Raw genomic sequence first — 144,179 nt, forward strand, 5'->3', positions numbered from 1 at the left:
ATGAGTGAAAACAGTTAAAACATCTTTAAATTCTCAATAATTTCTGGTTGTACTGTATAGTTTAGTTGTTAGAGGCGCCACCATTTTAAAGGAAGAGTTATGTGCCATTATCAGTGTGTTACAATGTTGGTAGGTTCCAATCTCAAGTTCGCCGTGGTTAATATGTGTATGTCAAACCCGTGATTATTGCTTTAACAAAGATGGTGAAAATATATGACCTGCATCACCTCCGCTATCCTGGAACGGTGGGGTAGCCTAGAAATTAAAACGTTAGGTCGTCACGCCGAAAACCCTGGTTCGATTCCCCACATGGTGTGTCCCCCGCTGTGATATTGCTCAAAGTGGGATAAAACTAAACTTACTCACTCCCTCATGTATTCTTCCCACATTAAACCGACACCACGTGGTATATATGAAGTAGTATAAATCAAACAGTACAACCTCATACCAGAACGTCAACAGGTCAATAATTATAAAAGTCCATACAAAAAACTTATATATCTCCAAGGCAAAAAGAGTATTTATTCAATGGACAAATGGTGCGATATGTGTGGCTAGAAGTAGAGGGCAGACGGTTGTCATACATGTACAGTCATAAAGTCTACTAAAATGTAGGGAATCCGAAAGTATTAATCATGATATCGGCTCTCAGAAGAAAGATCAAACTAACTACCTGACCATACACGCACCAACACACCAGAAATATGGAACTCCTCAGGACATGTGCGGAGGTCAGACTTTAGAAGAGATTTCTGGGATTGATTAATCAGAAATCGACAATTAGCGGCTCCTATGTGCTTGCCTTACAGCTGTTTTCGCACGAAGAGTCTGCAAAAAGATTAGACCTATGCCTCCGTACACAATTTAACGCAAGCGATGTGGTTCAGTCTTTTTCGGCATATAACTAACTATATCCCGAAGTAAAGAGAAATGAGTTATTTTAATAGTAAACGAGACTTTATAAGAAGAAAAAAATCTACTGTGATTCAATACTGAAGGTACCAGGGAATAATTTGGTGGACTCTCAGTGGCGCATGACGAAACTATATTAATCACATTCTCACCGAATGTAGGCATATGTTTCCCGCACACCTTTTTCTCCTGCAGGAAGGCGACAATAATTAGGTTTTGGTTATGTTACATTCATCAAATAAATCTGATTGCATTCTGTAAAGATTTTAGCAATAACAGGTTTGCCTATTTGGAGATCAATACTTGTATAAGGCATTTAGTTAATGCCCAGGTGCCACCTATACCCGGTAGAAGCAACATAGTAGTAGTATCGACGAGTTCCCATCATTTGTGGGGCAGGTACGTCTGTTGCCCCTATTTACATACATGACTTCATCCGAATGCATGGATTTATCATCTGGAACTGAAATAATATATCCAGATTTCCTCAGTGTTCTCCAGTGCAAAAATACTAATTATCGAGGGAATATATCAGGATGGGTTACGTATCCCTGAGCACTGGAAACGGGATTCACATAATTCATCGATGTCAGAAATCGTACAACTTTCTTTTTCAAACCGTTTTCACATATAACATTAGAAACATGGAAATGTAATTATTTACATTATTTATTTTAATCAACATTCTGCAAGATGTAACTAAATAAATGATGTACAAGATCAAGAGGACTTTTTAAAAATACTTCATCGCATTAAGAATTGACCATTCCTAAACAGAGTACTGTCATACCTGTAACTACAAGTGCCGAACCCTTTCCATGTTAATGAAGCATGCATTAACAAGCAACTTTTCGTTGTAGATTCCAACACTGTCATCAAGCTAACTTTGGCAACAAAGAAGTTTATATAAAATACACTATATATGGTTAAGGCCAGGTGGAAGTTGAGGTCAGTCGGATTCCAGCCACATTTTCTGTTCTTGGCTTGGCTTAAAATTAGCTTGGTTTGCTTTTTTTAATCGCCTGTCTAAGTGGGTGGGTGAATGCCCCCAACCCACCTGGAGTATTGCTAAAAACGGCGCAAAACCGTATTCTCTGAGTGTCTGAATATGGTTGAATGCCGCTTTAAACATTATTCTATATGGCTCGATGCATGTAAAGTTTGACGTGGGAGGAAATCCCAAAGTGAAACGGATCTTACTTGATGAATCCCACGGGAACAATAGTGCGGGAAAACTTAAGACATCATCACATCATCACACTGAACCGAGACGCCAACCTACAAATATAGTTTCTTCCGTGCCAAAAGGGACGCAGTTGTGCACGGCAACTGGGCCACTCGTGTAATCGGGAAGCTGATAACGACCTATCAACGCCAAAGCTTACAAACCTGTAAGGGATTTGACGTTTTCCAAATGTCCATGTGCATATAATTTCTTTATCCCAGGATTGTACACAGTGTAACCATGGAAAGTGGATCTTCCTTAGGCTGTACCAGGTATCTAATCGATATCGAAATGATCTCTGGAGGCATGTGTAAAAACAAGAATCAAGTGGAACAGAAACATTTCAAATTGACGTGTTTCAAATTATAATGGAAGTATAGCCAAATGAAGAATAACCATAGCTATTAAACCCAGTCCTTAAGCGCTGTACAAACTCTGTTGATTGTAGTGACATCAAATTTGTAATTTTATCAGACACTATCGCAGAAGATGATCTCAATGTTGTTAAACTTGATAAAAACTGCCTGTTGTAGGTGAAAGCATGCGTCTGAAACGATAATGGAAAACAAAAAATCGGACATTTAAGCGCTGTTTGCAGCCTCGAAAAACATCACAGCTGACATGTAGCATTTTTTCTACTTTCAGTGAGGGACACCTCTTTCCACTGTCTAAAATGGAAATTGCCAAGGCAGGCTTACATGTTGAACTGTCCAAAAGCAAACTTTATGACAACAATGTAGAGATCCTTTACTGTGCTTCATTTAATGAATTTGGTCCGTTAATGATATGATTCGAATCTTATTTCTTATTAAGATATGGACTTTGTGATTAGTATTTGTATTTGTGATGGGTATTACATATACAAGGGAATTTGGAAATGATCGATTAACGGACACAATGTATTTAGACTGACAGGTGAAAACACTTGCTATTGGTTTATTCAATACCTTTCTTGGAACAAACTGCATTGTACATAATGGTGATACTGTGATGATTACCTAGTACACTCATACCCAAACAATACATCTACATATGCATCACTGGTGAATTTCTACTGTCAGCTCTTTAAACATTAGACCCGTGAAGGTCCAGGTTAGAATATTGATCTTCAGTAACCCATGCTTGTTGTAATAGGCGACTAACGGGATCGGGTGGTCAGGCTCGCTGACTTGGTTGGCACTGCTGAGTGTGGCGTAAAACTAAACTAAAACACTCTTTAAACATTCTTTGTGAAACAGACAGTGGCGGGTATTAGGCACAGAAGTCGATGTCACATGGAACAACATTTATCTTATCCATCAATACTTAAAATCACACACAGTCACACTCCATTTACAAATCACGCAAGTGCGCTCTTCATTTGACGATACGATCAGATTTCGTTACTCGTCTGATTGTAAAATGAACATGGTTTACTTACTGCAGTTTGGTTTCAGATATCATTGGACACACTGTGTAATTGTCATACCAATAGATATTTGGGCTCATGATTATATATTCTTTATAGCAAAGAAATGTAAAAATAGAAATTTGATTTCATCCTCTGTTAAAAATATAACGAACGAATCTACGTTACTAGCTTGTTTCCTGAAATACACCTTAATTCAAATAGACATGGGCGATTGGGTAGACTTGTGGTTAAAGAAGAAAGTCTAGGTTCGATTCTCCATACTGTTCGTTAGGACGTCTGACACTAGACAGTCGGCCATTCATCCAGCTCTAAGTAGTACTAACGTAATGCTGGAATGTGTCCATGTTTGTACAACACGTGATAGGGTACTGAGCATGTGGATTAGCCGCTTGCAGACAGATCCAGTCAGTAACTTCAGCCCTGTGGCAGTGAATAGTGATTTGATTTGCTGTTTGAGCCTGATTTCTTAAACCCGGTAGCTGTTTCAGATTAATCCATCCCGGAAATCTGTGACCACTGCTGACATGTACGAAGGAATTCCATGTTCCGCGTTCATTGATACTTCATTAATGTCAGTTTTTGCTTCATGTACAAGCAAAGCTTGAAGTGATGGGGATCATAGATGTGTACCACCCCTGTGAAACCCACGCGTACGAGTATGGTATAAGCATATTAAGCAGAGGACTGCGTGTCTTAAATCTCAGTCTCGCAGTTTTTCTGACACACTTTAATGACAAAATTCTTAAAAGGAAATTGCCGAGCACGGAAGCACCCGTGCTGAGGTATAACGTTGAGCTGCAAACTATATTTTAACAGGCTACGATATTATTTTCCTTCACGATCAGTTAATGAATAATCCACCTCTGAAGGTTTCAGAGTTGGAAACAGTTTTGTTTATACAATTGATGCGGATGCCGATTTTACTTTTTAAACCCAGTAGTCTCGCATTCATCATATAACTGAATACATGGTGCAGTTTAGAATGTCAGATGAAAACCGAACGTGTTAATGTCATACCATAAGGGCATCGACAGTGTTGAGTGTCTCCATATTAAATACCAGCTTTATGTTCATTTCAAAAGGAAATATGTTCTGTTGAAGAGGTGTTGGAGAATTCTAATACTACATTGTTTAGGGTGGTTTATTATGACTAAATACAACTGAGGTCAATCTGAAGACGGCACAAGGGAGTATGACAAGCGATCACAGGGCTCTACGATCCCATATGGGTCATTTTTAGATTGAAATTGTTACTTCTTGAATGTTAATGGTGTAGTAGCAGCATACGTAACCTTTACATATTCTGCGAAGTCATAAAGTCAGAAATAAATTGATATATTTTTTATGGAAGTTAACAGTTATGCCAATCTTGACCCTCTTTGCTAATGTTATAGTAGCATTGTTGTAATGCAATAAAAACATCAAGTGTTGAATAATCGCAATGAGCAATTGCGTTTACTCATGGTTAAAACAACACAAAAACCGGCAGTAGCAATTTCGTCTTTGCTTCAGATCTGGAACCAGTCGGATGAGGAAAACTGACTGCCCATGGCCCAAGTAGTCCAATCTAAATTGATGATCATTATGTTCTTGAAGTAGGTGCCGATATTCTTTCCAATTGATATTTTCGTTTCACAACCCCTCTTAGACTAAGACGGATAACACAAAGCATTAGGATAACACAACTACGATATGAGACGTTCTTGGAGGTGGGGGAGATGTTGCAGCGATGGATCAGTACTGCCTGCAATCAGTCCCAAATGCTGTTGATATATGACTTTGCTCAACTTAATACAAATATCAACCGGACGTTTACCAATTTCTATTTGTGTCAGTAACCTCTATTTAATTGTACATGCTATCGCAGATCTATGAAGTGAAGTGTACTGGGTGTGTGAAATGCTAGAATTGTTATGTAAGTAAATCTGTGAAATGTTGGATATGACAAATATTCTGGAAGTAGGCATCCCAAAGGACACCTATCTTGATCTCAACCTTGCTGATCTGCCCATTAAAGCCTTTTGTTTGTAATTACTGGCTGGGTGGACAAAATCAAATCTAGGTTATTTGGCCAATAACTCAACATACCAGGAAAACATTTCATGAACATATATAGAATAATTCTTTAATGCCTTTTCAGGAATTTGTGTTACATCAGCAGAACTACAGACACATTTGAGAGATACCAAACATATTTGCATAAATTCTTTGATTTAGGTATCTTCACATCTGTTTAAGAGAGATATGGTACTTGGAATAAAGGATGTACGGGCTCTCTTAGTTTTCACAATTGGAACTTTGTAGCGGCGGCCTGAAGGGAGGAGGTTGTATTCCGAATTTAAGTAATGAGTACGGTCAGATATGATTTTGACAGCTCACGATTTGCCGCTCATATATTGATGATAAACATTCAAATCTGACTCCAGTGATTTTACTTGCGGTGTTAACAATTTTGTCTATTTTAGATTTGAGATGAACTGAGAGAGACCCGTACCAACAATGGAAGGAAAATGTTAAAATACTCTGAATAAATGCTACATAAAATGATGACATCACAGATAGGTTAACATTAAAAGATCTCAGTTTACGCATGCGATGAAGACGTTGTTGACACTTTTTGTATAGGGCTTCAGTGTTAGAGTTCCAGTTCAGCTTAGAGTCAATGAAGGTTCCCAGATACTTATACTCCGACACTGTCTCAACACATTCACCGTTGATTATCACTGGAAGCATTTCTGTGGGTTTACTCCGAAAGTCAATTATCAGTTCCTTTGTTTTTGTGACATTTAAGAGTAAGTGGTTTTCTGCACACCAAGTCGTAAAATGATTAATGTCCCCTTTATACAGTTCTTCAGAATCAGTGTCGTTCAGTTTGCCGACAATTGCTGCAACATCTGCGAACTTTACAGTTGAACAGGTTGAATTCGAGCTAGCACAATCATTAGTGTAGAGGGTGAAAAGAACAGGAGATATTACACAGCCTTGTGGTGCACCAGTGTTTGTGGTCCGTTTACTCGATACAGCCCCGTTAACTTTCACGTACTGCTGTCTGTTCACAAGAAAGTTTTCGATCCACTTGATGAGGTATGAGTTAACGCCCATTTCTAACAGTTTCGGTATCATGATATGTGGCTGGATAGTGTTGAACGCAGATGAAAAGTCAACGAAGAGGATCCTGATGTATGACTTAGGTGTCTCTAGATGTTTATAGACATTATTAAGGAGTGACAGTGTGGCATCAACAACTCCTCTCCTTGACCTGTAGGCGGGTCCAGTATGTCGGCAACTTCCTGACGGAGATGTCTCAACAAGATGCGTTCCAGCGACAGGTTGTGTCTTTTTAGAAACTGGTACAATTTCTGATGTTTTCCAGGCCGAAGGAATAACGTGTGTATTCACTGAGAATTGAAACAATCTAGTGAAAACTGTACACAGTTGAAGTCTGCACTCCTTCAACACAATGCCGTCAAGGTTGTCAGGTCCTTTTGCTTTTCTGATGTTAATTCTGGAGAAGCTTTGAATGACGTCAGCTTCTGATATATGGAGACGGCTTTCACTATCCTCTACGGCTTCACTGACTTGAGCTCTCTCATTGGTAAAGTCGTGACAATCAAAGCGGCTGTAGAAAGTGTTGATATAAGAACGTTTCCTAATATCTCCAACTTGTGTAAACTAATTGTTCCTGCACCATATGAAAATACTGAGTGAAAACTGTTATTGTTAATATTGGTGTGGTTTTTTTCGTATGTATTTGTTGGTTTTAACATCGATGACGCTTACGACGCGCATGATTCCTTTTCTTGGGAAACTGATAGGTCAGTGATAGTTAATGCTATTCGACATAAATGACTATCAAATAGGGTTCTACCACTGTGCTACACCCTCGTGTATTAATGCCATCTCTTGATCAGAACCTCCTCTTAGTGGAAAAGGATGATAAATGTGTTTCTATGTATATTTGGAAACAGCGGCACCGAAAGTGTGGATAGATTTTAACTGTATTCTCAGAGGGGTATTTTTACAGATTGTTTTATGTGCTTACATGACAGATAGCCAGCCAATCAACAACAACAATTCCCAACTGAAGAATCATGTTTACCTATCAGTACTTCACCTAACAAAGTTCGTCCATGGCCGATTCATTGTATCGGGAGACATTATGCAGCGTCTTAAACTGTTCGGGATCAGGCCATTTTGCAACAGGAAATTTTCTCCAAGAGTCTGATGTCCACGTCAACGAACAAATGTATGTTAATGTCGTATTTAGGGTTTAACATGATGCTGTTATACCATGCCTCGTATTATTTCATTCGTCAGGGAAATCCGTTCATAAAGTCTCTGAGCGAGAAGTTTTATCCTATCAAAATTGATGTGGGTGTCGAAATGACAACGTCACAACATATTAAAGTCTTCAATGAACAAACTCAGGGCAAGTGCTTGTTCTCATGTTTTGTAAACTGACGACAGAGCAGCGTGGCAAGAGATATCAGTGTCGAATCTTTCGTGTCATTCGTGGAATTAAACAGGAACCGACACTTTTGTCATATGTGTGTATATATACGTCTTAGAATGTCCTAAGCTGAGATCTGATATGATTTGATGGGTAACGTGTTTGGTTCCGGTAATGTAATTTGAGTGAATAATTTAGGGTTGGTTTAATGTTGCTTTTCTCAGTATTCCAGTTAACAGTTGAATAGAATGGTAACATTCTTGTGATAATTTCCATATATATAGAAAGATATGGCTTGAACAAATGGAAGTAGACTGTCCGACCGATTGCATTGCTTTCCTCTTGGGTCTTTCGTAGCCGGGTGTCGTTAGCCAAGCGTTTAAAGGCAGCATGTGCACTTCTTGTGGATGCGTTTCGATTCGATATTTTATATTGAAAAGCGTGAACCATCGCAATGTCATTTTGTTTCCTGTCAGGCGACAACCATATGCTCACTTACGTTTGATCGGGCAAACCGGAATATTTCTATCGCCCTGTCGATGATCGATTTTAGGTTGGTGTTGGGAGCATTATGATTCCAGACTTGATATTTCAGCATGTTTCAGCACGACCTGTCTATTGGAATGAAGAGAGAGTCTCGCTGTTCAAGGAAGGAAGCGATGAACCAACATCACATTATCTATCCACAATGACATGGGCAACGAGTGACGCTAATGATACTGACATTTTCCTGTCTATTCCACACCCACGTAACGGCATACTTTGGCGACATGAAGACACTTACATTACTCTATTTCTAAACTGCTGTAGATAACAGACATTTTGTACGTTTTATTCCACGAAATATGTGGATGAAAGTCGGTATATTCATGAGGTACTTCGGCTAAATTTACTCTTTCTGTTATCCCTTTTATTTTAGGATAAAAGCTGACATTATACATGTTCTTGATGAAACAAAGAATTGGTACCATATATAGCGAAATCAGCGGTTTATGCCTTAGATTTATTAACCAGATTTTATACCATTATCATTTAAATTCGATACTGAAAACATCAAAGACGGACTAAAGGAGACGTTCTGTAGAGATCTTGAAACCTGAAAAAATATCAATGAAGTTCGTCAATGGAAACATAGAAAGGCTAAAATGAAAAAAAGATACATGTGTGTGATATCTGATAACAGACAATGTATCATTGCATGAATGACGCTTGCCAGTAACTGATAAAGTTTATCTTAGCTGTTGGACTTTATATAAATATAGACATGAGTCGGTGTGAACACAATACCTAAATATCTATAAAAATACTCCACAGTTTCAACATTAACAAAATTAAATTTCCAATTTTCATAATGTTTTAGGAGTCCACCATTTCTGAACACCATAACTTTCTTTTGTAATTTAATATGTATGTTCTCACAATCCCAACGTGATATCCGAACAGTGTCGTTCCCCATGTGAAACGTTCAATCATCATAAAAATTATGTTTACCGTGATGCAGTCAACGTTAGTGTGTACAAACGGCTTGATATGACCTTTGCATGTGTTTGTAATAGATGTCACTGGTGGGACTGCATACCCTCCTCACCTTTCCCCGAACTCTTGGGGTCTCCTCTCTTTGGTAAACACATGTTTATGATATGGTTGGAAACATGCATGAGTGTATTTGTTCAGGAGACATTTCTTGTTATGAAATAACATATTTTGTCTCCTTTGTTAACTCTCCGTGTAACCGTGGTTAACTTAAATATCGTGGTTTGACATACAATCCTTTTATTCAGTTTTTGTGACAAAACTCCGAAATATATTAATGACATTGTAACGGTGAACACACATATCAACACACATAAAGCCGCTGTTCAAATATGTAAACCACAATACTGGCATTACCCGTGTCATTTGTTTTTCTTGGTGACTAAAGTTGTGTTTAAGAATACACAATACCATTTAGAAAGTGGTCAAATGTAACATATGTTAATGTTTGCGATTACACTTTCTCAATAAAGTACAGATGCTAATACTTTTGTTGGGTTGAGTCCCACCCTCAGAGTCAGGTGCTTGACCACTTTCTAAATGGTTTAAATAAAATAAACAAATCTATGTCTTATTACTTTAATGATTGTGGATAGTGAAGGAAAATATGGAAATGCAATCATGCCAGCAACACTAAAGTTAGCAGTATGGTGTGCCTGGCTTAAGGTTTAAAATACGACCACTGGGCTGGTGTTCAATGTCTTTATTCTGCCATTTGGGGTACAAACACTCTTAGCGTGCCATAAACTTGTAACTAGGGAAACTACACTGTGAGGGCTGCCACAGTCAGTATGGTGTGTCGTTAATATTAATATGACAAGTACAACTATTGTTACATTTACATAATTATTAAATGGAAATAGTTATGAAATTTAATGGTTACTAAACCACTATTACATCTAGTTACTAGAATACAGCATTACACCTGACATATAAATGAGAAATTCTTTTAATATGAACAATTCATTCAAACAAACTTGCCTAACTGTAAATAGTGAAACTACACTGAGGGCTGCCACTGCCACCATGGTGTGTGCCAGGCACATGGCACGTGGCACGTGGCACATGACACATGCATCTATATCACCTGCCTGCACAGACTGCAGGAGCAGCCAGAGCCCAGGATGTACCAGATGGCAGCCAGCTCATCTGTATGGCAAGCTGTTAGGGACAAAATTGTGAAATGTGCCAGGGGTGCTGTGCACTGTATGAGCAATTCGACCTATGATAGTTGTATCAAGATAAATTATCTATGTTAAGGCATTCTGATGACGCCCCTCTATTACCTTATGCAATCACTAAAGCAGAACACAATAATCCAACCCTGAAAATATAGCATTCGTTTACACGACATGTCACAATCTAAATCTTTCAGATGATCCCAGAATAATAAAGTGTGTCAAGTGTTCATTCCAAATATCTTACTGAACTACATTCACATTTATGATATTCAAGATCAAGTCTATAAGTATGCAAATTCTCCGACCTTCCTGTGGCCACGCAAACATATCAAACAGGTTATCACGTTTGTCATACATTAACTCCCACAAGATCAAAATTCTCTAATTCGACTCATCTGTATTTAACCAGTCCATGTTACATACACTCTACAATTACACCCAACTTGAGAGTATTTAAGCTGCCAAATCACTTCCCGAGAGTCATCCGTCATAGGGTTAGCCATGCGTCTTTTCACTTTTATCGAACGAAGCTGCTAGTCTCATGTCATGACAGCTCCTCTTTCAAGACTATCACTGTCTAGGGGATGAAATCCTGTTAAAGGTGCTATAAGTCAACCTTAAAGTCCGCAACGATTCCCGGATAGAATTTGAATATTACTGATAGTAGTAATAGTCAACAATAATCACAAGTTGGGATTTCATATTAGAATTAGTTCCAAGCAGGATACATCCGTAATACGGCTGGAAAATGATTGTTGTAATACAAATGAACAATAGGTCTACAATGCCACTTTCGGAGGAGGTACAATGCAGCTACTTAGTGGACTAGCATCAAGCTATCCCTTCTCATTCTGCAAAAGAAATTTATCGAAAATTTGTTCTGGCATATTACTTTTCCGAACTTTCATGGGTTTTTTCGGAACAATTTTCAACTGAACAATGGTTAAATTGAAGCGGAAAGTTCACATGTATAGTTAATTAGATCTGATGTGTATGTTTGTCTGGGAACAAGTCAAGAAATTCATTTTTAGAACCAAGATTCGATCACTAACCAGAACTTTGCCCATAGCCACCAGGGGTAGTCACAAGAGAAGGTACAAAAATGGAAGTTAAGATTTAAATTTCCGTTGAACAGTTTTTTATTTCACTACACATCCGTGAGACGCGAACGTTAACCCTTTGCGAAGTCCCTGAAGATACTGGGACATAAAAGCAACAAAGCCTATTAAATGCTGCAATTCCGACTTTATCAAATCCGAACATGAATTTAAGATTACTACAATATACCGTTGAATGTTGCTGTCATATCGTGCTGTTCTCAGCTCTTCATTAATTTCCAATTCATGTATTTAAATATAAACAAAACATTATTTAAAAACAATTAAGGTACACCTGTGTTCACTATTACATTTGCATCAACCTGTTCAATTAGAATTGAAGCGTCTGGACGTGTAGTCTCCGTTTCAGTTCAATTGAGCGTTCCACAAACGGAACTTAATTAGTTAGTTGTCACGTTGCAGAACTACACCAGAATTCTTTCTGGAAACCTATGGTTTCAAACTTCAGTACGATGAAGTTTGGTGGATGACATTTGAACGTTTGGGGAAAAGGACATCGCCATTTCGTATGTATTTGCTTGTCCATTTTCACGTCTCTTTGCCACGTCTCTAAAATTCATATGATACGGTTTAAAACAGCAGTGATATTCCCTTTGTCACTAAAATCAAGACAATGCACATTGCTAAAGTTCAGTTTCCGCAGTCTTGCAATTTCAGAGACATAATCTGCAGAGCCACATTTGCATTACGTTTGTCCAGGATTGCAGCTCATATCAATGTCAAAATTTGAAATATGGAGGTAAAAGGGACATGTGTTTGGAACCACTTCTAACAAAACCCACACATAATTTCAGCCATGGTCTCAAACGACTTTTCAATCAGGTTCCCGTTGCGACCATGTTTTCGAAGATTGACACGTGAGTCTCTGTATTTTCAATATGGATATTCGCAGCTATTTAGCATTTTCAAGGAGCTTTGCACAACTTGGGAACTATGTTAGACTGTTTATTTATTTAACGCCGCACTCGGCGGCCATCTGTAAATAATCGAGACTGGACCAGTGATCAATATCATGAGCATCAATCCACGCTATTGGGATACGATGACATGTCAGCGACCCTGACCACCCTGACAGTGTGACAATCAGACAGCGATATTTTAGTTTTTGTCCAGTTTTATGTTAGCTTTTCGTAAAGGAGGGTGACTGTCTATATGTAGTTGCATGTTCATCAAGTTACAATGATGGATGGACCTTCAACTTTGGCTGTTGTAGTGGTTTTTGGAAAATATATTTGTTCTCCTTTTTTAGCAACTGTCTTTTCTGTACTTACTTACTTTACAAATGCTTTTTACCATACCAGTGAGCAGCAAGACTTAGAATCAAAACCTTGTGTTAAAGCTGAATCGTTTCAAACTTATCAAATTAAATTAAAAGTTGTAATTAACAGTTTCCTTTCGATAAAGAACAAGGCACGATTGTTGAACAACAAGAGTTGACGTTTTCTCTAAATTTCAATTGACAATTCAATTCTGTACAGTCTTTGTAAACAACACGTGCTATAGGAAAATACAAGTGAAGTGATAGAGAAATGGACATACTACATAATCAATTAAGTGTTGCGTCACATTAAATCAAATATAGACAGTTTATAATTAACGTTTGTGTAAATGCTTAAAAAAACCAAGTCACTCACTCATCCTAGTTGACTTTCACAGCTATACCTATTTAGTGCTTTGGTTTGATAATAACATTTGATTGATAATAAATACATTCAGAACATATAAAATATGTCCACAAACGATGGTGAAACATGGGACTTACGGGTTTGCCATCATGTACTTCGTGAGCTTGTTAATGCTGCAGAATGTCTCTCCCAAGGATATCCTCATCAAACAGAGAAACATACCATGACAACATAGGCATTAAGCTTGCCATTATTAGTGTCACAGAGACCCTGGATATTGGACAACCTGCAACCGGAGCACTTGTAGCGTGAGGAAAACCATTGATGTATCAGACAGCCTAGCGTTTCATTCTATCATTTGTAGCTGTTGTGTCACTCACTGAGCCACAATTGCGATAGACTCCTCACTTCAATACACTCGTACGGAAACCGATTCTGAAGACGCAACTCTCTCTTTCAACCAAGCTGTGTCATCGATATGCATTTGAATAGTCCCCATTTATTGAACATATCAACAGTAGCACGTTCATGTAAACCATACTCTAGCATTGATGAGCATATAAACCGATGGCATTCATTAAACATCTGAACTAGACCGTTTTGACATGAATGAAGAATTGGTTTCTAAAGGGAACACCGGGCATTGGTGAATCGGCATTTAGTCAGTAATCTGTTTCTTTCCTGATCGGATTTGTTCGCTTTTCATGTATATTCGTGTTCACCTAGGTTCCATGGGAGGTAATATGAAATATAACCAAAAAACTGACAAAGAACGGGAAAATAGGGAATTGCTCCGGCTATTTTTGCTATCACATGGACATTGAATGTATTGATGTATAACTCATTTGTATCTCATGGGGCCTACAGAGACTTTCAGAACCAGATGAAATATTATGTATTTCCGTATGTGTGTGTTCCGATGGATGACTCTAATGATAGTACTCTAATAATCACTATCGCCTCATTTTTTTGTGGAGGGTTGTGTTCCTAAGGCATGCCAGAAACGTGGTTTCTGAAAAGGGTTCAAATCTCAAATAAGGCAAGATTATCTTTCTACCATTGTCAGGTTTATCATGGTGGTCAACAACTGTCTAAAACACCATGTCAAACCTAAATTATTATTCAAAGTGGCGGAGTACAGATATTATGTAATGAATATCAGATTACATCATGAATGCAAAATTAATGTATTTAGTTACAGAAAGACTTCTATAATTCGTCTGTGATGTTTTAAAACACGCCTTTTTATGGTTGAGGTCTCAAATACAAAAATTCTTAACTGGAAACCTAAAACGATATTTTAACTTGCATGAATATTGATTCAGTGTCCCATTAAGAACTATTTATAATATAACGCCCGCCTTTATCTTACATAGAAGGGATAAGAGAACCAGGTCAGTTAGCCAAAGTGCCCAAGTTTTCTGATCTCATCCTGATTACGTCCTTGTTCCTGGAGGACAGAAATGTCTAAAATGTCTGTCGTTTACAACAGTTTTAGGACAGGGGAATGTGAATATCTTCATGTCGACAATGTATGTCGTTAAGTCGGTAGCAAACAGACAGGAGGATTTGGCCCGTTTCAATATCGTTAGCGTCACTCGTTGCCCATTCCGGAACAGATGGAAGCAATAAAGGGACACTTTTCATTGTCAAGCGAAGGGGTCTTTCAGCGCTTCTGATCCAAGTCTTCAGACCTTGAGATTTTCCTTGCGCACAAAGACAAGATTACGAAAGATGCGATCTTCTTTCCAACAGACACTAAAATATCAAGTCGCGAATCTTTGTGTTCCCTACTCACACCTAAAATCGATCATCGGTTGGGAAAATGAAATATTCTGTTGAACCTGATCAAACGGAAGTGAGCATATGGTTGTCGTTCTATATCATACTAAATAACACAAAATGAAACATTCACAAATGGTCACTATTTTTGTTGTTCTGCCCAAACTGTGTTTCGATTGAAATATAATTCATGTTTACTGAGAAATAGGTTTTTAAGTTTATCTGGTACCTTCACATAGAGATTTAAGAATCTAATATTGTTTTGAGGCTTGCATGTGTTAGTGATTACTGAAATTGTATTGACACAGCGTGTCTGAACCAATATCAAATCACAGATAATTTTCCCAACATGCTCGTTTATCATCTCTGAGGTAAACAAAAATTACACCGGGCGGAAAATTATGAATGTACACGTTCCAAAAGGTATCATAGTGTTCAATTATTTCAAATCTCGGCATTTTTCCCTTTCAAATGGTAAACCTTAACACTTAAGATATATTATATGATCGTTGGTACTTTGCAGAACATTCGTGAGATGTATAGTATATTAAAAACACGCTACCTTGTCTTGTGTGTGGGTTAAACTAGATGTAGTGGCTTAAAGATAATCTCTTTGTAGTTAATAGAGAAATTTAAGTTTCTCCTTTCCCAATATACAAGACTTTATCATCAATTTATCATGTCTCCATTAAATATTGTACTTTTGCCGTTATTGAATTCAATCAAATTTTAATATTGTTGTAAATGGAAGTATCAGTGTTATGCGTGACAAGCATCTATTAGTAAAAGTAAAGATCAAAGCCGAGATGGAGTTCTGTTTTGGCCTTTACTCAAAGGGCGATTGAAGTTGAGCAGTTTTTTATCTCTAATTATTTTGTCTTCCTGCGAAAGACGGAAGTTCTATCAATACAACGGCCAATGTGTTTGGAGGAAATTAGAGACGCAGCATTTCCGAATGATTGGGGGATATTAAGCGTCTTTTCTTTCTTCCGTTATGCAGGGATGTACAGTTGATGGATTCTGAAGATAGACATCCTGGTACTGGTGTTATTTTGTAGTTGTTCTCCTTGTTTTAATCCATGCTACATGGACATGCTAACATGATCTTAACTAGACCACCGAACAGGACTGCCCGAATGATGAAATAAACACGTAGAGAAACCATCGGTCGCCCCAGGTGAGTATGGGGCTTGTAAATGTTTGGTGCTGGGTTAACATCGGGAATTCATCTTTCTTTACACAACAACTGAAACGGCAGAAATTTATTGTGTATCTTAGTTTTGAGAGGGATGACACACGTGTGATCGATTAGTGTTAACGATGCATATTGTTACATGAACTCGTTGGGCTTGTTGCCCTTCCCAATGTCCTTGTTTCAAGTTTGCAACAAATTACAGAAATATACCACGCAGTCGAACAAGACATGTGTTGAAGTGGGCATCAATGTCTTAAAGTGCATTTTCCTTTTGTAAAATGACTAGATCTCGAACAGCCTTTAACACGTTATCTCAAGATACAATGAATCAGCCATGGGTGAACATTGTAAGATGACCTTCTGATAAGGATATATGTTTCCTCAGTAGGGAATTCCGTTTGTGGATAGACTTGCTATTTTTCATGCGAACACATAAACCAATCTCTAATAAGTACGTATTCCTCTGAGATTACAGTTACAATCTATCCACACATTTCGTGTTACATTGGACATTTGTAATACTTAGACCTACATTCGTCTTTCTTAGACACTACTGTGGTGTTCTGCAGGGGGGTGGGCATGACTAAAGAGGGTGGAACACACTGGTGGAACACCACAGTGCCAACGAATACGATGACATTAGGTTGTAACTCTTTTGTGCTTATGAGTTTCCATTACTGCTTTGACAAACGACAACTAAACACAGACAAAGTCGCCATAACCAGCACAAAGAATATTAACACAACCCCACCCACCCCCCACCCACCCCACCCCCAGAAACCATGACAAGTTTCATGACTTCCATGCCGAAAGGAAACCAAGCACGTTCATCTCAAACGTCATCGATATATATTAACCATGTAAAACATGCGGCAAAATAATCACCATAAGAATATATCAGGATGATAAAAATAGTGGGACCAATAATATTGTATCAGTCCGAACATACAAGGTAAACATGCGTTCTGTATCACTTTTCACATACATACTTGAAGAACTGTGCTAAAAAGCAATCTGCAAGGCATTTGATGAACAGTTTTATGTTTGTAAAGAAGGTTAGTTCCTTATATGTTAAGTTCATGGACAAATTATCGTGATTTGATTTCATCAGTTCCAAAAACGGAAAATGTAATCTATAAGGAATCAGATCAGCAACGAGACACAAATAGGTGCCCGCAGAGAAAGCCTACTTCCTGCCTTCGTGTCATATCCCACATTGCACACAGATGCTGATTATAAGAAGGTTCATATGCTGTGTTACATATTTGTATCAGTAAACATCGGATGCTATTTGCTTTCAATTTTGAGAAATCGTCCTGCACCTTTCAGATCACCGCGTTAGTGTCCCATAGATCACGAAAACCGATTTATGACACCAATTAAACAGAATATGTAGACACTTTCTCCATGTGGCATGGGTCATGTACGCTACCCATTCTCGACATTTGGACACATTGTAACCATCTGTGCGGTGCTATGAGAGTATTACTTTCGGGAATTTGAATTTAACCAAAGTCTTGTTTAAAATCATTGAAAGGAAATAGCACAGCCCGGACGAGAAATGTTTAGATTCGTTCCTAAATACCGCATGCAGTTATGCTGATAGCAATGTCGACCTTGGTTTAAAATCTTTTTGACACACATGGAATAACTGAAATAGAAAAAGACGATTGATGTCTGTGTATAGTTAGGCGAAGTGTCCTCCAACTGCACTGGGATTATATTGCATGCTTATATCCCATACCGTAAAGAACTCTGGTGTGATTGTGAATACCAACTATTAATCTGAGGAAATATTGCCACCCTGATTACTATTGTCGGCGCCTACTTGAAACTATGTGCATCGTAATTTGAAATATTGATCACATTAATATCTCGTAATGATCACCAATTGAGGTTTAACTGCTTTCAACAGAGGGTCCTTTACATGCAGGTCTCTCGTCTGCCTGGTTTCACATCTCAAACCAAGATGTAATTTGCCATTGCTGTTTTTGTGTTGTTTTAACTCCATAAACACCACAGCTAGTCACTCTAACAGTTGCACAGAGGGCCAAGACTTGCATAACTGTTATCAACTTTCATAAAAATATTTCAAATTTGTTTCTGACTTTATGACTTCGCTGAGCAAGTAAAGGTCACACATTCTTCGAATACGACATTTTCATTCAACAAGTGAAATCTGAAACTAAAAAGGGCGGATACGGGATCGTGGAACCACTTGATTAATTCTGATGCTTCTTTATGTCGTCTTCAGATTTAGCTAACTCGTATTTAATCATACTAAACCATCCCAGTTGCGGTATTAGAATTGTCAAAAAACACCTCTATTTAACATGTGTATTTTTGTATGGAACGGAAAGCAGAGCTGGAATTAAGTATTGCAGCATTCAGACGTCAGTCCGGCCGATGATCTGGAACGATATGGAGTGAAAACGTTTTGTCGGTTTCTATCTGGTATCAACAGCTGCACAGTGCATTCCATTATTTAATCAATGTAAGACGTCAGCTCTTCGTCAACTTCAAACATTTTGTCACGGAACCAGGGTTGTAATCAAAGCTGTTTCCATCTATCAAACCTCATAAAACACAGGTGGATTATTGTTTAAGGACAATTAATATCATAAGTTGGTACAATGTGGTATGAAGAGTAACCATATACGGCGGCACAGATGGTTTATTTGTTAGAGGCGCCACCATTATCAATGAAGAGCTGTGTATTGTTGTCAGTGTGTTAGAAAACTGAAGTAGTACGTTGCTTGATATGTTTCTCATAGCTTTGCTCATTGATTGAACCAAGATGGTATAAACATATTTGACATGCGTCACTTCAAGCTTTCTGGGGTGTTGGGGAAGCCTAGTGGTTAAACCGTTTGCTCGTCACGCCTAAGATCCGGGCTCGATTTCCCTACATTGGTTCAATGTGTGAAGCCCATTTGTGGTGTTCCCGTCGATATATTGCTGGAATATTGCTAAAAGATGCGTAAAACGAAACTTACACACTCACTCACTCACTCAAGCTTTCTTCATGAAGCCGACACCACGTGGTATAGCGGAAGTCGTGTGTACAGCGGAGACAAATCAAACAGTACAACCTCATATCTGAACATCTACACTGCCATCTCTTATACAATGTGAGATCTGTATTAGGTAGGAGGAGCATATACAATTCATATCCTTTGAAGGTGTTTATCGTCAAGGTGATTTAATGAAATGTATGCCCCAGGCAAAAAAAGATATTTAATAAAATGACGGGATAGGTGCGGCAAGAGGTACAAAGCAGGACCTTGTCCTACATGTACATAAACTCTACCCTGAAAAGTAGGGAATCGAAAATATGAATCATGAAGTATTTAGATCTGAATGAATGACCGACTGTCTGGTGATGCGCGTTGGCGAGTCTGAAGACTACCAAACGAACAAAAAAGAGAAGCGAACCTGATCCTTCAGCGTGACGAGAGAACACTTTAACCATTAGCCTACCCCATCGACAATGTTCATCAGGTGTATTTCAACGGATAAGTCAATAATGAAGATTCGTTCGTTTCATATATTAAAACAAGTCATGAAGACAAGTTTCTTTTTCACAATACATACCTGAGGAATGCATCATTATATTCTTAAATACCAATGTGTGTGACAGTTACACCGTGAGTCTGATTTCTCTGCGATATTGAATGAGCGTCTTACAAAAGGCTTTCATATCGGCAATATGTATGTGAGACATGTTGTTCTAAGGCACGGAAAAAAGTAATCAAATTAGCTACAAATCTTTTTCATTTCACAATTAGATTAACCTACCGTAGTGTCATACGAAATAAAACTGAGAGAATGTGTGATCTATTGCTGCTTCCCGTTTTATTGTATGTTATATCGACTTGTGTTCAGTTTTATAAATCCACTTCCGTCTTTTTCCGAATTTACGTTAAAGGAGATAACAAAGATATAAAGCACATATCGATAATACTTTTCATTGGTACAAATGCACAAGATTATCCTTATCATCATTACTTTACAATACAGTGAGTCTTGTTGTAACAGAGTTTTTGTAACCAGCACAATTCGTTTCTTTAAATGTCATTCCAAACTCACTCTGTTTATCTGCTAACATAATGTCTGTCAATCCAGCAATTTCCTTATACCACATTTGTTTTAAACATCCATACAAAATTTGAGCGCCACACTGTCGAACGGCGTCTATCTTTAACGGACCTAGTTTTTTAAATGAATAAAACATTGGTGAGGATCTCGACACTGTCATAAACGTTTGGTACAGGACATCTTCAGTATATAAGTCTGCCAACTTTCTGCTCTGAGGTAGAAAAATGTATCCCTCACTCCAAGTAGAAAAAACTATCGCATGTCATTTGCGATATTTCAGTGGCAAGCCGCGAGGGCCGTAGCAATGCTAAGAAGGCCTTTCGAAGCTTCTTAAACGCTAGGTTTTTGTTATCCATTATGTCCCTTGACGAATGACATTTACATAAAACAGGAAGTGTTTATCAAGTTTTACAAAAACGAGGCAACCTTGTTCTAATAGTATCTGTCATAAAAGTACTCAGCTACATTTTGAAACGCGTCAGTTTGAATCTGACATGAACGTAGAAAGAAACGGTCTATGTTCTATGGAATGGTTCTGTTTAAACTTGACCCTTTTTTGTACTGGCCTCAGCATGGGATTGTGGTATTGTACCCTTTCAGCATGTACTAAACTAGAGCTGGTAAAGCGGATTACGCTGTGTATAATCTTGGAATCCAGTATGGGACCCGTTCCACAAAGATATCTCAGCGCGATCGTAACACCGACAGCGTAACATTTACTTACGATCGCCCTAGCGCTTAATACCCATGAAGATCCGGGTTAGAATTGGTCTTCAGCAACCCATGCTTGTTGTAAATGGCTACTAACGGGATCGGGTGGTCAGGCGACTTGGACATTTGTCGGCTTACCTCGGCTTACCCTGATGATGCTTGTGAGTTAACGACATAAACCTTACATCGCGTAGGGATTTCCTCCAAGGTGAAGCTGCCATGCCATGATATAACTGGAATGATGTTTAAAGCGGCATTGAACCCAGTTTCCTCACTTACTGTTATGGTGTCCTGTTCACCTTTAACGGGTGTCGCATGGCGTCTTATAATTTGTCCGACTCCAACTATTGACACTGATGAATTGTTATTGGCTACCTATCGGGTTTCGGTGGGCGAAGGTTGACCGATATAAGTTGGGGTTTTTTTTTGGGGGTGGGTTTTTTTATAAGTTAGTCAATGAGGTTTTACGTCGCTTTTAGCAATATTCTTACACACGTACCCATAATGAAGAATCGAAACCGGCTTTCAGTGAAACTTAGCGCACTAGGTTACCCTCCCCAATATGATGGCATGCCGACTGCAGTTTTTTTGTTCTCAGAAGAACTGTCTCTCAGCTTATGTCTTAATAATTGTCAATGGTCTCATCCACCGACAGTGAACTAAAAACACAGCGCTGAGACACATGCCAACCCGTGAACCGGCACCCCGAAGAATCTCAGGCGATGGACCCTTCACCCGCGTAGTTAGGCAAGGAGCCAATGACATTACATACCAGATACATATAAGCCTTGGCACGTAATACAGATAGCAAGGCCACAACGGTTTAGTTGTGATCCGACTGAGTGACAGTCAATTAGAATGGCATATGCAGAGGCGAACAAATCTTAAGATATTTTCAGTTTGACGCCACGGCTCAAGCTTATAATACGGTTGGAATGGTACAATCGCTTGTGCTTTCAGCAGAGATTTCTTATGAATATTAAAAGGGTTTTTGTCGCATGTGTCTTAAGGAGGAACGTAACGCGGTGTTGTAACTGAAATAAGGCATCTTGGTCGTGGGCGTCATTTCATAACCTATTGCTTCCGGAATATTTCTTCGGTACCATATGGTCACTGATGTAAATCATTACATTACCGGTTTCTAATTAATATGGGAGAGAGGGTTAGAAAAGGAAACTTGATGACAAAGATATTTCCGCAACCCAAGCATTAGAACGAAGGGATGGATTGGTAGACAGAAGGTTAGAGCTGACACTCGTTACGCGATTATCGTTCGATTGCTTATGTCGATGGAATCTGTAGCCGAGGATAAGTAACTTAACTTTACACATTCACGCTCTTGTCTAATGTAAATGTTAGTATTCTCCATTGTGTAATATTGAAGAAAACTGGATATCATTAATGTCAAAATTCAGTTTATGACCGAACCATGTATTCGGACGACGTTATATGCATGTAGGGAACAAGAGTGAGTGAGTTTAGTTTTACGCCGCACTCAGCAATTTTCCAGCTATATGGCGACGGTCTGTAAATAATCGAGTCTGGACCAGACAATCCAGTGATCAACAGCATGAGCATCGGTAAACGCAATTAGGATACGATGACATGTGTCAGCCAAGTCAGCGAGCCTTACTACCTGATCCCGTTAGTCGCATCTTACGACAAGCATCGGTTACTGAAAACCAATTCTAACCCGGGTCCTAACTTTCTCCGTAACCAGAAACGACAACACATATATGTAGTACAATTATGAACGTTTTCCACGACTCGATCAATAATGGGCCAAGTCCCTGTGGCTGGTCAAGCATTCATTTGTACGGCGTGGCTCTGAGGGAGCCTTTCCACACCTATTCCAAACGATAATTTACGAGACAAGCATAACAAAAATGGAAATTAAATCTGTACCTTTCGCACGTAATGTTCTACTTGTCCAAGAACACAGGCACATTATCACAGACCTTGGACCAGGAGGTAGCGAATGGGAAGAAAGATGCTTTAGGCCCAAAGCCTGGTTTATATACTGTTTAATGTCATTTAATTCAGTTCCTTTGGTGAAAGCACTAATATTAACACAAGGTCAACAAATAAGTCTGAGTCATGAAGTTTAGCGACAAACCTTACAACGAGGACGTTCTATGATGCACGATCATACACACAAGATAATGGGTAAACCATTATATATTATAAAGTAGGGGAACCTGAATTTTCAATTTGGATAAGAAGTATGAGCGTTGACATGGATTTTTTTAAAGACAGACATCTTATATTCTACCATGAATCAAGAAAATACTAGATTCTGATTGGTTGTTCAGAAAAATCAGACGGCATCAATTGTGGATTGACGCTCATCTGATTGTAAGGCCGCTTCACCGCGCATTGACAAATCTTATTGTGAGAACTACTTCCGTTTGACCACAATGATGGCGGATCATAACAACAACTCCATGGATTTTGACGCTGACTTTCGAATATTCCACATAGGCAATTGGAAATTTTTGGATTAAAAATGCGTTTGATTTCATTGCGCTTCACTGCGCACGTATAGAACACTGCCGCACTACTTCAGCTTGACCACCAACATGACTAATATCAACACAACAGACGTGATGGAAATGCTGATAAAACATTTATTTAAACTCGAAAAATACAATTATATGATTCCCCCACACACACACACACACACAATTATGAGGGAACCTCACTATCATATTACCTTCTATTATAAAAATATTCAAACTCAATTACAATACACAGCCCCAAACATAAACAAAACAATATCTAACATATAAATCAGAAAGCCTTGTAAAAATACATCCCTATCTATACAAAATATGCAGCAAAACATTAGTAAACATTTACCTACCTGGTAAATGGTATATTTAATTCCGTTTAGAATGGGAAATTTGCAAGATAGATCTAACGGTCTGGCGAAACACCACATTTATGCCACTCATAGTCATACTCCATCATATCCCGTTGCATCGTTCACAAAATAATTCTGCTCTCTGCCAGCTTCCCCGCAAGGTTGTCACTGTTATGTTCATCTACTTTGAAAAACGCTTGGACACAGTCCAGTCCCAAACGATGAAAACAAAGTTCCAAGGAATCACAAGTTAGTCGCATGTACACTAAGCAGCAGCACTGTCACCCTTTTGTCGCATGCCGGGGTGGAGGCAGTACGTGAAATCATGATCGGCCGGTCATAAAAATCAACAGTCTTTGATGAGTTACAGGTCGTAGGTTGATCAGGAAAGTATCTATCCTTCGATTCTGCAGGGTTCAGATTCGACAGTCAGTCAAGTATTGCCCACTGTCACTTCAAATTTCAACCTTTCGCAAAATGTAAACACTGGCTCGTCCGCCATTTCAAACTGTTGCGTAACTGTCTACTTCGAAGAAAATAAGTAGGTCAGACGATTCCATTATAGTGTGGCCAGGGGGGTACAGTTTCACGGCACACAAAACAATAGGCTGGTTTTAGTCGTGTGGAGTTGGGATGAAAAACCCCAAGATCTCGGGTATTACATAATTGCATTGAATAAACAGTAGTTTGATTTCTTTGGACAGAATATTGTTATGTTGTAATGTTAAAAAAATACGAACGGCACCTACCGCTCCCTTCACAGACGAGTTCAATTCGCCTCTCGTCCCATGCCGGATTACGCAGTGTCTTCCGCAGAGCGAGGAAGTTCGATTTTAAATGGTTCATGGTAGAATGGAGATAACCCTAGTGTGTTTGAAAATCAGAGACATGCTTTACTGAATTGATGGCGACTAAATATTTCAATTGAAACCTCACGCTACGCGTTCGGTTCCAATTGAAATTTAGTCGCCATCAATTCAGTAAAGCATGTCTCTGATTTTCAAACACACTAGGTTTATCTCCTAATTATTACTGGTGTTTGGGGACGAACATTTAAGAACTTCTTACATACACTTAAATGTACATTTTCAATCTTAATAAAATTTATTAAAGGGACAGCCAGGTGTTAGAGAAGCACGTGCACAAGTGCCAACAAAGTTATTGATTCATTAACCTGTGCTGTGCCGTCTCCATCCTTTCTCGCACACCTGGCTGTCCCTTTCTCTGCACTCCTCCCTCGTAACAAATAGTGAACTGTGTCAATATTTTAATGATAGTTTGTTAAACAACTTTTTTACTTTTAGGACATAAATTCTGCACAAACCTCACAGAGTTAGTCTGACGTTTTCATTATGATCAGTGTTTCATTGAGTATTTGTATGTTTATTAGCTTTCGAGTTAGATTGCAATTCATCGGTCCGCTTTTGAGCTAAACGGAATATAGTATATCTTGGACATATAGTAGATTGGTTATTTGTTTTGTTGTTTAACGCTGCACTCAGCAATAGTCCAGCTATATGGATGCAATATTGCCTAGTAGAAGAAGTCCTTGATAGTTGCTAACTGCTGTATAAAATTGAACTCTCTGTGTCTACATACTACAATGAGTGAGTGTGTTTTTACGCCGCTTTTAGCAATATTCCAGCAACATCATCATCAAAGGACACCAGAAATGGGCTTCACACATTGTACCCATGTGCGGAATCGAACACGTGTCTTCAGCGTGACGAGCGAACGCTTTATCCACAAGGCTACCCCATCTCCCCTCTTCATATTACAAACATATGCATTGTTGGCGGGGCTCCATTTCATTGTGTGACTCAGTCGATACAATCTCTTGTGTCGACTTGTGTTTTAGCAATGGATGGGTCATCAAAACTATGATTTAACTGTGAAGGAGTCATTAAAACATAAAAGAATTGCGCCTGTATTCAAATTGTCCTTTTAGAATATGCTGAACAACACATTATTAATAGAAATGTGAAGCCGATTTAATAATTTTAAAACATATACTTCAAATTCCACCAACTCAGTGTCATGATGCAGTCAGATTGGTATATCTTCAATGAAATTGTATAATAACTCAGTTGTGTTGTGTTGCAGATCTACATGTATGCTTTTGTAACTGGCCCTACCTTGCCTGATATTCTTCCTCAGTCGCCGTGTGCTGTTCAAGTACCATATCGATATATCTTCCAAATAAACGTAGTTGTTATGCATACTTAAAATGATTAGCATGCGTGCGCCATAATCAGTAATTGCTACTATGACAGTATACAGTAATGATTTTCGTGGTATCCCCGTCATAGAAATACACGCACGGACAGGCTTAATAACATGTATGTGACAACGTGGGAGACGGAATCATTATTAATGTGAACGATCTCAATTATTTCTCCCAAACTGGACAAACCTGATCAGCATGAAACACATGATTGCTGTTTAGTCACACTGGGTAGGAATGCATGGTATATGATATTTGTCCTTAGTAACAGTTACTTGAAGGTCACGCATAAAAACAGAGTTCACTATCTTAAGATTTTCGACCTGCATTATGAAATTAGTGCATTTGCTATTATCAGTATGAAAATAGAAATTGTGAAATGTTGACATCGATTTTGACCATGAATTGTCCATTGGCGTCGGGAAACACCAATGCAAAAGAGTTCCATGACAAGAATATCCCTGAACAGATTCCACTTGAAGTGATGTATTGAGAGGGAGCTTGTTGACATAACACTGAGTATCTCCCAGAGTTCCTGGCACTTGGAGATGAAAATTATACGATGTATACTGTCTGAAATGAAATGTATCTATATTTTAAGTTTCGGGATTACAAACTGCTAATGCTATAAGATAGTGTTCCGATGTTTAAGTCTGATTTTCTTTTATTGAAGTTGAGCATGATTCTATATGTAGGCTTGGTCGGTGAGGCTACAGTCGTTAAAATTGGAATTTGTCATTGACATTTCATGATGCAGGTCTTTCAAGCAATACACGAGGCTACAGGCATTGTGTAGTGACATTGGTTCCGAATACGATTTAGTTAAAATAAGCAGTAGCACAATGAAACTAGAGTCTGGTTTTGGGTTTTAAATAAGAGTTAATATTGGTGTGTCTGTTTTTGACAGAAGTTTGGCATCAAGGCTGACTCTGGATGAATAGTCCCAATTGGAATTCGATGACATTCCATGACATTGTACCCTCGGCATGACGTATATATGTTTTGGCAGCATCAAGTCAAAAGATTGATTATACAACAGTCTCGTTTCCTGTTGATTGGGTTCCGTCCTATTGCACAACTTAGTAAAATAACCAGTCTTGAATTTTGAGACCAATTCATGTAACTGGATACATAAATATTAATCAGTATTACTTGATACATCCAAGCACTTGTATATAGCAACACTACGCTCCTTCTTATAGTTGAAACACGTCGTGCACCGTGCTCTTTCGTACAGCGAGCTCTGACAAACGGAAACCTGGAAATCGTGGAAATCTCAAAAGGAGGCTCTGCCGCTAGAAATGTTTGGCGGTCTGGTACGGAATTGATATTATATCAATCACATTGTGCGTTACAGTACTGTACTGAATAAGCGCAAAAAACACAAAACAGATGTAACCAGTGAGCCAGATGCATTATAAATCATTGTACGACCTCATCAAACAGGAGCAGTCTGTGACGTCTTAGTTAAGGTCATGCTGCCTACACCTCGCCATAAAATATAGAAATACGATGTTATTAAAGTTGAAAATAAAAATTCATTTGTAAATACCATTTTTTTATGAAGCAGGAAATTGGAATTCATCAGTGTAACCATAATTGTTTGTGATGTCTATTTTCACTTTCACACAAAAAAATCGGATCGGCTGAAAAGTAGGTCATTGTTTGAATAGGTTAATGAGACTCATGTTTCGGTTTGGCCAAATTAGTGGTATATGTCATACCCGAGAGGATTGGATAGATACAGATATGCGGTTTATAGTCTGAAACGCTTGACAGCAGTGAAACCATGGGATTTCAATTCAACAACAATTCCATCTGTCCTCGGGACATGAACGATGTAACCGACCGATGTCCTGTGCACCGATACAATATCATGAGTGACATAAATTCAGCAGATTACCAGATTGCTGCCACCGTTCACAATCCACAAGGATGGTGCCAGTCAGAAGGTGTTATACATTTGTCATCTCACTGTAGGCACTCTGACTGCCCTTGCATGTAAGGAACGGATTTCATGTCAAATGATTTCAATCAACCATTCAACCCCAGTTCCCAAGCCTCTAAATGTCGACAAGGACCATGCTGCATTAATAAGCACTATGTAATCCCGGGAATACTGAGATGTTATACTCCAGCAAATGCAAAAAATCACGAGCTTCCTGTTCCTGACAAGTGTTAGGTGGGTTCAACAAAATTCAGAAATCTGTATCACATTGTGATCTAAGCCGACTGGCAATATTCACAATGCCATATTTAAATTTATAAAATTCTCTGAATCAAATTTCTTTTGATATGAAATTCTCAGTTCAACTTTTTGCGTATACAGGGCATGGTGGGTATAGCAATTCGATAACATCTTACTAGTTTCCTACGCCCATCTAAGTACATGTTAAGTGTCGAAGAAGGGCGTTGGTAAAAAGTTGGTTGATATGTTTGTTGTGCAAAGCCACACGCAGGAATATTACTGCTCCATGGCGGCGGTCTGTAAATAATCGATAATGGACCAGGCAATCCAATGATCAACAGCATGACCATCTATCTACGCAACTGGGATACGTCAGCGAGCCTGACCACCCGATCCCGTTAGTCGCCTCTTACGACAAGCCTGGGTTGCTGACCAATCCTAACCCGGATCTTCACTGCAGTTGTGCTATAGTGACCCTTCCCTAAAGCTCCACAATTATGACCTGTCTGCTTTCATGATCATAGTAACAATCAAATCTACCCTGTAGCTAGAGATAGGTTGAAACAATGGTGGAGAGATCATTTGCATACCGTAGGAGTTGAACAACAAAAGTTCAGCATCACACGTGTTCACTATGACAGCTGTTTGGCTCAGAGGATTTATCACCATCCTGGTATGCTTCCACTCATCTGTGCCCTTGAAGATCCGGGTTAGAATTGATCTTCAGTAACCCATGCTTGTCGTAATATGCGACTAACGGGATCGAGTTGTCAGGCTCGCTGACTTGGTTGACAAATGTCATCGGTTCCCAATTGCGCAGATCGATGCCCATGCTGTTGATCACTGGATTGTATGGTCCAGACTCGATTATTTACAGACCGCCGCCATATAGCTGGGATATTGCTGAGTGCGGCGTAAAACTAAACTCATTCACTCCACTCATCTGTTCACTAACGGTATCAGCTATTATAATTGTAACAGTTTACGTCATCTGTAAAAACAACCACGGTAAACTCAAACGCATGTACGTTCTGTACGTGTACGTTATCACAATGAGAACGTGGACTTTCTCGCATACTCTTAACTACTGGAATGGACTGTTTGTTATCTTTCCCCTGTAGCTACTTATAACAATAGGAAAGAAGATGCGTATCGATGATGTCAAGCAACAGTAGCAGTCGACATTCACTCTACATCACAATAAATCAATGCCGATATGATTCGAATTGAAAATTTATTCATATACTTTCAACCTGCATGTTTACTCATTTGTTATTCGCTTAAGAGCGAGTGTCCTGAAACCCAAAGCTCTTCCATACATCAGAATTAATGTTCATAATCTCATTCAGTGCTCAACGCTTAATGCGTTTATTGAAACCATTCGCACTTCATTTTAGTTGCGTCCTTCCCGCTCTTTTATATTTGCTTATGTCCCTTACGGTTATCTTATTTTCCAATGACGTCATATGTCTTCTTCTTAATTTGTCATCATTTACTTTTATTTTCACACAGTGAGGCTGTCATCTTTGTCTCCTGCCAAAAGTTATATTTTGTAAGTCAGTCTCTTCTTGTGATGGGGGCGGTGGGGTAGTGTAGTGGTTAAAGCTTTGGCTCGTCACGCCGAAGATCCGGGTTCGAATCCCTACATCGGTACAATGTGAGAAGCCCCTGGTGTCCCCCGCCGTGATGTAGCTGGAATATTGCTAAAAGCGGCGTAAAACCAAACTCAGTCAGTCAGTCAGTCTCCTTGTGATGGTTCATGTTCATGACTGGCAAAATCGTGATATAAATAACTGCATTAGTGTTGAATTACATGCAAGTAAAATGTATATCTGCGCGCTGTGGTATAACGGCAACTGCCAGAGACTGGATTCCTCATCAACAAGATAATCGATAATCGAGTTTTGTAAGTCATATTATTCCAATGTAATGTGGTTATCCACGTGAGTCACAAACAATACATGTGGCACAGTCTGAATTACCCAGTCTCATTCATCCTGATATTCCATTACATAATTTGGACATGTTACGTGAGACACATTGGGAGTCACTTCCTCTTCAGTAATCATGTGTTGGACGTTTTAAGAGAGATGCGCTTCGAATCCATAACTGCACCTATCAGCAAATGAAATGCTTCACGAAGATGTAGCAGTAGATCTATTTTTCATTGGAAAGAATGGGAATGTGTTCATTCTAAAAGGGAAGGCATTTTGGGTCACACCAAGATGAGCAGATACAAGTATAGTGATCAGCCTTTCATAGATACATCACAATTATCTGTTTTGAAGGCGGAGGGCTGTGCATTCAACATATGCTTCTTACTTATCGAAATCTCAAGGTGAAACATCCAACCCTGCAAATCATTTATTTAACCTGGTCTCAAGGAAATGTGTAAATGTCAAGTTTCACTCAGAGCTGGTACTTTTTCAAAGTAGTAGTTATGATTATTCTCTTGCTTCTGCTGTTCCTTGCGTTTTTGTAGAAGACTTCTCAGTGCCGATCTTGATATCACTGTGCCCCTCTGACATTGTACTACTCACTCATTACAATTTATTGATATTGTAAACTCTTCAAAAAATGAAACACATAGGTGATTTGGAGAACATTGGACTTATGTAGCTGCGGCTGTTCTGTTGACGAACCCTTTGTCTATAGACGTGTGAAGTTTCACCTTTTATCATTGAAATTACATGAAATAATTGTTCTTAAACTAACGCAATAAATTCTTCTAAAATGGCTTATGCGTTTCATTTTTTGAAGTGTGCATTTAGCAATTACGAAAAGTCTCGTATGGGCACTATCTGTTTATACTCTCATAATAAAGGTGAATAAGCTTCACTGTGTTATTGAGAAACTCCAAGAGAGCAAAATTGTCTTTTTGAATGATAAAATATTGATATAGGAGCATTTTTGTGACATAACGTTTTTACGTTGACAGAAGAGTGAACAAAATCGAAACTACCAATGCCTCCATGACCCGATTGTTTCTCGATTTCATACAGGCATCGAACTGATCAATGACTGAAATATGACATCAGAAAGTCATCTGTGATAATTCATGATCTATTGGACTCAAATTGATGACTTATTTACTTCACTTAAAACTTCATGCTGACAGTTCATCTCTTGCATTACTTGCGATGCACCGCATGTGCCTCTTTGCAAGTTCAGTTTAAAAACTCAAATCACGAAATATGTATATCTCCTAAGAATACAGCTTGATTTGGAGACTCAATGTCTAGAGTTCACAAACACAATAAGACCAATTTAATAAATGCACTGAATTGAGTTCAAGCAATGTTTCTTAACACTCAGTCAGTTTTATTTTATGCAGTATTTCAATTGTGTTATGACGTGACAAACGTAATTTTGAAGCAATGTCAGAAGTGATTTATATAGATTTACAACGGATCCGTCGCCCATTAGTTGCAAGCTGTTCAAATAAATAAAAGCGACAAAGCTGTTTGCGCATCTGTAATACGTATCTGCTGAAAACTTAGTCGACCATTTTATGAGCACGTGTTTGTTTGCCTGTTGTATGGCGGTCTGTAAATTATCGGCTCTGGACCCGACATTCCAGCACAGGCAAATTGTAGCGCAAATAGGGTTGCGCAACAAAGAGAAAATGACCAGCTTCGCTCGCATAGGGGAAGACTGGTCATTTTCTCTTTGTTGCACAACCCTATATGCGCTACAATTTGCCTGTGATTCCAGTGACAGACGTAAGCAGATAGGATGACAGACTGACTGCATGTGTTTGTAAATCACTTTCGAGTAAACTGTTTGAGAGGCATTCTAGAAGTTGCAAGTAATAGGAATGACAAGTCTTTATGGATGATCAACTTCTTTATTGTATAACAGCGACGTTTCGGTATGGATGCTATACCGTTGTCAAGCAAACGGTATAAGCATCTATACCGAAACGTCTATATTGAACAAATAAAGAAGTTGATCATCCTTAAAGACTTGTCATTTCTGGTTTCGTCATGAAAACGGTATAAGCATCTATATCGAAACGTCTCTATTATACAAATAAAGAAGTTGATCATTCATAAAGACTTGTCATTCTCACTTTCGAGTAGTAATGAAACCAGTTGATCGCGAATATGTGAGCGTATCCTGCTCCATCCTACATATCATGTGGTATCCGGTGACCGTGTTGTGCAGCTTGTCTTCTGAGCTTCCTTGACTTCAGTCCTGCCCCACAACGAAGCACAAGTGAATTTGTTCAAAATTGCCTCTGCTCACCCATCAGAAAATGGGTACCCGGTGGGATAAAGTCATGTGACTATAACCCTCTAGCGCCTAACAGGCAGCTTGGGTTATCAGGGGTAATAATAATGAGATTGTTTGGGCGCTTCGAGCATGCACTGAGCATGGAACTGTTAGGACTCAAGATGTATGTTGCATCAAGTATCGAAGCATGAAGTACAAGTACACTTTTAAAGTATAAAATTCAAACCCTTAAAGAACGCATATGAGTTGGATCGGCGTATCGGGCATAGCAATCCTGAACCACAGACACTGCAACAGCTTACACACGTAGAGCAGGCTGCATGGACCAACGTTCCCTACATAGGTGCTTCGTACTCCCATATCTCCCTGGGCAGAAGGACAGGAGTTGCTGGATAGTACTTGATGCCTGTGGTTGACACACCTGATACTGATTTCTCGTGACCTTGACCTTAGTCATATTCCAGGCTAATGTCTTCAAATTGGACACTTCACCCATCAACGGTTACTAATACGTGTCTTGTCTTGATTACAGATAAGTGTATTGTCGAGTCGTACGAGCTCCTTCTCTTACGTTGCGCCAAGATTCTTGGTCCCTGACGTTGTCAGCACCACATCAGGGTTGTTGGTTTTAGCGGTAACATCAGTGCTTCGGTTGGTGATAAAGCTCTTAATGTAAAGACATGCATCCCTTTGGACTTGCATCGTACAATAAGACTGTCAGGCTATGAAATACGTCTTAAAACCCAAACTTCTTAACTTTCTATCGATTTTAAACTTCAAATAACGCTAAAGAACAATAGCAACATTTATATGTAATTTTCAGGATGTGCAAACTAGAACTGCTGTATTTACCGAAACTCCAAACAGTTATACTGCATTTCATTTAACAGATGTCGAATATCACGGCTTAGCGATTTACAGTAATATAGGAAAGACATATTTAGCCCAGTACTTTGTAATAAGGCCTGCTTACAAAACTTTGCTATGCTGGTGCTAATCTCCTATATGTATTATTGTATTATTGTAATATTTCGCAAGGGAACAGTTCCGAGTGTTCGAAAATTCATCCTCTCAATATACATGCACTTGACAATCTCCAGAAACAAAAGGAACTCAATGCCCCACAAGCAGCTCTTTAGAGAAGGTACTCCCGATCTGCCCAGGAATCGATTATATCATACATTCACAAATATCCATGCAAAAATTGATCAAATTATTCATTCAAACGATGTTATAATTTGTAACGGGTGTGAAACGAAATGCTGTTATTATTTTGTTACAGCTGACGGTGCCCACGTGTTGCAAGAATAGAACAAATCCGTTTCTTCTGTAATGTAATTTGTAAGCTTGCCAATTCTTGGTCTATCCAGACGGACAGATTTCATTACGTTCGCAATGAATCTACTTTACGATTCAAACATTATTGCATTTGTCTGTCGATAAGCTTTAGCGCAGGATATACTTCATGCAGCTGGTGTAAAAACAACTTTGATTGACATTTGTAACATTGAATTACAAAGAGAATAATCTTTTAACGAAACTGTATTATTCAAATTCTAATTCAACTCATGACAAAATGTCCTGTCAACAATCATTCTTCAGGCACCTTCACGTGCAAGCACCAACTGTAACTTTGAAATCAAATTAGGACATGCACATACTTTTTGATTGGCTCTCATGATTCAGTTTAAACAAGGGCAAGGGCAAATGCTTCATCGAAGGTTGGTGTTTTTATATCTAATATTCAGGTGGAATAACAAACATAGCTTAAGAGAGAAAATTAGATATTGTCAGAGTTAACGTAATTATTTACAGGTAATCGAGAGAAAAAACAATCAATCAATCATTCTCTTTTCCATCAGATATTTTACTTCGATGTATACATACCCCTGTACGAGAAAAGGTCGCATCCTGTGAAACAGCATGTCAACACCGATGCTGTTAAATTTGCTGTATGAGTGAGGGAAGAGCTCAGGACAGCTTTTCTCTATTCTGTATTTCGAAAACGAGTTTTGTCGGGCAACCCCAAACTAAAGGAGCACCATGATAATGTTTTAGATATTTTGCACACCGTCTCATTCTTATCAGCATGACATCTACACTGAAAAAGAAGTACGATCAGATTAATATATTTGTGTTCTGTTTCGGTTTAATTTGTAGACATACAAATGCATTGTCATCTGAAGCCAAGAGCTAAGGAGCCGGTCTCAGATCTTGACGCAGAGAACCTTGCATCGAAGGGAACGAATGTGTTGAGACTGACTAACTGATAACGTCTCGAATGCCATCCTGTCAGTCAAACATTCTATATATATACGTGACAGATAATATCGACACTGGACCAACATCTAACATATTAAAGGAGAATACGAGTGAATTGCAATAATTTGCTGGGTGGAAGATAAAGTCATCAGAAACATATTCCCAAATTTTCAATTAAAAATTATGTATAATTATGTTTTAATCGCGAAAACAGTTTCTGTAAATCTCAGCTTCAGCCATTATGCATATTTCGCTGGAACCCACGTGACCTTTCCGCTCGTGACGTCAAATGTGCCTGGAGTCCGCCATATTGCCAAAGACCATTCGCTACAGTAGTAAAATCGTGTTGTTTCTGTCGTTCTTTTAAATGGTACGATGTTGTATTGCGCTGCCTGGGGATGCACGGCATCATAGAACATGGCAAAGAACCACCATTTCTTCCGTTTTCCAAGTGAAATGACAGATTTCGGCAGGAGAAATGCACCGATCATTCCGAGTCGGACGCACATGAAAGAGACATGCACGCATGGGGTTTGGAAATCCCCAAGCTAGGCTGAAGAAGGAAAAAGTATCCACGAGATTCATTTATACTCCATCATTCCCTGTAACAACTAACTGTCAGTGGTATTTTTAACATAAATTAAATCAAGTCCGGTTGCCAGTCGAATTGCCCCCGTTACAAAATGACCCAGCAAATTTGGTCAAATTGCCCCAGTGGAGTAGTCAAAATGCCCCAATTTATATAAAAATGAATAAATGTAGGCCATAAATGCATAGTTTTGTCAACTTTGATATTATGATCTTCATATATATGTATATACATAGTTATGAGTTCACTGATGAAACATTTATCAGAAATATTACTTCCTAATATTACTTCCTGAAGAACATAATATCATAATACGTTGACAAAAAACTATGCATTTACGGCATATATTCAATCATTATAAATAAATTTGAACAAATTAGTATGAATGACCACATTTGCTGGGGCATTTTGTAGCTGGGGCAGTTCGACTGGTACACATGAGATATATATTATCAAAATCAGTAAGTGATTTCACATGAGCTTGAAAATGTTTCGCTATAACGTTCTTTTCGGTTTGGAGCCCTAAATGATGCAGTCAACTCGAAACATTGCCGAATACAACGGCAAATCATGAAGTACTTGTTGCTTTCATATTTTTCCATTTTGTCCAATTACGCACGTCGGCATCAGACTCGCTATTTGTCAGTAGTCTGTGCCGTGAAAGTTGTTCTGTATTCTCATTGGCTGACAAGATGTCATTCTAAGGCTATGACCGAGTACCATAACTATTTCCATAACCAAACAATGGGGAAACATACGTTGTCCTGACTAGTATTATATAGATTCTATATATCTAATTCACCAGTTTTCGGGGATTAACTTATCTGCGTCGCGAACATTATCTCTGCTCGACCAGGCTGGGATCTTGTATCGGGACTTGATACGTTATTAATGAGAACTAGCGTTTTTCAACAAAATATTTCCAGTGTAATTTCTGAAGCAGATAATTTTTATTTTCCCTCGTCTGAAGCATAATTATTTTTTTGTTTTTAAATCCCAGACACCCTACAGTCACCCATTTGACACAAAATGAACTGTAATCACATTTAAAAGTAATATATTCTTAGTGACTGGTCATATATTTATAGAGGTTTGCTGGCTGGAACTGTATGACATTTTGCTGACAAGTAGTAATCTTGTTAAATGATATGGTCTATTTTTAAATTTATTTTGACCTCAAGCGGTGTCTCCGTTTCGCTTGATTATTCTTCTTCATCTTCAGTGGAAGATTGTTTTGCAAGATGTAAAATCGGATCGTATTGATACGGTCTAACATCCATTTCAGAAATGACATCAGGAACATCTTTTACTGCTTCAGAATCCACGGACACTGTTAAGTTATGAGGTAAAATCAAAGAGAAAGCCATCAGCAACAGGCACTTATGACGTCATGTCACGTGATACTCCTCTGCTCATTAACTGTCGGCTGTTTCCGTAAAAGGCGGAAATACGAGAACGATTTTGTGTTTTTATTGCTATTTTACAAACTTTTTGTTCAATTTTAGTCACGGAATGTGACTTTTAGAATATCCTTTACAATATATCAAAAGGTTTGTTTTCGTTCGTATTCTCCTTTAAACTGGATAACAAGTGCGACGTTTCGGTACAGATTCCCGTGCTGTTGTCTATCTGGAATGTAATGTGAATCTGTACCGAAACGTCGCACTGAGAAAATTGAAGAAGTGGTTATCCATACATTTCTCTGTGGTGTACATCCTAACTTCTAAAATCCCACTCAAAGAAATTTCGTGGGTATGTTTGGTCTATTTCCACCTCGTGCATATTTTCACAACTGTTTAACTTGATACATGTGCTGAATTGTTCTTACATCATACCCAATCTTCGTACTTTACTCCTTAACGATTTGCACAACTGTACAGCTGCTGGAAGTGTAACATCCACGTAACACTACATGCATGAATCATTGACCGTTTTGAACCGTTACAATGATGCCGTTTTGCCGGAGCAACGAATAACACCCTTTGTGGGAGAACAAATCGCTTTTACAAAATACATTTACTTCATGAACAGTGATTACAATTCTGTCGCCCGCAGTGATATTGCTGGAATACTGCTGAAAGCAGCGTAAAACTAAACTCACTCACTCAGCCTAGTCGTCTAAAAGACGACGAAGCTGTGGAGTGCTACATGTATGAATGCATAAGTGTGCCATATTCTTATGATCGGATTAAATCAGGGATATGCATAGATCAGACAGTATGTACACAAAGTGTGTATCCATCGGGCTCAGGTGCCCTGACTTCAGGTAGCAAATAACACCGGACAACGACATAAGTTAGCAGGGCGTAACAGTAGGGGATGCAATTGTCTCAACAGAAAGATTGAATTTTTTTATTTGTGAGCTCCATATCGATGTTTCACGCCATTTCAATGGCAAACACCCATGACCTGCATTACTTCGAAATTGTATTACACTGATACGTCGCGATATATATCAAATTAAAGGTACTTTTAAGATTGGTATATAACCACTGTCTCAATAGTTTAAATAGGTATTCCGTTTTTGCCTTGAACAGTATTCCTGTTATATCACGGGGTGTCAGCTTACTGTTTAAAACGTCCTATAGCAATATGTTTAAACCACTATAGTGAAAGCAACGAGCGCCCGTATAGTACTGACAAACCTAACCTAAATATACATGATCGGAGCAACTGGTTAGAACTCAGGATCTGGTTTGTCTACGGGACGCAAAGGTATGCACAGCTTATCTCTATAATTTGAACCATGGCATATATACTAGCCACATAAAGAAACTGTGCATTGTCAAAATATTATCCCAGTTGATAATAACAATGTCAAAGGTACATATAAACTTTAATAGAGGGATCATGAGACCAAAACAAGTCGGGAGAATTTCAATTGAAAAGTCCATCACAATGAGTCCACAAGCGGGACAGGGGTCAAACGACCATGTCACAACGGGTATGTCCACCCTCGGCATTGAAAACAGCAGTGCATCGACGACGCATAGGGCCTATCAAACGTGCAAGGAAGGCTTGTGGGATGTCACGCCAGATTCTCTCAATTTCTGTTGCAAGGTCAAGGACGTTATCTGGCGGATGAGGAAGACGGCGTAGACGTCGATCCATCTCGTCCCAAACATGCTCTATCGGGGAGAGATCCGGTGAATTTGCAGGCCAAGGCAGTAAGTCAACGTTGTGGTGTTGTAGGAAATCCATAGCAACCCTTGCCGTATGAGGACGGGCATTGTCCTGTTGGAATGTTAACCCAGGGCCATGACGTTGCAGAAAAGGAATTGCCACAGGTCGAAGAATCTGATCCCTGTAGCCCACACCAGTTAAGTTGCCCTGAACAATCACCAAAGGAGTTCTTTGGCGTGCTGTTAATTCACCCCAAATCATCACGGAACCACCACCAAAGCGATTCCTCTCCAAGACACAGGCCTGTGCATAACGTTCTCCCACGCGTCTATAGGTACGTTGACGTCCATCACTATGGGAAATGTTAAACCTGGACTCATCTGTAACACAACATTTCTCCACCAAAACAAGGGTCTGCGGACATGATTTCGGCACCACATTCGGCGAGCTTGTCGATGGCGTTGTGTCAGGATAGGCCGTATGGCGGGACGTCGTGGTCTGATCCCGTGATGACGTAAACGTTGTCGAACTGTGTTGGGATGGATACGGCGAAGTCCTGGGATGGTTCGGGCAGTTATCACTGCAGTCTGAAACCTGTGGCGAAGATGGGTCACCCTTATCCATCTGTCCTGTCTTGGCGTTGTTACACGTGGACGTCCAGAACGTGGCCGATCGATGACGTTATTTGTGTTCTGGTAGCGTCTCACCAGTGCAGAAATGGTGTTCCGGTGGCAGTGGAAATGTGCAGCCACTTGTCGTTGAGACATTTCCCCACGGACCATCCCAATGGCCTCATGACGTTGTGCAGACGTGAGCTTTGGCATGCTATGCGTTTCCATAGCCGTTTAATTTTTTGAACGATCGCAAGGGCAGGGGTTGAGCTTTCCAAAGTGACAGTATTGTGTGTCATTCATTTGCTCTGTTTCTCTTTCCCGGAATGCACGTGCAACAACGTATTGCACGTCTCAAGGACGAACCCACTGACGTCACGGAACGTGGCACGTGCATGCATGTTGGATACATGTCACTAATCTCTGAGTTTAAATCCTTATGTGTCTAGACAGGTTTGATAAATTTAGATTTTAAATTTTTGTATGCACAGTTTCTTTATGTGCCTAGTATATTTGCCTTAGTTTTATTATTTTGAGTATTGTTGTCAGTGACGTTCCCTAACCCTATCTGACGAACCGCGTATTTGTTAATTAAAACATGCTGCACCTGAAAATGTGAAGGTTCTTCCAATTTCACATGCATCAAAAAAGTAAAATATCTTGTATGGTTTGTTCGTTCATGTAATTATACGACTAATTCGTCACACTTTGAAGAAGCATAACTTTACCTTTGTTGGATCATGTTTTGAAAAATGAATGATTGTTCAATTCACTTTGAAAAAACTGACAGTCACCATGCAGCCGGCCAATCAAACCAACAGTTCGATTATGGACAGAGACAGGCCTGAAGATGACCCACATGATGAGTATAACGTTATTCTTATAATGATTTGGTTTATATTATTTCATTTTGCCGATAAACAATAGGAAAGAAAATAAATTGTGCTCAAAACGAAACTTTCGTTATGAGGCAGTGTTATATGCTGTGCAACGATGTTTCAACTGTTACATCTTATACCTGTAGATTCAGTAAGGGGAATTGGTGTGCTATATTTAGTCTTGTACTAGACAGATCTGGAAAGTGCTACAAAGAGCTTATACCAGAATTGTTTGCCTTTGTTTTGAATTTTCTGGGATATGTTTATTTGGAACAGATGGCCATGGGTTACCATCATTGTCTTTATTGCTACAATCACTGCTCGTATATTATACTACCTATGAGTATGTTTTGCCGTAGCAAACGTTTGTGCTACGGTAATGATACATTTGTATAGATTTTAGAATACACTTATGAGTTACATCACGCTGTTTGATGCGTTCACGCCAGGTTCTTATACGGACTGATTCCGGGTTAAGTTTTAGTTTTAACCTGGCAATCAACATGACATTGTAAAACGTTTAGTGATATCGACAGGGCACCCTTTTTACAAACACCTGCGTCATTACTGACTTGGTCCATTTACATACTTTTCACAGTTATGCTCCACTTTACGTCAACTATAATCTGTTACTGAGTATATACAAGACAGGATATTCTTTTAGGCGCAGGTTTTACATTATGCTGTACAAATATATATAACTGTTTTTCCCGAGGTATTTTGTTTTAACGATAAGTGTTGTGAATTGCTCGTAGAGAAAGATAAGCACAAATCTTTGTTCGAAGTGGACATTACTTCTTCGAAAACCTACTCACCAGTATTATTTTACGGTTATGTGTCCCCAGCTTGGTCTTATACATGTACCTTACGCTGATCTGAGCATGTCGAAAGAGTTCCTAGGAAATTCACCAGACAATTCCATAGGGTGCCCTTTTTTATCTCCTAACAGCAGGGAGTGCTTAGCTATCTCTAATTGTGTGATACTATCTCCATAATTAAGGCAAGTGTACGGAATCTCCTAGTGCCAGGACTTTTTATCTCCTAATTAGGACTTAATATCTCCTAATTAGGGACTCCTATCTCCTAATTAGGACATAGCTTATCTCCCTAATTAGGACTTAATATATTATCTCCCTAATTAGGACTTAATATCTCCTAATTAGGACTTAAGGATCTTATAAATATGTATGAAAAACTATCTCCTAAAAAGTCAACCAGTAGTCATTCACTTCTTCTGTTTAGGTTTAGTATCTTGGATGAAGTCATTGATAAAAGCATATATGCATTTGTTTCATGTTGGGCTTGCAGTATTCAGAAATTGTGTCTTGTTTGGCCCATGTTAATGGCATCATTATCAGCATGAATACTTTGAAAAGGAAATCAAAACGACTGAATCTGTGTAGGCGAAAACATAATAGTGATATTGCAGAAGTTGCTGTGTCCGTAGTGAAAGAGGTAGAAGAATCAGGACAAATGTGTGCTTACAAGCTTATGCATTATTATTCATTATCAGTCAAGACATGGTGCTTCATTTGCTGCATTTAGTAGTGGCAGAAATGAGAGTACAATAACACCCAACTGCATGTACTTCAATAGAGATCGGGTAGCCTCCCTGAATGTGAGAGGCTACCACACTAATGACGTCACGAGGGGGAATCCCCCTTGTTTCCTCTGTAGCATGGCAGACGCCATGTTGAAAAAAACTCAAGTCGTCCGTTTGTGTAATGACACATGCCTGCACAAATGCAAATTTATAGAGCGAAAAAAAGAATGACAACATACAACTTCTATACATAGTATTTAATATCCCCGTGCATGGGGAGAGCCTCCCCAAGCCACCCTTACAATCTATATACAGATATCTCTTGAAATATACAAATACACTTTACAAATCTCTCTACCATGTGGTGCTGTCTGGTGGTGTGTGGTGGTGATGGTGGTGTGTTGTGGTATGTGGTGGTGGGTGGTGGTGGGTAATGGTGATGGTGGTGATGGTGGTGATGGTGGTGGGTGGTGGTGTGTGGTGGTGTGTGGTGGAATGTGTTTCCGTGTGTGGTTGTAGTGGTGGTGGTGGTGGTGCTGTGTCTGCTGCTGCTGCGGCTGCGTCTGCGTCGTCGTCAGCGTCAGTGGAACCACATGTTGGCATTCATCAGAATGTTTGACTCTCATGTGTCTCTTCAAATCATAGGGGCGGTGGGGTAGCCTAGCGGTTAAAGCGTTGACTCGTCATTCCAAAGACCCGGGTTCAAATCCCCACATGGGTACAATGTGTGAAGCCCATTTCTGGTGTCCCCCGCCATGATGTTGCTGGAATATTGCTAAAAGCGGCGTAAAACCAAACTCAGTCTGTCAGTCAGTCAGTCTTCTAATCATAAGACCATGAAAATGTATTTCCACAAAAAGAACAGATATTCATCTTGATGTTTCTCCTCCAAAGGTCAGTGACAGAACAACAAGGTTCTGGGCTGTTCATACCTCCATTCATTGGCTCCTCTCTGATTCTCCAATGACCATAGGCCAGACTGGTTACACCATCTTCGGGAAGATATCGCTTGTCATTGAAGGGAGACGACCAAATATCAGTGCATAAAATGGGGTAATATGTGAAATGCTAATGGAACTACTATTAAATAAATTGTTGTGATTGCACGTGTAAAAATGACTGTAAAACTTAGTGATTACGTTTTGTTTGTTTTTATAAACATGGTTTACAATATAGTTGTGCAAGACGATTTGAAAGGTAGGCCTACTAACCCACTAACCTAGTTATACAGGTCACGTCTGTTGTACATAGCCAGGCGTGTGTGCATAGGCTAAGACTCGAAATATATTTTTGGATACAAGTGGACAGACATTACACGATATGTAAAACTATGTATATACCTGGGACAGCCTTCTGTTCAGTTGGGAAAACTTATGTATGTAGCCTGTCACAGATTCGTAGGACAGTAAAGACTGTGTTTATATGACAAGGCATGCTTACATGACGATGTGAAAAAATGTGACTGTTGATCTCATAGATTATATGGATTATGCGATACTGTGGATAAGTAATAATGAACAGATGACGTCATTGGCGTTGGGTGTTCTGGTACTCTTATTTCTACCACTACTAAATGCAGCAAAGACGCACCGTGTCTCGTCTGACAGCGAATCCCTCTTGTATGCATTTCAGATGCATAAGCTTGTAACCACATATTTTGTCCTGATTCTTCTATAACATATGCTATATTTGGATTTACACTTTCTTAGTAAAGTACAAATTCTAGTACTTTTGTTGGGTTGAGTCCCATCAGGGATTCGAACCCAGAGTCAGGCATCCAATCGCCAGCACACAAAGTCAGCCGGCTCAGCCACCGCGACTTCCAGCCACCGCTGGCGATTAGATGCCTGACTCTGAGGGTTTGGGTTCGAAACCCGGATGGGACTCAACCCAACAAAAGAACTAGAATCTGTACTAAGAAAGTGTAATCCCAAATATAACATAGGTTACATCTGACCACTTTCTAAATGGCACTGTGTAATCACTGATTCTTCTACCCCTTCGCCTACACAGTTTCAGTCGTTTTGATTTCCTTTTCAAAGTCTTCATGCTGATAATGATGCCATTAACATGGGCCAAACAAGACACAATTTCTGAATACTGCATTCCCAACATGAAACAAATGCATATGCTTTCATCAATGACTTCATCCAAGATGCTAAACCCAAACAGAAGAAGTGAATGACTACTGGTTGACTTTTTCATTCATATTTATAAGATCCTTAAGTCCTAATTAGGAGATAGCTATCTCCTAATTAGGAGATACTAAGTCCTAATTAGGTGATAGTATCTCCTAATTAGGAGATAGCTAAGTCCTAATTAGGAGATAGCTAAGTCCTAATTAGGTGATACTAAGTCCTAATTAGGAGATAGCTAAGTCCTAATTAGGAGATACTAAGTCCTAATTAGGAGATAGTATCACCTAATTAGGAGATAGCTAAGTCCTAATTAGGAGATAAAAAATTCTGACTGTGGCACTAGGACACTTCCGTAGTTGTTCATATTGACGAGGAGAGTTGGTGCAAGTGTGAACGCAGATAGTAGCCTCTCAGTCAGCTGAACGCACCTCTTCCACTGTCCTCCGGCAATCCATGTCTAGCCATGACTTCTTCTTGGTCAATGTCACCGTCCTTGTGAACATCTGTGACAGCAAATAATTTTGAAATATTGTATTCCTCGCTGCTTTCTCATGTTGGTGGGGTAGCCTAGTGGTTAAAGCATTCGCTCGTCACGCCGAAGGTCCGGGTTCGATTCCCTACATGGATACAATGCGTGAAGCCCATTTCTGGTGTCCCTCGCTTTGATATTGCTTGGATATTGCTAAAATCGGCGTAAACCAAACTCACTCACTCACTGTTGCTGGTTGATAGTCGAAGGATTCTAGAATAATATTTTTAACTGAAATCCACACCCAACATTTTGCACAATTTGCACTTTCAGAATTGCCGTGGAATTGCTGTCTCGGATTCACCTGCACAACCGATACCATGGAGTCGTAATGTTTCATATATAAATGGCAGTTAACAGCTGGAACTTTCCAAGATTTCATTTCAGTTTGAATTATAATTTGTGGACTGCCATTCTGACACATGCGTGTCTGTCATGCATGAAGCTGAGGCAACCAGGTTATTGGAACTGCAGATGTCTTGAGGATCTTTGCCATCGACACCACATAAGCATGGGATAATTGGGAAGAGGTCATATCCATGTCATAAGATGAAAGTAACACATGCTGACTTAGCCTTGGATAAACGATAGCAGTTCAAAGGACCAACAACTGGCCACAGTTACCACTGAAGCACGGTAGGCACTAATAATGGTAAAAAGGAAGTTTTTAAGTGAATTCTATCGAGGACATTTATCTTGAAAGTAGAAGGGCTGATATGACGGTTAGAACCAAGCATGACATGTCTATCACAACAGAAAACATTTACTTCAGAAATGAAGCATGTCATATGCATGTAGCCTACCATAGTGCAGTTGTCATGTCCAATAATAATATACCCTAATGATGCGACGTTTGTTTAAAGGAAGCTACTGTGGTATATAACTTGGCGTCAGGTAGTGCGCTCTTCACTTGACAGTTCTAATGGAGAAATCATGGAAGTGCTTAAAAAGTATATTGTGTGGAAATAAAATTATTCACTGTGCGGACTTGGTAATGCCTTGGCAAAATGTAGTCCTTGATCAGCTGAAGAATAAATTCAGATAGCCAATAAAGAGTTTTCTCCATTTATAGAAGATCCAATTTCTTTATTACAACAACTTTGCTTAATTTCTACCCAACCAACGCAATCGTCGTTTGAACTACTTGAAAACGTTCAGATTAATGTATTTACACGCACAGTGATTTCCCAAGTACTACATACATATCTTTAGTTCATCCATTTGGAATTTTCACTACTGCCGATTTTTGTCAAATCTGTTGAGGCCATTGTTATCATAAATAACAACCCAAGAAGTTACATCGTGTTATATATCACCGTCAGGTGCTTCCTGATGCATAACTGGTAAGTTGTAATAGCATTACATTGTCAATAGAGAATCCATTCGTCTTATTGTCGCTGTGTATATCAGACTGTGACACAGTCACAATGCTTCCACTGAGGCGCAGTAACAGGAGAAAAGTAGAAACAAAGACATTAGGCTTGCTGTTTTATTTCACAATACACGTATCGTCTACAATGTATATAGTTTACATATCACAGAATCCCAGATGCTGATAAACTGATAAAAGCATAAATACACACTCCATCTGCAAAATACAATTATTTTTTATTTGATTTTTTAAATGTTTACATGTTGAAGTACAATACTCTTTTACGTTGACAGTAATTATCTTGTGCATTTGAACAATTTAACATTTTATAATGATTATTCAGCTTTTTACAACATGATAAATGACATTTTATTGCTGAAAAAAGGTATGTACAACAAAATAGTAACTGGTCACTTTAACTTATCTTTTGTTTATTATTTCGCTGTTGAAAAGGCTAAGGTTTAACAAACAACACTTTGTTCCAGATGCCATTTGTTCAAATAGAGGCTGATGGTAAGTGACGTCATTGTTAGAGGACACACATAGAAGGGACGTATAATCAGGCTGTATTAGTCAAGTGTGTTAAGATAAAGCATGCTTGTATCACCGTAATTTATCTCACAGTGAGACAAAATGATGAAGATTCTTGGCAAGTATTCTTTGTTAAGTCTGTTCATGAACATATATACATAACACCAGATGTAGCGTTGGGTAAAAATCCCTGGTCAAAAACTGGTTGAATATAATAGTGTGCCTTTAATAATTAATTATACTCCTCTTAATAAACAAACACTACACAGTTCGTATTCAGTGCATTTCAGACAACTGTTTATTTGACGTAAACCATTCGGTAAAGAGGCGGACGTGGGGACAAAAAGTAGATGTTGCTTTTCAGGAAACCTCAAAGATAATGAAGATTGAGATGGACGATCTGTCACAATTAAAAACAGATTACATGGTGATTTGCAGATTTCTTTACTGAAACTGAGAACTGGGAACGTCGTTTTTCACAGCCCTATTTTCTTATTCCGAATGTTTTTTCAAGAAGATGGCGACTACAGTCAGGTTTAAGTCGGAGGCAACAGTAACAAAGATATAAACAGTAAATATATCGCCAGTAAATCGATGTGTAACTCGTAAATGAAAACAAACGCCTTCTGTGCTGTATTTGAGCACTACATCTAGCTACATGTACATCAATGACTGAACCTACATACACATGTTAACATATTACACAGGGTTACAACAAAAACATGTTCAAGCATGCATTCCACATACCTGGATGACCGAAAGCTTCCAAAATTAATAAAATGCAACAGTTCTCATTTATCGTCAAACCTGACTGAACATGTTCCTAAATAAAATTAACATACGCTATATTCTTTTCTTTATCTTCAAGACATTTTATCTCCTAAGGCTTATCTGTCTGTAACAGATTTCTCTGACCTTCTCGATCAAACAAACTTCAGCCATCGTGGTAAGAATTCATCGATTATCATGCTAAACAGGGGCCATGCTGTCTCACTTACCAGACCCTGTTGAGGTATCGTAATTCCAGCCACGATGAAAGAGATGACATGCCGATCTGCTCCATGTCTAATAATACCTAAGAAGCTAAATTTTTCAGAGGTTACTAATTACCATGACGATAAATTTGTTTAGAGTATGTATATGCACCATACAACCAGAAGCATGTTACGTGTCGGTCGGGGTGTACTTCATTCTCGCTTGTGCGAATCTGCCAATCATAATGATGCGGAAAAATGGATCTTGTTACTATAATCACGATAAAAGCAAAAGTGGTTATGATATTGGGAATGATTAGAAACAAGCATGTCAAATAGACGTACATACAGTAGTTGATAATTCAACCAAAATTACCCTATACATCCAATGATATATTCCGAAATTTCGTGCAGAAATATTCAAAGCTGCACTTTCACACAATTTTAATGTACAAGTATCATGATCACAAGTTCTTGCCAGCTCCAATAATGTCAGTAACATATGCAACAGAGAAGCAGGTGCAGGTGCTCCAAATAAACGTTCCAGTTATTTATGTACAACACATAAGGGTCAGAAGAAGCGTTCATGTACATATTTACATCTGCAGAAACCCATCACAAGACATTGATTCACAAAGATGCAAGCACAATTACGGTTCAGGATGATAATTGTCCAAAAGTTCCCTTTTGACAGAGGCTTTGACTTACAGCTACACTTCACATCAATGCTCATCCGTATATTTATCATAGACCATACAGTAGTGACTTCAACTCAACAAAATCCTTTCACATGATACAATCTCTGTCCAAAACACAAAAAGCCTATGGGTGTCTGTTCTTTTACTGAACGCCTATTTTGTAATGCCAAAAAAAGCACTAAAATTCATGACTCAAGAACTTCTGTGCCTGATGACTCTCCCAACAAAGGAACATCGGTGTAATCGGTGTCTATTAGAAAGATGAAGACCCCCATACCATTAGGAACGTCTAGCAGTACACACAAGGACGGGCCTAAATTAGAAATCGATTTGCAACGAAAAATCTATTTCGGATCAATACCCTCCAAAGTTCCTGAGTAACACTCTATGGGTTAATGATGCTTCGGCTGAAGTTGAGAAATAGTGAATCCAGGTCTTAATGACAAATAGTGGAAGTATATGTCTTGATGACCAATTGGGACAGACACATGATGAAAGGGTAATATTTACAACTACTCGGTGAACTATTAAAGAAACTTGTAAAATATTATTGAGACATCAAATTTGTTCTCGAGGCTTTCCTAAGTACGTCTGAGGGTCTGAATATTACATCATCTCATCTTGGTACGTGCAACATACTCCAAGGCAGACTGCACAATCTCAATAAGCACCTTTAGCAATTGTGATCGACCATGTGTCGTCCGATAATGTTAATTTGGGAATTTTCACAACTTGTATGTTCTGTTACGTAGGCGGAAAACAACTCCCTTCATCTATCCTGCGATTATACGACAAAACTGTCCGTCAGCACATAAGCCTTATTCTCAAATGGTATTTAGTATCACTGATGTGCACATTGTCCAAACACGTAGCAGTTGATGTTGATGTTGTTATGCTTCGGTAAATCTTTAACCTTGATGCTTCAAACAATCACCCAAGGTGTCCCTTTGGATTTCCAAATGCCACTCAAGGAGGTCTAGTGACGTCGACTTGTTTCAGAACAAGTACAACCTGAAATCTTCCATTACCTCAGGGTTTACCGCAACCCGTTATCGTAATTCTCCCACTGAATCTTCTATTCTGCCGAGGCACTAATATGTATTCCTGGATTTGAAATCACCAAGGCGTAACCGTCTCAAAGGTCCAATCAATATTGACCACGGTCAAGTACTCTGGGGCAGTATTGGTCAAACGCCCTGACATTCACACATTGGCAGCTTTGTTCTTGGTTGACCTATACGTTGATTTGGCGATCAGTTTGTCCGAGCAATTCGTTCCGCCGTTCACCGATGACGTCCAGGTTGTGGAGGGAAAGAGCCGACCGCTTTTAGGAGGGGGCTGACAGGAAAAAACACGACGGAACTCATCTCGAAATTTTACTGAAAAAAAGAGTATAATTATTAATATATTAATCCGAGATCTCTCTGTATAAGTGACATGTCAAGAGTGTTACCACCTGCATTGTATATACCAATTCCATACCTCTTTGTTGCGAGTTTAGCCCTAAACAGCATTTTTAACAAAGCGGTAACAAAGGTACATCCATTATTAAAAACCGGACTGAGAACGATTGCAGGTTATATTATTGTTGGGAGCAAGTTATATGCTTCATTTATCCAGTAGATTCGGATATGTTGAAAGACGAGAACCTTTCAGTAAAAAAAAGTCACTGAATCAGTCATAAAAGATAGCTACGAGATGAATCGAAAAGCACAATGAAGTCCCTATCATGATGTGACTTGTCGCAATTCGAACATACGCTGGCAAGAGGACGACGTTGAAAATTGGGAACTTGTATTCGAGAAGGTAGTGTGTTTTTGTCCTAGATGTTGTGTGCAAACAAAGAAAACCCCTGAACAATGATGTTGAAATATTAAAATCTGAAGTCAGAGAAGATGGACGAGTAATGGTTGTCGATAATTTTCGCGATTGTGAGAAGAGTCAAGAAATTCCAATTTTAACACCACGTCACACACCTTCCCCACCTCCATCCCCTTTTCTTGTTAAAAGGGACAAGATAATACTATACTGACGCAGTCACCGTTATTCAAATGCGGGCTAATTTTTTTAAAGTTTGTAAATTGTATTAATAACCTTAACTGGCTGTACATAATGCTGATATCTCTCGTGAAAAATGGACGAATCATGGTCGTGGTTGTTGTTTATCGTACAATAAAACACTTCAGGAAGAACACACAGCCACTCAAGGCTGCTGACCTCACGGTTCAGTCTCCCTGTAGTGTTTCACTGCGCGATAAATAACTCCCCCCTCAACGTTATTTCTTAATTACAACACAAACGTCACCTTTTTGCTCTAAACATTTCTTTTCGTGTTATAAAGTCCAGTAATTATACCGTCACAAAATCGATGGCATGTTCTGAATGATGGGGCATTTCAGATACTCTTTATTGGCATTCAGCTGCCCAAACTTGAATCCGAATGGCCAGCAATCGAGTTCAATTCACGTGGAAATTTGTCATGTGCCGGAACGTGACATTTTAATTAAATAATCCATGTTTCAAGTACGTTTTTCGACTCAAATTATCAAACCACCAAGGAGTGACGGAAAAGATATATGGCATCAAAACCAAATTAAAAGTTCCTGGCAGTATTTCAGCTTTTTGAATCATAGCGGCTTAAACTGAACCAATATTTGTTTAGCCTCCGCTATAAGACCGCGTGGACATGAGTGGGTGAGTAACTCTATGGTTTTACGCCGCTTTTAGCAATACTGCAGCAACATCACGGCGAGGGACACCAGAATTGGGCTTCCCATATGGACATGAATTCACTAACCTATGAATATACATTCTGACAAAAACACCCTACATCCTATTGTGAAGGAATACATGTTTTATCAGTTCGCCCATTCAACTATTGTTCTTAAAAGGCGCCCAACGGAATCGACTTGGTTGACACATGTCATTGTATCCCGATTGCGTAGATAGATGCTCATGCTGTTGATTATTGGACTGCCTCGTCCAGACTCGATTATTTATAGACCGCCGCCATATTGCTGGAATACTGCTGGATGCGGGCGTTAAACAACACACAAATCAGTCACTTTAGTTTTGTGGTCCAGACTTGCATATTTTCATGATGCCAGTGAAACCACAGGCCCTCGTGTCTTTGCGAGGATTAAAGATGTTAAAAAAACATAAGACATTTGAGATGACCCCCGACTCGAAATGCTACACAGCACTGAAAACATTTCGAGTCAGGGATCATCTCAAATTATTTATTTTAATCTTTAATCATTGCAAAGACACGAGGGCCTGTGAGTGAAACGACCATTTTGCATTCATGGGTGTGAAAAGACTAGATATGTTTCAGCAAAAAGTCCATGTTTACTTAGTGAAAACGAAAACCTTCACTAAAAGTAAACACACCTTGTAAATATCCAGTTTTTGGAAGGCTATTTGTTTCTCAACAGTCTGTAACAGACCTATTTTATTAGCATTCGTTTCGATAAAACACTACACGTAATTACTGAAGAGAACAGGTTTAAATCCATGACATAAATACTGTCATAAAGGCCACTGTGCAGAAGTGAGTTCAGCCATTAACACATTGGGAAAATTTGACCAAAATATCCCTCATCCGACACATTTTGGTCAATATTTAAGTCCTATGTCCCATCTGAATTCGTCTTTAAAGATTGCGAATTGAATATACCATAGGTTACATAAATAATTTAATGCATGAACCCAGATGATTGCATACGTCTATTCAATATAAGAAGTATACGTCAATAATCAATATCATTACTCGAGATGGATCGGACATGTATAAAAGCTGTTTGATATCAACATATTTCCTTGCCATTTATAGGGGTCGTGTACTGTATAACCACTTTCTTGGGCTTGTTGGTCTAAAATTGTGTTCAAATGTGCAATTAACGGCATATTAGAACCGTAGACTCCCAGCAACCCACGGTAGAGTCCGTAGCTTTCGACAAGACGTTTAGGTGCCACTAACGTCTCTAATTGGCCTAATTTTCGAACCAGTTTGAGAGAATTAACAATCCCAAACAGTTACAATTGATAGGATTTGAGAGCAAACTAATTAACGGTTAGCCATGTTGCTGAAATTACCAAATTGAGATTTGTTTATGTTTGAAATAGGTCTGTACTGAAGAAATGGTTTCTCGTGACTTAAAGGTGAACTTTAATTGGAACATTGATCGATGCATTAGTCAGGGACAGTCTGCTGAACTACTGGCTGACATCAATTCAATATGAACATCCCGAGGATTCAGCAAAGCAGTAAACGAGTTATTCTTAATCCACTTGCATTTGATTGACAGTTGTATCACGGGATGAAACGCATTGGGGAATGATATTTAGGCTATCTTTACGTTAATCCAAACAGAAAATGAGCATTATTCCCTCAACCAAGATCATGTTAATGAAAATATTAGACATATCGGTGTTCATGGTCAATGTATTTTCTAAATCCTGTCCCAAAATGGTTGTTTTTGTAAAATGTCATCGGAAACTGTCTTTTAACACAAACCGTATTCAATATTAAGAGAGTCCGGGTATGCTTCTCGTGGCTTTGCCAAGTTGTCTACAGTTTTTTATTTCGTGTCTGAGGTTTACTAGCCGCCGTGAGGCGAGTATAGACGCTTAAATGTGGCGCGGTAAATGTGACTTTCCTTTGTATTGTCCTCATGTATATTTTACGGTAACCGGTGCAAGGTCGGTGACTGCCTTATGATGTTCTTAGCGCTTCAAAAGATTGGCATACATGCCTGTACATGTCACAGGTATAATTCATGTTACAGATTGTTTATTTACTATTGGGAAAATCTGCAGTTTTTTTCCATTATCATTGCACATGAAGAATGATATAACAGAGTCGATGGTTTTGTTTAGGGATGTGCCGATACCTTCCACCAGTATACTTCATTGTACAGACTGTCTATTTCCTATTGGTAAATTGTACACGTTTTCGATTATTTTGTTTGAACTTGCAATTGATTATGTTTAGGGCGGCGGTTGGCCTAGTGGTTAAAACATTCGCCGAAGAACCGGGTTCGATTCCCCACATGGTACAATGTGTGCAGCCCATGTTGGTGTCCCTCGCCGTGATATTGCTGGAATATTCCTAAACACGTTGTAAAACCAAACTTAATTACTCCATAAGTGTTCATAGGATGAATGATGATGAATTGTATCCTTACCACTCATGAAATTGTAAATAACCGGGTTGATGGCACTGTTGAAGTAACACAACCAATGAGAGAAGAGAAAGATGCCGGGGAGAAGGTTCGAGTCTTCTCCTGCCTTCCCAAGCAGATTAGTAAATCTGAAAAAGACGGATAGAATCGATTAAAAGTGTGATAACAAGATTTCCTTTTCAAGAAGATACTTTTGAATTTTGACAAGTTTCTCTGTACGGTTTATAACGATTATATTGATTTAAATTGTGATAACAAGATTTCCTTTTCGAGGAGATACTTTTGAAATTTGACGAGGTTCAAAAGACGATTTAGCACGATAGTTTTACTGTTGACGCAAACGCTTGACAAATATTACGTTCTTGATTGAAATCAATATCCTTCACTGGACAAGTTCTGAAACAGTCAATAGAGATACGAGCTCAATAGCGCGATGAGGCGGTCCATCAGCTTGCCCATACACATGAGCGTGCATATAAGATGCTTAACTTTTACATTTGACAGAACATATTCTGATATTGAAGAACTGGGACATTAAAATGATAATGCAATTTACGAAAAGTGAAAAAAACGAAAATGATTCCGCATTATCACACGAAATACATGTTAAAGGCAGTGTCCGTTTCATTATATCATGAGCATATGCAAATTATTCGCTATTAAACTGTATTGATGCTAGATGTTTATGAAAGGGGAGCGTATCCCGCACACTCGGCTGCATCTATCACAAACACATGCAAATACGACTCACCTTTTACCAGAAAAAACAAGGTAACATGTTACAAGTCTTAAGACAGCATTGCATCGGACATCATCGTTGTTACTGATACATCTACCTGTACTACCATACTGTACCATATATTTTCTAATGTAAAGAAATGATAGCTTCATACTTTCATGAATGTTTAACCCTGGTCAAACAACCTTTGAGGAAGTGTCTAGCAACGTTCTCCTGACATCTTCGAAGTCAGAGCATGGTAGCTTGTTACTCAAAGTGAAATTCATATCCCGAATGCTGGGTCAGCAGGGATATTGCGCGACATAAAGGGAATAATGAAGCTTTTCTATAGTTACATAGTCAGTGGATACTTAGCGTAGAACATATTTTGCTCATGAAAACCTGGTTATTTCTTGCAGGATTGTATAAAGGATTGTGCAGCCTTTTCCAAGCTTAAAAGACACATTCTTATAACACGCGTTCGTTACTATAAACCCAGATGTATGTAATACCAACCTAATAATTAATATGTCCTAATTAATTTTTTTGAAGATACGTAATATACCTGAAGGTATATATATGGTGAAATTATGCTCAAAGATGAATATCTTTTCCTGCTTATATTTTCATTTAAAAAATGGTTCACCCAATAGCGTCTTCATCTGCACCTGGTTCACAATGAACGTTCCCTCTTTGAAACGATACATCATGTTATAGTTCTAGGCACCAAGCCCAATTTCCATGACTTTGGTTAGAATTGGACCCCAGGAAGATATGCTGGTCGTAACGTATTGGTGTGGATGGTATTGATGAGTAGATGACGTTTCATTGTCCTCCGACTGCGTGGCTATTAGGTTATAATGTTAGTTTACTCTTTGGCCAAATGCAGAGATTGTCAAAATCAGGTAATATGATACACCCGGCTTTATCACCCATATGTATATCTTGACCATGTTGAACACCAGTGCTTGTCACCGTCCATTAAGCCATGTGGTAAATACTGCGGATGGCCTATGAACACGTGGACACTGTTTCAACAGTGGGGTAAACCTTGTTTGCTTTTAGTAACCTGATACATTCTGTGGCTAGTTCCATATCGACAAGGACTTTTAAAGAGTAGGAGGTGTCGTACTAATTACTGGATAACACCTTTACTGCTGCTGAGAGATCCTTAATGATAGGGACTTTTTTAGCATTTGGCCAAGGAATAAGTTCGCCGAGATACAGTTTAAACCCTTCAAGATCGCTGTGTGAGGCGTAAAACACACATAGAAACCTAAACATACATATACACGCACACGCACACGCACACGCACATACACACGCACACGCACATACACATATCTCTGCACATTAATGATCTTACCTGGCAACGAACAACAAATTAAGAGGAAGATAGCACACGAAGAAGATCCCAACTATTGCCATTAACATCTTCGCAACTTTTCTTCTTGCTATGAGCTGTGAGTCAGCGGAATTGTGTATAGATTTAGAGTTTGAACGACCTGAAAATAGAAGAAATAACGTAAGTTAACATCATTGATCCCAAAGTTATACTTACCTCTGCATGCTGGTGTTTATGTCATTGTTTTTGCCCCAATCTAGACCACGTCATTTGTCTTACAGACCAAAACTGACATTTATCTTGTAAGACTGTGTTGACTATGCAAGTACGACAATGTAATATACATGTATTTGGGCAACAGAATTTATGGATGTCAACTTCTATATTTTGATGGACATGACCTTTCGGAGTATATTCTTACTCAGTCTCCACCTTTATGTGTATGACTGGATCCATCCATCTTGAACTGTGGCGACGGATCACAGTGAGCTCTCACTGTACATCCTCATCAGCCCGCAAGAGCAAAACACACACACAGACACAAATCACATAAACACCAGCATCCCTCGCCACAGTTCAAGATGGATGGATCCAGTGTACTGACTCCAAGCGGACCAGTGTTTGTGTCATTCCCCTGAATACTGAGCGAAAGGCAGGGAAACACCAAGTAACTTAATTGAACATTGTTTGGTACGTCACTGAGGAAACAACAACATATTTTCTGCACAACTAATCATGAATGAACTTAATTAACTTAATACAGCGCTATGTGTCAGATTGTACTATTTATGTAAGATAGCTGCTCATAAACAGCGCACCCATATGGAACTATGCACAGAATTACATCTGCCAGTTGAAAGACACCAATGCTGCGATGCACTCTGCCATGCATGGATTTGATCAATAGTTTCACTGACATTGAGTAATGACACTGGCCATGTGATCTGTCAAGGGAGGCCACTGTGAGCATACACGGAAGTGCCTTTAAGACTCTGATCGTCACGAGAACTGTGATCACATCGTTAAACTATCCCCACTGGTATTATCAAAGATTAACTGATGATGTCTTCTTCTAACAGGAATAGTCTTTCAGTACCACCCATAGCCACAACTCTCAAACCCAAACTTTACTCATACCCATAAGTGGAGATGAAATCGCAGATACGAAGTCATAGAGAACTGAGTGAATGCACAATACCTTTTAGTGAGTGAGTGAGTTTTGTTTTACGCCACACTTAGCAATATTCCAGCTATATGGCGGCGGTCTGTAAATAATCAAGTCTGGACTAGACAATCCAGTGATCAACATCATGAGCATCAATTGGGAACCGATGACATTTGTCAACCAAGCCACCGATCCTGACCACCCGATCCCGTTAGTCGCATCTTACGACAAGCATGGGTTACTGAAGATCAATATTCCAACCCGGACCTTCACGGGTAATACCTTTTCGAAAGTGGTTGAAAGTATATGAATGCTATATTTGGGATTACACTTGAGCAGTAAAATAGAGGCTGTAGTACTATTTGGGGGTTGAGACCCATCCAGGATTCAAACCCAAACTCAGACCCACTCAGTCACTGCGATTTCAAAGCAGCTACAGCGGCTTCCAACGGCACCTCTTGTCACCTCCTTCGACAAGAGGTAGCGATGGCTGAGTGGGTCAGATCGCTAACGTTTGTGCTCGTGCATTGTATGTAGGATAATCAGGATAATATTTTGATGCATGTCATAAATTAGAATTAATGCTTCATTGTAAATGTTTAATGAATTCCCAAGCATAAATATTGTTGGTAATTTCGTATCGATATTTAAACTTGACGTGTGCGCACTTAAGGGATTACCAAGCACTAATCGTCCCATACCAGTACACTGGTCTCTTGTACTTCCCCTTCTGAGCAATTTAAAGTATGAATATTCAAACGACTGCCCCATAGGAACTGTCAACTAATATCTTTAGTCTGAGGCAAACAAGGATGCGGTTTCAACTTCCCTGCAGTCGTATAGGGACAACAAGTTACTGAATGTGCTTGAGCTGTTGACAAGTATTTCTCCTGGGAATCATTGTGAAAATGAAAGCAAATAATTGCACTATAGTTGATTCCTATGGAGCCGATACCTAATAAGACTAAGGTCCCATTCCAGAAGTGGCTCACGGCGCTACCACCATAGGAATTTCCATGTCAAGCCCCACAAGAACTCGCCGCCAAAAGCAGTAACTGCACCAGTACCATTCTGCCCATACCATAAGCATGCATCCATAAATCATCAGGAACGAAACCAGTCAATCGTCGGAAGGGCCTCCGAGAATGCAGCAAGTGTTCCAAACACATAGACGGCCAAGCCAGTCGACACATACGGCGCAAGTAAAAACAGGTAACCGCACCAAACAACAAGTGTCATTAATGCGTCAAATTTTGAAATGTTCAACAGACATAAACCATAAAACGTTTTAAAATGTTTACTAAGGTATAAAATGTTCAATAAGCAACTACGTCGTACGGCGCTCTTGGAAATAACTGCAGAAATAGCATGCTCACATAGACTGATGGAACCTCTCTTGAGACAAATGGAAAGCCGAAGTCATCACTCCTGTCAAATAGCCCATTAGGACAATTTGTTTTTCCTCATCCCTATGTACAAATCCAAACACGAAACATTGACCAACTGCTCCCTCCAGCCCAGATGGGTAAGTCACTGAAAGGGGCTTACGCTATTTGGCAAATAACGAACCATACCGGATCATTCCGACACGTATGACAGGGAAACAGAACAGGAAGTACTTGAGGCCGCCCGGTGTCCATAGGGACATCTAACCCTTTCCTCATACCCCAGGTCCCACATATTTGTCATCCACGAGGAAGCCCAACATTGCACACATCTTGAACGACCTTGGCACCAACTTGTAAAACAGCTCCCTGAACCTGTCTACATGGTCATCGCGTTTTAGTGACAACTGTTAATCCCGTTTATAGTCGGAAAGTAGGGGGCACGGTGGGCGAGCTGGCTAAGATGCCAGGCTAGTGGTCCCACACCTGTGACCGGGTGTAAAACCCTTGGAGTCAACTTTGTGTGTAGACTCTTTCAGTGTTGTCACAACCATAAAAGAACCCACGAATCAGTTGGTATATGACCAGATGGTGGCCACATGAATACATGCAAACACCTAGTTGCGGGTACAGCAACGTGCAGTACACTTGGACAAATTACTGTGACTATGTGTCCCAGTCCACCCAGCTGTGAATGGGTATCTCGTAAGGATGGGAAAGCCACATTAACTCGGTGCGCCTAGTGGCTGCAAGAGGTGAGAGTGATAATACGATGTGCTGTTGAGACTGGCATCCAGTGATCGAGGGAAAAAACAAAGCCCCTCTGAGCAGTTGAACAATCTTATGACTTGACATAATCAAACTTTCTCCTGTTCTTATGAAGAATGTGAATTTCGATAATCATAGCGCTGAGATGTTCGAGGACACATCAGGAACCAAACAGTTTCATTGTCTTTGTAATGAATGTGACGTTTCCCTGAAGACCCGACTCTCTGTAAAGCCACGGTTGAATTATGTATTTTTTCAATTATTAGTCCCCACATGGGTACAATTCGTGAAGCCCATTTCTGGTGTCCCTCGCTGTGATATTGCTGGAATATTGCTGAAAGCGGTGTAAAACCATATTCAGTCAGTCAATTATTAGTGATGGTTGTTTCCTGCCGCAGTCAGCAGTGCTGTGACTCTGACACCATGATGACCAGAAAACTGATCAGATAGACTAATAGGAGCAGAATACACACACACACACACACGCACACACACACACATACACACAAAATTCGTTACTGGTATACCAACTCAAAATCTGTGTTCACTCAGACTTGTAAGAGTCTCACTCACACACACACACACACACACTCACTCACTCACTATTACTACATGCACAGAAAATGGAAGTATTGCAATTTAAGAAAACACAACTAAAAAAGACATTATCTACCAAAATACCAACACACTGCACACGTGTAAATAACTAACTCAGGCACGCATCATAGATTGTCTCAGTGTTATGTCCAAACTACAAACGTTTTGAAAAATAATTTATTTCGAATTACTGCCAAGGTAAAGCTGAAGTGGTGTTACCGAAACCAGGCTTAATGCAATCATCCAATACAATTATAACATGCTGTGACTCAAAGGCTGACACCAGGGCCCTGTTCCTCAAAGCGATCGTAGCGCTACGACTGTCGTAAGTCTATGTTAAAGTATGGGAGTTACGATCATCTTAGCGCTACGATCGCTTTGTGAAACGGGGCCCTGGTCATCAGGGAATTTACAAGACAAACGCATCTTTCTTATTTGAAATGCTACAACAGCAGTCTTTAAAAGCAAACGCTAGCTTTCAGACAATTTCTCTCCTATTCTTCTATTACATATAATCGCATTACTAACGTGTCTCTTTGAAGGATAATTTTGAAAATCTATGTATATACATGTACTATTAAGAACGCAGTGACATAATTGTGTACATTCATTGTTATCTAATGGATGATGTATTCACATGTACACTTACACTCCCAGAGGATGCAACCTATCCTGGCCAAATAGACCGCCAAGAAAACAGAAGGACTGAATTCACCAACAACAGCAAAAGTTGTTTTAGGCAGATGGAATGTCACACGTATAGTATAGTGTAGACAGTATATTAATACGTATCTGTATATATACTTACGTACATCGATATGTCAAACTGGTATACTTACCATACAGAAAGCGTCCTTTGCATAATGTGGCTACAGAATAATGAAAAGGGTATATAAGAACACAATGGCATCCGTGTCGTCTTTGACAGACTGACGTTGTCATGTTAGTAATGCATTGCTAGTTTTCGTCATGTTTCGAGGGGCTATGGGGTAGCTCAGTGGTTAAAGACCAGGGGTCGATTGCCCACATGGGTACAATGTTTGAAGCCCATGTCTGGTGTCCCCCGCCGTGATATTGCTGAAATATTGCTAAAAGCGGCGTAAAACTAAACTCACTTACTCACTCGCTCACTCTTCATCATATACGTCATGTTATGATGTATAAAATATAAGAATCTTAGCAAACTATGACCTCAGAGTATACAGAATTTACACATTTGTTCTTTCCATGTCCATGTACTTCTTTCAAAGACGTTTCATTTTCAATACTATCTGTTATGTTTTGTACACAAGAGGCTTTTTCATTAGTGTTTGGGCGAAAAATCGCGTTAAAATCTCCATAAGACGCCAATAATCTCACAATCGTCGACAGATCCACAGCAAATGCTGAACTCCTAATTTCAAACAAAATTATGTTGTCAATCATGTTATTTTTTATTACTTCCAAATTTAGCCTCATTCCGCATTTTATGGAAATTATCCTTTTAAGATTCTATAACATGACAGGAGATCTAAAACCCGTTCTATAACCACGTGTACGTAATCCTGTTAATGATCTCGAAATCATTGTACATTAACTTGATAATAGGATTAGTGTATCTGATTAAATCTGATATTGTTTAATGAAATTTTCCATTTCATAGTACATGAGTGAGCTAACAAAAACATCTAAAACCACTTCCATAATTGTAGACTTATTGTCAACGATAGATTTTCCGAAGTAATATTTGCCTGATATAGATATTTCAACGTATATACCAGTTTGATCATGTGGTGGCAAACATATGATAACAGGGCATGGTGATAAATTATACACGATTACGTGCATGAAGATAAATATGTTAAACACACATCTAAACTCAGGCGTCATTACTCCCAGTCTGCGTCGATGAATTCATTTCTGTTAAGAACTATAAAACACCAACGTTATATCTGGAACATGGCAAAATACCGGATATTGGATTCTTTAAGTCACAGACCACATTTAACTTACAGTGTACACATGAACACAGACCCCGAGCAAAAGACAAAGTTCAGTAATAGATGTAAAGTGATACATTTTCCAAAGTTACGTGATGACATCGGAATACAGATGATACCCGAAATCTATAACCAAAGTAGTAGGTATTATTCTAACTATGTCACAGATTACACGTATTTTCCTTCAGTATCAGAGCTACGAAACGGACCATTCTCAATTCTGTAAAATGGGAGCGGAAATGAAAATTAGCAGGAGATCTAGATACTCCTGGAAATGCTTGGTGTTACCGCAAGCAAGAGTCAAGATGAAAACCATCCATACAAAACAGTATGCCAAGTGCATTATACAGCAATACCGTAGGCGGTGAGCCCACGTTCTTTACATAGGATTATTACGTGTCAGGGAGTGTTCTTGTATATGTCACTCTGAAAACAAGACTGTAATGAAGGTGTTCAAAGACCCTTGGAATTGGGACATAATACGGAACAGTGGTTGATCAATGTTGTTACATGCAGAAATGTCTTATAAATAGACTGAGTATTTTATTGCCGTTGTGTGTATGGCAGTGCGTTTCAACAAGTCTATTTGAAAGGTGGTGTGTGTGTGTGTGTGTGTGTGTGTGTGTGTTATACAGAAATATGAATATATAATCAGTCATGTTACACATGATTTCTTATTAATCAAACTTCAATACTTATGTTTGGAAACATGTTGGTAGGTCGTGTCCCAAATCAGCCCTGCCATTTGAACTGTTCTGATGACTGACAACCCGTGAAGATCCAGGTTAGAATTAGTCTTCAGCAACCCATACTTGTCGTAAGAGGCGACTAACGGGATCGTGTAGTCAGACTCGCTGACTTGGTTGACACATGTCATCGTATCCCAGTTGCGTAGATCGATGATTATGCTATTGATCACTAAACTGTCTGGTCAAGACGCAATTATTTACAGACCGCCGCCACATAGCTGGAATGTTGCTGAGTGTGGCCTTAAACAACCGAGAGAAAAAATGATGGCTGACAATTGTAGTCCTTGTCTACCCTCATCATATGCACATATGTCTGCATCAGCGTCAGATGCGTTGTTTATCTGTTTTGAAGTAAATGAAGAACATTCCTGTGTATGCTTATCATGATGCTAGGACAATAGCATGCATAGCGAGGCCAGCGCTTACACACAGTACACATAGCCAAGGTTTGTTCTTCAAAGACAATGACATGAATGAGTGGCTCGGGGCGAACAATACCAACAACTTACTGATTGTGGTATGCTGTACTATTGCTGATAACTATGTGTCTGACATAGAACATTTCGATAACTCCGACGATTGTTTAAGTTATGGATGGAATCAGGTAGATAGGGGTTGCTTTCGTTTGAAAAAGCTGTCCTGAGATTGAAGTGAAGTGAAGTTGGTTCACAAACGGGACGTTACATTTATTAGAAATGAGAAGATGTTTCCCTACCAGACATGTACGTGCTTCCGAACAGGAACAATATGTATTCAACTTATAGACATATTCGATGATCAGAAATTGTGAATACATTTATGTCTTGTAAGCAATTTCCCATACCTACTACAAATATGAAAATTAACATTTTTTTCATTGATTTTTGTACACGACACATTATGTTTTAAGTCTTTCTTGACATGAATCGGGGGTGGGGTGGGTGGGGTACAGTTCTAGTTGACTCATTTGCTGGTCACTACGTAAGTCTGAGTTTATTTCTCAACAGTGGTAAAATGTAATGAAACTCATCTCTCTTGTATCACCTGCGGGGATAAAATGATAATACTTCATCGATTACTCACAGCCAGTTAGGGTAGATGCCCGTCGAAGAACGCCATTGTGAAGTCTCTGGTTGGTTTTGGCGTCAATGATCAAGGAAAACGTAAGTGAATGTTGGTATTGTTTGTAATTCGTGATCAGTGTCTGTGCCGTGCCTAAGTAACACCGATACTCAGCAGAGCCCGGTACCCAATCATTCAGCGTGTAATTCGACGTCTTCCTCGTGCGTGACAGACTCCATATGAGAGCAGGATCAAAGGAATGCCTTCTCCAGAGAAATGCACCTTAATACATCCGTGGGCCAGTAGACGATACTATCATACCTTGGTTGTGTTAATGATGCCAGGTACTGTTTCTATGATAACACAAGAATATGTTCACGTGATTTATGTTGGGTTTATATGATAACAACTGAATATGGTCACATGATTGATTTACGGTTGCCTTAATTAATACAACTGGACACTGGATCTTCAAGAACTAGTCTGTAGCAAGTTCATGGCATGGTATTACCGACTAGTATTTGTTCCTTTTTATTAAGGGCGATGGGGTAGCCTAGTGGTTAAAGCGTTCGCTCGTCACACCGAAAACCTGGGTTTGATTCCTTACATGGGTACAATGTGCGAAGCCCATTTTGGTGTCCCCTGCCGTGATATTGCTGGAATATTACTGAAAGCGGCGTAAAACTAAACTCACTCACCACGTGCCACCACTCCTTTTTATCATAAAACACAGTGCATGCAGTAAGGTATTAACATTTTGATGCCGTGCGATGCCGTAAACGTCAGTGACATTCTTACGTGCGTAGAGAATGGTCATTGGCACTAAATATTTTTCTCCATTAAATGTGAGTGTTGTGACCATGTATGGAGTGAGGCCATCACATACAAACCTATACCAGCCTTATAGACATTGAAACATTCTTGTTCTTATACTTCTTTATACAATGTGTGTACGTTAGATAAAAGTGTTCTGCCAGCATATAGAGTATACACATACTAACCTAGATCATCTTACAGATATTGAAACATTATTGGGCGTATACTTGGGCTTATACTTCTATAGGGCCACCATTTGTGTACGTGCGCGTAGAGATGCATCTTGTCGGGCATGGCCATTATCGTTTCGTTCTGGAACAATGACCTTGGGTAAATTTGGTCAAGGTTTTGGTTTTTTGCACCGACAGTATGGCGTGGATATTCATTGTTCAAACGGACGTATTGTCTGTACCGTATGTCCTCTGAAAGTAATCTCATCTATTGAAATGAGTACCTTTTTCACTTCTTCAATTGAATTCAACGAGGGCGTTGTGCAGCTGCGTAAGCATTTAAGAGTCATTAAATGGCGGAGTAGCATACAAAATTATCAGTATTTTCATCATTATTAGGAAACCCAAGAATACTTCACATTGTCATTGACTTGATGTGTTATTACGAAATGTGCAACACTGCAGACACAGGAACCCGCGGTTTATCGAAATTGAGTTATTATCACGAAATGCGCGAGTTTGAAATTCCTGTGGCTGTTTTTCTCCAAAACAACAAATATAATAATGTCATCTGGCGGAAACGCAATGATGAAGAACCAAACATGGAATCTCAAGACATCCGGGTCTTCATTTTCTTACACTCTCCTCGGAATTGCATTAAACCTTTTGCATTTAAATTATGGTCATAATCAATAAAGAACATTTGCCCAAGGAGAATTCAAGTTCGTGTTGTAAAGGTAATATTTGCAATGTTAATATGGACCATACATTTCATTTTGCAATTTCAAAGTAGGTTTTAAGTGCATATCTATGTCTACAGTAAAAGTATTTTCTCTGTGATGCTGGGCGGTGGGGTAGCCAAGTGGTTATCGCGTTCGTCGTCACGCCGAAGACCGGGGTTCGATTCCCCACTTGGGTACAATGTGTGAAGCCCTTTTCTGGTGTATCCGACGTGGAATTGCTTGAATATTGCTAAAAGCGGCGTAAAACCATACTCACTCACTCACTCTGTGATGCTCCATTTTACTGATGCTCATTGTAATTCCAGGATGAAACTTTCCAAGTAACCTTATTTGTGGTAAGCGTCGTAGACAACGGATCGATTGGGTCAGGGAATCTTTGCTCAAGACTTCCTTCACTAGTTTCCCAGGTTTATATTCGATTATTACCTTCCACCGTTGTAGTAGTGCTACAGGTTGTATTAATCAAGTGACACAGTACGTATCACTGTATCGTGTTATTGAGCTAGTTGCCTAGACTCACCGGAAGTGAGTGAGTGAGTTTAGTTTTACGCCGCGTTTAGCAATATTCCAGCAATATTAAAGCGGGGGACACCAGAAATGGGCTTCACACAATTTACCCTTGTGGGAAATCGAACTCGGGTCTTCGTTGTGACGAGTCAACGTTTTAACAACGAGGCTACCCCCACCGCCCTTGACTTACGAAGTGCTTTTTGACATACAACTAAGCGGGGCATGGAGCATATGCGGCCGAGTCGTCGGAGGTCTTTCGAAAGGACATACAGATTTACATCAGCGCAACAGAATACGCAGTCTTGATAATCCTCAAAATTAGATTTAATTTTGTGTAAAGGGCAAAACAGCTGTGAATTGACCACTGAAAATCCGTGATGACACCAGGTGTTTGCTAAAAGGGCACGCATGTCTTGCACATCTGGTAACACCTTTAATCGAATCAATGGTTCGTCTTGATAACATTATCAGGTTTGTCGGCATCGTACATGTGCCCGTACTAATTGTTTTCACGCAATTAAGAAACGTATAAGAACTGCGCCACTTAGGGCGTTCTTTAAACAAAGTTGACACGCCATGACATAACTGAAATACCATCAAAGCCTCTGCTAATACAAACTGACATAAAACGAGGTGTGTTTGCTGTTGCTGATGTTGCGGACAGAGACACGAACAGCAATCGCATTATCACAAGTGTTTAAGGAAGCACTTACAATTTTTTTTGCTCCAGCTTTTCCTTTACCATAACTTGTATTAACGTAAATCATAAAGACCCGATGGATCAGGCACATCAGATGTTGGCTCCGGTGCTGTGTGTAATTGAGGAAAACCTTTTACCAATAAACAACTTGAGTAAACGTAACAGGAACGTAATACGTGACGATACTTCTTGGGAATAATTCCTTCTTGCTATCAAACCAGAAATGACACGCTCTCCGTACATGAAACGTGTTAAGTCTGGCAAACATCAGTTACCTTTGATCACAGGTTTATTTGCCAAGCAAATTAAAGCCTCCACATTAGTAGTGTTTGTTTTCGATAAACGTTCTTTATGGAAATACATCAATCTTTCCGATAGTGTTTACTCGAATGTACTTCCCGTTGAGTACCACATTCTAGCAATGTCGTTATGGCTGACATTAGAAACGGAATATATAATCCAAACCAAATTCAAACAGTTCAATGTTTGATATGAGACACTGATCAATAATATATATGAAGGAGTTAAGATTATCGCCACAATAATTCTTTTAAATCTTGACATTTAGGCTTTAGGAGATTGCTGCAAATATATAGTTAAGTTTAGAGAAAGTTTTTAAATGTAAAAGAAAACCATGACTTTAAAACTTGAAAATATAGACCTTTTTAAGCTCTTATGTATCAAAACTTAACATTTTATCGATTTTACATAAACCTTCCATGTGACTAGACGTCACTGGTTTCGACAATGATGAAATCCTTTCTTTGACCGATGCCTTCTTTGTGAAAGCAGGTCAACTGAGTCAGTTTCTACAGGAACAGGGGCTTCCGTATGGTATTGTGCATCTATCTAATACCAAATACTTCATGCTGGTGTGATTACCATAACATGCCAACATCAAACAGAGGTTATTTTGCAAATTGCTATGATTTATTGATGCCGGTAACACTACCCTCAGTAGCTGGCGCCAATGTTATCACATTGTATAATTTATTTACAACCATTGACTTATTACTCGGAATCATCTGTTAGATAATACACCGCGTCATACAATTGGATATTGATCAGTCTGAGTGGATTATCCGAATAAATAAATAAATAAAACCCGTCATTATGGTCAGTCTCTGTAAACAAGACACATCACTACAGGAATATAGTCTTACATTCGTAGTCGGGGCTCTCTATAACTGACACAACAACACTACAGACGTTCTTTAATGACTCATTACGATTACCACCTTTATGTTGTCTTGTTTTGTTCTTGTAACATTATCTCCTTCGTGCTTTGTGAAACTATCGCAAAGAAGGCTTTTGAAAAATGAATCCGAAAAGATTCGAAATAACTCTTAGTACAATGAAATTTACCAATACTTTATATGAAATCAAGTCCTTTCTACTGCACAATGTGGTAACAATAATGGCCTTGCAAGAACAAGCATGAAATACGTTATTTCTAGGTCATACCATTACCAATCTGTATATAATGTACGTTGTGATTTATAAACAAAATAATTCTTACGGTACGTCAATCAGAGCCATACTAGTAATATATCAAACATGACCCCTTTTCTTTCAGAAAGTAATAGACAAGAAAACAAGTGTACGATTTATTGAATACGGCTGCCTATTCATAGTAAGGCTCCGGAGGCACCGATTGCAGACATCCGTGGAGAATGTCCCAGGCATTTCAAATACGGCTTCATTGTTGGAGAGGTAATTCATGTGTAAGCCCTGAATATGACCATATGCCAATTTTACGGACAATGAGCACTGTGACTGAATGTGTCATTCATTACCGTCCATTGTTGCAATAATGACACTTACACTCATATATATTGCAATATCGCGCATCCCCGAGGTGCATATTTTTATAACGTTGGTACCAGAGGCAATTGTGGATTAAGGTTGCATTTCTGTTTTTTGGTGAGACTGTGGTACTATGTGAAAAACATGACCAGCACAACAGTATACAGTATACAGACAGTCTTGAAGAAGGACGCTATGATGGCATTGGCCGCACATCCATCCTTGACTCTTATTCCTGCAGACTGTGGACCCCTTTAAGATATTTATACAAAATGATATTAGGCAAATAGGATTACGGCTCAGCACAGTCTCACAAGAATAATTCACTACGCTGATCAATTCGAGTAGACCGGTGATTGAGCTTTGCTTAATGTCGCCTATAGATACACTTCTTATTCAAGCTGAGACTCGCTGTGTTTGACGCCTTGTTATATGGTCATTTTTTCAGAAGGTTATGTCTATTGGACAAGGCCATGTCAGGCCGCATCGATTTCGCTATGGAAGGAAGCAAATACGGTGTGATGAATGCGGTTCCAATGTTAGCAGCTAATGCCAGTAAGGTGATGAGAATACAGAGTTCTGAAGCCAGTATCAGCTTATTGGTTAGTAACTTATTTGGGCAATCTCAACTGATTTATAAGTTTGTGTATAAGACTTTGTCCCACCATTGACATTTTATAAAGGGCTTTAAGTTATAAACGTCTGCAGATCATGTGAAAAACATATCGAGCCAAATAAATGACATCCTTAAGTGAAATTAAATCCAAGCTGAAATTATCTGTTATTGATTTAGCTTCAAGATTCAAATTCATCCACACTGGTGGCAGTATATGGCTTTTTTTAGTATCTAACCTCGACTAACGAAGATGCTGAAAGGTACTTTTCTCATCGTTGGATGGCCAGAGAATAATTAATTGCAATACCCCTAAAGAATGAAATATTTGAGTTCAAAATGTGATGCCATTAACACCACAACTAAACTTTATGCTGACCGGGAGGCAATCGACAAAATCAGCAACATTTCCAAGTTGTAACGGCCCCAAGAGCTTGTGGTTCTGTGCTCTGAACTAATGTCTGACTATATGAACCTGTTTCAAGGTTTGAGAAGAACTATGTACTTGTAACCACATTTCGCAACTCCTTCCATTGTTATGCTCTCTCGACAAATCAGGTACTGGCTTAACGAGTAAGCCTATCCTGCTGATCCGGCTAATGTCTGTTGTACTATTGTCTTCCCTTTGGTGTTTACATTTCGCCACTTTTAACGTCCAATATAACATCACATTTCTATGAAGATTACACAGAGTATCGTATGGCTGAATCCTGCTCAAAGCATGTTTAACCATGTTTACACAATACAATGCTTTGTAAAGCTTTTAAAACTTTGTGGTGGACATGATGAAAGAAGCGTACGCACCAGTAACCAAATGTATTGCCATAGCCATAAGTTCGCGTGCTTTCTCGGGTCAACAACTTATTTGTTTTTGCATGTATTTGTAACAGGTGCCACCGGTTAGGCAGGACACGCTTACTATATCGCGAACATCTGACATTATCCCTATAGAATAGTGAGTCATAAACGTGTTTATGTTATAGTCGGAATAGTCTACATTTAATATATATTTCTTATGATCATAGAAATGGTGTTGTTGCTCTTATTTACGTAGTGATCGGGGTGAATGTCACTTTGAAAAATATTGCTTTATACCGCCTCGGCGTGGTGCTGAGCTATGCCTTTCAATGTGTTTGCCTTAAAGCTTAAGATCATCTTTAAGGGCTTCGTCTTAATACGTAGCACAACGATTTGTTACTTTAGATTCGTCAATGTGTCAATAAAATCCCGTATGAATAGGCTCGACCCATAATCCTAAAAAACATAACACACTCTTTCAATTTATGTGTCACCGAAATGGGTCCCTTCTGTGATTCGTGGATCCATGCAAGCCGGAGAACATGCACGTAGTATACAGGATGTTATTGTAAGTGTGGTGGTGAAAAGTCAACTTTTTTTGGACGTGGCCCCGCTAATATTATAAACATTGCTTTGTGCTTGCACTCAAGTCCATCTTAGATGTCTCCCCAAAGACCGTTTCGTTATACTTAACCCGCCATTTGCAACAAAAAAAGTAACATATAACTGTCATCAATTTTCTTTACCATCGACCAAAGTCAAATGTCTTCACATGCTAACCTCTTTAAGTGAAAAGTTAATTATCAATCAATTATTGTATAGTTGGTTTGTGAAAGCACTCAGTATCTTAGCTGAATAGCGGGTGAAATTCTATGGATATACAACTTATATATTATTAATGTAAGCAACGTTTCAGTGTAGATGCTAACACCGAAACGTCGCTTACATTAATAACAATGAAGTTGTGTATCCATAGAACATTGTTAATCACGGCAACGTCTTAATGCCACTCAAAGAAATTATCTTAGATGTAGAACATTTCATTTCAAATACCCATTGATGTAGCCTGAACATAGCATAAGATGGAATATATTGTTTGTATTATCGAAAACATTTCCGTCTTCTGTCCCAGAAACACACAATATTCTTCAGCGGAAGAACATGCACTTCCTAACCTTTTCTCACATTAAAGCCAGTATCTCTTCAAAGGCCGTGAAAGGAAACCATCCATTCGTGATGAAATCAAAACCAAAGGGTTAATAATACATGTTTTCATGACCGTTAGAGTGAATGGGTTAGTATAATATTTACGTCGCATTTAGAAATATCACGGCGGAGGACAACAGAAAACGTCTTCGTATAATTTAAATATAAGTGGATTCGAAAACGGGTCTTCGGCGTGGCGAGCGAATGTATGTAAAACTAGGCTGCCTTTCCTCACCTGCTACAAAAAATGCGAATGACAAACATTGACCCATTCATTAACTGACTAGTGTACTGCCTAGTGTAATCACTTTGTTGATAGTTTACAAACAGTCAGAATCATACAATAGAATCTCGTGAATAAAGAAAAGGTAAGTAGCTTTCTCAGTCTGTTGTTGATTGAGAGATTATTTCAGCACCACATGGAGAAACATGCATATTTTCAGTAATCGACCCTTGATAAGAAATAATTTCGTGAATGGAGAATTATAAACGATTAGAAATGTCCAACACCCACAACTTATTTCCGCCAAGCTGGAAGTAATGGACCTCTTTGGACCAGGCATGTCCTATTTACTTCATTACAGACACTTAAGGAAAATCGATATGCTTGTTGGTTGTTTCTTAAGTTTGAGTAGAAGCATAATTGGCACCAAGACATTCCATGATCTTCCATGTATTCATTATTCAGGTTAACATGACAAAAGTGATGATGTTGTAAATGACCTCGCAGGACTTGATGACAATCATGAGCCACTTTTTCTGTTCTTTTTATGACCAACAAAGTTGAACATGAACGTAGTTAGAGAGCATGTTGGGTGAGATGAACCTTTGGCACAGCAACTTCACGATATTTTAATATGTGCCTGATATCAAACTTTCCAACAGAACACTGGCTCTTATTCCCACTAATTTACTTCTATGATAAAGACTCCATAATAGTCACTTCCGGTTAATGGTTCACAAATCAGATTAATTGTATACAGGAGAAAATACGAAAGCGACAAGACAAACATTCATTCTTTTATGGATTTCTTGGTTGTTGCATAAAACGCGTTTGCCCATAAAATTGGTCTTAAAGGTAAAACTCGTATTTACCATGTTCGATGACATTTCAATAACAACACAGACTCTTTATGTAATTTATACTTCGATCACAATGCATACAGATGTGATTAAATACATTGGCGATCTGCTCCAAGCATATTAACCTGGAATAATCCGCCTTGATTCTGCAGGCTATTTGGACCATCAGTCAAGGGTTTACACTCGAAGCATAACGATCCAGTAAATGAAACATTATTCATATACTGTGGGAATTTAAATGAAGGATGAAATACCATATAAATAATTTTTGTAAGAAAGGAGATTCTGATAATTTATCATGTCTTGCGCAGAATTCCCAAAGGATGCAATATGACAGCGTTTAGCCTCGTAACAATGCATACATAAAACACACACACACGCACACACGCACACACCCACTCACTCACTCACAAACACACACACACACACACACATACATTCAATATTAATCGTATCAATAGTAAGGGAAGTGCATTTAACATTTTCAAATATACACACATACAACTTTAGGTATATACTGCAAAACATAGTCGAACATTTCTCCAATGTACAAAAACTACATTAACAAGAAGTATCTTGTAGATCGTTTCCAACATCCTCACATGATAAGTGACGGGACACAATCAACCCAGGGTCCTTGATTGAATGCTGTAATTGTCCTTCTTCTCGTAAATATCCATTCTGTGATACATTTATGCCCTGTCTAACAATGAACTCGAGCCTCGTGAGACTCATCCGTGCAAATAGGCCCATGTGTTCAAGATGTGATATGAAGATGCACACGTGTTCCTATAAATCTTTAGGTTCAGGTCGCAATGACCCAAAATAAAGCGCATATTCACACAATTACAGAAAGAAAAAAAAACATTCCACAAGCTATAGCGACGAATTGAAATACATGCATTCCCATATCACAATGAAAGAATAGCGAAGCGCCAGGTGAAACAATATTGCTCAATATCACAATACTTTGGTCACTGAAAGAGGAGGATGACTACAAGTTTCAGATCTTGCATCAAATACGTGTACAAATCATCCTGTAAACGATAATACAAACATATCTATCAAATGCTAACAATAATTATTGCATAAAGGACCATTTCCATCACAGCAAACATTATATTCCACAAAACTATACAAATGTATGATATGTGTTAACGATGTGTCAGGGATCTTGCTTGACGATCAGACATCCACCACACCAGCTATATATATCCCGATCATAAGCCAGTTACTGCCATATAAAATGCGACACAACCGGACAAGTGTCCACCTAATACTGTATGTTAAGAGTCCAGATTCAGACTGTAACTGAAAATGTGTTTATAACTTTGACTGAATCAGGCGGCTGAAGCAGAGTACGTTGAGATTCATACGCGCTTTACGACCTGCTGGATGACAAGCACTCCACAAACAGAAGTTGTACATTAACGGGCGATAACGGCCCTTAGTGATCCACTTCGGACATCTATCAAGCCCCTGGACTGTAAGGAGAAGGCTTCATGGACATTTTATCTATGCATAGACGTATTGGATATAACGGGAGCTGTATATCCCATCTCTTTAAGACACGAGATAGTCTTGTGGGAATTCAACGCGATTCGCGGCCACGACTCTTTGTGAACGTCGAACAGCTGTGCCTACACCAGAGCTATGTTCAACGTTTAGTCTCAAAAACATGTAATCACTAAGCTTGATCATTATCACTTTACTCTTGGCGATGAAACCAAACTCGGTTCGGTCCTTTCCAAGTCGTTATTTACCTTCCCCCAACCAATTCACTTGAAGGAGTATGGTTTGATGACACCTTCACCTTGAAGACTGGGGACACGTGTCTTATCTGTAGAGAGAGCCACTGACGTGCTGTCACGTGTTGTCTTTGCCAGCGGAGACGTCCTTGTTGATGTGCCGTCAGGATTGACCTTCTTACTGGATGTCGTGGATGCGTAGCATTTAAGGTCATGACATTTAGACACTGTGTTCTGGTGTTGACGAGCTAACAGGTAACACCATGCAAATGTAGCACAGCGACTGAAACGTTCGAGTTTGTATTTAGTTCTTTTATTACGCTCCTATTAACAGGGATCAAAGGGCGTTGCGCAGGATATGAGAGAGGCTATGGGCTGTTTTAGGTGTTAATCAGGTATGACCGGAGCTCGTCCTAATGGGTTGGCCTTCCCACAGTTATGTGGGTTGTTAGATATTCGATGTTGATCTTCTCAGGCTGCTCTTCTAGACTGCTCGGTTGGTCTTGTCCTGGACCTCCTTTCACGAAGCACTAAGGTGATTATAAGTTTACTGAGGTAACCTTAGTGCAATATTAAAGAATGGGAGTTAAGGTTAACCTTAGTAAAGGTTGCTTCGTGAAAGGAGCCCCAGGTCTGTGCCTCTCTGCAGTTTCTTTAAATCGCCTAGCTATTCATCCCAAACTTCCATCTTTATCCTTTAAACGCACTGGCACTCATTCCCATTTGAGTTACATTAAACATTTGTAATAGCTGACTGATTTGACCGGTCATCTGCTCCATAGGTAAATGGGCAGTTTGTGTACAGCCGAGGCGAAGTTTGTACAGCCAGGTAACAAGAGAGATGAAGTCATAGATAACGATATTTCACATTCGTTTGTTAACTAGTTGTGTTAATTCTTGCCTCTTAATGACCTCCAGCAGATTGACAAAATCTATTTCGTTTGAAAATCAAGCCCGCCTGTGATCACATCCTTTGACCACCAAATAGTGTCACAAAAAAAAACCGTAAGAAAAGGCAAACGGGTTTAATTGTATGTGATCCGTACAACTAGTGTTATGTTGGCCATGTTGGCACCATAAGCCATATGGAAACATGTGGATTGATTGCTGATTTCATTTACTTTCTTTTTCCGATTTGTACAAAATATTTCGGTTACCAGATATCGGGAAATACAGTGTATATCACTATCATTTAGGTATTATACGTAAGTCGGCTTACAACTAACTGACAACTGAATTACTTGTCGGTGCTTAGCGGCTGACATTCCGGAATCTCTCTCTCTCTCTCTCTCTCTCTCTCTCTCTCTCTCTCTCTCTCTCTCTCTCTCTCTCTCTCTCTCTCTCTCTCTCTCTCTCTCTCTCTCTCTCTCTCTCTCTCTCTCTCTCTCTCTCTCTCTCTCTCTCTCTCTCTCTCTCTGCTTGCTACTGTGTGATATTTTCTGCCACCCTGTGTTATGTATAATATAACCTGACAGAGTCTGTATTATGCAACTTATCTTTTGCCGTTCCAAAAGTAAGTGAGTGACTTTATTTTTACGCCGCACTCAGCAATATTCCAGCTATATGGCGGCGGTCTGTACACAATCGAGTCTAGACCAGACGATCCAGTGATCAACAGTATTAGCATCGATCTGTGCAATTGGGAACCGATGACATGTGTCAACCAAGCCAGCGAGCCTGACCACCCGATCCCGTTAGTCAGGTTCATTCTAACCCGGACCTTCACGGGTCTGCTGATCAAAGAACAGACTCTGTTCAACTTGGAATGAAATTGTAATATCATCTGAAATCAGTTCTATCCATTTAGCTTCACTTGTATCTTCTTTTCTGATAATATTCTCCCAGGTGATTATAGAATGAATGATAAAGCTATTTCAAGTTGTTCATTAAACACCAACCTTCGGGCCCGAAGAAAACATTGTCTAATCTCGCCCATCACACCTTCTGGGCTTTCAAGATGCCAAATTAAGAATCCGCGTCATGACACTTTAAAAAGAATGTCAAACGTAATTAACTCTAACACTCTAGATATCTGCAGTTGTCATGTCATGTTATTGGATCTGCAGGCAAGAAAACATATTTGATTAAAAGGACGAAAGGTCTGCTGCCTTATTGGCATCTTTTGTTCACCTTGTAGAAGCGCTTCCAGCAATGGAAACATGCGGGACGGAAATATGTACCATATAATTGGCAGTAAAGCGTGAAACTGAAGGAGACGAGCTTTATAGAGTTACATACGTTTTGCCTGAGCGTTAGGTTGCCTAGTTGCCTGTTGCCTATAACATACCAATGAGTAGGTTTGTCGTAGTACAAGCTTGGCTGCAAGGGGGACAGAACGGAAAATACGTTTAAAAAACTGTAATCATAATCCTAACTTCATTAATGTCATTCCATACGGACATATGTTAGGTATCGTCATATTGAGTTTGTTCCATGTATCTGTCTATCTAGGGTTTAATTATTCTTGTTGCTAACATTTATTGCCGAAAAATGTCTTCAAAAATATGTTACATGTTCCTTAAATGATGGGTTAGTTCCTGTGGTGTTTCGGGGTGCTACTGCTTCAGGACTGATCCGTGACAGCAGGAATCGGCAGGGTCCGTGGCAGCATGGTCCCTCGGTTGTACTTGCTGTCTGTTTGTCATCGCCCCTTCACGACGATGGTAAGGTAGGTAGGTATATACGTGCTAAAAGTGTTTACGGGCCCTCTTGATAAGGGCAATTTCCTAGTCATGAGTGCTGACTCTTTAAGAAGTTTTAATATGAAAACACAAGAGAGAGTTTGCTGTTTCAACTGTGCTCGTTTTCCATTTTGTATCCATGTCTGGATCATTAACATCTAATCCCCAAACGTCAAAAGACGTGAAAACTTCTTGTACATATGTTTTCTCTGACTAATATTCCATCTCTATTCGGCGACGTTAAATATTTTTTTCTCACAAACGTGGCATACAGTTCAAAGCTTTTCAGTAATATAAACGGTGATATAAAAGATGAATTCATGCATGATTGAACAGCCTCAATAGCAGACTTACCTAGGTTTTCAGCACCAGGAGCCTTGGCACTCCAAAGAGTATAGGACACGACAGAATACACAATGGTCATGAGGATTAATGGCACCACGTACAACGCCAGTGCCAAGAATACTTGGTAGGCCACATCGGTCGTGTACGACCAACTCATGCGATTGTACACCAGATAATTGTCTATGTCTTCATACGTCTTCGTGATCTCCATGAAAATCAGATTGGGCAGTGCTACCAGAGATCCCGCGATCCAGATGGCCACCATTGTTATAGACACTTTCCTGAAGGTTATGTCCGAACTGAGTGGTTGGCAGATAGCGTAGTACCTCTCCACAGCAATACAGCAAAGAGTTAGGACTGACACGCAGACAGTCAGGGTCTGAAATAAGGGAAAGTAAAATGGATTAAACAACCTTGCGCACAACGTCATAGTTTTTTTCAAAACAATTGTCTTAACTAGGACCATCGCAGTTAAAACCATGGCTTGAGAGAACCCCAATGTCCATAGGTGTAAAGACATAGCGTGTTGCAAACGTATATTGCAAACCACCTAGGTGCCTGAACCGGAGGGGTGAAATGCGACACCCTGCTTTTTTCTTTTGCTGTCCTCCATATTACTATTTAAGCAAATGAAGAATGCTTGCGAAAATGTAGTTGTCCCTGTACCTCACCTCGCTGAACAAAAATGAATTACATTGAGATAAATGTAATTGGAAAATCAAAATTTAAGAAAGATGGATATTTCTAAAACAAAGTGAAATTAGATCTGGAATTCATAAGGTTAAAACTGATTTAAACATGCATCTGAATACGTCATGCGATGACCATGACATATTTTTCTTTTGTTAAAAATGTACATGAATGTAGGGATATAAGTCCAGCAAATAGAATGAAAAGAGTGATCCTTATATACACATGGGGAATTCTGTCAAATCACCGATATGTCAACTGATTTTATTCTTATGAAGACATGCCGAAGGAGTAACGTACTTCTACAGATAGTCATATTTCCCAACAAAACTAACGAAAAGCTTACAATGAACTAAATTGAACCACTTAAAAAGAGCAATTAGGATCTAATAAATCAAATCTTCTAATCCCATTGAACTTAAGTTATGGGCAGCTAACTTAATTTGTATCAAATTCAAGGAAAATTATGCAACATAATTCAAAATCATATACATGGAATTGTTGCTAATATTTCACATGGGAGAGTGGTTTGTATGAATAGTGCTGTCTATAGAAAACGATGGTTCATTCTTCAAAGACATCAGGTACATACGCCATCGATTTCTGCTTCCGAAACTAGAGACAAAGATGAAAACATCATCTTCCCTGATGCCCGGGACATTTGGGCCCGTTTGATTCCAGATAATTGAACATCTTAACGTAGTCATTGATTTCCATAAATATTAAATGAAGCAAATAATATGGATTTCTGATTTCGTTTCCAGAAGCTAAAGATAAAATGAAACTGAAAGAAGGTTCTCATTACTGTTTTGGTTTGATGGGTTTCCTAACAAAAAGCAAAAGTCTATATTTAGTGAAAACAATCTATGATAGCCAAACCATTGGACGACGGATCTACGAAAGCGTATTCACATGACGTCGTGATTTAACGAAAAGCCTTGCAAGTGTGTCCAAATCAGCTAACTCACTCTTTTAATAGCAACAAAAATGGTTAATTGTAGCTTGCAACCAGCCACCTTTAAAATGGTTGAGTTTACCGTGTTGTGTTACCTCCCTTAGGCGTACCAGGAACTTGTTATCGTGGATCTGAATCCCGGTTTGTGCTGATTATGCTTTTGTGGTTTTCACCCAGATATATCACCTGAAGGCATGTGCTGATGCACTTTAATATAAATTAAATGCATGTAGTGTTTAAGGGGGCGCTACATCCAACTCACTTTTCAAATCATAAGTTCAAGGACGCACAATTACGTTCACGATAATATCAGTCTTTCAATTCATTTCTTTCAATTATGAAGATTGGCAACGATGATATATTCTTAAATTACTATGTTCTGTGTGACGAGCTGAATAATACAGGTCTTATATAATATTCTACAAGCACGAATTGTCTCATTATTGTGTACAAAAAACGGTTCCCAGCACAAATGCTTATAAGACATAGTTTGCGTAGCTCAAATAAAAAATTTCCAGAAATCATTGAGAAAATCTGTGTTTCCTAATACTGCTAATAGAATTTTAACGGCCCGAACACTGTCTGAAGATATTTGGATGCTGCTGGCTGCACAAAACAGTCGTTGTCGGACGAATATCATTTAGACTGGCCCAGCTACAGCCCAGATCTGAACCCTATTGAGAATATGTGGGGACTAATGACAGAATAAACCAAAAAGGACTTAGACATATTGAGGATATGAAGAAAGAGGTGGTCAAATATTTGGATACGTTGTCACACGATTTCCTACAAATTTTGATCGGTAGTGTACCTAGGCGCATTCAGCCGTGTATTGCAAGGCAAGAGGTCTCGCAAAGTACTGAAAAGACACTTAGACTGTAAGAGAATCATATCTCAACACATTCATTTAAGTCAAACTTCTATAGTTTCTATACACATGTTAGGTATTTGCCGAAAGAACTTTCTCAGTAATTTCTGGGATTACTATATGTCTTCAGATTTGCAGAGAAATTAGTTTATATCATAATCGATACTACTATGTCTTTCAAAATACGACAAAACCTTTTCCACAATCATAAATATAGAATATTAACTCCTGAGAATATTTAGTCTCGATCCTTTAAGGAAATGATTCCAAATGATTTGAGCGAAAAATCTGTGACAAAAAGGTAAGCATGAAATAAGCTTTATTTAACAAGTATGTTTTTGTTACACCTGTAAGGAATCTGGTATAAAAGTAGAGTTCCGACTATATAAATAAAAATTGTGTTATGAATCATTTTCAAAAGTGTTGATACCAGGAGTTCACAAAATGTTGAGTGCATCCTACACTCAAGGGTGGTATTTGTCACAAATACGTGCAAATGCATGGTAATTGTTTCGCTGAAGTAATACATCGATGAAACAACCTAAAGCGGTGGTGTTTAATGGGTTGGTGGCCCATCGGTTTCATTAGCTTACAAAATGATTCATCGCAATCCCATTCTGCTAAGTTGACATTGACCACAATTTCTTTTTGCGGTCAAATGCATTATATAATTGACTTCTAAGAGATGATTCCGCTCTTGATCGAGTTTCCAGGCACTTCGCCAAATATGAAGGTCACTCAGGGTTTCCTAATTCAAAATGAATCATGTTGTAAACGTGAACATCAGTCTTTCTTGTTGTAATTCAATTAGTCATTGTTTTCATTTAGTGGTTGTGAATTATTAATACCGCGAGCTTTATCATCAAAACTCTTATGTTTCGCAAATGTCAAAGCTAAGGCCACTAGAATTTAATTTAAGGCGGAATAAACGTAAAGGAATGTACACACACTCACATGAACACACAAAGATACAAATGCGCGCACACATTCACAAAAGGGTTGTACTTATAAACCAACGTCATGTCATGTTCACATACACCAAAATTAATACACATCTGATAACATGTAACACAGTCGAATGTACAGAAAAGGGTTAACTGCTAATGTGAGCTCAAAGCGCTATGCACTTATCTCTCATCTGACTTGTGTTCTTACAATACATAATTACCTGCTCGTAATAGAAGTGTGGGATCTAAAAGGGATACTTGTATCTGAACTTAAGTGCAATTAATCGATTTGACATTCAAAAGAGGAAAATCAAAGCAATGTTAAACAGTGCATATGTCGTTCAAATGGACGCTGCACAAATTACTCATGCCCGATGTCAACCGCACATGAATAACATGTTGTTGTGTATGTGAGGCAGTGTTATTCATTGTAAAACATTGTTGTAACTTTATTATGTTGTTACCGTTAAGAACCAGCAGATGTCAGTGATGTGCAAGTTACATGGACTGTGTCAGAACACTTAGATGTGTTCATTTAAGAAAATTGGATTTTAATTAAATCATTTGTGGCCAAGAAATTACTGGGGCAATAGTATTTTCACCAGACATGGTGGATTCCCAGACAGTGAAATATTCGTCTCTTTCCTTCAGAAAAACAAATATGTACACACACACATACACGGTTGTCCCGACAACACAACTTAATATTACCCAACATGATGATCATGACCCAAAACTTGCCATTTTGTCCTTAATGCTTAGCCACCTTTACAGTTTCAGTGATCAAATTTTGTTTGTGGTGTAATTCAGTGAAACGGTAATCCAAGATTTAATAGCAACCTTAATGTATATGGAATGATCGGAATAGAAACGCTGCTGCTATAAAATATGTCCATGGCATCGGGGTACGGTGGAATGCTTGCTGATCAAGGTCAGTGGTCTTTAAACTCCAACCAACCGGTTCTCTGTAAACGGTTTAAGTCATACAGGAATATGATAGCAGGGACTGTCATTATGATGATTGAAAGAAACCCCAGAATGCTTAACCCAGTTAAACAAACGAACTAAGACAGTGCCCCGTGGTGCGCACGTCCATTACGTTTCACTGAATATACATTCGTCCACAAATTGCTATGCGTTAGACGCGCGAGTAATTTGGCACTTACAATATCAATCCGTGTTCATCTGGCGTGCAGAGACAATTTTCTCAACTCGACTAATTGTAATAAACGAACGTGCCTCTTTTACATGACACACTAACCCTGTTCTAATTGTCACTTGGGACTATTTCTCCGTGACATGTAAAAAACTTTCACTTATAAGTAGGCAGTTTGTTTTGTTACTTACCGATATCGCATACATAACCACCACAAACGTTCAATAAGATTGTCAAAAATGGTCTTGCACTTTTTCAACATAAACATTACTTACGTACATGTACGGGTTAATTTTCTGTTTTGTTGTTGTTTTTGTTGTTGTTTTTTGTTGGTTTATTTGAGGGGGTGGGGTTTGGGTGGTGATGGATGTTGTTTGTTTCTGTATATTTTCTGTTTTTGTTTTTGGTTTTGGTTTTGGTTGTTGTTTTGTTTTTGTTTTGGGTTTTTTGGGGGGTGATTAGGGGCGACGGGGTGGGGAGGTATCCAACCACTATTAGTTAATTTGAATCAAATCACTATTATTCAGTCTATAGCCAGTTGGTACAAGGGGTAAGTGTATTTTGAAAAATACACTGACACGAAACCCGATATGAAATTTTCTCAGTATTAAATAGTTTTCACAAAATCATTGTGTTGTGAGACGACATCTCTCAATGCCTCTTACATTTTACGATCAAATGACACAGTCTTTTTCACCCATGCATTTTTAGACGTAAATGACTGTATTCTGCTGCTCTCAGTTTTAGTCGTTATGCAGATTTTGCGTATTTGTTTTTACTTTTTACCGAGTTTGCACGCAGTTAATTAGGTTTCACCTGCGCTTGGGCGAGACTGGAAATTAGCGCTAATTACGTCATCATCTAAAGAGGCGAAGGTACATGTAACTCTGGCATGTTTCGGGGGGAAAACGAAAGCCTGAAAATGGCATATTTTAACACTAATGTTGCCCTTCCTATTGTTAGTGTGGGGAAAATGATTAAATATTTTTACGCACTATTATTAGCTAATTCTAAACGTTTCGTTTTCTTTAAAGCAATACAAAAAAATGTTAAAGAACCACTAAACTTTGTTTTTGTTACTCTTTTAACCATTACATATGAAAGATTTGTGGTTAGTCTTATGCGGAACACCAAATTTATTCTTTAAAACTTGTGGTTAATTAATACCGAGCGATTAAAAGTGGCCAAAAGTCGCCTGCTTCCCTCTCGCCCGCCAACGAAACCACAGACAGGTTACGTAACTCTGTCGCCAGAGCACTGCAGTGACGTCATATGAGGAACGATTTTCAGTTAGTTGTATAGAAAGTGTGTAGCACGCTCATCATTTGATGATTTCTCGACATGAACGACGACATGCCGAATCGTTGCTTTGTCGTCAATTGCTCCTAGGGGTCGGGTGATGGTGTCACCATGCACAGATTTCCACAGGACCCCCAGTTCGTGCTAAATGGGTTATGTTTGTGAGTGCGAAGCGAGCGTTGTGGAAGCCTGAAACGATATCTTACTTGTGTTCAGATCGCTTCACGGAAGTTAAAGAATCAAAACTACTTACTAGTTATAGTAAAATATGTATATGATTGATGACCATAAAGATTTTCCATAACACAACTTGTAACATAACGATTTCTTCCTCGGAAGTGAGGTTGTGGTCGAAGTAACAATAATATTGTAAGTAGTATTATATTGACACCCACCTCGCTGCCAGGAGAGAATTGTTATGTTATACGCTATGTCATGCAAAATCCTATTGGCCATCAATAAAATACATATTTTACTACCAGTAGAAAGTAGTTTTGATTTTGTAACTCGGTGAAAACAAACCTAAATAGCATTTATCCACAGACTGGCGGATGTTCCCGACAGAGTGCGCCGCCATTTTGAAAATCGTAAAGTCTGTTTAGAATTAATGAGATTATAGTTTGTTTTCATCAAGTTAGAAAATCAAAACTACTTTCTACTCGTAGTTAAATATGTATTGGAATCATAACCAAAGGATTTTGCATGACACAACTTATAACATAACGATTTCTTCCACGGAAGCGAGGTGGGGGTCGAAGTCACAATACTGCGCGATAAATTTCTTGCTACATTCACATGGTTAATGTCCACTCACCAGTATGTAGATACTAGTCAATGTGCGTCTTTATATTTGGTCTTATAATCCTAATTAGTTTATTATCATACTTTTATGCATTTTGAAACTAAATAAAAAGCTGACGATCTGCTGATACTTATAGTGAATTTATAACAGAACTGTAATATCTAGACATTTTATAGTTTGCCAATGTGAATCATAATTCGCACACACACCCTAGTGTATGTTGTCTGTCTCATTACACTTCACGGCGAAAACAATGATTCTGTTGAATGCTACGACAAATGAATAAAAAACAAAATGCAAATATTAAAATTAAAACAGATTAAAGTTATAGGAACAATATCAGGCCATTACCTTGTTTGAGGAATGTATCCATCAATATCCACAAAACTGTTCCAAATGATGTGTCTTTTAACAGTTTAATATACGAAAAAGTGATAAATCTTTTCAGGTATTGGTGTATAGTCTCATTGGTCACCCAAGATAGCACACCTGGCAACTAATTGCATAATGTCCGCCTTTCATTAAAACAGTAATTTAGTTAGCCAATAATGGGCAATCAATCAATGTATTGCCGGTTAATCCTTTGAAAGAAGGACGTTGTTTTACGCAGACACCGACACGGCAGGGTGTATTCAGTATAGATTAGTAAATCTACATACATAAATACTACCTTTTGACAATTCCGCTGTGTAAGATAAAAGTAATTAATCAATCAGCGTGTTATCGGTTAATCCTTTGATCGATGTTTATAATGTTGAATATTTACTCCAGACACAAGAAATGCCAAATGGGAACCTTTGTCGGGTAATCTAAGTGTGTTACCACTAATTATACCTGTTATAAATTCATTAACTGACCATCAAGTGAATGATGACAAATAACATGTGTAGGTTTATACCACCTAACACGGGTTACAACAAGGGAGTATTAATTGCTGTATTGCATGTGAAAACTTATGGGCCGACACTGTTTTGAGAATACAAACAGATTTTTACATGACATGATTAAATATCGAGGTGAAAAAACACAGAAATGGGATCAATTTGGATCAGTCATTATACAAATAGGGCCTAACGACACCAATCAATTGTGACAGAAGCGTCTATGAAAACAAGTTGTAACTCGGAAACTAGGCAAAGCAGGAGACAAAATTAAATGCCAGTAGATTGTGAGAACATATAGCTTTCATTTTCCACAACAATTGTCACGATTTCAGGTTTATACAAGCCTGTAAACAAGATAATTTACCCCCTAAAATGTAGATGAATTCTGCATCGGCCCTCAAAGCTATTCCTCATATGACGTCACAGAGTCGCGCCGCTCTGATTGGTTGAAATTTCGTTCGCGGGTGAGAATTGTGCACTGTTGTCAAAAAGGTCGATTTAAGTCAATTAAAGGTCGAAATGAGTAGTTTTAATGACGGGGTTTCATTTATAACGATGCCAGTTAGTGATTTATGTATTTTTACCCCCTAGGGTTTATGTGACCTTTAAGAGTTTTAGAAACATGATTTTGCAATATTTCAGAGATTCAGAAGCGATACAAGTCATATCAGTTAGGTGAAACACACCATTAATGGTGCTGACAGACCTAAAAGCAAGCAAAACGAAACAACATTCGCAACAACCATCATCAGTTTCCGGTACACTAAGGGACGTAGCTCGGGGCACAACGAACTGTGACAATTTTGCTGGGCTACCCCCAAGGGAGTCACAGCTGGAGCAAGATACCCTCACTTTTCTGCGAACACATGGCACCGCTACTAAGAGTACTTCTACATGCTTATGATACAGGCGGAAACGTACAACAGATTTATAATGGAAAATAGTCTGTCTCTTCGATATGCGAATTGCCAGCATCTGTATCTCAAGTTGATGGTTTTTCTGCAAGAAACGTTCTCACTAGTCTCATTACAGCACTCTCTCACGTCCTTTCATCGCAAAATTGTGGGCACTGATAAACTTGATTAGTTAGTAGATGCAAAGTGTAATGGCCTGTGTACGTATTTATCACACACATAGATGACCCAGTAGATGAACAAAACACCTGGTGATATAATATCAAAGCCTCATACTGATTGCTTCACACTCTGTAGTACTAAAAAAGCACACATGCCACTTTTCGAGTGCACATTATCCCAAGAGGTTTTTTAAGATAATTTCCGCTCTTCAAAAGAACTCTTGATTATTATTATGCTATTGACCAAGGTCTAGTTAGAGTAAACCAGAGCCATAAAGAAGAACATCTTTCGGTCTTGATCTTACAATACTCTTTATTGTTTCGATTTCCTAACGTCATTGCCCGTCAATGTTCTATAGCGTGTTGTTTATCGTTCCTCTAACATGACAGTATGTTTGTTCGAATCAATAGTAAGCGGTCCGTATAGTGAGTGACGTTAATATGGGGTCTTTTTTAGCCATTTCTTTTAATTTAGCTATCGAGTTTTTGGGAACCTATTTTTACTCACATTAAGACACCATCTTTTGTGATGATTTATGGATACAAGATTAATGAGAATGTATCGGTCCTGAAAAATTAGAGCGTGCTTGTGTGTTTCTTTCACATACTAAACCGACACGCATTTATAAAACAACGTGCGATGACACTGTGGATAGACCAACTCTGCTTGTAAGCAAATACGATTTTTAACTACAACACCCACACAAGAATGCATTTAGTTTGCTAATGACTCTCTCGTTATTCTGCGCTGTTGATGCCAGGCACATACACCTTTCTCAAAGTAATTACATTACGCTTGCTACACCTCCTACCACGATATGAAATGAACGAACTATTAACTAATGTATAATGACCACATTCTTTTGTGTCATATGTTCAGGGTAATTGTGTCCGAGCGACGCATGAGTCGGGAGATGATTAAAAACGTCTGTATGGTTGATGGTATATGTACAGCCTGACGTTCCCTGACGCGAACCGACAATCACCTAATGCATCAGAAACGCCACCACAAAGGACAGCTGTTGAAGGCACGTCTTCCTGTGAAGAAGTCCTATCTCACACGAACACTTCAGACAAAGCGTGCCCTGTGTAGTCGCACAGGAAGCAGCACTGCGATGCATAACAATGAAAGCAAACTGTTATTGCTAAGCTATGTAGAAATCGTAAATATATTATGTTGTACTGACCTCCTTAATACTCGATTTTAAATGAAGCAAACATTTCAAAACTTATCGAATCTCAAGAATACAAGTAGTTTGAATCGAATTCATCTCTTTACTATTGGGGGCGGTGGGGTAGCCGAATGGTTAAAGCGTTGGATCGTCACGACGAAGACCCGGGTTCGAATCCCCACATGGGTACAATGTGTGAAGCCCATTTCTGGAGTCCCCCGCCGTGATGTTGCTGGAATATTGCTAAAAGCGGCGTAAAACCAAACTCAGTCAGTCAGTCTTTACTATTGGAACAGAATGAGTTCAAATACGACCGGTGCGTCTTCCACTGACATCCCGTTGTTATTGTAATGACTTTGATCATCTTGTAATACACAGCATGTTACAGGCTGTGTAAAAGTGACTGTTCACTGCAAATGAAGCAGTATAATTGCATTTCTTGATTACTTATCAGGCGTGGCATAACTTTTATTAAGGACGCCGACCAAAGAGAAAACACAACATCTCTCAAACATCTTGTGGTTCTGACAAGTATTAGGACGAATATCCTTGCTATTCCTGAAGCAATTACATGTACATGTAATATGCATGATGTTACAGGCTGTGTTACAGTGACTGTTCACTGCAAATGAAGCAGTATAATTGCATTTCTTGATTACTTATCAGGCGTGGCATAACTGTTATTAAGGACCCCGACCAGGGTGCATTCACAACAACAGCTCTCAAACATCTTGTGGTTCTGACAAGCATTAGGACGAATATCCTTGCTATTCCTGAAGGTATTCCTGTAGCTGTAATCTTAGTTTATCCCTGCTGTAAGTGACACGCATTAACGTTAAACCCGAGTGAGACAAACGGCTCTTCTTGGCCGGAGATGGAATGTGATGCATGTTTCATCATAGGTTCATAGGTTAGGATTGTCATTGATCGCCTTAACCCTACCCAAGCATTCTTTTCTGAGGCATGGTCCTTCCTAAACACATGTTGCATGTGAGTGTTTTGGTGTTTTACTGGTATGGCAATGGTCGACATAAACATCTTGCTGATTCTGTTTCACTTAGTTTCAAACAAATTCGAAAATCAAAATGTAAATTTTACCTTGAGTTTGCCAGGAAAGTGAATTTTGTATTATTTTTTGTACTCTTTTATTTTGTAACACGACAATAAGGTGACATGATCTGACATGCATGCACATGTAGCCAGCTGGTTAATGTGTATGGAGCTGTAGTCCATGCCCTTCCAAAAGTAATTACCAGGATGTAATTTCGTATTTAGATACTTGATTAACTTCTGTTTTGGGTGAAGGAGAGTGATTGTATATTATGTTTATGTCAAGGTGTAGTTATGGAACGTCTTACAGGTATATACATACAATATTAAATCCCCATGAGATACACGCTTGTAATAACATTCACGTCCAACCTAACGTAATCCTGATTACCTTGTGTGATATAAGTGTCCCTGACATTTGCTGGTAATAACTACAATAGACATTAGTTTGTCATTAAGCTCGGTCCCGCAGACAGCATTACAAAATATGTTATTCCTGAAGCTATAGCACTACATGTAGGTGTTTACGTTTCAGAACTTTTATGATGCACCCGCGACTGCTCATTTTACAATGATTTCAAATAACATCACATGGGTTGTTTAGATGCTGTTTGATCATTTAAGGACTCAGAAGTGCTTTCAAATATTTAATGGTTAGCTTGTGGAGGCCATTTCCAAATTTGTCTCATCCGTGGAAAAATTATTTTAACTTGTACCATAAGTTACCCTATTTTTTGGATGAAGAATTCAGCAGAATAACCATGGGACAAGATACGCTCATATTTTCGAGAACAATTGATATCATCGCTATTTAGCTCATGCTAATGATTTATTCGGAATCGCACAATCGTCTTCCCGAGGAATGTGGAAAGGCGTTTTTGTCGTTAATATTGACCTTCATGTCACAATGTTGAGATCTGACTGGTTCATGTGATCTCGATAAAATAAGACGTGACCATGGAATGACAAAATCCTTCATTCCCTGCTTCGTAGCACAAAACAAAGTCAATGATAGTCACGTGACACTGCACAAGTTATCCTTAGCTCAATCGAACAGCTGCTTTCTATCAATTTTCAATTTGTTTTAATTCTTTTAGAATGGCAGATTGAAACATGACGGCGAGATCAATTCATTCATTCTATCAGTATCCCTTGGGATGTGTGCGGTTTTATGTGCCTCGTGTTAGCTTTTATACCACGAGTCCGAGGCGGGTGATATAAAAACCTAACTTGAGACGCATAAAACCACATATACCACCGGCTCGAGACATAAAACCGAACGCCTGACCCGTAAAACCTCATATACCGCTCGTGAACTGCTACCACAAATTCTGACATATACATGTATGTTTCACTTGAATACAATGGTAATGTTCCGTGAATTTATTATATATCGTTCACTTTGTTTACGTCTTCTCCCATTTTATGCCTTCATTGAACTTAGGCCTATCTACGTAGCCTTAGATACGTATAATATACACAGCGCACCGCATCCAGGAGAAGGTAACGGGACATGTTGACTGTCTAGAAATGTCCACCCTTATAACTTTTATCAGGGTGGTAATTGTGGTAATCGCAGTAGGATTGCAAATATACCATTAACGGAATTAAGCTCTCTAATGCATCTAAATTATTTTATTCTAAAGCCTTTATTGGCTTTACGTTACTGTGTAGAGTTACGGAGTTACGGTTCTGAGCCCTTATTTTCGAAACGTTCGTAGCCTTAAGAATTCTTTACTTTGAAGAATTCAATGTGTTAAGAATGGGCTTAAGAAGTTCGTAGGGCTACGAACGTTTCGAGAATACCTGGGCCCTTATTCTCGAAACGTTCGTAGCCCTAAGAATTCTTAACTTTGATCGTAGCCAATGTGTTAAGAATGGGCTTAAGAAGTTCGTAGGACTTAAGAAGTTTCGAGAATAGCTAGCCTGGCGCATGCAGGGTCCTAAACACGTAGGTTCGACTTCCAGCTGAGCCCAGATGGATATACAATAAACTACGTTTACAACGAACACGCTTATAACGAACTGACAGATACATCGAACTGGTTTTGTCTCACCCACTTGCTGCATATCTTAGTCGAAATGTAGATAACGAAGTAAGGTTAAAATGAACTCAAATAAGTTGTCCCTTTCAGTCACCCAACTTGGCATGTCGGTACCAAGCTCTTGATAATGTTTGTTGTATCCTTGATTTGTGGAGCATGGTAGTATTGTAACAATATGTATCGGACCATAGTGAATGTCAAACTTTAGTTGGATCTGTTAAACAACGAGGTTCTTTTTCAGCTCAATAAACAAGATGACCATTTGGTTTTATTTTTTTTCAAAGATTGAACACGTCTTTGTGCGTTCAAAGAAAGCTGTGGGATTTTCAGGATAATCGTAATGATCCTCTGACGTTATATACTCATCGACAAGTACAATATTATAATCTGGACACTAAAACAGTCTCTTCATATATTTCCATATGATACGTAAATCATGAACATAAACATACATTTATCTAGCAAAATAACGAGAAAATAACTTTATATAAATAGAAGCGTCAAAACCCTTTCCACATCCATAAGAAATCCATTACAGTCGATGGTACAATTGTGACCATGTCACGGGTACATATTTGTTTCAGCAGTATTAGAGCTGTACGATGTTGTTTGTAAACAATTCGAGTCTGGACCAGACAATCCAATGATTGTCACCATGAAACATTTACTCTTCGAAGAAATTTACATACCAAAATTACACCGGGAAACGAGTAATACATATTCGGCTTGCATTCTCACAATGGTCCCGCCTCAACGTTGTACAGTTTTCAGTGACTATGGGGATGTCAAGCCAGTGAATGTATATTGTGTCGTTGGGTATAGACGAATGGCGAAAAAACTGCCAATATTAATACTCATGATTTAAATGAGTGTTGCTCACGGGAGGGCATAAATGACCAGTGCTAGAACTTTTCTAACAGTACTGTTTCCAACTTAGGACGCAATGCACTGTTCCAGTTAAGCTGGCAATATAGTTCTGTCGTTTCGTGCTGAGAGGTCATATACACGCTGTCTCTCGCATTTGTAATTTACCTATAATTGCTACACGAACGAGAACTGTCTACAGTTGATGAAAGTATGCACGGTGGTTCTGCATATTGCATACATGAGTAACTTAAGAGTACTATTACAAACTATTACAAGACTAATAAATCGGGGGTTTGTTCCATATTGGATACAGATGGATGCGCTAAACTACTTCAGGATACCCTTAGACGCCTGTATGTCAGTTCGCCGTCAGCAATATTACAGTCAGTCATTCCTAGCCTGTTTCGCTGAATTACGTGCCAAAGATAAAATGTACCCTTGTTTCAACTGAATTGAAATACTTGTGATATACGAGCAATGTATAACACCGTATTTTTGTTCGCCGTCAGCAATATTACAGCCATTTATATTTCACTGAATTACGTGCCAAAGGAAAATGTACCCTTGTTTCAACTGAATTGCAATACTTGAGATATACTAGCAATGTTTAACGCAGTGATCAAGTTATATTATGGCGTGTCGCTTTAATGCAGGATGAAATCCCGAAATGAATCAGGTCTCAGACGTTGGTTTACCACTTTGGTGAAACCAATGAATATGGGTACGATGACGACAAGGAGCTCTGCACAGCGAATTCCGGCGCCTTAGACGAATGATCTCCGTAGCCTTCCTGGAGCAGGAGAATACCTCAGCAAAGATATCAGTCAGTAACGGTTATGACGGCTGATAAGTGCTAACGCTTACGGTATGAAGACCTACTTTTCAAATGTTAAAAATGGTAATATCAGCCTCAGCCTCTGTTCAGACATGAGATGGAGTCAGAAGGCTTTAACTCTACTTCCTGGTAAATACATGGCAGTAAGGCACCGAAAGTCTTCAACGTAACACCTTGGTAATGAAAGACACTCAATTTCTTTTAAAGCCATCTGGGATGGCTGGTCACCTAAAACTCTGAACATCGTCATTGTTGTTAAAAATGGTATTATCAGACTCGTCAACTGCAAATGTTCAGACATGAGACGGAGTCAGAAAGCTTTAACTGTACTCCCAAGTAAATACTCGTCATTGAGGCACTGAAGGAGTCGTCAACATAACGCCATGATAACGGCACTCAATTTGCTTTAAAGCCTTGCGGGATGACTTGCCATCTAAAACTCTGAACATCTCCCATTGTCGTAGCTAAATATAATGTAGTGTTCTTGAAAACAAATAAGTCATCAATCATCCTGTAAGACGGACTTCCACGGGTTCATTAACAGATGATGGAATAGGATGGTTACCAATCATTCCCCAATCTTCCCCGAGACTAACAGTTGGTGACCACGCTTTCTAATAGAGAACTGATTAGTTTTCCAGATTCTTCTTCCATCAGTATGTGGCGCTGCTAATAGAGATCATTTGATATATCCCTCTTCTCTCAACGGGGGCCAAGGAAAGTCCACAAAATTTGATGTCAAACCATAAAAAAACGCCGTAGGTTATGAGGAACACTACCCTCCCTCTGTATCGTACTACAACGCCATCCTATCCTGAAACATCATCCTATCTTTTGCTATTTTTGTTTTAATTTATGTTTATTGTTTAATCGAGTCTGGACAGACTATCTAGTGATCGACAGCAAGAGCATCGACCTACACAACTGGGATACGATGACATGCATCAACCAATTAGTCAGCGAGCCTGACCACGGGCTGTTGAAGATCAATTCTAACCCGGATCATCACGGGTCTGCTGATATGTATCCCACACAGGCTGTAGTTACCTGTTGCATCCCATTTGTATGGCAGCAAGCCCTCTTTCAGCTTCGTGCTATTCAGTATGAATAGTGGGCTATGACGGAAGGTTAAAAAATATTTCACTAACCTCCGGACGAGGTTGTGTGACGACTAATACAACCATACAAATGAGATTCTGTGCATTTTGACTTTGATTCCCACTCAGAGACATTTAACTATTTGACATGGATCTCCTCTCAAATAGATTTATCTGTTTGACATGGATCCCCACTCAAATGTTTGACTGTTAGATAGACATGGATGCCCGCTCAAATACATTTAACTGTTTGACATGGATCCCCACTCAAATACATTTATCTGTTTGACATGGATCCCCACTCAGAGACATTTAACTGTTTGACATGGATCCCCACTCAAATACATTTATCTGTTTGACATGGATCCCCACTCAGATACATTTAACTGTTTGACATGGATCCCCATTCAAATATATTTAACTGCTTGACATGGATCCCCACTCAGATACATTTAAGTTTTTGACATGGATCCCACCCAAATACATTTAACTGTTTCACATGGATCCCCACTCAGATACATATAACTGTTTGACATGGATCCCCACTCAAATATATTTAACTGCTTGACATGGATCCCCACATGGATCCCCACTCAAATACATTTATCTGTTTGACATGGATCCCCACTCAAATATACATGCTTGACATGGATCCCCAACTGTTTGACATGGATCCCCACTCAAATACATTTATTTAACTGCTTGACATGGATCCCCACTCAAATCAAATGTTTGACTGTTAGATAGACATGGATGCCCGCTCAAATATCATTTAACTGTTTGACATGGATCCCCACTCAAATACATGGATTTCATCTGTTTGACATGGATCCCCACATTTAAGTTTTTGACATGGATCCCACTCTGTTTGACATGGATCCCCACTCAGATACATTTAACTGTTTGACATGGATCCCCACTCAATACATGCATTTTGTGGATCCCCACATGGATCCCCACTCAAATACATTTATCTGTTTAACTGACATGGATCCCCACTCAAATATATTTAACTGCTTGACATGGATCCCCAATCAAATGTTTGACTGTTACATGGATCCCCGCTCAAATACATTAACTGTTTGACATGGATCCCCACTCAAATACATTTATCTGTTTGACATGGATCCCCACTCAGATACATTTAACTGTTTGACATGGATCCCCTGTTTTCAAATATATTTAACTGCTGGATGACATGGATCCCCACTCAGATACATTTAACTTTTATTTAACTGACATGGATCCCACCCAATACATACACATGGATCCCACCCAAATACATTTAACTGTTTCGCATGGATCTCCACTAATTGCATTTATGTTTGCCATGGATCCACACATTTAACTGTTTGACATGGGTCCACACTGAACTACATTTAATTGACTCCGGGCTTGCAAGTGGTTATTCTGTCCTATCAATCCCACTCACCAGGCTACCATCTGTTGGCGTCGTTTTCAATGGCATGACTTCGAATCGAACCACCGACCATCCCCTCACCGGAAAACTGCTTTCCACTTCACCGCGGGGTCAATTTGCCCAAATATTAAACTTCAAATCTTGTCACCACGTATAGCTTAAGAGTACCTTTATTATGCACATCAGGCCAGTGCGATAGCCTAGTGGTTAGAGTGTTCGCTCGTCACGCCGAAGACCGGGTTCGATTTCCAACATGGTGCAATATGTGATGCCAATTTCTGGCGTCTTCCATCGTGTTATTGCTGGAATATTGCTAGATAGCGGCTTTTGTGTAAAATCATTCACTCACACCCTGCCCATTATAACCCAAATCAATGCGTATGTAGACATGTTTGCGATAGTAGGCCTGGGATTTATTTGAAACAATCGGGGTTCTTCATACAACTTGTAAATACCACTTTTTATATTTAAATGCAATCATTTTTGCATCCATTATATTCTATACTAGGCCCTGAATCCTGTTTGCCAACACGGGTGTGTTAGGCATATACGCTGGCTATAACCCGAATAACGGTATATGCTGCATTTTCCCCAATGAAAATGATGTGGGCCAAATCATTCCTTTTAAGCGTTGAATTATTAGCCCGGTTATTGGATTACTCTTCTCCACAACTTTCGTTCTCGGCACCCTGGGGAGTACATGTATACAGCATAAGCTGCTTTTTGAATCACAAGAAGTCTAAACGTCACAATTCTCTGCTTAGGGTATTTTTGCAACCAACTCACTTGCCTCTAAGATGCATCTGGCTGTTGCATATGGTACAGAGCTTGTGCCCTGGAACCTGACAAGCTCATCCGAACTCCGTCGCCCATCCAGGCATCCATTTCTGCGCTACCAACCTTGCTTTACTTGGCTACTACGCCTCACTTGGGAACAACACTGTACACAGTACCACGAACTACCAATCCATAGGTTGATATGCCTCCATCAAGACAAAAGTTCTACTGTTTACGTTTTGTATTTTATACAACCATCGATGTCGCCATTCCGTAATTTACTAACTCGGAGTTATGATTAAGTGTTTTGCATATCATCACACTTGAGGAAGTACACAAAACCCAGTTATTGCCAGAGTGAGTGAGTGAGTTTAGTTTTACGCCGCTTTTAGCAATATTCCAGCAATATCACGGCGGGGGACACCAGAAATGGGTTTCACACATTGTACCCATGTGGGGAATCGAACCCGGGTCTTCGGCGTGACGAGCAAACGCTTTAACCTCACGACTACCCCACGGCCCCCTTTTTTGCCAGATATATTATTGCATACACATATTATTACGCATTGCGTAAACTCTGACGTATATGTGCATAATTTTGTCTCTCAGCAAGCTCATCATGCTCCCGAGCTTCACCAGTTAACGTCTTTAGAACCCGTCAGTAGTGGTTTCCGCATACATTACGTAGACACCATGTGATGTATCGACGTATTTCTCAAGTACATTGCATTGATGGTCCATTTAAGATATTCATGTAAGCGCGATAAGCATGAGACATAATCCGTTGTTCCTTGTGCTAAATATTACATTTTACATAAGACAAATTGAAGTTTTTATAAACATGTTGATAAGCCCGGAGGAAATACATTCTGCGAAATGAGATTGCCTCTGTCGCCTGTCATAGATATGTGTTAGATACGCAATATTTCAGACCTGACATTAAAATGAGGACAGCACGCTCTCATGGAATGTGTTTCCCCCCATCGAGTTGATAATTATACTTTTATTCCAACCTTGTTTAGATTTACATAACAGACGCGTTTTTAACCAAATGTTGTCATGTAAAACCATTTGTATTGTGGTTAAACGTCAGAATAAAACATGCAGATTAGAATCATCTTGATCTATAATACAATTTCCCACTCTAATAGTTATCTACATGGCATACTGCAATCTGACTGAGCTGCATGCCCATACATTTGGACCCTGTGAATGTAAAACTAGAATGACATACATTAACGCTGGATGTCTATCCCAGTGTCTAACCTCAGAAGGGGCGGCGGGGTAGCCTAATGGTTAAAGCATTCGTTCGTCGCGCCAAAGATCCGGGTTTGATTTTTTCACAAGGGTGTACCCACCAAGGGTATTGCTAGAATATTACTTAACCTTAGCAATTGGCATTAAAATACGCGCTTATCATTGTCGCACTTTCTTCACCAGGTTGTACCAGATCATGGAACTGCTCTCGTGGATAGAGCATGTGACTGGAGAGTGGAATGTCAACCGGTCGATCCTCTTGCCGCGTCATGTTAAAAGATTTTACCGATGGTACCCTGCCCGGTGTTTGCCGTTAAGGGGATACAACAATGAATGGACGGCTGTTTCTGTGTCTTACCGTTATCCACGTTAAAGATCTCAGTGAATGTATATTATATAACCAGGATATGTCTCTATTAATCCAAGCCGCCACACTTGCACACTTACGCGCCCGTCGCTATGTTAGTGAAACAGCCATCAGAACAACCTCAGCTCATCGTTTAAACGAATCACAGTTTTAATGGTATGTATCAGTCAGCAAAATATCATAAATGTATATTTCATGAACAGTTGTGTCATAGAGACAGAAAATGGCAAGCTGTTAATGATAGCGGTTGTTTAAAAGTATAATCCTATTATGTATATGACAGGAACGGGCGCTAATGGAAAGTCCGACGTCTACGTCTTCAGCAAGAAGGATTCCAATACAAACCGTATTTGTAGTCGTGAGTGATAAAGACGATAACCGATCACAAATAGCGTGAGAACAACTCTGTTTCCATTGTTTAATACCTGCCTAAAAATACACCTTTTCATTTTGAAGAGCAGAAACAGCTTTTGTTAAAACAAAAAAGCAACGTGTTCGTGTCAGTACTTCACGATTACGCTTCTTAAAGTTTATGTGTCGAGTAAAAGCGAAATTTGGAAATTACAATGATATGTGGTAAGCGCCGCTAAATGTGTTTCCGCATTCAAAGCAATGTTAAAAACACGGAATGACTGTTCACAAAGTGATATGCTGATAATGAAAGATTTACAATCGCCTTATTACATTACTCCATCGGCGTCTTTTGACGCGAATACTAGTGTTCAACAGTTTTTATCAACCGAAGTTTTAACCATAAAACCGGAGCGTCATTGAATGTTTCCTAAAGAGGCATGGAAGTTCAAAGAAAAGACGGGATGCCAAGCTTTTTACAAGGTAACCGCCTCCGTGGTGTAGTGGTTAGAGCGTCCGCCCGGAAAGCGGAAGGTCGCGGGTTCGATCCCCGACCGCGTCATACCAAAAGACGTTAAAATATGGTACTTGTTGGTCCTTGCCTGGCGATCGGCATTAATGGGTACAACAAGGACTTGTCGGCTCGGAGTCAGTATAATGTGTCTGAGTGGGATATTCATGCTTCACTGCGGCATGGTATCACAGTGGGCTAGCACTATAAAACCAGCTTCAGTCTGGGCTAAATACAAGCAGCCGCACATACACATACACACGCATGCACGTCGTCATATGAGCGAAATATTCTCAAGCACGACGTTAAACCCAATTTCACCTCACCTTTTTACAAGGTGTGTATATATGATAAGTATACAGTATGATTAGTATGTTCTCCATTCAGGGAACATGTACCTGAACATTGTCTATGTTTCACCTTTAACTGGCAACATGAACCTTCCGAATGACCAATTTCAATCACATGCGAACGACCATTTATTTGATTATTGAGGTTAAGAAGAAAGTAAGTTTGCAGGTGCAGAAATAGATATTGGTGGCACAAATAGCATACGTCATTATCTACAGTCGTCTCGGTGTCGTCAAGTAAAACATTTCGCAATAACATACACATCATTGATTCCATACCTGTGCGAATAAGACGATCTTGCAGAGTGTCCTCCCAAGAAACCATGTCTCTGTTATATTCTGTAGCACAGTTGGAGGTTCACACGTAATAAACACAAGGAAGTCTGCAACAGCCAGATTCACTATGAACAAGTTAGTCACTGTTTGCATGTGTTTGCTCCTGCATACAACGAAACACACCAAGAAGTTACCAAGAACACCCACCAAAAACACTATGATGTGGAGGATAACAAACACCCATTCAGTCGTTGTAGGAAAAATGTGTTTCTTCAGAATCGAATTGATAAAATCATCTTTGCTCATGCAGTGAAGAGCACTACTCAGCTCATAGCATTCCGGTACTGTACCATTCGTAGATATATTTGTACTATTCATTATCAAACAGGTCACGTCTTCAGGAAAAAAGATGAGAGCTTGTTTTTCAAGGCGCAAATTGAAAGAAAATAATTATGTCACTAATTTCAAATGATCAAATATTTCCAGAAACCGCAGCTGATGGCTTAATCACAGAGGCTTGTTTCCGTAGCCTGATCGAACGCTCGCTTCTGTCAGCGGTTAGATCGGAAGCTTGAAGCAAATAACTCCCTATAGTTTAGACTGGTCCATACAGTTCGCCCGTTAGCAGCGGTCTGTGACTCTCCGTCCGTGGAACTGCCTCGAGTTCGCAGCGCGTGCTAGGAACAACGCGCTATGATAAATATTCACATAATTACCTGGAAAGTGCAGGCGGAATAGCGCTTACCCGATTGATTGGTTGCTGGGTCGGCTGATGAGATGCGTGGCAGTTTGGAGCTAACAAATTTCTTCATAATTGTTCAAGTCCGTTTATTTGGTTTGGTCAGTAATACGCTGAGCTGTACAACTGATTTTGCAGATACACAGAGTGTGGTGAAAGCGTCTTTTTGTCAGTCATCAACATATTTGTCCTGTCTTGAGGCAAATGTACAACATTCTTTCTTTGTGGATATGAAGGTGATCACACATTATTCACACTTCGTTAAACGTTCTCTGATAAGAAAGGGGCGGTGGGGCAGCCTAATGGTTAAAACGTTCGCTCGTCACGCCGAAGCCCGGTGTTCGATTCCCCATATACGTACAATGTGTGAAGATTAGAAACGATGTTGTTGCTAATTTGTTTAATTTATTTATTACAGCAGAAGCAATTATTCCTGGTAGCCTTTACCTCTTCCGGATTAATCATGGTAATGTACGTTCTTGAGAAAGTATGACATTTAGGGAACGTTTTACAACAAACACCTTGAACACAACGGTATAATGAACGACAGTTATACAGTAAATACGCTGCTTCATATATATGTCAATGGAAATTATTCTAATATGCTTACACATCTGCATGTTATGCACACCCTTGAGTTACAATGTGGAAATGTCAGCATGTATAATGTCGAAAATTGGTTGGTAGTTATTATCTAACCCCGCACTCAGCAGTATTCCAGCTACATGGCGTCAATCTGTAATAAAATCGAGTCTGGACCAGACAAACCAGTGATCAACAGCAAAATCATTCATCTACGCAATTGGGATGCGATGACATGTGTCATCCAATTCAGCGAGCCTCACCACCCGAACCCGTTAGTCGCCTCTTACAAGCACGGGCTGCTGAAGGCAAATTCTAACCCGGATCTTCCCGGGTGATATGGACAAGTGTCTGTACCTTACACGGGAGATAGGAATCTCTTGTTGAATTAAACCACGAGTTTGCAGCGACATTACCTAAACAGACAAGATACTTACTAAGTCAGCCAATGATTGATGCTTGAACCATTAACATGCAAAAACCGATTTACAGCTGTTGTGTCAGCCGAATTACTGCTTCGCATCAGTAACTACAAAACCGTCGATCATCACACTATTTTCTAAATATATGAAATTTAATTATTATTATAATATGTAAATATAAATATAAAAAGGATCAACTAAGGATATTGATGTTTCACAAGTACTGGTGTTTGGCTATCACATGGAATGAAAAAAGGCGATTTCGTAGGACACATTTAACGATTATGAACACGTATGAACGGATTCTTTTTCTACTTTTGGCCACATATTCACTTTGTGTGACGTGAATTAGAGTCAGGTCGCCTTGTTCACTCGTACATGCATCTGATGAATCTGCAAACATAGTCGTGTAGTATTTTAAAACTAGCAGAACGTGTGCCATTGATAAATCACTATGCAAATGTACAATCATGTGTAGAGTGTGGTGACACTATAGGTGATATTTGTAGCCTAATTGGCTTACGCCAAGGATGTATTTTTAAGTCCAATACTGAAGTTCGATACTTACGTTGATGTCATGGCATCCAGCTCTTTCCTGAAATATACTGTATATGGGTCTGGAGTCTCTTTAGATTCCATAAATATTTTAACTGAACCACTTGCTATCTTTAAGAATGTGTTTAACGATGCAGTTATCTGTCGAAATGTTTCTCATAAACTCTTTCCTTTTGTACCTTATTATCTATACTTTCATGGTTTAGCTATTAATAATTTCCGGGCATTTGTATTTATGATTACATTTCAATATGCATTGTTTGCATTGAGATACATGTGGATCTTCGTTTAGTGTTACATGACAGATGAAAAGCGACGGTAGGTGAAGGGTTAAATATTTCGTCTTTCAAGTCCTCATTATATGCTTCAAGAGCCTCTAGTGCTCATGAGATAACAACAGATAAGAACTTCTTAATGGGAATATTGATCCAGCCCACATCCCTTAAAAGGTGTAAGCTGATTTCATGCTTTGATGTATTGATACACATAATAAAAGTTTCGGCCATGGCCGAACTTCTTATCAGTGTGAAGACGGTTTCAGACTGACATAGTGATTGCTGTTTGGCCTTCACATACACGTACATTTATTCAGAACTTGATAAAACCTGGTGAATATTTAAACTCTGAAAAGCTATATGTTTCCTACTCACACATGCATTCCACATAGGGGCAGGTCAGCTAAAATTACTTTGGCAAACGGAGACCCTATAAACACTTTAAAAATCTACATCAACTGCAAATACAAGTGATCATATCTGTTACAAACATTGTGGTGCTGTCGAAAGAGATGCCAAACAACGTGCTAAAAGAGAAAATGTGTATACAATGAATGTCTTATAATGTTGTCTTTGGTCCAATGAAAGCAAACACTAAAAGAAAAGGAAACAGGATTACAATAACCCATTTCTGTCCTAGCCAGCTTTCATTTAAATTCTAATTGCCCTTCATGAAACATGTTCCAGTGCAGCAGAGGATGGAAATTAAGGACCATGAAAAACATGTTGTCCTTGCTGATCCATTGTGTCCGCGCCACACCCTGCACTTACAGAACTTACAGTGATATTGTCCAGAGGCTATCAACACTAAATGACCCTTTCAGAGAAGAATTTAACACTCCTCTGCTTCCTTTCTCCTACCGGACACTTAGTCAAGACGGACTAGTTTTCTTAATGACCGGGACTGTGTCGTTGTATCTCTGAAGATAACACATGAATTAAACATATCAAAGAACATTTTAAACCGTTGTAATGTAGTAATAGTGACGGGTATACCACTATATTTCACTGTTGAATGTAGTTATTGAGAAAACCACTGTTGCTCTGATGTGTTTATTTAACACTGTAGCTATTTGTCAATGTAGGTCTTAGTCTATTAAACTGATGCATCTCCAGCTACTGTCAAATTAGAAAGACTTTTCACGATCCAGAACCTTGCGCTTTACCACCCCCTAACATTACAGAGGCAGGGAAGGACTTGGTTAGAAAGAACATTTGACCCATTCCACAGATCTGTCACGTGTAACTGGTAAGTTATTATTGAATTACGTTAATAGTGCATGCGTTTGAAATATTATTGAAACAGGTTATAACTATCAAATTGTTTTTCAGTATGTTTTGCTGTGATGTTGAAGATATTATTAAACTAGTCTGTATCATCTGGGCAAATCTAGTATAACTTATTATTACATCTGACTGACGTTCCATTGCATCATGTATATCATTCTTTGTCAGGCTTACGATCAACAGAAGAAGAAGAAGCACCAGCAGGACCTCTATTTTACAGCCTCAAGCCCATCATGTCTGGAGGCAAGGAACTGCCACGGCAGCGGGGACGATAATGACCTCTTACAGTTCAACACCCATACATCCAACAGCGAGAACTTCCTGTTCCATTCCATTACAAAAGAAATTTCTGTGATGGAACATTTAACATCTGTCCTAAACTCTTTCATCAGTGGAATCACTTTATCAGCAAGGTCCCTTTCCACAAAGCGATCTTAGCGCTAACGACTATCGTAACCCAATGTTACATTTTGAGAGTTACGGTCACCTTAGAGCTAAGATCAATTGGTGAAACGGAGACCTAAACGACGGACCATTCGGACCGGTGTATGGGGGTACGGTTACACTGCCCCCGTCCCTCTACCCCCGGCAAGAGATAATAGAGTGCCAGTAGCACCCCCACCGTCATGTACTGTAGTTACTGTACTGGTTAGTGGAATGACCCCCTCAGCTCATTCGACGTCCTGTTAATCAGCTCATTAATCACCAGTCAATTAGTTATCCATCTGCCTTCCAAACAATTTTTACATGCTTTACCCTTTTCGCGAACACCTAGCGTAATCACTGACTTTCGGCGATTCATTCATATATTTTTCACAGCTATTTCCCCTCAGCACCAAACGGAATTTGCTGTTTCAGGGTAGTCAAGACTGAGAGTTTACGATTTCAGATGACATACAAGGACATAAAATAAGGATCAATCTTTATGTATTAGCCTTGCTCTCACAATCTCACGGATAGGTGTAATAAGTACAACATATATTTTATAGTTCATAAGCTCATTGTTCGTTGGTCACCGGTACATACTATTTGACACCATGCGTATGAATCTACGCAATGGGGATAACCATGTATCAACCACCCTATACCTTGACTCGCCTCTTGAGACGAGCATTTCTATGGCAGGTGGGGCAGGCTACGCTCACCTTTTCGCGAACATCTGGTTTCATCACTATTTCATAGTGATTCATAAACACATTCTCTGCCGTCGTATAGCATGGTGACACTCACTGGATTGTCTGGTCCTCATTCGATATGTTTACAAACAACATCATACGGCTGTAATACTGATGAAACAAATATCTGCTCATGATATTATCACAATTGTTAAATCGACTTCTCTTTTAGCACAGATTTCTTATGAGTGTGTAAAGGGTTTTATCGCTTTTATTCTAACCCAGATTTTCACAGGACTTTTTAATGTTTGCAGTGTTGATTATAACCTAACTACTTAAAGGATATTTGGTGTTTATCTTATGTTATCCGATGAATCGGTCAAAATGAAACAGGTTTATTCATGAGATCTCCAGATGCCTCGGCCAAGGAAATCATTGACATGTTGACAACAACGCATTAGTGCGTCCAAATATATAAATGGAGAATGTTGAAGGCTTGATCAAGCATTCTCAGCCTGCGAGGCAATCACTAGAGAATATGAGAGGTCAAGGACAAGATGTGCCATTGTAATTGTGTATTATCATAAAACGATGACAATAAAGAGCAACGCACTGATCAGTATTGTTGGGTATATGTTCACGATTATATGAACTCAAAGGTTTCAATGCATACTAGCATCTTATCAACGTTTCATGGATCTACACTAAACTGTTCCAGGAATGTCAAGGACCCAAGGACTACTAAGAACTCCTACACATATGTTATGCCTTTATAATTCGTTTTTCTGGCCTTTGACACCTAGCACACCGTATGGTCTGGCGCCGATGATGGTTTTCGTTTTGTGCTGATGTAATGTCCCTACTACGAACGTTCACCAACACGCATAAATGTGCGAAAGCATGCATTAGGTGTGATCGCATCACAAATTAAAACACGAATGCGAATAGATCGATAGATACATTAGCTGAGAAATAAATGTTTGCATTTCATCCCGCATTTAAGCTGCAGCAAATATAGTAACCTGACTTTTCCATTCTTTCTCAGATAGTTAACAGGCAGTAATCCATACTGTATCAAAGGCCTTGTCTGGTTAAGATTCCACTCAATTTTTCTATCAAAAGAAACCTTCTACAAAAAACAATAAAACTTGATGTGAATGCTAATGCAAACTGTGCTGTAAAGACATTATTCAAGGAATCTCAGAATGGTAAATACACGTAATCTTACAACTAGTTATAAGAAATATTGCAGATTTCTTCCAATAAATTTACTTCAAGATGGTTCCTGTTCGGAATGAGACATCATAGTACGGTGTAAAAATATCTTCAAGATTAAACACGTAGAAGGTTGTTGCCGATATAAACATGTTCTCACTGCTTATTTGTTAATAATAAAAACGGTGTTTAACAAATACAGAGCATCACAGATTAACTTGTATTCAGATGAAATTATGTTGCAAAGTCTACTGAAATCATGTTCAAAGTGAAATATTCTGGAGATTGTATTAAAACATATTTCATCATTTCCCTGATCATTCTATGTATGGAAATTGGAAAGGTTTTCTCTTTCTAATTCACTGGTGAAATCGTATCATACGGTAGATCACGCAAAAGTGACCCAAATCGCATCTGAAGACGTAACCATAATTGGTTATCAGAAAATCTTCTCATTTCATTCATATATTTGAACAGGATACAATAGTACTGGTAAAGAGGTCTGTCATATTGTGCTGATTAGAAACGCATTTCTGGTAGAATGTGGTCTTCTAAATTTATTAAACGCTTTTGTTATCGAGTTGTGAATTTCAGTGACAAAAATGAATTAGTTCTATTCAGAGTGCCGACTATTCACGTCTTTGAGCATATTTTCCTAATCATATTTTTTCAATATGGACCTTAACACATGTCTGGGTGGCAGCTTCTAATGAGAACATAGAGCCAGTTTAACAAATCACTGTGTGTGTGTCATGATAAATTAGTGGAAATACACAAAACAGAAAACACACTGAGTGCTGATCTTCCTTTAATATGATACAACGAATTGGTCGCATGAAACTAGAATCATCTGAAATTGGCATGCATTATTCTATTTGATTGGGGTTTCGTTTATTACATGAAGCTGGCAAAACGTATAATATGTGACTAGAATATTGATTAATGAGCCCTTGAGTAAACGTTAAATCTCTACTGGGCCCAAACCTGTGATACCGTGATGAGTGTCTGGTCACTCGTCTTTTATTATTTTTAAATATTCGCCCAGAATCCTTATTGCATGGCATGAACAAGCCAAGCGTACTGCGCATTGATAGCAGGCAACACTATCTGCTCATAGAAAAGCATTTATGTGCACAGGGAAAGCATTCTGTTCTCATATCTATTGTGATAATTTCCATTCATTATTCAACAATCACAGTATTGAAAAGTGATAATATCCCACTTAATGTTCCTATAAGTTTGTATTGTCTCTCCGTCTTACATGCATGTAGAAACAATAAAGAAACGAATGTACATGTGTTAGAAGCGTAATTTAAACAAACTGATATCTAGACACATTTAAGCAGTAGTTTTAAGGTACGTCATGAAATATAAATGATCTTTGCTTTATTTAATATGTATGCATGACGTTTGTTCAGTTTTATGCTGGGTTCATTGTCTCATCTGAGATTTTCCTTTTATAATACAGGCATTGAAATCATACTGAATTCAGTTCATGCATTAGTTGCATCCAACAGACTTAAAAGAGTGATATTGTTAACCATTCGAAAATACCAAATTGAACACCCTCGGCTCTTACTGTAACAGTCAAACGTAACCCTTCATATGTGTCATCTATTTTTATACAAAGCGCACAAATCGGTTGACTACATATTATGCCCAGTTATATTCAGCTTGAAAAGATCAAAGTTTTTTGAAGATAGAGATGGATGTGGATCCATTGCCTTTGATGATAAATCAGAAAAGAATAGGATTTATCTTCTCATTAAAACTACATTGCAGATGTAAGATGATATATATTTTATTAGTGAAATGCCCCAACTGAACTATTAAAGCATATATAAACCCATCCTGCCCCAGTCACCTGTATATCAAGGTCTAACTGCTTAACATGAAAGGTAGCTGTTCCCATTTACATGAACAATATCAGTATATGTAAGTATCACTATGTATGGTCAGTATGTTACCGGAGGAAGAAATTTACCAAATCCTTGCATTAATAACTTGGCTTTTGGCTTCACATCACAACCTGAAGCCATTCCTCTTTTGAACTGGATTCTTACATTCTATAAAAATCCGTACAAAGAGGGATATATTGTGGGGTCCATCAAATGTACCACCATATCCCCGTATCAAGGATTAGCAATAAGCCTTCTAAGAGGCGAGTAAAGGGATTGGGTGGTCAGGCTCGCTACATGTCATCGTATCAAAAATTGCGTAGATCGATGATCATGCTGTTGATCACTGGATTGTCTGGTCCAGGCTCGATTATTTACAGACCGCCGCCATACAGCTGGAATACTGCCGAGTGCGGCGTGAAACTAAACTCACCCGCTATACATTGACAAAAGGTTACTGTAGTTTTGTAGTAAATTAAGTGACAAGTGAAGCAATAATACCAAGTGAATTATCAAACTACAAAGACTGTTCGATTTATTTTTTGCAATCTCAGTAAAGAACAAAAACATTTCTGTCAGTACATTTCATTTTTCATCTTTAAACACCATGATCAGCTTAAACAAACATTATATTGTACCTTTAGCTACACATCAGTGACAATTTGTCCTTACAGCTGGAATATTGGCGTAAGACAACACACCAAACCAAATAATCAGTAGTGAAGGTGAATGCCATCTGAGGTTACTACGACAACAATATGTAAAATCAATCGATAAAATCCATGTGAACGCAGTTACCCCTTTAGGCACCAGTTGTGCTCTCCTTCTTGCTGATCTGTTTCTTTATGAACATAAATCGGAATTTCTGCTAGTTGTGTTAAGACAAAACAATGCGATTTGGCGGATGGGCTTAACTTAAGTTTCAGATATATCGATGATCTGATATCGTTTAACCATCAAATCCTTTTCACTGATTTCCCCACCTTAACCTGAAATAGTAAACGGATGACATTTGCCTGTGTTGATTTTCATCACAGTTTTGCCAAATGAACAAATGATTTGCTTTGAATTTGTTTGTGAAAAGATTGATATTGCTTCAAAAGCACACGAATATGATAACAAACGGAATCGTGCAATCCTCTCTGGTTTTCGCAAATATGTGTTATGACTATGATAAGGGAAGACTCGATTATTTACAGACCACGTCGTATAACTGTAATGCGCGGCGTCAAACAAACACATGCTCATGATATAGTCAGAATTGTACAATCGACTCTGCCTTTAGCAGAGATTTCTTAAAAAGGCTGAAAGAGGGTTGTCGTTTCTGTTTATGACTATGAAAAGGGAGAGTGAAAATTAATGCCTCTCCTTGCTATCTATCAAGTGGCATCGACATTGTATTTCACACACTGGTTTGAATATTTTTTCGTACCAAATGGTACAGGCATAATTTTTATGACATTACGTGGGTTTCTGTAAGTTCTGCAGTGCACCACCGTCGTATAGCATCAATATATACTATCCTGTCTTCCATTTCATGTTATTGATGATTCCTCACATTGTCATGTGTATGTCATGCATTGCTAATTCTCTGTGGGCCTCCATGTACGCACCACACATTAACCAAAGCTACTATGTTCCCCAAATCAAATCCCTTTGGCTATTACGGACAAGTCAAATGTGTTTCCCCTTGCAAGGCTGCCCCGTGCTGGATATACCAATAACGTTAGAGTAACATGGTTATCAATGGACAATTGAATAACATTTGCATAATGAATCAATATATTAGCTGACGGGGGAAAGGACAAGTGTGGTTTGGACCCTTTACATGCCCTCCTATTGGGAATGGGGACTCTTAACCGCGGAACATGCTTTACCCATGGGATAGGCTATGGTTAACTGGACCAATCAACTAATAACCGTTCTACGTTGTTAGTTATTGCTCTGACGTTCCCGGTTACACTGTTCTACACGATGGTCACGAAGGTTCCAAAGACTAACGTCATGTTTCACAGCTGTTACTGTATTGCAATTTCGAAATATATCAAGTAAAGCTGGACCATTACTTTAACTTGTTTTGCCATACTCTATTCTAATAGTGTGATAAGCCTAATAGTTACTATTAAGTTTGTATTAACGTTACTCAAAATACAGAGTTCATCTCTCTCATACTTTCAAAAAAGATAATTTTGTTTCAATTATCATTTGATGGATATACCGAATTATCTCGTATTTCATAACAGCCCACGAGTCGATTATTCTAAAGACCTGTGAAAGACCTTGGTGCTTCCAATGCAAAGCACAAGAGCAATACATCCATCCGTTCTTATGTACCGGAACTCAAGCTCCAGGAACATGACATTAATAGCCATATTTAGCATCAACGCTTCCGTCGGATAAATCTATCAGGGCCCTGTTTATTCTTATTTGACAAGTTAATAACATCTATTAGACTTTGGATTCTTATGAATCTCTAACCGTTCCTAAACGCTTCTGAGATTAATGTCAGGAATCAGAACTATGGAAGTTTTTTGTTTCTATATGTGTACCTAATAAACTTAAACATTAAAATTAAAGTAAGATGTTGGGTTATTTTACATGTTTGTTTAATATATTTTTAGGCTTTTGTGTCATTTTGAACACCTCTGTCACCGTTATTAGAGCTATATGACGACCGGTAGTTATCGGCATCTGGACCAGACAGAAGTTACAAGCCGTCGGTGACACACGATCTTCCAAGTCAGCCAATCTTTATATTTTGTCGGTCTAAATCTGACTCACATTTGCAAATACAGCCAAAAATATTTTGAAGATCCTGCAACTAATAGGGATTACAACTACCAGATCATTATAGATACTGTCGAAGTATATGCCCAAAATGGGTCAAAAGAAAAGGTGAACTTGTTGAATGTCTTTGAGACTGGGCTTAGTCAGAGTGTGTTGTTGTCATTGGTAAAATGCACCACTCCTGTGGTTAATTGGTCACTTCACGTGGCAGATATGAATATAGTTACATTCTTATCTTTCCATAGACCTATGCATAATGATTGAGGGTCACTGGCCACAAGGTTGGATGACACGAAGGGTGACTTCAACATTCTAACAGTCAACTTCATGTTGAGGAATATTGATGAAAATCTAGCGATTTGTGTCTACATTTCACATGCTTTGAACGCGGGGCAATCAAGGAGGCTCTATCCAAAGATAGTCATACAACTCCTGCTTAAAAGCTTTCTGATCATGCTTGTTGTACGAGGCGACTAACGGGATCGGGTGGTCAGGCTCGCTGACTTGGTTAACATATGTCATCGGTTCCCAATTGCGCAGAACGATGCCATATAGCTGGAATATTGTTGAGTGCGGCGTAAAACTAAACTCACTTACTCACTTACTTTCTGATCAGGGTTAAAATTACAACATGCAATGCAACTGTACATCTTTTAAAGAGTATGGAAGACAAATGGATGAGATTTCAAGTTTTGTCGAATCGGTGACCAAGCCTATATCAGACGCAATTCCATATTTCTGCATGTATCATTACTAGGTTTTGCATGTGTTTGTGAAGAGTGCCACAGGTTGGGCAGAACATTCACTTGTTGCGAACACCTGGAAACAAAGACAGATTGTAGCGTTTGTATATTCATATGACTACTAAACATTATAAACTTTTCGAAACATTATAACATCTGATATGAGTGTCTCCATGGCATGATCATGACACATGTGGAGCGGTTTGCTTTCGTATGCGTATAGTTCAGGTTAATATTTATTTGATAGTGCTTCCTTAACTCCCGGTGAAGATCCGGTTTCGACCTGGTCTTCAGCAACCCGTGCTTGTCGTAAGAGGCGACTAACGGAACCATGTGGTCAGGATCGCTGACATAGTTGACACATATCACCGTATTCCATTTGCGTAGATCGATGCTCATGCTATTGGTCACTTGATTTTCTGGTCCATACTCGAATTTTGCAGGCCGATGTTATATAGCTGGAATTGTGCTGGGTACGGCGTCTAACACCAAACAACTAAAAACAAACAAATCCTCAAGTTTATCATATAGCTGAAATCGCGCAAACGACTCTGCTTTAAGTTGTATTTTCTTATGAATATGGAAAGCCTTTCATCGCTGCAATTTTTAATAGAGGGGCGTATTGCGTGTCGCCCGCCACGCTCGTGTTTCACTTACAGCGATACAAAAAAAAGAGTTTCAATCTGAATATCGTGTGGAGGTACAGTCATTCTTATCATAATTACCACATTTAAATCAGAATTCACTTGCACTTTGTGTGAACATATTTAAATAAATGAATGAATACCTTCAGAGAGTTGGAGTCCAACTGCGTAAACTGTACACCTGCACGTTTATTGTTGATAAACTAACCGATCAACCAATTGAGAGCTCACACTCACTTCCTAGTTTTGCTCACTACATGCACAGTGCAGGACGGGTCGTAGCCCGAATATTCGATCATGTGACATCAGTCAAGCACTGACGTTTAACACGTATGCAGCACCCATGCATTCAAGCATATTGCAAAAGCCTGAGTTCAAGTGTCCGAAATATCCTTAACTACGTTTCGTGTGTACTGCTTTCACGGGTTTCTACAGTAAAACATGCAAGTTTCAATATTTAAAAAAAAAGTTTCGTGACAAATCTGTATTATACCGTGAATGTCAGGTTTCACCATTCATATGCTTATGAACATCAATCTACAGAAAAGGTTGGATCTCGTATAAACTACACACTAAGAAATAACAATACAACGACATATCTCAGCTTATAAATGTACTGTAAGATTGTTTGTGGCCAAGTGAAATAGGATACCATAACCCATGCCAGGGTTTCTTCCGTTGCAAGCCAGGATCCTCGCATCAACCATCCCTTTTTTGTACTCATTGCCAAAACCAAACTCGCGATCTTTGTCCTCGAGACACATCAATTAGGGGTTAACGTCCTCATCCTCAAACAGTAACACCGCAGATACATGATAATTACGAGGACGGAGAAGTATCCATGTGATTAACTCGCTCGCTTGCCACGCTGATGAGCAACATGGTGTTGTTGGAATATCTCGTTATTAGAAACCCTGATACTTGACCATTTTCTGATCATAGATGGAAGTAAGACAATGTGCCTTCAAGGCATGCGGAAACATTGTCTCCTAGAGAAGCCATTGTTATACCACCAAACAGCTTATGTGTCTTGAAAGGCGATCACATTTTATCCCATGACAGTTTCCTATGCTAGTGGAACATAATGTCTGACAATAAGCGAGCTCGCTTCTTGTCTTTCTCATCAACGTATTAATGCGCATACTGGATGACATACCATTTGGTGGGATATATGCACGTGTCATTACACGTGCTTCCTCAATTAACCTTAAAGCATTTGTAAATTACTCATGAATGTTTTATACAAGTATTCATTCAGCAATGATCAGCCATTAGGAACGTTTACCAAATTACATGCTTACATCCAACGAGAATTCTGCACCATGAGTGCAGCTGTATTTGTGCCAGTTCCAACGTGTGATTCATATTGAGACCAACACCAGATTCAACACCAGATCCAACTTCAGATTCAACACCAGATGCAACATCTGATTCAATCATCACAAATATCATCACAACTTCAACTATCAACGACGAAGATGATGACATTTTGTCGCCGTGACAGTTTCCTATGCTGGATGAACAGTGTCTGCCAATCTACTTGCCCTTCTAATCAACATGTTAATGTAAATACTGGATGGCAAACCAGATAGTGGGATATATGCACGTGTCATTACACGTGTTCCCTCAATTAATCTTAAACGGTTTGAAATAGCTAATGAGTTATTGCACAGCACTTCAGCACAAGTATCACATCCAAACATCTCGAGGGCGGTGGGGTAGCCTAGTGGTTAAAGCGTTGGCTCGTCACGCCGAAGACCCACGTTCTAATCCCCACATGGGTATAATGTGTGAAGCCCATTTCTGGTGTCCCCCGCCGTGATGTTGCTGGAATATTGCTAAAAGCGGCGTAAAACCAAACTCAGTCAGTAGGTCCAAACATCTCGACGGATAACGCTACAAGGACTTGTGTCAACGATACAACCTCCCATGTCATGGCGTGTCCTGCTACGATCTTTACAGTCTGAGTAAGTGTGTGTTGTTTAGCTTCATTGATCCACTGGCTGAATCGTCGTTGTGTTAAGTCGTGTCTGCTCGATTTGGGCTGAAATCCTGAACTATGCAGATCTTTTACTTTTACTACCTGGCTAAACGCACAAGCAAATCAGCAGAAACCGAGATTTGATCCCGCGATCATTGATCATGATTGTCTGGAAAATATTCAAAAATATAGATTTGGTTTCATTTCTAAATAATGGTGACGTCACGTACATTGCATGCTGACACATCCAGCAGATCCAGTTTTCTAGACGTGTTGTTTCCTTGGGACAAATCTGTGAATGATCGTCGGTTATAGCGTTGACTACAGTATTGGCGCTAACAATGATCTGTATCATAACTGGATAAGACAACAATGATGTATCAGCCGAGTATGATGACACACAGATAAGCTAGACCCCTCTGCTAAACTACCACATACACTTTCAAAGTGATGCTACAGCACCCAATGAATACTGGGGACTGATGCTACAACAAAACCACCAGTGGGAAATGAAATCGTACTGAGCAAGAAGCGATGAACGTTATGTTTCTTGTGAATTGTTCGTGTTCAGAGCGAGATGGAATTGGTTATTGATATATCAAGAGCTTAGAGGTAATAGATTTTTTCACGTCTCTCGCTTGAAAAGAAAAACACGTACTGCAACATTCAAACACATAACAATCTACTGCACTAAATCGAACTACTGTAAAATCACATCGTTTTGAGGTGTATCTGAGATTGGATGTATCGTCTTTAACAATCGTAGTTGAAGGTGCTCAATGTTTTCAATGTCCTGGGAGAACTGTACGCCAGTAAGCAGGATGAGGATAGATAATTATACAAATGTATTTAAATTACAGTCTAGTTCAAGGTCTCTGTTATACTTCAAGAATATTACATACTGCGTCTGGTCACTAACGTAAATATGCGTAAAGTAGTGCATTATAAACATGCCAACTTTAAGAATAGATTGAGAGACTAAAAATCATTCATGGCGACAGTTGCTACCCAAAAGAGACAGCATGTTCCGCGCCACCGACAAATATAATAAGCGTCAAATAGACAAATGTTTCTATTGTAATTGATAATTAAGAAATAATACAAGGATCTGAGATGTGACGTTTGATGTCATAAGAAAGAAAGATCAGTAACAAAGCGTCAATTTTACCATTGTCTTGTCTCGTCTACAATGTCCATCTGCGATAAAATATGAAATTATCGTTATGTCTATCTTCAATACCTACAGAGTAGTTCCAACTTCGGACAGAGCGTTGAAAAAGTATGAACGTGTCTCTTGAATGAATTATCAAATATTTCAATTGCATATCCACATTCCTTGGCCGCAACAAATTATGGGAATTGCCACTGGCACGGTGTGGTTGGCTATATGTTGTTCAAGGTAAGTACCTGGAAGAGATGACGATCCTTACTGAGCTATTGTGCAACCGACTGAATATTTCAGCAATTTCGATTTCAACGATTGAAATAAGGTAAAGCCTCAGAGGTCCCCAAATCGTAGACTGATAGTCATGACGGTTTTTAACTTCAGTGTAAATCTACAAGGATATGACATTGCATTCAAGTCAGCGTAATGAGGAATTTCCTATTTCAAATTTCAAATAGCCCTGCATGCCCAAATCGCACACTTGGGACGGGACATTAGGAATAACATCTACTTTAAAGGAAAAATTAGAAGACGATATTACATCTAATGGAGATCTCGTATCACCCAGGGGATATAGGTGGTATGCATATCACAGTAATGAGCATGATTTTGTGACTGATAAGCGCTAATGAAGCCACATTGCATTCTTCTTTCTCATTTTTTCTAAACTGATAATAAATCTCGTAAACCTCTCAAGGGAAATTCTAACATGCCATTTAAAAAACAGAAACACACTGGTGTACAAAACCGTCATCGTAGGTCACTGTAAACTAATTTCCTTTCACGGAGGCCCATCCTTTTGTTGATGTACAGCTGATTACTATCAGACTTTGTTTCGGTGTCTCCTTTTGCCATTAACCGAAATTTCTGTGAAGTTATATGAGGCAGCCGAAGTTGAAGTATTTTATTAATTGTAGAAGGAATGTGCACATAACAACACATTATAAAACGTGTTGAGTCGTTTTAAATCCTGTTGTGGGGAAAGATGAAAGAATGAAAATAACGTTATGTCATCATATTTTTTTAATTTACGAAGCTGCTGTGTTTTGAAATGAGCATGGCATGGTAACAATAAAGAGCATTAGTGTGAAATATTTTACAATTTAGAGACATTAGTGTAAAGCAGTACATGCTTTAAATGATTATATACATGGACTTGCATGAACGAGAAAATAAATATTTCTTACAAACATAGACATGTCCTGTAAACATCGTGTCAGTTTAGGGCCGAATAACTTCAAATAATAATTATGTACAAATTTTCATACTGCTTTTGTCAAGGACACTTTCCCATGCTATGTTTCCACTCGGTGTATATATAGTCATGTCCACACATCTAAATAAATCAAATATTTTCCTATTTTTTTTAATTTTGCAAGTTGACTAGCAGTGACCAGTAAGGACAATAAGACTTGAAGACGGATCACACACACATGACAAGTTCCCACAAGCAACCAAACAAGCACTAACCATGATGTTCACCAGAACCTTAAAAAATAACATTTCATGAACCATTTTGCTATATTTGAACCACATTGTAACATTTACACTTGTCAGAATGTCTGTCTGAACAAAAACGAAATATATTTTCAGTAATCAACATACATAAACGTTTTTCACCTTTTTACGAAAAATACAAACAGTGGAATATTCAGCTTTCCTGGCAACATCTTCCGAAACCTCCATGAGTAGAAGCGTAGAACCATGTTTCTTACGTTTTATTTCTGTTTAGGTATTGTTTGCAGTGTTGTCATCTATTACATAATTTGTAGCGACTTTTAATGCATTTTGCACTGACGGGTTTCACCATACCTGCCGATTTATTACAAACTGGGGCATTTACTATCACTCATGAGAGTACTACACTCATCACAGTTCAAGGTCACTTCTTAGAACTCAAAGTCAGGATCGTCAGAGAGACACTACAACATCATGGCCTGAAGACACACTTAATACCTTGACACAAAATAATTGACAATTTTCTGACAGGTTAATTGTTTGCTTATCCTCTATCGATTATTCATTCTCTATCGATTGCACTTGCTGAATATTTACCAGCAGCTGATCAGCTTCATTGTAATGGCTGCTGTTCTAATTCCTGCACCTGAAGTATACCTACCACGCCGAAGTAAATGTCAAACATGTACACTGTAATTTTGTTTTCTTGTATTTCCAATACTTTTAACACACTTCTAGCACGTTAGACTGTAGTGTGGTTGTACCAAATACTCTTTGAGCTTTATCAATTACTGACAGATATAGAACAGTTTTTTAACCAAAACCTAACGCCCAAACATACCTAAAACACGCGGACCATGCAGTACCTCGAGCTCGGTGCACTTGGGTATCGGACAGTCTTGTTTTTTACACTTTACTGACGCATCATTAAATCAATATCTGAGGCATTAGTATTTTATATTCTCATTATCCTCAACTTTCTATCATTGCTGTAATACTGCATTTCACATCACATTGTCGTCAACAACGTGATGAAGGCCCAGATCACATTGTCGTCAACAACGTGATGATGGCCCAGATCACATTGTCGTCAACAACGTGATGAAGGCCCAGATCACATTGTCGTCAACAACGTGATGAAGGCCCAGATCACATTGTCGTCAACAACGTGATGAAGGCCCAGATCACATTGTCGTCAACAACGAGACGAAGGCCAAATTGCTTCCAACTTGCAAACAGACTGAAAGGAAGTGAATATGTCCCATGTTCCTGTCTGTGAATTGTGGACTTTGAAACAGGTTTTCTGCAATCATAAAATGTAAATGATCGGACCCGCATATGGCGCTACATGATCGCCTATTATCGATAAATAACAACCCCGGGAAGCCAGTCAAATTGCTATTCACCTGCTCCGAACCTCCGGAGTTCAAGTTGTACTAACCAGGGCGGTGGGGGTAGCCTAGTGGTTAAAGTGTTCGCTCGTCAAAACCTTAAAAACACATTCTAGCAACATGCCAACGGGCAATTGCAGATTGTCACATGCAATATGTCAGATAGACATTGATGTTCTGTATGCGTACCTAACGAACGTCAGAGTAAGGAGGTCTGAACACTGTGCCTAAGTATATATTAATAAAAGAGTACTATTCACTCGTTGAATGAACAAATACATAACACTACGTTAAAAGCTAGGATTTGATATGGAGTAAGTATTGTATTTCAATTATTAAATCTCATGTTGCCGATATTACTCAGCTGGATACAACACAAACCCTTTATTCGTAATGTAATGTATTGCCTCGACGCATGATTGCAATAATGGTTACACATGAGGAACATGATGGCATTTTACTTAACCAATCAATGTACATCAAAAAGTTCAAAAGCACATTAGCGTTTGTTGATGACATTTATATATTAAACATTAAACCCTGTTATTTTTTATGATTGTAATGTGTTTGGTTTGATTGGTTGTATCTAATAATCGGGACTAAATTTTGTGCTCTCGACCACACAAAAAAAATTCTGCCTAGGTTCAAATCGATAGCAGAAAAAGGAATGGTTATTTACAGAAAGTTCTCCTGTAGTCAATACTATTTTGGTATTCTACTTTCCACGGTGGAATATTGGAGATAACAGCAAAGTCGCTACTAAGATAGGGTTTATAGTCGATAATTAGTTCGAGCTCCATTCGTTCCTGTTTTCATTCCTTGTCATTATTGCTAATGAATTTCTGTGTCGTCGGTACAGAGCATGTACTGCGTTTCTTGTGCAATGTTCTTTGATTATTATTGTTCGTTTTCAAAGATAAAGATTATGTAGAGGTCTTGGTGCTGCGTAATTATCTCTAATTGCCACCCAGTTACAACGTGGACATTTGTAATGTTGATGTCATCTTTATAGTCACTGCTCTCTTTATGACATTTTATGTCCAATGTTTCGATTGGTTTGTAGAGTATGCTGTGCCAGAACCAGACTACCCAGTGATTAGTATCAACAGTAATGATCCACGTCGCCGAGGTAAAACGCCACCTGTCAACCAAGTCACCTGACCATTCGATTTATTCACAAGTAAGTACCAGTGCTCTTGGAGGATATCCCGGTAAATAGTATGGGATACTAGAATGTGCAACATTACTCATAATGTTGAGAAGCTTCGTGTCAAGTTCATACCATACAATGGTTGAACTGACTGCTCAATATCTTTGATATTCAAAACTTTGATTGTAACATTTGTCCTTCTATGAAATGTAAATGGTACAATACCCTTCAGTATGTGTTAAGTTGCAAACCGTCATAAATACCCAGAAAATGCCCTGTCTAAACTATCCCCGAAACCAAATTCTGTTAGGTGTCAAGATATGAATAGCTGTGAAAGTTACGTGAAGGGATCACTATATATCAATGATGACACCATGTGTTTGCTAAAAGGGTAAGCATGTCCTTCACTTGGTTGCACAGCCAATCTTTACATTTCCATTTTTGAAATGGGAGTATCTTTTGTGACACAAACGTACTCTAGCAGAGGGCTGTGTAAACAAACCAGGCAATACAGTCATCGATGGACGGGGATATTCTGTTAGATGATTTCAAATTACGGCTGTTGTGTAAACTTAGAGACATTCCGATGCTTATAAACATTTTGGAAACATATTTGTTTTACAAAACAGTGGGGTCAGTATTAACCTCGGACTATACATTTCCTTTGTAGTGGACTTAGGATATCTAAATATACCACTAAGCAACTGGGAATTCGAAATAAAGACACCACAAGCTCAACCTATACTCAGTCTGGTATATAGCTCGACATGAAGGTGAAATCATTCCCTTGTCACATAGTTTGGTACAGAGATTGCCATCATCTTTATTGTCAATACATATGATACTGAATAGGTTTTCTCTGTTGTTTCTTTGATTACAATCTCTGGAGGATTGGGGTGTGAAGAGCCTCATATGTTATGGCCTCATTTGAAAGAAATTAAGTCTTCCATACATTCCAAACCGGGGTTGAACCCCATGGCAATGTGTCCTTTCTTTGATTACACTAAGGCAATCCAAACAATCGATTTGTATGCAATGAGAACCAGATCAGATAGGAGTCCGTAACTATTATTATTCATGAGGTTGTCGATATAAAAGCTCAATTATTTTAAAGTAATAGTTATCTATATGTTCACGTTTATGGATGTTGTGAGATGATGGAAAACATATCGTGACAATTTCTAAATTAACTCCTTTTTTGAACGAAAACCAGAATGTCTCTTTAAATGTTTTTGACAAGAATAGAACTGCATATAATTTAAATTATCAAATTTTAGTCTTTTCGCATTTACAGGTCTAACGAGATTGTTTTCACCACAAGTAACTTAACTTTTGACATAAACAGAAAAGGCATTTTTGTCAAACTGACCCACAACATAATAGACTGGAATGTGTGTCTTGAATCTTGAACTTCTGCTGTTCGATCAGAGGTATTATCCTTGTCATTATTAATATTAATGACATTAGTCCTTGACTTTTTATTTTATTTTCAAAGGCACGTCCGCGAAGGATCATTCGAAGGGAAACTAGTAAAGTGTCTTGCGCATATTATTTCAGTTCTAACAGCTATCGGCAGTAACATTTAACTTAATTGATCATAACATGTCCTGTCTGTGAAAGATGTTTTTTCATCTGTGAAATATTAGAAGTAACGACTAGAATCCATGTGAAAGTTTGTCAACAGAAATTGTTCCACATAGCCATAAAGCTCCCGAATGTCGTAAGTTTAGTTTATATGTGTCAGCTTTTGTGGGTGATACAATGGAGAGAAATTCATAAATTTCTCTTTTGTGGAGAGATCTATACGTACAGTTATCCGTATGAACGAACTGACAGTGAACAGAGAAGACACACTTATTTTCTGTTTGCTGAGAAACAATTACAGACTAGTAATATCAGTGACACGCGTCAAACAGCACATTGATATTCTGTTTTGAATGCCCACTGATTAGGTCTATGGCCTTGTCTTTTCCAAAGTTTTCACCAGCTGATCGCTGTTTACGCACAGAACCTAACATACGTCAGTGTGACAAAATGACATGAAGAATGGAAAAGTAAGGTAACTGAACATTTGATGTTAGCATTGCTGCAAGAACAATGTGTTTATATTATTAGGGCGAAATTAAATCTATTTTATGGAGGCTGTTATACACCTGAAGGTGCATTTTTAGTGCCCTTGAACACGATGTACTCTGCTCAGATAGATAAAACGTTGTTTTGGGTCTGTTCTTAACTTTTGAGTCCAATTCGAATGGAATGTCACAAAATATCATCCGATCTAATTAACGGTATTTGTCACTGGCACTTTAACTCTCTCGTCACTCCTTTTCATAAAGAGCGAATCTTGGCCGAACTATCGGTCGAAGGTGGCTGTATGATTAAACTTTGTTACCATCGGTTAACTCATGCGCGAGTTAAAGTACTGGACATTGGATGTGTTGTGATGGTGACGTAACTTCACAAAAGGTAGCTGAAATGGCAAATCATATTTTACTTTTCAACCTTAGATGTTTGGTGAGTACATTGCACGAACCTTCATTAATGATAGATTAAAACAATTGTGGTAAACCAATCGCAACAGCCATGTTTGTGGGGTATGTTTGTACCAGCCCGGACTACTGCAGAAGTTGTAGTGCCACCCCACTGAAATATCATGTAGTAGAGTCCTTTGGGCAACAAGCCTACACACAGTTTTCTGACTCCATTTCGCACCAAGCTTAATTGTTCGGAATCCCATAATATGGAATGGAACACCAAGTATGATCCTGTAAAGTCTATGATGCGGAAGGGTCTATAAAGTCTGAGATGTCTGATGAAGATGACCAATATATTTATATATATATATTTATAAATGTAAAGCGTGGTCTCATGAGGCGTATTGTTTTACATGATTATATGGAACCTATATACATGAAATAGGCATTACAATCATATGAATCACTTATGAACCTTAAAAACATCCACATTTGCATTCGTCAGTTGATAATAAACCCAAAGGAGAACGAATTTCGTTAAGTGGTTCTCGAAAAGGATGCCCGTGGCACAACAAGCCCAATATGAAAAGTGTTTTCTAAGCTGTTTATCTGCCACTTCATGTCCATCTGCAGACTGTGACATTTATGGCTTTATCAACTTCAATGGTTTCGTGTAGTGGAAAACCTGAGACAACATGATCTGCAAACACATTAGTGCATGTAATCCATGTCGGAATTTACAGACATGTGGATGTGTTATGTCCTTATCGCGTACACTAATATGTCATATTTGTTTGCGGTTCCTAATGTCAAGTTGGAGACTGAGTTCTTCACCAATACATGCCTGAAGTCAACAGGATATATTACAACCAATGAGTGTCAACCTTATTTTCTTGATTAATAGCCGAGCAGTAATATTTATCCTTACTAATGAAATGGTTCGAAGTTATTAATAAAAACATATTCTAATTTATTTTTTAGTTTCAACCTGACCCAGACAGATATAAGTGTGTGAATTTAGTCTTACGCAGCACTTAGCAATATTCCAGCTATATGGCGGACAGATATAAGTAATACAGAACCATTGTTGACGTGATACTTAGTTATGGGGGCGGTGAGGCAGCCTAGTGGTTAAAGCGTTCGCTCGACACGCCGAAGGCCCGGGTTCGACTCCGTAAATGGGTGCACCATGTGATGCCGATGTCTAGGTAGTGATATTGCAGGAATTTGCTAAAGGTGGCTTAAAACCATACTCACTCATTCACTCAATCACACTCACCTTGTTACGTCATGGAAGATGCTGGAGTCACAATATAACAGCGCTGTTGACGTCATGTTTCTTAAAAAGGTGATGTGTACTGAAGAAAAACTATATCTATTTTTGTGGGACTTATTTCATTCTTATCTGTACCATACTGGTTTATCGATTAATATAACAAATAGCTTACAAAATGCTGTCTTGCGCACGTTATATGTTACACAGTCCACACAATGGTCTGAAATATGCTCAGACGGTGCATTTACAACCGCGGCTATTGTTAACATCCAGTTAACATTGATACAAACGTGTATTACTTAGCTATGAGCGATTGGTTAGCCTTGTGCATAAATCGCTGGATGGGAACTATGACCAATATGAATGAGTGAGTGAGTTTAGTTTTACGCCGCACTCAGCAATGTTCAAGGTATATGGCGGCGGTTTGTAAATAATCTGGACCAGACAATCCAGTGACCATGTCCAATATGGGTACAATGAGAGTAAAGAAAATTAAAAGAAGAAAATGTGTACATTAACATCATGCAATGTCAAATGTAAATCACATGCATGGGCAGTGGTAACTGAAATACTGTTTCTTTCACAACAGTATATCTGTATCCGAATCCGGTGTATGTTGTAGTTAGAGATGAGTTTAGATAAGAAGATGGATTAGAAGGTGTTTGAACAATATGTCACTTACTATTTGTGAGTTAACACTGGCGTCGAAGGGTCGTACGTATCACTTGGGATCTGCCTCTTGTGAACGAGAAGACAATTAAACGTCGTAAGAGCGATGGAGATTTTCCGGTAAACAGATGTATCTCTGCCAATGACATTCTGTTGTGTTTTACGAAAGGATAATTTCAGTGATTATCAATATATACTCCCACAGTCACCTATTAGCCATGGTGAAACTAAGGTACTGTTCCAAATGCCGACGTTAACACATCTGTTACATGTAAGTAGGAACCCTAATATCGTGGTCGTGAAAGGCGACTTGACTGGTTGTGTGGTCAGGCACTGCGACATGGTAGATAGCGTGGATCGTTGCTCACAATAACCGTCACAGGTTTGTCTGGTCTAGACGCGGCTATTTTCATACATCCGAAAAATTCCAGAGTGCGACGTTTAACAACGTACGCGTACACGCACACGCACACGCACACACACACATTCAACTTGCATATTTATCACCAAGACGAAAAACACGGGCACATTGTCTTCATAATCGTGCTACGATGTAGACATGTATAAAATCCAAGTTTATAATATAAGTGTGTGTGGGTGCGTACGTGCGTGTGTGCGCACTAATTGAATTAGGGCATAAAATGTACGAATACCCAACTGCAGGTCCTTGGAGAAGTTTCTGACGTGCTGAATACACACAAGTTAGTTATTAATAAGTAGACTGATGGAGTTACAAACGTGAATGTGAATATTCATATGTGTCAAGGCAAGATAGTTTGATGTCGCTAGAATTCCGATGTGGAGTACGTCATAGACGTTGGCAAATCTTTGGTACATCGTAGTTGGACTGACACACAAAGCATCAATATCGGGGGTGAGGGGTGGGGGAGGCTTACGGATCCTTACAGCTAAGGTTCGCCGTGAAGTTCACACATCGGACTGCGGCGTATTTGGCAACTGCTAACAGCTGTACCCACAGCTACGACGACGGTTGCGTAAGGTGAGTGAGTGAGTTAGTTTAGTTTTACGCCGCACTCAGTAATATTCCAGCTATATGGCGGTGGTCTGTAAATATACGAGTCTGGGCCAGACAACCAAGTGATAAACAGCATGAGCATCGATCTGCGCAATTGGGAACCAATGACATGTGTCAACATAGTCAGCGAGCCTGACCACCCAATCCCGTTAGTCGCCTCTTACGACAAGCATGGGTTACTGAAGGCACATTCTAACCCGGACCTTCATGGGTTGTTGCGTAAGATCAAGAAGAGGCTTGTCCAGTTCTTACATATATCTCGAACGTGATGACAAATCAAATCTGTATAAGAAATTCGTTTAGAAGAGATAACAGAAAATTAGAGAAATTTGTGATAAATTGTTAACTGTTAACTAGCTTCAACGTGAACAGAGGAGCTGGAGACAAATGTCTTATTGTGTTATCAGGCCTATAAATGCAACGTGTCCTGGTGTGACAAAAGCAATATCTTACTATCATAGCAATGTCTACCAATATAGCTATATAGCAAAAACATCTGCAGTTTCTCACAAGTATCACACATAGATACAGGGACACTATCCTCACTTTACAGTCATGTCATGTCTTGATTGAGTAGATTTAGCCAAATGGGATTCATTCTGGAGCGTTAATAGATTCTGCCATAAGCCTTGCCATTATTCTTCAGAAAGCACACTCCCCAATTACAAACGAATCAAACATGTCTCACATGGTGGTGGTGCGGCCCAAATGTAAGTGGCCTACGTGTAGAGATGCATGGGATAAAATAACAGTAACAAGATTATCAAGGGACAATTGAATAACTTTGAATAATGAAGAAAATGTTTGCTTAAGGCATCAAGGACAAGTGGAGAATAGATCCACAACATGCCCTGCCTTTGGGAATCGGGAAGCTTAAACGTAAACCATGCTGTACCCCCAGGGAAGGAAGATAGTTAGCTGTGCTTATCAGCGACTGACCGGCTGCGTTGCAAGCTATTGCTTTGATCTTTTCGGTCCACTTGGCCAAAGTGATTGCTATGAAGCTGGCATGTCACAGCTAATTACTGCGTTGATTACTTTAAACATAGCAGGACCTTCCCTCAGCTGGCTGTTTGGCTATGTGCCGTCATCTTGTGTCACCCTATCATATCATAATCGTTCAAAGCAGAATTGAAACAAATTTAAGCCACTGACAAACAAAACCAACAGTTCTTTATGCACATACATTGTTTGACAAAACATTAGCCCATACATCTGCGTCTGCTTTTCCGAGGCATATTGCCCAAGTGGTATATATCAATATTGTGTAAATGACAGACTGACTGAATGATCGACGGCTCCAGACCATGCAATGCAGATACCATTGTGAGTGTGTGCAGATTTGTTATTAAGTCACTACGTTGTTAGGCTTCAATAAAAATATAGGAGTTTGTTAGTAACCCAACCATAAGCTAAACAATTAGTATTTAAGGCATATTAAATAAATTTCTTTTTACTTTAACGATTGAAGGTTAATTTTGGTACCTTCAATCGTTAAAGTAAAAAGAAATTAATTTATTTATTGTGGATTTTTTTATTTTTCACAAATACTCAACAACAAAACTTCAGGACCACAATCATCAATATTAAAGTACTTAATACATTTACTTCACATTGTGATCCATATAATACTTCAGTATTGAATATTGCGGTGGTCCTACTTTGTTGTTGAGAATATATATAAGTATGGAAACAGCCAATTTGGGCCAAAACGTTAATTTCTCCGACGGTAAACACGCTGTCTTCCATCTCGGCGGTGAAGAACGAAATTGTGGTTCATCACTGGTCTATGGCGATGGTTCGATTGGCGACATTCAGGCGTAGCATGATGGTTTCCACTTTTCAAGGCAAAAACGAATGACAAAAGCAAACGTTTGCCTTTTTATAGTGTTCGATACCGCATGCTTTTCCGTTTACTTGCACATGCATTTTGCTTTGCATGTTTTCTTGGTGACGTTTTGGCGAATATTTTTTCAAACGCCTCAAACAAGGGAAACAGTAACAGTCACACAAAGATGACGTTTTGGAAACAAATAGTATATTTGTATTGATTTTGCCGCAGCTGTATGAGTCCAATATTCTCAAAATAACCGTGCGTCTTTTTTTAAGAGTGTACTTTCCCCAGCCCACATTCCTGGTCCTTGAACGACCTATGACCGTCCAATCAAATGCGAGACGGCCGAACCTATTTAACAAATCAGACAACGGCTACTATTTAGGGTTCGGCGGGACGCGTATGAGGCATTTTACGCACACGCCATCGGAATCTTTACACGACGGTTCCGTTTCAAAATCACCAATGACTGGTTTAATATTTTCAATTCTTTCAGAATTCGGTTTGAGTTTCTGTGTTCTATTTCCAGCCACTGTTTACTCAATGTTGTGAATAATGGCGTCCTCCATGTGAATCACTCGGAAGCGATCGCGCGGAAAATAACGTTTGGAATCGTTCGAGTACAAACGCTTTCGAGGTAAATGTTCAAACGGTATGTGCCAATGTTAACTTTCGCGATCGGTAAACTGTGACTTGATTGGTCAATTCAAAAGGTTAGCTGACGCGACCTTTGACTTGGGTTTGTTAGACTCAGTATAGCTGTGTAACGAATAATACTGAGCCTAGGTTTACTTAGACTGCACAATGGTAGCTACTCTGGCAATGTTATTATCACAACTGCTGATGTGCTATAACCATGTCCCCATAAGGCACCAACATTGGAACTTTATTCTTAAATGCACCTGCTGAGTATAACCTGTAGACATGTACTGGACATGTTACATGTTGTTTCCTTCAAACAAGACTAGCAGTAGTGTGTTTATCAAAGAATATAAATTCAAAACTCCTTTGATGTGAACATTGCCATTCCCCATACATCGAAAAAGGGCTATTACAATCTCATTGCTTCGAGCATGGCTTCGAGCATGGCTTTCTCACAAGCCTTTCATTTCCAACTTATCGTTTTTCTCCACCAAACTTCTATACACATGCAACTACATAACTGTCAGTTTTGTGTGTATCATTTTACCCATTAGTGAAACTTGTTTTCCCAACTACAGTTGCATATTTGATTGTTTGTACTTCCATACTTGATTGTTTTTACTTCCTTCAGACGTCGTTCGGCTTCAGATCCGGGTAAGAATTGATCTTCAGCAACTCATGGTTGTCGTAAGAGGCGACTAACGAGATCGTGTGGTCAGGCTCGCTGACTTGGTTGACACATGTCATCGTAACCCAATTGCGAAGATCAGTGCTCATAGTTTACACCACAATTTTGACTTTATTCTCAATGAAATCAGCTTCGTCGGATAATCAAGATTTTCTGTGGATTAAATTTAGAGATTAGTATTAGGAGTTTTCAGATTTGCAAGCTGTTTGGAGATGGTTTTTCAGAATTCTTTAGTTTTGGACTGGAAAATATATTGATGTCTGTCGAAGCAAAAGCATTTTGGTGCTGCGACCGTCCACATACTACCTGGCATGGGCTTCGACTCCCATAAAACTTTGACTAAAACAAACCAGATGCATTTGATTAAACTTGCAGATGGTAGATGGCAGAATGTTCATAAAAAGTGTAATGAAAATGATAGACGATAAAATACCAACTAATGTATGTGTGAAAAAAAACAATATCGATTTATCTAACTGATTCCAGCTCAAGTTTGTCCTGCGTAATATATTTATGTCAAATGAAGATCAATCTGAAAAAGCATCTTCAAGGTGATTAATTGACCACATGGCTCAGTCCCCCCAAAACAACAGAGACGCGTTCTTATCCCCATCATGTGAATGAATGGTCAAATTATACATTCGTTTGCGCTCTACACAGTTGTTAATACAGGGAATGAATAGAGTTAAAGAAAGCCTTCTGATATAACGTTGACAGTGAACAGATTCGTGTCATTGTCAACACCGAATGCCGACATTTTCATCCACGATCACTGATTTTAAGATGTAAGTATGCTACTTGAAGCATTCAACAAATTCAGATACTATACTTTGTATATGTTATTTTGTAAATCAGCATACACTCAGGAAGGATGACAATATATGGATGAACATCATATTCAGTATACACTCGTACACAGACAGCAGAATGTGATATGTCTGTGCACCAGATGACCGGCATCACTTTAGACACGTTCTAATTACGTTGTGATACATCTGAAATATTGTGTAAAAAGAGCTGAAGGTGATGTTCGTGAAGAGGCGTTGGCTAAGACATGAGGGTATTCATCAGGGTATCCCGAGGAAACGTTGTGTTCCATCATTATTTCCTCAGTACCAAACACAACAATATGAACATGAACCTTAAAGCTACGCCTTATTAACTATATAGCCTGTCTTGGTTTTTCATGTTGAAATAGTGGAAGAATTATGCTGATATAAAAGGCTAACCTGACCTGTTTGTTCTCGGAGCACTCATTCAGCGTACATCAGTTAGATGTTTTAGGCAGATAAAACGACAATTACCCTTGAGTATTTTAAGGAACCCTTTAATTTTCAAAATACAGTTGCCAAGTATCACTGAACTCAATGTATTTTGACGGTTTACTTACCAGAAAACAAAACTGGAACGTATGACAATGAGAATGTAATTGGAAGCCCAAATAACAACTGTATCTTGAACTGATGTAGAAAGTTTCCATGGCCGACTGGTCATGACCTCAATCGGACACTGACATTACAACTCGTTCCATCCTTAGTGAGGCAGCCACTATTCTGTACGTGTGACCTGATACAATAATTGCAACGATTACAATCCTTGTGGCTGGATCCAGCTGTATATAAGTATCTTACTGATTGACATACAGTCGTGTATTCCCACTATGACAAGATGTATATAAGTATGCTTCTGGCTGTCGGCTGGCTAATGATTAGGATGGGAAAGGGCTACGGGGGCACCATTCACCTTATCCGTACCATGCACCTGCTATCTATCGTTGACAGTTCCATTTTTTCGATGAATTTTGTTCCAGGTTTGCCATGGATTTGACTAATAAGTAAAGACTTCAAGCTTAGTGTAACTGACACATTAGTGTTCAACCCATGTCAACTCTGGCTATTAATGAACTTTTTGTGGCCACCTTCACACGAACATGTATGTTTTTTATCTTTCAAACTTAACAAGGTTTCCTGATCGAAGAAAATCTTTTAGAATTATCAACTTTATTAACTACAATGATCCCTGCCGAAATGAACACTTAACAAAAAATGAGTTGAAACAGATGACAATTTTTAATAAAAATTGAAACAAGTAATAAAATGTACTGTACTGTACTGTTCTCTGAATTTATTTTCACTATTTACAATGTTTTATGCATTAAGTGGGGAGTGTGTGGGGTGGGGGTGGGGGTGGGGGTTATGAGATAGATCTGCTGTAATTCTGCACACTAATGGAAACATGTGTCTGAACAAGATGCAGTAATTATTTCCTCTTAAAAAGAAATGAATTTTGCATAACTCATTAGGGCGCAGATCGCCGGTGCCTATAATCATTATAAACGTTTGCTGGTTCTGAACGTACATGAGTCATGATCACTTTTTGGGTTTTAACACGAAAATATGTGTCAAGCATAAATGTCAAGCAACTATCACCTGATGTATCACTGTTTCATCACTGCTTTAATGTTTAATTTTACAAAAATGTTTTAACTGCATTACATAATTTAAAAATCAATAAAGAAAATGACGTTCCAGCTGATAGCTCTAGAACTGTAGAACTAGACTGATATATACTCAGCAGCAAAGAAAACGTCAGTAGGAATTCACAATTGGATAGGCACTGTAATGAAATCATTACAGAAATGGACATAATAAGCGGATCAAACATATTTTTTGTGTACAATATTTTGACACATCAATGAATAACTCAGCACAATTTCAAGATATTACGTGAACGTTTGCAGTCCATTCAGATCCTTTAATCAGGACTAAGGGCTGGCCACTGCATAATGTTGACACCGTTCTGCTGTAGGAAGTCCCGTGTAGCTCTGGTACTATGGGCCCGGGCGTTATCATGCCGGAAAATGTTGTTCCGGTGACGTGCGAAATGTGGTATGACGTGTGGTTTGAGAGCTTGGTCGATATAGCGCACCGCTGTGATGCCGCCTCCTCTCCCTGGACCAAGGTTCTGGAACACCACAGGACCCACTCTCTGGTTCAGGCCTATTCCACCCCATACCATGATGCTTGCACCTCCCCATGAGTCTCTTTCCATAACACATTGGTCTGAGTAACGCTTGCCACGTCGTCGCCATATTCTTGTTCTGCCATCTGCAGTTGATACGCAGTACCGACTCTCATCTGTGAACAGAACAGTTCTCCATTTCCTGTATTGCCAGTTTTGGTGTTTTAGGGCAAACTGGTTCCTCTGAGCTGTCGTGAGTCGCGGCATCCTGCTGACGTTGTAATGTGAATGTTTCAACCAGGTTTGCATTTTAAAAGGGCTGGTCCTTGTGAACAGCACGTGCAGCATGAGTTACATAAAAAACATGGAGAACACCGTACCATCTCCGAGATCAGGTTGCGCTTTTGAGACCATTTCCTGGGTTCCATTCAGAGTTTCGAAAGGAATGTCTTTGCTCAGGTAAATTTGGAGATGTCAAAAATATACAATCAAAACATTAAATGAGTTTACAGTTATCCGTTTCTGCAAAGGAAAATTCCAAACTGACGTTTTTTTTGTTTGCTGCTTAGTATAGTATGGGATAGCACGTCCCAGAAGGTATTAAGACTATACGTGAGGCAAGCACATGCATATACCCTCTCAAATGACTTAAAGACCAGCAGTGGGGGAAAGTCGTTATGTCCTACTATGAATAACAAGAGGGCCTGTTTCGGAAGCTTGACCACTGTTGCTGCTAGCCGAATATTATAATCACTGACTTTAAAGCCATTACTTCCATTGTATTTGGGGCGATGGGGTAGCCTAGCTAGTGGTTAGGGCATTCGGGTTCGATTCCCCTCATGGGTACAAGGTCTAAGGCCCGTTTCTAGTGTCCTTCGCCGTAACATTGCTGGAATATTGCAAAAAGCGACGTAAAAAATACTCACTCACTCAATTGTATTTATACTGCCATCGTAATTCCTTTGCAGTAATTTGTAAGCTAAGTTTAGAACACCGTTGTTAACTGTATAACATTCATGGTCTATTTGTTTTACCCTACAATCGTCTATGTCCAGATTTCTACAAGTTAAATTATTGTTTCAGCTTGGAAAATGACTCCTAGCTATTCATAATAACCGGTTCATTTAACTGTACACCAGTGTAAATCAGTGTAATCAGTATTCAGAAAACTGGAAAATAATGACGAACATTACAAGAATGTTTAGTTGAAAATCCGAGAACACACATCAGGTGTATGTGATACGACGAAGCAGCATCTACCACTCACACAAAAAGTCATTAAAACAAGAAATATGCCGGTAGGTAGGGTGGCATAAACACTTTGAAAAGCAAACTTGTACTCCGCTCAGTGTGAACAAAACATGCATGCTCTAAAGTACGTTAGCAGCTGGGAAATATAGACACCATAACCTAGAGCTGATGGCATGTTGTATGACATGGAGCAGTACTTGCGAATGGAAATTCGAAATAATCTTTAATACCGATCTCGATGTTCGGTTGTTTCTTACACTAATGGACAAGAAAGAAGAGGTCATTCATTATCTTGGATTGTTGAGTGAGTGAGTGATTATAGTTTTACGCCGCTTTTAGCAATATTCCAACACTATCACGACGGGGTACACCCAGCAATGGGTTTCATACATTCTACCCATCTAGGTAATCGAACCCGGATCTTCGACGTGGCGAACGCTTTAACCACTAGACTACCCACCGTCCCTTTTGGATTGTTGAACGAAATGAAATCATTCATTTAAATGAAACTGTGGTTATTTTAAACCATAAATGCACTTACTTGACAATTTAGATGAGTCTGCTACTATTATGTCCAGGAGCGTTCATAATCTAAGGCGTGTGTGTGTCACACACACACACCACCACCACAACCACCACCTCCCAAGAATAAAATAACAAAATGGGATATTTCTGTGAATGACTGATCTATGCGTATCGATCTATTCTGCCTTGCCTCTTCAAGATGTACGTTAATCAATCAATACATTTATGACAGTAACGTTGAATAGCAATGTACTTTGCTCGTAACAAACAAGAGTCGTTCAGATTTGCGTGACGAAATTCTTGGTGACCACGTTCGATTAGCAACGTTTAGTATCTCTGTGTGTAAATAACAATGGTTTGTGCATAAGAAACAACACAAACCTACAGCGGTTAAATCTGCTCAAAATCATATTCATGAAATTATATGGTTCTTGGATTTGGAAAAAATTCTTCCCGAAGCATTTCTTTCAAAACTAATTCAGATAATTTCTCCCGGGATATCATATATTTCTTAATTACATTTACATAAAAAAATATCAGAAGCAAGGCTGAGACGTTTCATGTTATGTGTGCATAATTTCAAATATGCAGCCAAAGACATTTATTCATAGTGACAAAAACATCCACAAGCCTTCCAGATACATCTTTTTATATGGTTCTTTAAAGGTTACAGGGTTGGAAACTATGATACTGATGTTTGGAATTAGAGAAAACTTTCATTACCATTGATGTGACACCTAAGCTCGTTATCTTCATCATGTTTTATAGATTTATGCCCTTTGACATAGACGTTTTGAAACGTAAAAGTACGAGTCTGGATATGATGGAAATGTGTTGAAGGAATTGGATGTAACTTTTTTTCAACTGTTTCAGAAGTTATCTTCATATTTTTACTCAAGTTTCATATATTAATTTACATCAGCACAACATGTACAGGTGCATATATGGAGGCCTCCTTTATTCGCAACAAGGGTTTCTACTGATCTAAAACGTCTCACATATCAATAAGGGTTGATGAGGTCGCGAATTCCCAAAGCCTTGCAACCTCTTTGTTAATGTGGCACATGTCAGCGGGGTAATATATAATACTGCTGGTTAGAGTCTCGACTAGGTCGCCACGACACAAACCATGACACGAGCTATATGTTCCACAGCTGCGGCCTGCAACACAACGTAATTCTGTAATGCTACGTCTTTCTCAGGGAACCAATACTTATGAACCTTCCGATAGTTCAAGGCCTCGTGTACTCTTGTGTCTTTGCAAGCAACAACTTGGCTCGGTGAGTCATGGTTGAAGATTATTTTCGCCCTTCCCATCAAGTACAATCTGTGTAAATGTTTGCCGACTCATTAGATTAATTCCCTCATTTCATTAATACATTTAGTTGTTGGGATTTGTTTCTTGTCATGTTCCTTACATGTGCAGTGTTTTTCGTTATATATTCCCATTGGAAAAGTGTGTGGTTCAGCAATATTGATGACTAAAAGAGTATTTCGTCCAATTATCTTCTTCAATACCCAGTTGTGATTTGTACTTCATAATTATGAAAACGGTCAGACAGCCACAATAATATTTCCTTTTATATAACGTCACTTTTTACACACTTTGTAGGCCAACATGTTTATGAAAACTAGCCTGCATAATTCACAATTAGTTCTCGTTATTTTATTCTTCTCATATATCAGACAGGACGTCCATCATGTTCCTTGACCAAAGGGACAAGAGGTTGTACATGGTGTGTCTATAACATCAGCCGGTCATTGTTTGTTACATTACACAGAAAGGATCAGAAAACGACATCAGCAGTGTGAACAATCCGAATCGATGACAATCTTTTTTCGTAGTTTTCCTGCAAGGATATGTTATTTATGGGATGAGTGTTGGCATTTAACGTCGTCAAGATGTTAATCCCTGTCGATACACCTTACATAATGCAGCATTTGTAGAAGGTTTCTCAGCATTGCTGCTGCTTACACCATTTGCGGGGGCGTTTAGAAAACATGAGCTTTGTTCTATAAGTTTAAACAAGTCAGCGAGGCCTGGAGGTTTTACGATCTTCTGATTAGGGGGCAACAGACATATTTGAACTATTGCATTCAAGCAATATGATTTAACTATATCAATTTTGGGGAACAACCGAAATGGGCTTCACACATTGAACCTATTTGGGGAATCGAACCCGGGTCGGCGACGTAGATATCGAACCTTTGACCACTGGGCTACCCCACTGCCTCTAGTTTACCAAATGGAGTTCCATGTTTGTGGGTTTATCAACTTTTGTTTCCCCTAATGTGACTTGCAAGTTGTACTCAGTTGGCAAATAAATACAAATCATGTTTACTGCAAGTTGAAATTATACGTCTTTTGAAGTTATTGCTTTATGTAGGTTGTGAAAGCTATTTATTCTTTCTAACATATCGTTTTGTTCTTTTGATCATTATATTTTGCGCGTTCACACATTATATGCCTTGGCAAAGAAAACAGATGACAGCTGCATACATTTTGCAACTAAAACAGTCTTGTTGTGTGACGGTTCAAATCTAGAATTATTTTGGGGAATTAGCTCCGGGATCTCCACGCCTTCAAATACAGAGAGGATCTCAAGTAAAGCAGGAATTCTTTATTCTTTGGATAATCAATGAATCAAGGAATGAATGAATCAATCAATCAATAAATAAATAAAAGAAGTGAATCATGATCAGTTACAGACATGTAACATTCAAGTAATGAATTAAGTAAGACAATTGATCATTCTGACATGATAGTTGATGACGTACATCATATGTCTTATTAAGCAATATCTATAAATGACATAATTCAGTGAACGAACATTATGCATCCCACTGAAACATTCCTAGTAAGGGTAGCTCGAATACTTGCTTGAATAATGAAAACTACTATTACAATTTTAACATTGTAGAATATTCGGGTAAATGCGGTAAAGGGAGATCAACGCTTAAACATGTATGTAAACACTTCAACGTGTTAATTTATTTGAAACATTCACATACTTCATAATTTGGAGAAAATCTTAGATGACCGGTTCCACGCCTATCAAATACAAACAGATGATCGACGGCCCGAGCCTAGGTTGAAACCAGTTTGCTCCGGACTACTCCTCGCCCAAATATAGAGAATATAGAGAGACCATCAAAATCAGGACTAAGACACATGATTCTCCCAACCCAGCTTCCCCCTGCCTGACCATTCCCACAGCATCAACTTCAAGCTCGTCCTCAGCAACTTCAACATCAACAATGCCAACATCCTCCTCGGCAACATCATCAACAAAGAGCCTGCATCATGTTCAACAGGCCGTGAAATCCCAGGACATCAATATAGCCATGAAGGTAGACCAGCTGTCAGAACTAGTGGCCACCCTGATCACAACGACTGAGACTCCATCAGTACAGGCTGCCGCTACACGAGCCACAGGACAGCTTCCACAACAACGTCAACATCATCCTTCAAGATGAAGTCAACAACCTTCAAGATTCTTCAGCAAGTATTTCCTGTTATGTGTACGTGACAATATATGTGAACTTTTGTTCGAGGTCTCTCAACGTTTTCCGTGTGCATATGTTACAGTCAATGTCTACAATCAGGCAATGTGTACGATGACTGAAATAACCAGTCCATGTGTACATTGCCTGATTAATTAGCCCAATTATTGTACAGATTGACTGATTGTTGAACAGGGATTATTGAGAAGACAAGACTAGCATGGGTTTCGTTCTGTTTGAATGAATAAGTGGCGAATATCTAACAAAAACTATCATGATGCTATTTTACAAAACCTTTATTCAAAAGTGTGATAACCTTTAATTTCTGAAGTTGGTCTGTCCAGAATAAAAACAAACTCTCAAAAATCGTAAGCACTGCGTCTAAAATTATTGGGCTTCCTATCGAAAGTATCGGCAGTTGTTATGAGCAGCAAATTTTAAAAAAGGCAAACAAAATTGTAAGTGATCCTACTCACATACTCTTTTCGGAATATTCATCATTACCTTCTGGACGCAGGCTGCGTATGCCGACTTTGAGAACAAACAGGGTTCGTCACTTATTTGTTCCAGCTAGTATTAGATGTATTAACAACAAATTCAGTGAATGACTTGTCTTCAAATTGTCCAAATTCTAGTCAATATCTATGTTTGTCTACTAAATTGATGTATTTATATCCTGATTATTTTAAACAATAGTTTTATGATTACCATTTGCAATGTTATGTATGGCTGCTTTATGAAAGAAAAACTGGAGAACTGCATATGATGCAAAACAAATTTCCCTTTATTGGGATAATTAAGAATTATCTAATCCTATCTTAAATTCATTAATTGAAGCACAAACAGTAATAAAAACATATGATGTTCTGGTGTAAAAGAAATAGTATCAGCTACGTAACACAAAAATACAAATCAATATTGAAGTAAATGACAGACATGAAATAGTAGCATCTGTCACACACTCTCGTAACATCAGTGATTACAGAACGAAACCTGTGCTTAATCATTTCTAGGGAAGCCGCTGCTTTAAGGAAAATTGGATTAATCTAAACTATAAACATTACTTTATTAAAAGAAGCCTCAGTGATCACAGAAAGAAACCCATGCTAATCTTGTCTTTTCAATAATCCCTGTTCAATCTGTACAATAATTGGGCTAATTAATCAGGCAATGTACACATTGACTTGTTATTTCAGTCATTGTACACATTGCCTGATTGTAGACATTGACTGTAACATATACATATTCTCGCAGCCATTCTTGTTTGTATCAGGTATGTAGTATATTCTCACCGATTGTTTCATGTGTGTTTGTATTTGTCATATTTTTCATCTATTGAGTATGTATTACAATCTGTATGTGATATTATGAGACGTGCATCTTCATAAGATTACGTTTTTCTAAATCGGTTAGGCCTTACTCGACTACATATCCTATGCATTTACGCATTTAATGCAGATCAAAGCTATCTGCGGGTTCCAAGTCGTCCCATTCAAATCAGACGCCCGGTTTCAAGGCTTTTTCTAACAATTTGTGCCTTTATAACTTTATTATAGACAACAGCTTCTAACGAGTTTTTCAATACCATAATTACTCTTTGTGAAAAACGACTAAATCTTTACATGTGGTAATAGCATTCGTAGAAGTATAATAAGTTATGGCTCGCCAAGCTTATTTAGAGGAGACTGTATATACAGTCTATATCCTACTTCTTCGTTTTGGCAACGTGATCTTATGCTTAATTATGATACCGGCGAATATTTAGTATCTTCGTGCAAAACAAAACCCTTTTATGGTAACTGGCACGCAATATGCAATTCGCTAACATATCTTCGAGCGAAGTTCACCTGAATTAATTTTTCATAAACTTTCGGTTTAGACTTTTGAAGTTGGTTAGGTTTGTGGTTTTTTCTCATGCCAATTCTACTTTTAGTGATATAAGAGTCCCAATTTCAAATATCTTACTGTTGTCATGAAAATATTACATTCATATGCAAACGACGACGCATTACGCACATTATGTTTTTGTTCCTGTATGTCATGTATGTACTTATCAGCCAGGTATTCACAAGTCAGAACCCCCCATTGAACTTGTTATTGTTATATTTTGCTGCACCGATGTTGACAGTTCGATATCTGTATCTACTTGTACGTTCCTGGATATCTAACGCCATTGCTGGTAGAAGTCCTCAACACAGGCACAAGCACTTTCATTGAGTAAGAGCACAGGTGACATCAAACAGCCTTTCACGATGTATGTTGCGTTGGCCATAGATATGAGTGACCGCCCTCTTTACAGTTACCCTGATTCTCCACCAATTGAAACCGTCTTGTTGTGTGACGGTTCAAACCTAGAATTACTTCGGGGAATTAGCTCCGGGATCTCCACGCCTTCAAATACAAACAGAGAGGATCTCAGGCAAAGCAGGAATTCTTTATTCTCAATCAGTCAATCAATCAATTCAGTGAACGAACATTATGCATCCCACTGAAGACTAGTAATTAACTTTTACCTTAACGATATAATACAAATACATAACATAACATTCTTAACTCACATTATTCATAAACATTCCTAGTAAGGGTAGCTCGAATACTTGCTTGAATAATGAAAACTACTATTACAATTTTAACATTGCAGAATATTCGGATAAATGCGGTAAAGGGAGATCAGTGCTAAAACATGTATGTAAACACTTCAACGTGTTAATTTATTTGAAACATTCACATACTTCATAATTTGATTTCCAAATGAAAACAATAGCTGATATACATGGCCATAGCTGACTAAGCGATCCACGTAAGTTTACAGTTGCCATGGTGACGATCAGGCTCTGCCCCGGCGTTCGTGTGTGCGCTTGACCGTAACGGCTTAGTGATTATGAAGAGACACGATTGAGATGGCTTACTTTTAACCTTATTATCAGCATTTAAATTATCAATCTTTATAAACACAACTTATAATAAAAGACATTTTGTCTTATAAAGAAAGCTGATACTTTCTGATTATTTCATAGTGATACTGATATTAAAGAGAATGCCTGTTTATCTTTAACTATTCTAGAACAGTACGACATCTCCGTAGGGTCACGATAATGCGTGTACATTACATGAACATATATTTATAAGACATTGCCAGAATGTGCTCGTTTAGCTAGATAAGTTTACATGAAGTATTGTATTCTAGAACGTATGCAGTCACAACCTGTATATCTTGAACGTAAATATATATCAGCTTCCGGTGCTAACATGACATATAAAAATCGTACATATAGCATACCCGGCAAGTAATGTACATGAAAAAGATATAGCTGTATCAATTGAACACTTCAAGAACGTTGTACACGTTGTATGTGTTGTACACAAACTATTTTAGCATCCGCGACCCCGTACAAGAATAAGCTATATTTTAACGTGATTACCTCTAAAATACGCCTACCTTTTATACCAAACTGTATTACATTTAGTACTGTATTTGACGACACAATTAAATTTACATAAATGAAATATAGCGACTCTAGTGAGTTCGAACGGCATTTTAGGAATTAGACTAAATGTAACTTAAATTCATTGTTCAAGGAGAGTACCAGAGTCTTAAGCAAAGTTTGACATAAAAATGGCAAAGTAAAAGTGACTTACCTTCAAAAACAAACAGAGAGGGATCTCAGGCAAAGCAGGAATGATTCTAGTGTGCAACCATCCTGTATATATACCCGAGATCTCCTGTCTGAATTTGAAAGCAAGTCCATACGCGCATGTTCAATTAGCAATTTCGATAATAGAACATATCACATGCTGGTTACGTTACGCAAGTTTTGGATGTCAGACGCTAACGCTGAATGCCGAAGTCATGAAAGTTAGATAATCAAAGATTATGAATGCCGTTAGAATGTCACAGTTTGTGCTGGTTCCTTTGATAGATTATACTTGACTTGGTCAGCTGTGACGGTTATCTCCCAAAACTTCTACATGCCAAAACTTCTACAAAAAGTCAACGCAGAATTATGCACGTACCTACCATCAACGACTACATTGTCTCCACGTGGGTCGACGATGACGCCAGATTCCCCATCCAATTTTGGAATCATCACCTGACAATTGGACCCCGCACCAACAACAACTTGGAGGGATTCCACAGCAGACTCAACCAGACCTTGTCCCATCGCCATCCAAATATCTTCAGATTCACTGAAGTAATTAAGAAGATTGAGACTGCAGACAAGGCAAAGATTGCTCAAATTGAATTTGGAGCAGCCCCACCCACAAGAAAACGTGTCTACAGGGAGACAGAGAATCGACTGATGCGACTGAAGGACCAGCGGCTCACCAGGCAGAAAACACCACTGGAATTCCTAGATGCTGTCGGACACCTCCTAAAACTTGCCTAATGATATTACAACTATCAGACATTATGTTGTGACATTTCAAATTGCTGACGTTGTTGTAAGACACATACAATGTATTGTTGAAAAATGTTATAAAATATTGATATATTACATGTTATGATATTTATATGTCAATAAACGGTTCATCATGACCTCTTGTACTATTATTCAACTTGATCTTGAGCCTAATTAAGCCTAACTAGTCGGACTAGTCCATCCAGTGCACCTGAGGTTAGGAACAGGGGATTAGCTGTGCACTGGACCATGTATTTTGTTGTTTTAGTCTGTAGAAGGATTGTCTTGTAGAAGTTTTGGCAGGACACCGCTGTGACTACACTATCAGGCTTCCAACATCGACAAAGCCCTAACATTTAATTGCATGTAGCATCGCTTGACCAGTTGTGGTGGGAGTGATCGGGGGTCACTATGATGAGGATGATGAGGTGATGGTGATGGTGATGGTGATGGTGATGGTGATGGTGATGGTGATGGTGATGGTGATGATGATGATGGTGATGGTGATGGTGATGGTGATGGTGATGCATGTAGCGTCGCTTAACCAGTTGTGGCTGTTTGCATCCTGAGGCGATAAGTGATATTATGCAAGCTGCCAGGCACGCAAGCAGAGTTAGTTAGAGTAAAATAAAGTCAAATATACATTGAAGAGTATTTTCGAATTTAGTACAAACTAGAAGTAAAATATGCCAATTTTGAACCGTGTTATACATATATGACTACCTTTAAACCGTTTGGCTTTCACAGCTAACATACTCTCTCTCTGATGATGATGATGATGATGATGATGATGATATGTCCTCTCACTCTGGATCGGTGCTTACGTATGCCAACAATCACTGATGTGTCTTACCGTAACTGATGAAATATTGTTCACCGCGGTGTACAACTCATATTCAGTGTCACTACGATATACATGCATGGATAAGGCACAGTAAAGAGCACGGAGATTGATGTGGATAGTTACGGTAACTGCAACTCTCAATGAAGCCGGGGTTACTGAGTATACTTGCGAGATAATGAGATGGACTGCTACTCACTCGCTTTGAAGGTTTCACCGTTACTAATGGATATGATGAGTTTCCCCAGGACATTCAAGACGCGTTTCTTCATTTATGCGGTTTCATCCTCGGTTTTCTTACAAGTTGCTTTCACCTTTGATCACATGTGTACATCCCCGGCCTTAAGGTAGTTATTTGTCTGAGTTTAAACTTGTTTGTGTTAACACAATTCTCATACGCATCTGTATTTTGAAGTGTTGGATGTTTTCTGTTTATATGTTTTCCTTGCTTTAGTGAATGAGTGAGTGAGTGTAAAAATTTTGCGCGACATCGTCATTATTTCAGCCATACCGTGACGACAAGAAGTCCTTTATTGAAAATATTCATATTTGTAATTTTATAAAAAGCTGCCAGCAAAGGACAATACAACAACTAGAATATCCCAAATTAAATCAAACTAGTTTGAGTTCAGTATAAAATTGGGCTACAGATCGCCAGCAACTGATGGTAGATCACCATGCTAGGGACCATGGGGATTTACAGTACTTTTGCTACACCTTGCTTCAGCAGTAAGTTGGTCGACATTATTATTATGCGCAGTGACCCAAGCTGCAAGGATATGATGACCAACAGCCACGAAACCAACCGTGATCGGCCAGCCCATCTATTCGCCTCTTATGGAATTCATATATTGTAGTGGAACGATTCGTTCAAGTGTACCCCATTGAGGTGAAAACGCGTTAAGTCAATATGAATGTTATGTAAAGCACCACCCGTAATAATGCTAAAACAGTAATACGATTGTTAAAAGCAGCGTTAACCTCGCTGATTACTTTACATAGATAGACCATAATGCAGATTTCAGATGATTGCGTCACATAATATAATATGCACAAAACTACTGAAACAACTAAGGGCAGAAACCATACTTGAACATTTGAAAAGCTTTAAAAAATAGTTGTATAATAACATACACGAATGTGTGAAGGCAATATACATTAAAAGTGAGTGAGTTTGGTTTTACGCCGCTTTTAGCAATATTCCAGCAATATCGAGGCGGAGACCACCAGAAATGGACATTGTGTCCATGAGGGGAATCGAACCCGGGTCTCCGGCGTGCCGAGCGAACGCTTTAACCACTAGGCCCACCGCCCCTATACATTAAGAACAATGCAATGATGTGTGTTACATTTGATTGACACATGTCATCGGCTCCCAATTGCGCAGATCGATGATCATGCTGTTGATCACTGGATTGTCTGGTCCAGACTCGATTATTTACAGACCGCCGCCATATAGCTGGCATATTGCTGAGTGCGGCGTAAAACTAAACTCACTCACTGATGTGTGTTACACGATAAATCTCCTTTTTCTCTGCAGTACAATATCATATCAGAAAAATGACCATTATGTCATTATGTGTTTTGGAAAAAAATTCTACTTGAAGGGGTGAATGTTGTTATTTCTACTCTTCTCTGATGTGCCATCAACCGTGTCTGTGTGCACATCTTTGACGATGTCTTTCGTGAACAGCAATGTCTGTCAAAATGTATGTTCAAGAAACATGTCTGCATTATTGCTTTACGACGGGTTCTGTAAACAATTACCATCCCGAAAATAACATCATATTGAATTACTTTTTCTTGACAACTGACAAACTCATTCAAGTAAGATTTAATAAAATAGTATTGTCCATTTACATCAACTGTAAACGTTTTAGACTTTTCATGACATCAAGTAAGCTATTAGCCGAGTAAACAAGCGACAGTAATGAACAAGAGTTATGGCTGTTACTCTTAATTACTAACGAAGAGGCGAGAGTGAATGACATGGATAGTTACAAGTATAAGAATAGAATCGTTGACCTTTCCAACAATCTTCCTTGACAACATATTGGTGTGGGGGCATTTCTCCCTAAAATGAAATTATGTAGATTCCCAATAATCTTATACTTATCACATGTTTTTGGATTACAAGAATTAAATAGATATCTAAATAGATATAAATAGTTGATCAAATCATCCTCACCGATCTGAGAGTAGTGGTCCATGGATCTATTCGACAATCCCACGTCAGTCTTTATCATGCCGAGGTACATGCAAGTGATTAATGAAAGGAATCTTCCTGATTGGATCAGAAATGAATGGTACTTTTTTAATTGAATATCTCTACTGTTACCAATCGTCAGACACCAACGGAACACGATATTAAATTGCATGTTCAGGGTTTGACATAGTAACCTGGACAAACCTTCTCATGAGGTGATTAATTACCAACTGAATACTAGCAGTGTCTAAATGCATTTAGTTGGTCATATGGTATGCATAATTACCACGAACTGAACGAAAGTAAGGTATTGTCTTGCTCATTGCATGTTTCAAATGACAGTGCAATGCTACGTTCAAATGAGCGGATGCATTTCAAGGCAGGCGTGTACATCGGGTCGGTCGCGTGGCCATATATCTTATGCACATTGCATAAATAGTCTCGAACAAAACCAAACTCCAATGTACACGAGATCTCAAAATCACAGCAGCTACCGTGTCATAGTTTGACATTTAAATAAAAGCGACAAAGTCTTCATTCACGAAACAAAACATCAATGCGGCAACAGAATAGACTGAGAGATTTTGATTATCGACATAAGCATGTGTTAAATTAATTACTAACAATAGTAATTACAACAGGCGTTCGCAAATAGGTGGGCGTATCCTGCCTCACTGGTGGTACCCGTCACAAATCATACCCATAATTTGTTTTGTTATGAAGGCAATTGCAAGCCTCGTATGAGTTTGTATGTCAGTTGTTCAATGTTAATGATTTCTTCGAACAATATCAAATTCAAGCTGTTCAGGCATTTGTCATGCATGTCATAGATATTTACCGCTTAGTGGTATTAACAGACTAACAATCGTAATCGAGACGAATCCGGGAATCGCCCCAGATGAGTGGAAGGCTGTTACTTTCGTCCTTACACATGCAAAATGAATAATATTGATGAGTGTATATGCCTGTTATGAGGCGAAAGATCATCCTCGCAGGGGGAAAATTAAACCAGAAGACATGTTTATCCTGCCCGTATGGAACTAAGGGAAACACAAAAGAAAACATGTTATTTTTGCCTGACCATATGTAAAATCTTACCCAATCTAGTTTAGAATCTGCTACTTAATATGATCGGGTAAACTTCAAATGTTTCATGGCTATTTTAAAGATCCCCTATGTTTAAACCCTAGCTGTGCTTAAGATTAATTGAATCCAAACAGATCTCATTCTAGAGCGAGATGAAGTGGAGCGAGCGAACAGTTCCTCAAAGCTCATCAATAATTCTTTTATTTTTACGATGCGGCTCGTTAATAAAATGAAGAAATGAAGACACTGAACCTCGTTATCAAAATGTTATTGAATAAGCCAATGAGTAAAGAAGGTTTCCGCAAAATTATTATCGAATTATTGGTTCCGAAATGTCAGAAGATGAACGTTCGATATTAACAACGATAGAAGCTGGTAGTTTCCTAAATAAGTGTCTTTTAAAACATGTGCAACATCATTTCCATATAGCTATTCAAAGATGTGTACACTTTACCTTTATCCTTATGACATGTTTTTAACAAGATATTCTGATACATCGGGGAACTATTAATGGCGTATAAGAGCTACGTATTCTGTTACAGACATTGCAATGGCATTGATGTTCTCGTTCATATCGTTAAGCCTAGTTCACGTCAAATCATATAGTTTTCAGTGTTGGATTACGTCCAACAGGGACCATTCACATCTTTCCTGACCCAGCATCCAAGCTTCAATGCCCGTTATTGGAATTCGAAGACATTTCATTTGAATTGCAAATAATAGCACATCTTACTGAACACACTCAGACTTGTGTCGGTTGTCAGTCCTTTGCTGAGGTTGTCATTTCACGAAGAAACAGAAGTACTTTCGTCACCATCTTGAAAACAACACTCTTTTCTAACAGTGATTAACACGTTTCCCATTTCGTTTGAGACGAAAATGAACTTTTCACTGGTCTCAAAACATATTTCCTGGATTCCATAGGATTAATGAAGCCCTTACACACATTTAACTTACGGTAATTTTTAAGGAATGAGACTCAATCTAAAAAACATCCACTTTAAATGACTGATTCTATGCAAGGTACAATGCGTCTTTCATAATAATGCATGTACTTGGCAAAACATCATACTTTGGTTTTTCTTTTTGAGGTGGGGTGGCTGACTAGGGGATTTATATTTTTCATTTGGTCTCTAGCAGAAAGTATTTTAGACTTTCGTCGCTGGACGTACCAGCAGATAAAATAATGTGATACAGTCCAGGTGCTTGAGGGGGCATGAGAAGGCAAGTGATCTTGCAACTCGCTCCAGGATCCACCACTGAAAATGACGAATCTTTATCACAAATGTGTAAGCACAATATACATGGGTTCTGGTGGTAAAAGTATTAGATTTTGTTCTTAATCAATAACCTTATTAAATGTCTCTCCAATATAAATCCAACGTGATAAAATCGAAATGGCGGTAATGTTAAGCACATTTGTACATTTGATTTCCTTTAAGCACATCCATACAACCTGATAGCGTCGGCATTATATCCTGTGATCCTCCCACACACATTATGATTACTAGAAAAGGCAATGTTGGTCTAGGGAGATGATTTGTAATAAATGAATTTTGAATTGTTTTGGACTTGCATGAGTTATCCCGAAGTCCTTAGAAACAGTTCAGTGTAGCGTTCACGTTAATGCTAACATTGGTGTAATTTTGTACACATCCATTACTTATCAATGGTTTGGCGATCTGGAATATATATCCTCTTTCACCAATGTAGATAACGTAATAGACCCGTTAAGATCCGGGTTAGAACTGGTCTTCAGTAACCCGTGCTTGTCGTAAGAGGCGACTTACGGGATCGGGTGGTCAGGCACGCAGACTTGGTTGACACATGTAATCGTATCCCAATTGCGTAGATCGATGCTCATGCTTTTGGCCGCTGGATTGTCTGGTCCAGACTCGATTATTTACAGTCCGCCGCCAGAGAGCTGGAATACTGCCGAGTCCGCCTTTGAACAACAAACAAACACGATAAACGTAATAAACGTGAACTACATAATCTAAATATATACCACCTTATCAACCACAACCGAATATCACACACCCCACCTCCAGCAAAGGTTTCATTCTATTTATGTTTGTGTGTAGGATGTACCAACTTCAGAGTAAACTAGCTTCTCGTGTCTTAATACTGCATTTAAGATTATATCAGGTGTCCAGCTGATCCCATGTTACCAGCACAT

General features: G+C 38.9%; 1 protein-coding gene across 1 annotated transcript; it reads right to left on the reverse strand.

Annotated features, from left to right (window-relative positions):
* Positions 1-48,023: 48,023 nt before the first annotated feature.
* Positions 48,024-97,812, reverse strand: LOC124266947 (orexin receptor type 2-like). The gene is made up of 5 exons (XM_046701802.1): positions 97,204-97,812; positions 76,159-76,528; positions 55,268-55,406; positions 53,187-53,311; positions 48,024-49,379 (listed from the first exon to the last, which is right to left on the reverse strand). Exons 1-5 carry the CDS (start codon positions 97,576-97,578, stop codon positions 49,204-49,206), a joined length of 1,185 nt encoding a protein of 394 aa, XP_046557758.1. The 5' UTR covers positions 97,579-97,812; the 3' UTR covers positions 48,024-49,203.
* Between the last annotated feature and the right edge of the window lie 46,367 nt (positions 97,813-144,179).

This window comes from Haliotis rubra, unplaced genomic scaffold (assembly GCF_003918875.1).
Source record: "Haliotis rubra isolate DU_JTF1 unplaced genomic scaffold, ASM391887v1 Scf129, whole genome shotgun sequence".
NCBI classification, from domain to species: Eukaryota; Metazoa; Mollusca; class Gastropoda; order Lepetellida; family Haliotidae; genus Haliotis; species Haliotis rubra.

Excerpts from the sequence above, each read along its gene's own strand:
- LOC124266947 (XM_046701802.1), bottom strand. The coding sequence starts at position 97,578 with ATGAATAGTACAAATATATCTACGAATGGTACAGTACCGGAATGCTAT. Across the intron at positions 76,529-97,203 it reads AGATCGTCTTATTCGCACAG|ACCCTGACTGTCTGCGTGTC; the intron begins GTATGGAATCAA and ends CCCTTATTTCAG. Across the intron at positions 55,407-76,158 it reads TCCTGGTGCTGAAAACCTAG|GTCGTTCAAACTCTAAATCT; the intron begins GTAAGTCTGCTA and ends TTCTATTTTCAG.